Source organism: Hyla sarda, chromosome 3, assembly GCF_029499605.1.
Source record: "Hyla sarda isolate aHylSar1 chromosome 3, aHylSar1.hap1, whole genome shotgun sequence".
Taxonomy (NCBI): Eukaryota; Metazoa; Chordata; class Amphibia; order Anura; family Hylidae; genus Hyla; species Hyla sarda.
Window position 1 is genome coordinate 57,662,894 of NC_079191.1, and position 144,179 is coordinate 57,807,072.

A 144,179-nucleotide genomic window follows, 5' to 3' on the forward strand; every position below is an offset into this window, starting at 1 on the left:
CTATGTCCTATCAGACCTGTAGTCCCTTGTCAGTTCTACAGTTAGGTCAGTGAAACTACAACTCCCAGCATAACCTCACCACTGCTCAAAGGGGTACTCTACTGGAAAACATTTTTTTAATCAACTGGTGCTACAAAGTTAAACAGATTTGTAAATTACTTCTATTTAAAAATCTTAATCCTTCCAGTACTTATTAGCTGCTGTATAAGCGATTCACAGGAAGTTATTTTCTTTTTTAATTTATTTTCTGTCTGATCACAGTGCTCTGTGCTGACACCTCTGTCCATGTCAAGAACTGTCCATAGTAGGAGCAAATCCCCATAGCAAACCTCTCCTGCTCTGGACAGTTCCTGACATGGACAGAGGTGTCAGCAAATAGCACTGTGGTCAGACTGGAAATAACTACACAACTTCCTGTGGAGCATACACCAGCTTATAAGTACTGTAAGTATTAAGATTTTAAATAGAAGTAATTTAAAAATCTGTTTAACTTTCTGGCACCAGTTGATATAAAAGTAAATGTTTTCCAGTGGAGTACCCCTTTAAGTAATTCTGGGAGCAGTATATTTAAATGATGAAAACTTCTTTAACTCTTTCCCATTCTGTGGCAACTGGTATATCTGATTATTATACTGGAATTTCTCACAATGCGCTACAACAGTGGTGTCTGTCACAACAGGCTAAAAACTTACTGGGGGGAGGAGGGAGGTATGGGAGTGACACCATTTTCTACCGCACCGGGTGACACCAACCCTAGCAACGCCACTGTATACATACATACATATACATAGATTCACTTGCTCATATATATATATATATATATACACATATACATAGATTCACTTGCTCACATATATATATATATATACACACACACACACACACACACATACACACACATACATACATACACATATACATAGATTCACTTGCTCACATATATAGGCACATACATAGAGATAGACACACACACAAACACACATATATATGCACCTCACACTGACATACAGTCACTCACATATATACACAGTCACTTACACTAAGGCCCCAGCCATCCCTCTCTGCACAGGCACATACATAGAGATACACACAAACACATACACACAAATATATATACATACACACACACACAAACACACATATATATGCACCTGACACTGACATACAATCACTCACATATACACACACACACTTAGACACAATCACTCACATATATTTACAGTCACTTACAGTAAGGGCTGCATAGACTGAATTTTGTGTCTGGACATGCAGTGGGCGGGGCTTCTCTCTGCCTCCGCTGCTCCTGTCTCCTCCATGTGGAGAGAAGCAGAGAAATGGCAGATAATGACAGGGTGAGTGGCGCCCCTTGCTGCAGGGAGGGCAGAGCACCCTCCATTAAACCACATGCAAATCTCCCCAGCAATGGATCCTTTTTACTTCACCTGTCACCCTGCAGCTCTTTTTGTGAGGGCACTAGAGGGGCAGGTGAGGAAAAGGGCAGGGGCTCCAGCCCCCCTTTCACTCCTATGTGTGCACGTCCCTGCACCCACACATTGCTTTGTGTCCACATATGGAGTCAGGGGTGGACTGACAACACTTGGGGCCCCCGGACCAAAAAAAGGAAGGGCCCACTGCCTCCTCAGTCTTCTACCACGTCCCTTTTCCACCCAAATCTCCCACATAATAAACTAAAATGTATTTATGTAAGAAACACTTTAACGTAGGCAAATTTCCATGACCAATAATACTGGTATACAAGGAGTAAATATATACCACTGATCTGCAGCGTCCTCTTTCCTTTTCTTCTCTGTCTGGATCAGACCACCATGTCAATCTCTTACCATCTGCAGGGCAAACATGTCAGACTCTACATTTTTTCAGTGTACACCCATCTATTGGCCCACAAACTGTAATAATCCCCTTCAGGTAGATAGGTAGCCACGTAAATAAGTAACTAGGTAGGCGGATCAGGAATCCAGATATGTAGGTAGGTGACTAGCCAGGTAGGTAGGTAGGGGGCTAGCAAGGTAGTTAGGCAGCCATGTATGAAGGCCAGACATGTACATAGTTAGGTAGCCAGGTATGTAGGTAGTTAGATAGCCCGGTATGTAGGTAAGTATTTAGGCATACATATAAAGTTAGGTAGCCCCCCACCCTTCCCTGTTGGTATAGACAGCAGAATTACCCCCCCCCCTCTTCCTTGTAGGTATAGGCAGCAGAGTTAACCCCCCTTCCCTGTAGGCATAGGCGGTAGAGTTAACCCCCCTTCCCCATAGGTTTAGGCAGCAGAGTTAACCCTCCCCCCCTGTAGGTATAGGAACAGAGTAGACCCCTCCCCCTTTCCCCATAGGTATAGGCAGCAGTTAACCCCCCCCTTTCCTCATAGGTATAGGCAGCAGTTAACCTCCCTTTCCCCATAGGAATAGACAGCAGTTAGCCCCCCCCCTTTCCCATAGGTATAGGCTACAGTCAACACCCCCCCTTTCCCCATAGATATAGGCAGCAGTCAACCCCCCCTTTCCCCATAGGTATAGGTAGCAGTTGACACCTCCCCCCCTTTCCCCATAGGTATAGGCAGCATTTACCCCCCCCCCCCCGCTTTCCACATAGGTATAGATAGCAGTTAACCCCTCTTTCCCCATAGGTATTGGCAGAAGTTAATTCGCCCCCCCCCCCCTTTCCCCATAAGTATAAGCAGCAGTTAACACCCCCCATTTCCCCATGGGTATAGGCAGCAGTTAAACTCCCCACCCCTTTCCCCATATCGTTAAGCCCCCTAACCCTTTGCCCATATAGGCAGCAATTAAACCCCCACCCTTTCCGCTACGATGGTTAAGAAAAAATGATGCTCACCAGATATCCCACGCAGCGATCTCCTCAGCAGCAGGGTCCATGTCTTCTCTCCTTCACAGTGCAGGCACCGATGAGTGACGTCATCGGCGCCTGCACTGCATGTTGCATGGGGGGGGGCGGAGGTCACGTCTCCTCCGTGTGTAGGCCGCAGATACGGCTCGCACAGAGGAGATGCGTTCTGTTGTATGTGCGTGCACCGCACATACAGGTGTGGTGGCCCAGTACGGGAGGTGCTTCTCCAGGTGTCCCCAGGTCCCCCTGCATTAGTTTCTCAATGGTAAATATGTTGTACTGTATAAAATGTTTTATCACCTTAAGAGTTATACCATGTGATATGCCATGTGCTTGTTACCCAGGAGGTACCAGTTACCAGGTCATCCCAGGGGTGACCTATGGGCTCCCTGCTAGTCTCCCCCATATAATCTCTGGGTGGAGCTAGCCTCTCTCTCTTTGAGCTCTGCTCTTCTGCTAAGCTGAGGTCCACTGCAGTCGTGCCTAGTGTGTGTGTCCAGAGGGTTGGTAACCTCAAAGTCAAGTCCTGCAGCCACCATCAAGTCAAGTAAGCTAAAGTTAAAGCTTTATGAGTCAAGTCAAGTCAGTCCCTGTCATTTGTCAATTCAGCGTGGTTTGCATTTAATTGTCCAGTCCTACTACGAGTCCTAGCAAGCCCTTAAGGTCTCTGCGTCACTGGTCAACTCCTTGTGCCGTGGCTGAACTGTATAGACTTTACCAACTGTCTACCCTCAGTAAAGCTACCGTTGTCAGTAACTTGGCGTCGGAGTCTTTATTGCCCCCGTGCCTAGCCCAGGATCCAGCAGTATACCTTTGGTTGGTTTTAGGCTAAACCACGCACTGGCATCATGAATACAAGGGGTTAATGCCATCTGCCCCTAGGGTAACAATATCTGCCCTTATCAAACCCCGCTACCACACAGGAGAAAGAAGCGCTGTCTGCCGGGATGAGTGTCCCGGATCCTTAGTAGCGGCGGGCCCTTTACCCGGCTGGGCCCTCAGACAACGTCTGATCCGACCATCCGGTCAGTCCTCCCCTGTATGGAGTATTTCCGTATTCAGGGGAAATTGTGTTATACATTTTGGGGGTCTTTTTCTCCTTTTACCTCCTTGTGAAAATGAAAGGTATTGGGGAACACCAGCATGTGAGTGTAAAAAGTGAATTTCTCTTACACTAACATGCTGGTGTAGCCCCCAACTTTTCTTTTTCATAAGGAGTAAAAGTAGCAAAACTCCTCCAAAATTTGTAACACAAATTTTCCTGAGTATGTAAATACCCCATTTGTGGCCCTAAACTGATGCTTTGAAATACGACAGGGCTCCGGAGAGAGCTCCATGCGCATTTTAGGCATAAATTAGGGATTTGCATAGGAGTGGACTCCTATGCAACCATTGTGCTTGCCTCTTCCACTAAAAGTACTCTACAGCAGTGTTTCCCAAACAGGATGCCTCCAGCTGTTGCAACACTACAACTCCCAGCATGTTTGGACAGTCAATGGCAGTTCGGCCACGCTGTGGAGTTGTTGATTTGCAATAGCTGGAGGCTGCATTTAGTAAACAGTGCCGTATGAGCTGTTATTAATTTTTATTGGGGGGTTGGGTCGGGAGGTAATGATGCAAAGGTGTGTGTCTATGTAGTGTTTTACTCTTTATTTTTGTGTTAGTGAAGTGTAGGTGTTTTTTCTGTACGTACACACAGTCGGGTTTACAACAAGTTTTCCGCTACAAGTTTGATCCACGGCAAATTTCTCACAACTCAAACTCGGAACGGGGAACTTACGGCACCGATCTCTTTTTTTTCCAGGCCATTGGGTCACCAGAGATCCGAATGGCCTGGAAATGTCATATGGAAGGTCACAGTTTAGAGACCACTGCACAGTGGTCACCAAACTGTGGCCCTCCAGATGTTGCAAAACTACAACTTTCAGCATCCCCAGACAGCCAACCCCATGTTTCCTGCTGTGAGTTTGAAGAGGAGCAGGCTCTCTGTGCCAAATTTTTGGCAGCAAATTTCTGCTGATGAAAATCCACCTCAACCCCTATTTTATAATGCAGATCTGTCACAAATATGCAGCAAAATGAGCATAATGAGCGGCTGTTCTGACTCGGATTTAAAGGACATCTGCAATGCTGAGCAAAAAAACTTTTTTATACCTCATTTAATAGGTCTTTGAAAGACCTTTCCAACGATGTCTCCCCCATCAAAATTGGCCCAGTCTTTCTCCCGTTATCATCACACGAATTATGGAGGAGAAGTGAAAGAAAAACTACATCTCCCATCATGCCTTGTGCTTACTTCCTGTAAGCTGCTGCCCTCCCCCTGTTCTATCCCCCGAGCAAATTGTTATATTGTAATGTCCACATCTCCCTCCCTTATGCATATACCCTCCCCTTCTGCTCATCTCCCCCTCCCCATGCTGGCTCCTGTCCAGTGATGAAGCAGCTGCCTCCGTGCTCACTGTAGACAGACAGCCTGCATAGCTAGAATCAGCAGTGTCTGCACTGGAGAGTGGATAGTGAAAGTAAAAATGGTAAAAAAAAAACATAATTGTTTGTCTATAAAACTGTCCTGATATTGGTCCCTCCATCTTTTTCCCAACTACAACTCCAAGCATGCCCAGTTATTTTATATGCTGTTCGGGCATGCTGGGAATTCCAGTGGTGCCTCCAGCTGTTGCAAGACTACAAATCCCAGCATGCCCTGTCAGCTTTCTGCTGTTTGAGTGTATAAAGGAGTTGTAGTTCACCAACACCTCTACTGTATCAGGAGACTCCTGGGAGTTGTAGTTCACCAACACCTCTATTGTATCTCTGTAGTCTCCTGGGAATTGTAGTTCACAAACACCTCTATTGTATCACTGTAGTCTCCTGGGAGTTGTAGTTCACCAACACCTCTATTGTATCTCTGTAGTCTCCTGGGAGTTGTAGTTCACAAACACCTCTATTGTATCTCTGTAGTCTCCTGGGAGTTGTAGTCCATACACCAGTGTTTCCCAACCAGGGTGCCTCCAGATGTTGCAAAACTACTACTCCCAGCATTCCCTGGTTGGGAAACACTGGCATACACACACACATAACAGGGACTACAACTCCCAGCATGTGTCTTTCAGTAGTCCCCCCCCCTCACACACAGAATCATCTCCAGTATGATATTTATTCCCTGTAGTCTATACACCACCAGCCCGTGCAGTGTAATATGTCTCCTTCACACACACGTCCTCCCCTCCCTGCTCTGTGGTTTGCTCTGTGTTTCCCCCATGAAAACTTGAAACCTCCCCGTGATAAGTGAGGTCCTATGTAGACAGAGCAGGGGAGGGGGGGAGGAGCTGTGGACGTCCTCATTCTCCCCCTGCTTGAATCTTACAGATAGGAGACAGAAAGAGATTACAGATAGGGGCGTTTCTGAGGATGAGCCTATGGCTGCCTCAGAAAGCACCCGCTCATGCATATGCATAAGCAGGGAGGAGCTGACAGAGGCTAGGGGGAGCACAAACACTGCTGGGAGGAAGAGATCTCTGTCCCCAAGATGGCGGCTGCAATGTAATGAATAGGGGACGGACGCAGGACTACTGGGCTATGCTGGCAACTCTAATATCTCAGAAACGGCTGCATATAGGTAAATAGGACTAATTGACTGAATTGTATAACTTTTGTTTGGGGAACATTTGGGCAGGGATTTTTGACCACTACAGTTGTCCTTTAACTAAGGTTCATTATTTTTCTCTAGGATACAGCATGGCGGCAGCAGCTACATCATAAGTATTTAAAATATTTTTAATGCTGCCCCCCAGGTTCCTGGTTGAAAATATAGCCCAGTGTGTCAGAAATGTGACAGACCCTATTTAACTCTTCCCATTTCATTTATTTTCTATTTTTTTTCTTCTTCCCTGCCTTCTAAGATAACTTTTTATTTTTCCACCAACAGAGTCGTATAATGGGGATTTTTTTTATTTATAGCACAACATTCTTTAATATTTTGTCTTGTAAAATGTTAGATATCACAATGGAAGCCTAACAGATCCCATTAAAAATAACACTATAAAATCATACAGTGGCCTTACCAGCTTTCTTTCTTAACCTTCCCTTATGACATCACACATGTGACATCAGTCTTTGGTTGATACCTTTACCAGCCACTAGTACAGTTCAGGCCTTAGGTATCAGAGGGAGCGCACACAAAGAGCAGGAGATGAGGAAGAGGACAAGATGACACAGGAGAGGTACATCAATCCTAAATATTGATCAGAATACATCTAGAGTTCTAGACTTGCAAATAATGACTAGATCTTTTAAATATAATGTGTCACAATAATAGTGTTTATTGTATTAAATCTAGTTATTTAACTATACACTTTGCTGATGATCACAAATGACCAAGTATATACTGTTTATATTCAATTCTATTATACAAAGAGTTGGGGGGGGGGGTATGTCCTGTATGGGTATATTAAGTCTATGGGGGAGAATCATCAAAACCTGTGGAGAGGAAGAGTGGAGCATCAGATCAGATCGCTTCTTTCAGTTTTTAGAGGCCTTTTTAAAATGAAAGAATCAATCTTATTGGTTTCTACGGGCAACTGGTCAACATTTCCTCTGCGCTGGTGTTGATAAATCTCCCCCTATATGTATAGTTTTCTATACTAAGAAAGTCAAAAGCACCTAAATGTCTAAAACACACCTATATGTTCAGTGTATGTGACCTACTAATGGGGGTGACAGGGAAGTAATGTAAGAGATGTCTGACCTTAAACATGACCTCCTGTTATAACCTAAAACAAGAAATTAGGCTGAAATAACGTATATTTCACTATTATAATGCTGGATTTCTTGTATGACTATTAGTACTGAATCATAAAAAGAAATGCATACATTGAATTTCCTTTAACATGATTGTCCCACAGAGCAAATTTGGTAAAATCAGATGTGTGCCCCATACATATATGTAAAGGGGTACAAAAATAATTGATATCCCTGTAGAGTTCTTCTCCCTCATGGATCTGATCCCCTAGTATCCTCTCTGAGCTGTAACCCTACCGTTGCCAGGCAACTTTCCCCCAATCCCCCTTGCTTATAAGCACAGTGGAAACAAACTGCCATTACCTTCAGGACACTGCAGTTGAACTGAGCATGTGTTAGGGTGCATTCACACCACGTTTTAGCTATACAGGGACCTGATTTGGCTGGGGGCAGTGAAAACCAGGTGCTCCCTTATCCCAGTCGGACCTGGCCCCCTTCTCATTCATTTGAATGATCTGACCAGAGTCAAACTGCGGTTTTCAGTTGGTTCAGAAAAACGGATATGGGGCAAAAATGAGCCGACCGGAGACATTGTTTGACTCCGGTTGGCTCATTTAAATGAATGAGAAGGGGGCCGGGACCGGCTGGGATATGGGAGCGCCCGGTTTTCACTCCCCCCAGCTGGATCCGGTCCCCATATAGCTAAAACGTGGTGTGAACCCACCCTTACCCCGACTTAGTGGGTCGTAACCAACAGTTATCAATACAATGCAGGTACATGGAGAATTAGTAATCTTATATCTCTCAAACAATATTGTAATCCTGGTACATTTAAACATGTTAAATGTCACATAATGCATTAGTATAGAACTTTTGTTTGTTGGTATTTTTTTTTTTTTTTATAAATGAGACAACTTCTTTAACCCCTTAAGGACCCAGCCATTTTACACCTTAGGACCAGGCCATATTTTGCACATCTGACCACTGTCACTTTAAACATTAATAACTCTGGAATGCTTTTAGTTATCATTCTGATTCCGAGATTGTTTATTCGTGACATATTCTACTTTAACATAGTGGTAACATTTTGTGGTAACTTGCATCCTTTCTTGGGGAAAAATCCCAAAATTTGATGAAAATTTAGCATTTTTCTAACTTTGAAGCTCTCTGCTTGTAAGGAAAATGGATATTCCAAATATTTTTTTTATATTCACATATGCAATATGTCCACTTTATATTTGCATCATAAAATTTACGTGTTTTCACTTTTGGAAGACACCAGAGGGCTTCAAAGTTCCAAACTCACTATTTTTCAGGGACCAGTTCAGGTTTGAAGTGGATTTGAAGGGTCTTCATCTTAGAAATACCCCACAAATGACCCCATTATAAAAACTGCACCCCCCAAAGTATTCAAAATGACATTCAGTCAGCGTTTTAACCCTTTAGGTGTTTCACAGGAATAGCAGCAAAGGGAAGGAGAAAATTCACAATCTTCATTTTTTACACTCGCATGTTCTTGTAGACCCAATTTTTGAATTTTTACAAGGGGTAACAGGAGAAAATGTACACTTATATTTGTAGCCCAATTTCTCTCGAGTAAGCACATACCTCATATGTCTATGTAAAGTGTTCGGCGAGCGCAGTAGAGGGCTCAGAAGCGAAGAAGGGGGTTTTGGAGAGTACGTTTTTCTGAAATGGTTTTTGGGGGGCATGTTGCATTTAGGAAGCCCCTATGGTGCCAGAACAGCAAAAAAAAAAAAAACACATGCCATACCATTTTGGAAACTAGACCCCTTGAGGAGCGTAACAAGGAATTAAGTGAGCCTTAATACCCCCACAGGGGTTTCACGACTTTTGCATACGTAAAAAAAAAAATGTCCCTAAAATGTGTGTTTCCCCCCCAAAATTTCACATTTTTGCAAAGGTTAATAGGGGAAGCCCCTATGGTGCAAGGACAGAAAAATAACCCCCACATAGCATACCATTTTGGAAACTAGACCCCTTGAGGAACGTAACAAGGGGTACAGTGAGCATTTACCCCCCCCCCCCCACTGGTGTCTGTCAGATCTTTGGAACAGTGGGCTGTACAAAATGTTTTATTTGCACAGCCCACTGTTCCAAAGATCTGTCAGACACCAGTGGGGTGTAAATTCTCACTGCACCCCTCATTACATTCCGTGAGGGGTGTAGTTTCCGAAATTGGGTCACATGTGGGGTTTTATTTTTTTTGCGTTTGTCAAAACCGCTGTAACAATCAGCCACCTCTGTGCAAATCACATCAAATGTACATGGTGCACTCTCCCTTCTGGGCCTTGTTGTGCGCCCCCAGAGCACTTTGCGCCCACATATGGGGTATCTCCGTAGTCGGGAAAAATTGCTTTACAAATTTTGGGGGGCTTTTTTCCCTTTACCTCTTGTCAAAATAAAAAGTATAGGGCAACATCAGCATGTTAGTGTAAAAAAATTATTTTTTTACACTAACATGCTGGTGTAGACCCCAGCTTCACTTTTTCATAAGCGGTGAAAGGAGAAAAAGCCCCCCAAAATTTGTTAGGCAATTTCTCCCGAGTACGGTGATACCCCATATGTGGCCCTAAACTGTTGCCTTGAAATACGACAGGGCTCCGAAGTGAGAGAGCGCCATGTGCATTTGAGGGCTGAATTAGGGATTTGCATAGGGGTGGACATGGGGGTGTTCTACGCCAGTGATTCCCAAACAGGGTGCCTCCAGCTGTTGCAAAACTCCCAGCATGCTTGGACAGTCAACGGCTGTCTGGCAATACTGGGAGTTGTTGTTTTGCAGCAGCTGGAGGCTCCATTTTGGAAACAGTGGCGCACCAGACGTTTTTCATTTTTATTGGGGAGGGGGGCTGTGTAGGGGTATGTGTATATGTAGTGTTTTTTACTTTTTATTTTATTTTGTGATAGTATAGTGTAGTGTAGTGTTTTTAGGGTACAGGGGCGGGGGATTACAGCGAGTTTCGCGCTGCGAGTTTGAGCTGCCGTGCAAAATTTGCTGCATCGCAAACTTGCAGCCTGATACTCACTGTAAGCCCCCTGCCCATGTGAATGTACCCTGTACATTCACAGGGGGGCCTCCAGCTGTTGCAAAACTACAATTCCCAGCATGCACTGTCTATCAGTGCATGCTGGTAGGTATAGTTTTGCAACAGCTGGAGGCACACGGGTTGGGAAACACTGAGTTGGGAAACAGACAATGTTTCCCATCCAGTGTGTCTCCAGTTGTTGCAAAACCACTACTCCCAAACATTCTCAGGCATGCTGGAAGTAGATGTTCTGCAACATCTTTAGAGCCAGATGTTGCCGAACTACAACTCCCAGCATGCTTGGAGTTGTAGTTTTGCAACATCTGGAGGACTACAGTTTGTAGACCACTAATACAGTGGTTCCCAATATGTGCCCTTCCAGATGTTGCAAAACTACAACTCCCAGTATGCCAAAACTGTCCAGGCATGCTGGGAGTTGTAGTTCTGCAACATCTGAAGGGCCAGATGTTACAGAACTACAACTCCCAGCATGCCTGGACAGTAATGGCATGCTGAGGATGTGTAGTTTTGCAACATCTGGAAGGGCACAGTGGTCTCCAAACTGTGGACCTCCAGATGTTGCAAAACTGCAACTCCCAGCATGCCCAGGGCATTTGCCCTGGATGCCTGCTGAAGCATTTCAGCAGGCATCCGCTTCTGATCTCAGCCCGGCGCGCGGCAGGGACCGGAAAACGCCAGGACGTACGGGGACGTCCTGGTTCCTTAAAGGCCAGGGTGCGGGGACGTCCCCGTACGTCCTGGGTCCTTAAGGGGCTAAATGTGTACTCCGCCCATAGACATCTTATCCCCTATCCAAAACATTGTGGATGATATGTCTGATCCTGGAGTGGGTCTGGCCACTGGGACCCCCCACGATATCTGGGCCGACTCTGCGGAATCTGTGGCAATCCATATCGCCAAACCACACCCCCTCTATTCATGTCTATGGGAGGGGGCGTGACGGCACAGAGATCGCGGGGGTTCCCAGTGGCAAGACACCTGCCATCAGACATCTTATTCTCTATCCTTTCTATAGCGGATAAGATGTTTAGGGGCAGAGTACCACTTTAACCCCTTAAGGACCAGACCATTTTACACCTTAGGACCAGAGCGTTTTTTGCACATCTGACCACTGTCACTTTAAACATTAATAACTCTGGAATGCTTTTAGTTATCAATCTGATTCCGAGATTGTTTTTTCATGACATATTCTACTTTAACATAGTGGTAAAATTTTGTGGTAACTTGCATCCTTTCTTGGCTCTGCTTGTAAGGAAAATGGATATTCTAAATATTTTTTTATTTTATTCACATTTCCAATATGTCTACTTTATGTTTGCATCATAAAATTGACGTGTTTTTACTTTTGGAAGACACCAGAGGGCTTCAAAGTTCAGCAGCAATTTTCCAATTTTTCACAAAATTTTGAACCTCGCTTTTTTTCAGAGACCAGTTCAGGTTTGAAGTGGATTTGAAGGGTCTTCCCATTAGAAATACCCCACAAATGACCCCATTATAAAAACTACACCCCCCCAAAGTATTCAAAATGACAATCAGTAAGTGTTTTAACCCTTTAGGTGTTTCACAGGAATAGCAGCAAAGTGAAGGAGAAAATTCCCAATCTTTATTTTTTACACTCGCATGTTCTTGTAAACCCAATTTTTAAATTTTTACAAGGGGTAAAAGGAGAAAATGTATACTTATATTTGTAGCCCAATTTCTCTCGAGTAAGCACATACCTCATATGTCTATGTAAAGTGTTCGGCGGGCGCAGTAGAGGGCTCAGAAGCGAAGGAGCGACAAGGGGATTTTGGAGAATACGTTTTTCAGAAATGGTTTTTGGGGGGCATGTTGCATTTAGGAAGCCCCTATGGTGCCAGAACAGCAAAAATAACCCACATGGCATACCATTTTGGAAACTAGACCCCTTGGGGAACGTAACAAGGAGTAAAGTGAGCCTTAATACCCCACAGGTGTTTCACGACTTTTGCATATGTAAAAAAAATATTTTTTTTTCACTAAAATGTGTGTTTCCCCCCAAATTTCACATTTTTTCAAGGGTTAATAGCAGAAAATACCCCCCAAAATTTGTAACCCCATCTCTTCTGAGTATGGAGGTACCCCATAAGTTGGCATGAAGTGCATTACGGGCGAACTACAATGCTCCGAAGAGAAGGAGTGATATTTGACTTTTTGAGAGCAAATTTTGCTCGGGGGGCATGTCGCATTTAGGAAGCCCCTATGGTGCCAGAACAGCAAAAAAAAAACACATGGCATACCATTTTGGAAACTAGACCCCTTGAGGAACGTAACAAGGAATAAAGTGAGCCTTAATACCCCACACGGGTTTCACGACTTTTGCATATGTAAAAAAATATATATTTTTTTTTCACTAAAATGTGTGTTTCCCCCAAATTTCACATTTTTGCAAGGGTTAATAGCAGAAAATACCCCCCAAAATTTGTAACCCCATCTCTTCTGAGTATGGAGGTACCCCATAAGTGGACCTGAAGTGCACTACGTGCGAACTACAATGCTCAGAAGAGGAGGCGCACCATTGAGCTTTTGGAAAGAGAATTCATTTGGAATGGTAGTCAGGGGCCATGTGCATTTACAAAGCCCCCCGTGGTGCCAGAACAGTGGACCCCCCCACATGTGACCCCATTTTGGAAACTACACCCCTCACAGAATTTAATAAGTGGTGCAGTGAACATTTACACCCCACTGGCGTTTGACAGATCTTTGGGACAGTGGGCTGTGCAAATGGAAAATTACATTTTTCATTTTCACGGATCACTGTTCCAAAAATCTGTCAGACACCTGTGGGGCGTAAATGCTCACTGCGCCCCTTATTATATTACATGAGGGGTGTAGTTTCCAAAATGGGGTCACATATGGGGGGGTCCATTGTTCTGGTACCATGGGGGCTTTGTAAACACAAGTGGCCTTCAATTCCGGACAAATTTTCTCTTCAAAATCCCAATGGCGCTCCGTGAGGGGTGTCGTTTCCAAAATGGGGTCACATGTCTGTATTTATTGTTTTGTGTTTATGTCAGAACCACTGTAAAATCAGCCACCCCTGTGCAAATCACCAATTTAGGCATCAATTGTACATGGTGTGCTCTCACTCCTGAGCCTTGTTGTGCGTCCGCAGAGCATTTTACGCCCACATATGGGGTATCTCCGTACTCAGGAGAAATTGCGTTACAAATTTTGGGTGTTTTTTTTTCCTTTTACCTCCCGTGAAAATAAAAAGTAAAGGACAACACCAGCATGTTAGTGTAAAAAAAAAATTTTTTTTTACACCAGCAGGCTGGTGTAGACCCCAACTTTTCTTTTTCATAAGGGTAAAAGGAAAACAAGCCCCCAAAATTAGTAACGCAATTTCTCCCGAGTACGGAGATACCCCATATGTGGCACTAAACTGTTTCCTTGAAATATGACAGGGCCCTGAAGTTAGAGAGCGCCATGCGCATTTGAGGACTAAATTAGGGATTGCACAGGGGTGGACATAGGGGTATTCTACGCCAGTGATTCCCAAACAGGGTGCCTCCAGCTGTTGCTAAACTCCCAGCATGCCTGGACAGTCAGGGGCTGTCCGTAAATGCTGGGAGTTGTTGTTTTGCAACAGCTGGAGGCTCTGTTTTGGAAACACTGCCGTACAATACGTTTTTTATTTTTTATTAGGGGGACAGTGTAAGGGGGTGTATATGTTGTGTTTTACTCTTTATTATGTGTAAGTGTAGTGTAGTGTTTTTAGGGTACATTCACACTGGCGGGTTTACAGTGAATTTACCGCTAGGAGTTTGTGCTGCGGTGAAAAATTTGCCACAGCCCAAACTTGAAGCAGAAAACTTACTGTAAACCCGCCAGTGTGAATGTACCCTGTACGTTCACATGGGGGGGCAAACCTCCAGCTGTTTCAAAACTACAACTCCTAGCATGTACTGACAGACCGTGCATGCTGGGAGTTGTACTTTTGCAACAGCTGGAGGCACACTGGTTGGAAAACCTTCAGTTAGGTTCTGTTACCTAACTCAGTATTTTCCAACCAGTGTGCCTCCAGCTGTTGCAAAACTTCAACTCCCAGCATGTACTGATCGCCGAAAGGCATGCTGGGAGATGTAGTTATGCAACAGCTGGAGGGATCGCAACTACAACTCCCAGCATGCAGAGACAGCTGTTTGCTGTTTAGACTTGCTGGGAGTTGCAGTTTTGCAACATCTGGAGAGCTATAGTTTAGAGACCACTGCATAGTGGTCTCCAAACTGTGGACCTCCAGATGTTGCAAAACTACAACTCCCAGCATGCCCAGACAGCAAACTGCTGTCTGGGCATGCTGGGAGTTGTAGTTTTGCAAGATCTCGATGGTGCACAGTATAGAGATCACTTTGCAGTGGTCTCAAACTGTGGACCTCCAGCTGTTGCAAAACTGCAACTCCCAGCAAGCCTAAACAGCTCTCTGGGCATGCTGGGAGTTGTAGTTTTGCAACATCTGGAGGGTTACAGTTTAGAGACCACTATAGTGGTCTCAGACTGTAGCCCTCCAGATGTTGCTAAGTAACTCACCGGCTTCCGTTGGATCCAGGGAGCTGCGTCGCGGTCCTCTTCTTCCGCCGATCGTCGCCCGCTGCCGCCGCTGATCGTCGCCGCTCCCGTCGCCGATGGGTAAGTGGATCTTCGGTGCCGGTCCCTGTCGGTTTCCCCGTCCTGCCCCGCCTATTGTGGGAGGGCAGGACGGGGAAACCGAAAGTAAACCCCTCCGCCCCCGATCTGCTATTGGTGGTCGCGTCTAGACCACCAATAGCAGAGATAGGAGGGGTGGCAACCCTGCCACCTCACTCCTATCGCTACAGGGGGATCATGGGTGTTTAGGACACCCGCGATCCCCGTTCTATTCTGGGTCACCGGGTCACCATAGACCAGCATGACCCGGAATCGGCGCAAATCGCAAGTGTGAATTCACTTGCGATTTGCGCAGATCGCCGACATGGGGGGGTCTAATGACCCCCCTGGGCATTTGCGCGGGGTTCCTGCTGATAGATATCAGCAGTCACCCCGACGCGATCCCTGTCCGGCGCGCGGCGGGGACCGAAATTCCCACGGGCGTACAGGTACGCCCTTGGTCCTTAAGTACCAGGGAGCAAAGGCGTACCTGTACGCCCTTGGTCCTTAAGGGGTTAAAGGGAATTTATCAACTCTATTTGCTCCAAAGAACTTCAGACCCTATTGTACCTTTTCTTTCTTTTTAGCTGATAATAGTTGCCTAATTTGTAAAATCAGTGTTCAATTTTTCAGCCAAGTTCCAAAGAGGTGGGGTTAATCTGCTGAAGTGCCAAAGCTTGGCACACCTCCTCGCTTGCTCCCACCTCCCAGACCCTCCTTGATTGATGTTCTGAGCCTGGTTTTTCAATCAAGAAGGAGCTGGAGGGGAGAGCAAGTAAGTGGATGTGCCGGGATAAGACACTTGAGCAGCTTAGATCAGCCTCCTTGCACCCTACATTTGTGTATTACACCTGAATATTAGACAATACTGGATTAAACTATGTGGAATGTTGATTTAGGGATCTATCCAATTGCTAGCAGGCCATGGACACAAGATTACATATAAGATAAGGTTATATGCCGACCAGGTATTATATTGTAGTTCCCAGCGAATTGAATCTAACTTTGAAGGGGAAGTTCCTTTAGGCACTTCCCCCTTCAAAGTTAGCGGGTCATGTAGAAATTTTTCTGTACCATGTCTATGACAATCATGGGTGCTTTTTGCCTTCCTTAAGTTGTAGGGCTATTGTTACCATTAAAATTGTCAGAACCCTAAAATAAACCCTAACAGACCCAACTAAACTAAGGAATACATGTTCATAGTTATTAAAAAAGAGGAAACACACCCCTCAAGGAACATAACAAGGGGTACAGTGAGCCTCAACACCCCACAGGTGTTTGATGACTTTTTGTAAAATTTGGATGAGTAAATAAAAAAAATAGGAGGAAATACGAGAAAATGCCCCTCAAAATTTGTAACCCCATTTCTTCTGGGTTTGGAAGTCTCCCATGTATGGATGTAAAGTGCTCTGCGAGCGAACTACAATGATCAGAAGAGAAGAAGCGCCATTGGGCTTCTGGAGAGAGAATTCGTCTGGAATTCAAGTCAGGGGACATGTGCGTTTACAAAGCCCCCATGGTGCCAGAACAGTGGACCCCCCCCCCCCACATGTGACTCTATTTCGGAAACAACACCCCTCACAGAATGTAACAATGGGTGCAGTGAGCATTTACACCCCACTGACGTTTGACAGACTTTTGGAACAGTGGGCTGTGCAAATGAAAACTTAAATTTTTCATTTTCATGGACCCCTGTTCCAAAAATCTGTCAGACACCAGTAGGGCATAAATGCTCACTGCACCCCTTATTACATTCCATGAGGGGTGTAGTTTCCAAAATGGGGTCACATGTTGGGGGGGGGGTTCCGCTGTTCTGGCACCATAGGGGCTTTGTAAACGCACATGGCCTTCAATTCCAGCCAAATTCTCTCTTCAAAAGTCCAATGGCGCTCCTTCTCTTCTGAGCCCTGTAGTGAGCCAGCAGAGCACTTTATGTCCACACATGGGGTATTTATATATTCAGCAGAAATGGTGATACAAATTATGGGGGGCTTTTTCTCAATTACCCCTTGTGAAAATGAAAAATTTGGGATAACATTAGAAATTAGAAATATTAGCAATAAATTCATCATAAAATATACTTACTGTTAAATACTTTAACTCAATATAAAATAAAAATAAAAACAATAAAAATTTATAAAATGTAAAAATATATATATAAAAAATATGTATAGAAAAATCTAAAATCACTAACTAAAAAATAAAATATACAAAATACATAAAAAATACTAATAATAACATAAATAAATATAGCAAAAATAAAATATAGCACCAATCACTAATAATAAATAGATTAAGATTATACAAGCAAGTACTTTCTGAATAAGATAAAGTTTTTTCACTTCCATCTACTGTATATATATATATATATATATATATATATATATATATATATAATTCCCTCTGCTTCCCTTCTCCCTTCCTTATTCCCCCCCACCCCTCCCTTGCAACTTACATGCTACTCAAGAAATCCATATCTTAGGACATCATATATCCCAGACTACCATAGCTTATTACATAACAAATAGAATAAATAGCAGTCTATACCAATTCACAGAATATAAATAGATAAAATATTTTTTTCTCCTATAAAATTGCATGAGTTACAAGATCATTTACATGAGAATATAATTACTCATGTTCATACCACACTTTTACATACTCCATTGTCACGATGCCGGCTGGCAGGTAGTGGATCCTCTGTGCCAGAGAGGGATTGGCGTGGACCGTGCTAGTGGATCGGTTCTAAGTCACTACTGGTTTTCACCAGAGCCCGCCGCAAAGCGGGATGGTCTTGCTGCGGCGGTAGTGACCAGGTCGTATCCACTAGCAACGGCTCAACCTCTCTGGCTGCTGAAGATAGGCGCGGTACAAGGGAGTAGACAGAAGCAAGGTCGGACGTAGCAGAAGGTCGGGGCAGGCAGCAAGGATCGTAGTCAGGGGCAACGGCAGGAGGTCTGGAACACAGGCTAGGAACACACAAGGAACGCTTTCACTGGCACGATGGCAACAAGATCCGGCAAGGGAGTGCAGGGGAAGTGAGGTGATATAGGGAAGTGCACAGGTGAAAACACTAATTGGAACCACTGCGCCAATCAGCGGCGCAGTGGCCCTTTAAATCGCAAAGACCCGGCGCGCGCGCGCCCTAGGGAGCGGGGCCGCGCGCGCCGGGACAGGACCGACGGAGAGCGAGTCAGGTACGGGAGCCGGGGTGCGCATCGCGAGCGGGCGCTACCCGCATCGCGAATCGCATCCCGGCTGGAGGTGGTATCGCAGCGCCCCGGGTCAGTGGATCTGACCGGAGCGCTGCAGTGAGGAGAGTGTAGCGAGCGCTCCGGGGAGGAGCGGGGACCCGGAGCGCTCGGCGTAACATCCATGGTCTGCACTATGGATAATTTGGAACATACCCTACACAGTCTAAGTCCCATAACATGCGCAGTAGTACTCTAGAATAGTGTTGAGCGGCATAGGCCATATTCGAATTCGCGAATATTCGCGAATATATGGACGAATATTCGTCATATATTCGCGAATATTCGCATATTCGTTATATTCTCGTTTTATTTCGCATATGCGAATATTCACGTATGCGAAAATTAGCGTATGTGAATATTAGCAAATACAAAATTCGCATAAGCGAAAATTCGTATATGCGAAAATTAGCATATGCTAATTTTCACATATGCTAATTTTCGCACGCCAGTCTCACACAGTAGTATTACAGCCTTCTTTACACCACACAAGCTGGAAGCAGAGAGGGGTGATCACTGTGATGTGTACTGTGAAGAGAAAAAAAAAAACAAAAAACGAATATTCGTAATTACGAATATATAGCGCTATATTCGCGAAATTCGTGAATTCGCGAATATGCGATATTCGCGAATAATATTCGAATTGCGAATATTCGCGAGCAACACTACTCTAGAAGTGAAATACAGACAAAGTCTGAAGTCATGCGCACAGGTCCAGCAATATGTAGATATCGCGAGAAGTGAATCATCCATCATGAGGCTTGCGCATTGATTACCAATGCGCAGACGTGCGTACCTACTGTGACATCACATGTAAACAAAGGTGGTGATAGGCGCAGACACTAAACACATGCCAGACCATAACAAACTGTATGATTGGTTGCGACTTTTCGCAGGATTGGTACACAACTATTGCGGGACACAAGATTGTGATGTGCGGCCATCTGATTGGCGATAGCACGTCACAGGAAATGAACGCAATGTGAGATTATATAAAGCCTACCTAGCGTCCGGGGCACAATTAGCCTCAAAGCCCTTGTTACGCCTAGCACTCCGGGTCCCCGCTCCTCCCCGGAGCGCTCACGGCGTCTTTCTCCCTGCAGCGCCCCGGTCAGTCCCGCTGACCGGGAGCGCTGCACTGTCATGGCCGTCGGGGATGCGATTCGCACAGCGGGACGCGCCCGCTCGCGAATCGCACCCCAGGTCACTTACCCGTCCCGGTCCCCTGCTGTCTTGTGCTGGCGCGCGGCTCCGCTCTCTAGGGCGCGCGCGCGCCAGCTCTCTGAGACTTAAAGGGCCAGTGCACCAATGATTGGTGCCTGGCCCAATTAGCTTAATTGGCTTCCATCTGCTCCCTGGCTATATCTGATCTCCTCCCTTGCACTCCCTTGCCGGATCTTGTTGCCTTGTGCCAGTGAAAGCGTTTAGTGTGTCCAAAGCCTGTGTACCTGAACTTCTGCTATCCATCCTGACTACGAACCTTGCCGCCTGCCCCCGACCTTCTGCTACATCTGACCTTGCCTCTGCCTAGTCCTTCTGTCCCACGCCTTCTCAGCAGTCAGCGAGGTTGAGCCGTTGCTAGTGGATACGACCTGGTTGCTACTGCCGCAGCAAGACCATCCCGCTTTGCGGCGGGCTCTGGTGAAAACCAGTAGCCTCTTAGAACCGGTCCACTAGCACGGTCCACGCCAATCCCTCGCTGACACAGCGGATCCACAACCCGTAGCCGAATCGTGACAGCCCTTGACCAAGCTGGTTTATTCAGCGAAACGTCGAGGAGGCTAGCCATGTTTTAATACAGCGTGTGTTCACTGTTAGTAATGTTAATGCAGCATGCATACTCACCTACTAGTGCACAGATCATAGCGCACAATATATATTAATTGTTGAGCACTAACAGAAACTTAGTAGCTAGGAGAGGTTTTCCTTTCCCATAAAAAATTCTGTGACACCGCCGATAATTTTAAACCGTGTGTTTCATAAGGGTAGCTTTTTAGTTTGTGAATTGAATAAAGTTTAAAAGTTTTAGGGGGGCTTCTAGTAAAGGTTTTCCCCAGAAGGGGTAGCCACTTAAAGATTGATATGGCACTATTACCCTGGAACCTTCAGGGATCCTTTTTTGTTTAATTCACTGACCATAGAAGGAAAGTAAACATTGCTGGTTAGCTCAATGGTGCTTGCAGGACGCAAGGAGGATCCCTACCTGCCTCCTCGCTGTCCGATCGCCAAATGACTGCTCCATGCCTGAGATCCAGGCAGAAGCAGTTGAGTGGCAATAACACTGATCAATGCCATGCTAAAAGAAACGAAAAATAACACATACCCCAAACATTGCAAACACAAAACCCCCAAAAACCTGTCAATAGTCTCTGTCAACATCATCCTGGGAGGGATAATACACTGCACTACAATAGAAATAAAAATCCCTATCATCTATATCTCAATGGGTTCCATCTTTTCTTTTGTTCTTTTTTCTAATGCAGTTTTATAATCCCTGAGACAAGTAGTTCTGGCCCTAGAGTGTTATATATATTAGCGTCTGTAGCATGTATAAGGGACATGTTATCATACCTGTGTCTTTTTATAGGTGATTGATGCCCGGTGAGAAGGTGAAAGTGACCTTTACCCCTGTCAGCTGCAGGAAAGGAACCAAGAGACAGGTAATTAATATTTATATTAATTACTGATAACAATCAGGCTAGATATAACATCTAGACCTGCAGAGATGTCATAGTCTCCACCTTATACATGAAGATATATGTGTTTTTAATAAGTATATCGTCTATAGACAGCTTCTTATATAACACAACTGTGTCTCAGGTACAAAGATTGGGAACATTTATGATTTCTAATATCTGTTTTTTATTTGTAGTAATCCCTTTTTCAATAGACAGACCGCAGATTTAAGACATAACTGTACTGTAAAGGAAAATCTATAAGTTAATGTAATAAATCACATACTATAACTGAATATTGCCATTTAAAACTATGAAAAATACATTATGTTGATTATAAAACAGAAATACAGAATGGAGACAACCGTCTGTGGCTCAAGCTCGACTGCCCCTTTCTTTAAGTGGCCCCTCAATGCTGTGGAAACGGGTGGAGGACATTGTCTTCATTAGAATGGGTCCCCCTACGATGCTTCGGCTGTTGATCTGAAGTGCGTTCTGTGCTTTGGAACCTCGGGGGCAAACTGTATTTCTGTTATTAATTTTTAGTTTAGCAATTCCCACTGCAACATGGTTAACCTCTATCCTAAATTTCTGCACAAAATTGATAAAAGACATTCCAAGAAATATTTTGCCAAATAAAAAAATATAAAATATTGATGAAATTGATGAATAATAATAACAACAAAAATAACAGTTTTTGATTAAAAAACAAAAAAACAAAAATAATTTATAAAATATTTTGCTCCTGCCCCCTTCCCCCAAAAAATTAAAAAACATATATTACCCTTAAAATTTATGAATAAAGAAACAAAAAAAAACACATACCCCAAACTTTACAAACACAAAACCCCAAAAAACCTAACAATAGTCTCTGTCAACATCATCCTGGGAGGGATAATACACTGCACTGCAATAGAAATAAAAATCCCTATCATCTATATCTCAATGGGTTCCATCTTTTGCTGTTTTTTCTAATGCGGTTTTATAATCCCTGAGACAAGTAGTTCTGGCCCTAGAGTGTTATATATATTAGCATCTGTAGCATGTATAATGGACATGTTATCATACCTGTGTCTTTTTATAGGTGATTGATGCCCGGTGAGAGGGTGAAAGGGACCTATACCCCCGTCAGCTGCAGTAAAGGAACAAAGCGACAGGTAATTAATATTTATATTAATTACTGATAACAATCAGGCTAGATACAACATCTAAACCTGGAAAGATGTCATAGTCTCTACCTTATACATGAAGATATATGTGTTTTTAATAAGTATATCGTCTATAGACAGCTTCTTATATAACACAACCATGTCTCAGGTACAGAGATTAGGAACATTTATGATTTCTAATATCTGTTTTTTATTTGTAGTAATCCCTTTTTCAATAGACTGACCGCAGATTTAAGACATAACTGTACTGTAAAGAAAAATCTATAAGTTAATGTAATAAATCACATACTATAACTGATTATTGCCATTTAAAACTATGAAAAATACATTATGTTGATTATAAAACAGAAATACAGAATGGAGACAACCGTCTGTGGCTCAAGCTCGACTGCCCCTTTCTTTGAGTGGCCCCTCAATGTTGTGGAAACGGGTGGAGGACATTGTCTTCATTAGAATGGGTCCCCCTACGATGCTTCGGCTGTTGATCTGAAGTGCATTCTGTGCTTTGGAACCTCGGGGGCAAACTGTATTTCTGTTATTAATTTTTAGTTTAGCAATTCCCACCGAAACATGGTTAACCTCTATCCTAAATTTCTGCACAAAATTGATAAAAGACATTCCAAGAAATATTTTGCCAAATAAAAATATATAAAATATTGATGAAATTGATGAATAATAATAACAACAAAAATAACAGTTTTTGATTAAAAAACAAAAAAACAAAAATAATTTATAAAATATTTTGCTCCTGCCCCCTTCCCCCAAAAATAAAAAAAACATATATTACCCTTAAAATTTATGAATAAAGAAACAAAAAATAACACATACCCCAAACATTACAAACACAAAACCCCCAAAAACCTAACAATAGTCTCTGTCAACATCATCCTGGGAGGGATAATACACTGCACTGCAATAGAAATAAAAATCCCTATCATCTATATTTCAATGGGTTCCATCTTTTCTTTTGTTCTTTTTTCTAATGCGGTTTTATAATCCCTGAGACAAGTAGTTCTGGCCCTAGAGTGTTATATATATTAGCGTCTGTAGCATGTATAAGGGACATGTTATCATACCTGTGTCTTTTTATAGGTCATTAATGCCCGGTGAGAGGGTGAAAGGGACCTATACCCCCGTCAGCTGCAGGAAAGGAACAAAGAGACAGGTAATTAATATTTATATTAATTACTGATAACAATCAGGCTAGATACAACATCTAAACCTGCAAAGATGTCATAGTCTCTACCTTATACATGGAGATATATGTGTTTTTAATAAGTATATCGTCTATAGACAGCTTCTTATATAACACAACCATGTCTCAGGTACAGAGATTAGGAACTTTTATGATTTCTAATATCTGTTTTTTATTTGTAGTAATCCCTTTTTCAATAGACTGACCGCAGATTTAAGACATAACTGTACTGTAAAGAAAAATCTATAAGTTAATGTAATAAATCACATACTATAACTGATTATTGCCATTTAAAACTATGAAAAATACATTATTTTGATTATAAAACAGAAATACAGAATGGAGACAACCGTCTGTGGCTCAAGCTTGACTGCCCATTTCTTTGAGTGGCCCCTCAATGTTCTGGAAACGGGTGGAGGACATTGTCTCCATTAGAATGGGTCCCCCTACGATGCTTCGGCTGTTGATCTGAAGTGCATTCTGTGCTTTGGAATCTCGGGGGGCAAACTGTATTTCTGTTATTAATTTTTAGTTTAGCAATTCCCATCGCAACATGGTTAACCTCTATCCTAAATTTCTGCACAAAATTGATAAAAGACATTCCAAGAAATATTTTGCCAAATAAAAATATATAAAATATTGATGAAGTTGATGATTAATAATAACAACAAAAATAACAGTTTTTTATTAAAAAACAAATAAACAATAATAATTTATAAAATATTTTGCTCCTGCCCCCTTCCCCAAAAATAAAAAAACATATATTACCCTTAAAATTTATGAATAAAAAAACAAAAAATAACACATACCCCAAACATTGCAAACACAAAACCCCCAAGAACCTAACAATAGTGTCTGTCAACATCATACTGGGAGGGATAATACACTGCACTACAATAGAAATAAAAATCCCTATCATCTATATCTCAATGGGTTCCATCTTTTCTTTTGTTCTTTTTTCTAATGCGGTTTTATAATCCCTGAGGCAAGTAGTTCTGGCCCTAGAGTGTTATATATATTAGCGTCTGTAGCATGTATAAGGGACATGTTATCATACCTGTGTCTTTTTATAGGTGATTAATGCCCGGTGAGAGGGTGAAAGGGACCTATACCCCCGTCAGCTGCAGGAAAGGAACACAGAAACAGGTAATTAATATTTATATTAATTACTGATAACAATCAGGCTAGATATAACATCTAGACCTGCAGAGATGTCATAGCCTCTACCTTATACATGAAGATATATGTGTTTTTAATAAGTATATAGTCTATAGACAGCTTCTTATATAACACAACTGTCTCAGGTACAGAGATTGGGAACATTTATGATTTCTAATATCTGTTTTTTATTTGTAGTAATCCCTTTTTCAATAGACAGACCGCAGATTTAAGACATAACTGTACTGTAAAGAAAAATCTATAAGTTAATGTAATAAATCACATACTATAACTGATTATTGCCATTTAAAACTATGAAAAATACATTATGTTGATTATAAAACAGAAATACAGAATGGAGACAACCGTCTGTGGCTCAAGCTCGACTGCCCCTTTCTTTGAGTGGCCCCTCAATGTTGTGGAAACGGGTGGAGGACATTGTCTCCATTAGAATGGGTCCCCCTACGATGCTTCGGCTGTTGATCTGAAGTGCATTCTGTGCTTTGGAACCTCGGGGGCAAACTGAATTTCTGTTATTAATTTTTAGTTTAGCAATTCCCACCGAAACATGGTTAACCTCTATCCTAAATTTCTGCACAAAATTGATAAAAGACATTCCAAGAAATATTTTGCCAAATAAAAATATATAAAATATTGATGAAATTGATGAATAATAATAACAACAAAAATAACAGTTTTTTATTAAAAAACAAATAAACAATAATAATTTATAAAATATTTTGCTCCTGCCCCCTTCCCCCAAAAATAAAAAAACATATATTACCCTTAAAATTTATGAATAAAAAAACAAAAAATAACACATACCCCAAACATTGCAAACACAAAACCCCCAAGAACCTAACAATAGTCTCTGTCAACATCATCCTGGGAGGGATAATACACTGCACTGCAATAGAAATAAAAATCCCTATCATCTATATTTCAATGGGTTCCATCTTTTCTTTTGTTCTTTTTTCTAATGCGGTTTTATAATCCCTGAGACAAGTAGTTCTGGCCCTAGAGTGTTATATATATTAGCGTCTGTAGCATGTATAAGGGACATGTTATCATACCTGTGTCTTTTTATAGGTCATTAATGCCCGGTGAGAGGGTGAAAGGGACCTATACCCCCGTCAGCTGCAGGAAAGGAACAAAGAGACAGGTAATTAATATTTATATTAATTACTGATAACAATCAGGCTAGATATAACATCTAGACCTGCAGAGATATCATAGTCTCTACCTTATACATGAAGATATATGTGTTTTTAATAAGTATATCGTCTATAGACAGCTTCTTATATAACACAACTGTGTCTCAGGTACAGAGATTGGGAACATTTATGATTTCTAATATCTGTTTTTTATTTGTAGTAATCCCTTTTTCAATAGACAGACCGCAGATTTAAGACATAACTGTACTGTAAAGAAAAATCTATAAGTTAATGTAATAAATCACATACTATAACTGATTATTGCAATTTAAAACTATGAAAAATACATTATGTTGATTATAAAACAGAAATACAGAATGGAGACAACCGTCTGTGGCTCAAGCTCGACTGTCCCTTTCTTTGAGTGGCCCCTCAATGTTGTGGAAACGGGTGGAGGACATTGTCTCCATTAGAATGGGTCCCCCTACGATGCTTCGGCTGTTGATCTGAAGTGCATTCTGTGCTTTGCAATCTCGGGGGCAAACTGTATTTCTGTTATTCATTTTTAGTTTAGCAATTCCCACCGAAACATGGTTAACCTCTATCCTAAATTTCTGCACAAAATTGATAAAAGACATTCCAAGAAATATTTTGCCAAATAAAAATATATAAAATATTGATGAAATTGATGAATAATAATAACAACAAAAATAACAGTTTTTTATTAAAAAACAAATAAACAATAATAATTTATAAAATATTTTGCTCCTGCCCCCTTCCCCAAAAATAAAAAAACATATATTACCCTTAAAATTTATGAATAAAAAAACAAAAAATAACACATACCCCAAACATTGCAAACACAAAACCCCCAAGAACCTAACAATAGTCTCTGTCAACATCATCCTGGGAGGGATAATACACTGCACTGCAATAGAAATAAAAATCCCTATCATCTATATTTCAATGGGTTCCATCTTTTCTTTTGTTCTTTTTTCTAATGCGGTTTTATAATCCCTGAGACAAGTAGTTCTGGCCCTAGAGTGTTATATATATTAGCGTCTGTAGCATGTATAAGGGACATGTTATCATACCTGTGTCTTTTTATAGGTGATTAATGCCCGGTGAGAGGGTGAAAGGGACCTATACCCCCGTCAGCTGCAGGAAAGGAACAAAGAGACAGGTAATTAATATTTATATTAATTACTGATAACAATCAGGCTAGATACAACATCTAAACCTGCAAAGATGTCATAGTCTCTACCTTATACATGGAGATATATGTGTTTTTAATAAGTATATCGTCTATAGACAGCTTCTTATATAACACAACCATGTCTCAGGTACAGAGATTAGGAACTTTTATGATTTCTAATATCTGTTTTTTATTTGTAGTAATCCCTTTTTCAATAGACTGACCGCAGATTTAAGACATAACTGTACTGTAAAGAAAAATCTATAAGTTAATGTAATAAATCACATACTATAACTGATTATTGCCATTTAAAACTATGAAAAATACATTATTTTGATTATAAAACAGAAATACAGAATGGAGACAACCGTCTGTGGCTCAAGCTCGACTGCCCCTTTCTTTGAGTGGCCCCTCAATGTTGTGGAAACGGGTGGAGGACATTGTCTCCATTAGAATGGGTCCCCCTACGATGCTTCGGCTGTTGATCTGAAGTGCATTCTGTGCTTTGGAACCTCGGGGGCAAACTGAATTTCTGTTATTAATTTTTAGTTTAGCAATTCCCACCGAAACATGGTTAACCTCTATCCTAAATTTCTGCACAAAATTGATAAAAGACATTCCAAGAAATATTTTGCCAAATAAAAATATATAAAATATTGATGAAGTTGATGAATAATAATAACAACAAAAATAACAGTTTTTGATTAAAAAACAAATAAACAATAATAATTTATAAAATATTTTGCTTCTGCCCCCTTCCCCAAAAATAAAAAAACATATATTACCCTTAAAATTTATGAATAAAGAAACAAAAAATAACACATACCCCAAACATTGCAAACACAAAACCCCCAAAAACCTAACAATAGTGTCTGTCAACATCATCCTGGGAGGGATAATACACTGCACTACAATAGAAATAAAAATCCCTATCATCTATATCTCAATGGGTTCCATCTTTTCTTTTGTTCTTTTTTCTAATGCGGTTTTATAATCCCTGAGACAAGTAGTTCTGGCCCTAGAGTGTTATATATATTAGCGTCTGTAGCATGTATAAGGGACATGTTATCATACCTGTGTCTTTTTATAGGTCATTAATGCCCGGTGAGAGGGTGAAAGGGACCTATACCCCCGTCAGCTGCAGGAAAGGAACAAAGAGACAGGTAATTAATATTTATATTAATTACTGATAACAATCAGGCTAGATATAACATCTAGACCTGCAGAGATATCATAGTCTCTACCTTATACATGAAGATATATGTGTTTTTAATAAGTATATCGTCTATAGACAGCTTCTTATATAACACAACTGTGTCTCAGGTACAGAGATTGGGAACATTTATGATTTCTAATATCTGTTTTTTATTTGTAGTAATCCCTTTTTCAATAGACAGACCGCAGATTTAAGACATAACTGTACTGTAAAGAAAAATCTATAAGTTAATGTAATAAATCACATACTATAACGGATTATTGCCAATTAAAACTATGAAAAATACATTATGTTGATTATAAAACAGAAATACAGAATGGAGACAACCGTCTGTGGCTCAAGCTCGACTGCCCCTTTCTTTGAGTGGCCCCTCAATGTTGTGGAAACGGGTGGAGGACATTGTCTCCATTAGAATGGGTCCCCCTACGATGCTTCGGCTGTTGATCTGAAGTGCATTCTGTGCTTTGGAACCTCGGGGGCAAACTGTATTTCTGTTATTAATTTTTAGTTTAGCAATTCCCACCGAAACATGGTTAACCTCTATCCTAAATTTCTGCACAAAATTGATAAAAGAAATTCCAAGAAATATTTTGCCAAATAAAAATATATAAAATATTGATGAAATTGATGAATAATAATAACAACAAAAATAACAGTTTTTGATTAAAAAACAAAAAAACAAAAATAATTTATAAAATATTTTGCTCCTGCCCCCTTCCCCCAAAAATAAAAAAAACATATATTACCCTTAAAATTTATGAATAAAGAAACAAAAAATAACACATACCCCAAACATTACAAACACAAAACCCCCAAAAACCTAACAATAGTCTCTGTCAACATCATCCTGGGAGGGATAATACACTGCACTGCAATAGAAATAAAAATCCCTATCATCTATATTTCAATGGGTTCTATCTTTTCTTTTGTTCTTTTTTCTAATGCGGTTTTATAATCCCTGAGACAAGTAGTTCTGGCCCTAGAGTGTTATATATATTAGCGTCTGTAGCATGTATAAGGGACATGTTATCATACCTGTGTCTTTTTATAGGTGATTAATGCCCGGTGAGAGGGTGAAAGGGACCTATATCCCCGTCAGCTGCAGGAAAGGAACAAAGAGACAGGTAATTAATATTTATATTAATTACTGATAACAATCAGGCTAGATACAACATCTAAACCTGCAAAGATGTCATATTCTCTACCTTATACATGGAGATATATGTGTTTTTAATAAGTATATCGTCTATAGACAGCTTCTTATATAACACAACCATGTCTCAGGTACAGAGATTAGGAACTTTTATGATTTCTAATATCTGTTTTTTATTTGTAGTAATCCCTTTTTCAATAGACTGACCGCAGATTTAAGACATAACTGTACTGTAAAGAAAGATCTATAAGTTAATGTAATAAATCACATACTATAACTGATTATTGCCATTTAAAACTATGAAAAATACATTATGTTGATTATAAAACAGAAATACAGAATGGAGACAACCGTCTGTGGCTCAAGCTCGACTGCCCCTTTCTTTGAGTGGCCCCTCAATGTTGTGGAAACGGGTGGAGGACATTGTCTCCATTAGAATGGGTCCCCCTACGATGCTTCGGCTGTTGATCTGAAGTGCATTCTGTGCTTTGGAACCTCGGGGGCAAACTGAATTTCTGTTATTAATTTTTAGTTTAGCAATTCCCACCGAAACATGGTTAACCTCTATCCTAAATTTCTGCACAAAATTGATAAAAGACATTCCAAGAAATATTTTGCCAAATAAAAATATATAAAATATTGATGAAGTTGATGAATAATAATAACAACAAAAATAACAGTTTTTGATTAAAAAACAAATAAACAATAATAATTTATAAAATATTTTGCTCCTGCCCCCTTCCCCAAAAATAAAAAAACATATATTACCCTTAAAATTTATGAATAAAGAAACAAAAAATAACACATACCCCAAACATTACAAACACAAAACCCCCAAAAACCTAACAATAGTCTCTGTCAACATCATCCTGGGAGGGATAATACACTGCACTGCAATAGAAATAAAAATCCCTATCATCTATATTTCAATGGGTTCCATCTTTTCTTTTGTTCTTTTTTCTAATGCGGTTTTATAATCCCTGAGACAAGTAGTTCTGGCCCTAGAGTGTTATATATATTAGCGTCTGTAGCATGTATAAGGGACATGTTATCATACCTGTGTCTTTTTATAGGTGATTAATGCCCGGTGAGAGGGTGAAAGGGACCTATACCCCCGTCAGCTGCAGGAAAGGAAAAAAGAGACAGGTAATTAATATTTATATTAATTACTGATAACAATCAGGCTAGACATAACATCTAGACCTGCAGAGATGTCATAGTCTCTACCTTATACATGGAGATATATGTGTTTTTAATAAGTATATCGTCTATAGACAGCTTCTTATATAACACAACTGTGTCTCAGGTACAGAGATTGGGAACATTTATGATTTCTAATATCTGTTTTTTATTTGTAGTAATCCCTTTTTCAATAGACAGACCGCAGATTTAAGACATAACTGTACTGTAAAGAAAAATCTATAAGTTAATGTAATAAATCACATACTATAACTGATTATTGCCATTTAAAACTATGAAAAATACATTATGTTGATTATAAAACAGAAATACAGAATGGAGACAACCGTCTGTGGCTCAAGCTCGACTGCCCCTTTCTTTGAGTGGCCCCTCAATGTTGTGGAAACGGGTGGAGGACATTGTCTCCATTAGAATGGGTCCCCCTACGATGCTTCGGCTGTTGATCTGAAGTGCATTCTGTGCTTTGGAACCTCGGGGGCAAACTGAATTTCTGTTATTAATTTTTAGTTTAGCAATTCCCACCGAAACATGGTTAACCTCTATCCTAAATTTCTGCACAAAATTGATAAAAGACATTCCAAGAAATATTTTGCCAAATAAAAATATATAAAATATTGATGAAGTTGATGAATAATAATAACAACAAAAATAACAGTTTTTGATTAAAAAACAAATAAACAATAATAATTTATAAAATATTTTGCTTCTGCCCCCTTCCCCAAAAATAAAAAAACATATATTACCCTTAAAATTTATGAATAAAGAAACAAAAAATAACACATACCCCAAACATTGCAAACACAAAACCCCCAAAAACCTAACAATAGTGTCTGTCAACATCATCCTGGGAGGGATAATACACTGCACTACAATAGAAATAAAAATCCCTATCATCTATATCTCAATGGGTTCCATCTTTTCTTTTGTTCTTTTTTCTAATGCGGTTTTATAATCCCTGAGACAAGTAGTTCTGGCCCTAGAGTGTTATATATATTAGCGTCTGTAGCATGTATAAGGGACATTTTATCATACCTGTGTCTTTTTATAGGTCATTAATGCCCGGTGAGAGGGTGAAAGGGACCTATACCCCCGTCAGCTGCAGGAAAGGAACAAAGAGACAGGTAATTAATATTTATATTAATTACTGATAACAATCAGGCTAGATATAACATCTAGACCTGCAGAGATATCATAGTCTCTACCTTATACATGAAGATATATGTGTTTTTCATAAGTATATCGTCTATAGACAGCTTCTTATATAACACAACTGTGTCTCAGGTACAGAGATTGGGAACATTTATGATTTCTAATATCTGTTTTTTATTTGTAGTAATCCCTTTTTCAATAGACAGACCGCAGATTTAAGACATAACTGTACTGTAAAGAAAAATCTATAAGTTAATGTAATAAATCACATACTATAACGGATTATTGCCAATTAAAACTATGAAAAATACATTATGTTGATTATAAAACAGAAATACAGAATGGAGACAACCGTCTGTGGCTCAAGCTCGACTGCCCCTTTCTTTGAGTGGCCCCTCAATGTTGTGGAAACGGGTGGAGGACATTGTCTCCATTAGAATGGGTCCCCCTACGATGCTTCGGCTGTTGATCTGAAGTGCATTCTGTGCTTTGGAACCTCGGGGGCAAACTGTATTTCTGTTATTAATTTTTAGTTTAGCAATTCCCACCGAAACATGGTTAACCTCTATCCTAAATTTCTGCACAAAATTGATAAAAGAAATTCCAAGAAATATTTTGCCAAATAAAAATATATAAAATATTGATGAAATTGATGAATAATAATAACAACAAAAATAACAGTTTTTGATTAAAAAACAAAAAAACAAAAATAATTTATAAAATATTTTGCTCCTGCCCCCTTCCCCCAAAAATAAAAAAAACATATATTACCCTTAAAATTTATGAATAAAGAAACAAAAAATAACACATACCCCAAACATTACAAACACAAAACCCCCAAAAACCTAACAATAGTCTCTGTCAACATCATCCTGGGAGGGATAATACACTGCACTGCAATAGAAATAAAAATCCCTATCATCTATATTTCAATGGGTTCCATCTTTTCTTTTGTTCTTTTTTCTAATGCGGTTTTATAATCCCTGAGACAAGTAGTTCTGGCCCTAGAGTGTTATATATATTAGCGTCTGTAGCATGTATAAGGGACATGTTATCATACCTGTGTCTTTTTATAGGTGATTAATGCCCGGTGAGAGGGTGAAAGGGACCTATACCCCCGTCAGCTGCAGGAAAGGAAAAAAGAGACAGGTAATTAATATTTATATTAATTACTGATAACAATCAGGCTAGACATAACATCTAGACCTGCAGAGATGTCATAGTCTCTACCTTATACATGGAGATATATGTGTTTTTAATAAGTATATCGTCTATAGACAGCTTCTTATATAACACAACTGTGTCTCAGGTACAGAGATTGGGAACATTTATGATTTCTAATATCTGTTTTTTATTTGTAGTAATCCCTTTTTCAATAGACAGACCGCAGATTTAAGACATAACTGTACTGTAAAGAAAAATCTATAAGTTAATGTAATAAATCACATACTATAACTGATTATTGCCATTTAAAACTATGAAAAATACATTATGTTGATTATAAAACAGAAATACAGAATGGAGACAACCGTCTGTGGCTCAAGCTCGACTGCCCCTTTCTTTGAGTGGCCCCTCAATGTTGTGGAAACGGGTGGAGGACATTGTCTCCATTAGAATGGGTCCCCCTACGATGCTTCGGCTGTTGATCTGAAGTGCATTCTGTGCTTTGGAACCTCGGGGGCAAACTGAATTTCTGTTATTAATTTTTAGTTTAGCAATTCCCACCGAAACATGGTTAACCTCTATCCTAAATTTCTGCACAAAATTGATAAAAGACATTCCAAGAAATATTTTGCCAAATAAAAATATATAAAATATTGATGAAGTTGATGAATAATAATAACAACAAAAATAACAGTTTTTGATTAAAAAACAAATAAACAATAATAATTTATAAAATATTTTGCTTCTGCCCCCTTCCCCAAAAATAAAAAAACATATATTACCCTTAAAATTTATGAATAAAGAAACAAAAAATAACACATACCCCAAACATTGCAAACACAAAACCCCCAAAAACCTAACAATAGTGTCTGTCAACATCATCCTGGGAGGGATAATACACTGCACTACAATAGAAATAAAAATCCCTATCATCTATATCTCAATGGGTTCCATCTTTTCTTTTGTTCTTTTTTCTAATGCGGTTTTATAATCCCTGAGACAAGTAGTTCTGGCCCTAGAGTGTTATATATATTAGCGTCTGTAGCATGTATAAGGGACATGTTATCATACCTGTGTCTTTTTATAGGTCATTAATGCCCGGTGAGAGGGTGAAAGGGACCTATACCCCCGTCAGCTGCAGGAAAGGAACAAAGAGACAGGTAATTAATATTTATATTAATTACTGATAACAATCAGGCTAGATATAACATCTAGACCTGCAGAGATATCATAGTCTCTACCTTATACATGAAGATATACGTGTTTTTAATAAGTATATCGTCTATAGACAGCTTCTTATATAACACAACTGTGTCTCAGGTACAGAGATTGGGAACATTTATGATTTCTAATATCTGTTTTTTATTTGTAGTAATCCCTTTTTCAATAGACAGACCGCAGATTTAAGACATTACTGTACTGTAAAGAAAGATCTATAAGTTAATGTAATAAATCACATACTATAACTGATTATTGCCATTTAAAACTATGAAAAATACATTATGTTGATTATAAAACAGAAATACAGAATGGAGACAACCGTCTGTGGCTCAAGCTCGACTGCCCCTTTCTTTGAGTGGCCCCTCAATGTTGTGGAAACGGGTGGAGGACATTGTCTCCATTAGAATGGGTCCCCCTACGATGCTTCGGCTGTTGATCTGAAGTGCATTCTGTGCTTTGGAACCTCGGGGGCAAACTGAATTTCTGTTATTAATTTTTAGTTTAGCAATTCCCACCGAAACATGGTTAACCTCTATCCTAAATTTCTGCACAAAATTGATAAAAGACATTCCAAGAAATATTTTGCCAAATAAAAATATATAAAATATTGATGAAGTTGATGAATAATAATAACAACAAAAATAACAGTTTTTGATTAAAAAACAAATAAACAATAATAATTTATAAAATATTTTGCTCCTGCCCCCTTCCCCAAAAATAAAAAAACATACATTACCCTTAAAATTTATGAATAAAGAAACAAAAAATAACACATACCCCAAACATTGCAAACACAAAACCCCCAAAAACCTAACAATAGTGTCTGTCAACATCATCCTGGGAGGGATAATACACTGCACTACAATAGAAATAAAAATCCCTATCATCTATATCTCAATGGGTTCCATCTTTTCTTTTGTTCTTTTTTCTAATGCGGTTTTATAATCCCTGAGACAAGTAGTTCTGGCCCTAGAGTGTTATATATATTAGCGTCTGTAGCATGTATAAGGGACATGTTATCATACCTGTGTCTTTTTATAGGTGATTAATGCCCGGTGAGAGGGTGAAAGGGACCTATACCCCCGTCAGCTGCAGGAAAGGAACAAAGAGACAGGTAATTAATATTTATATTAATTACTGATAACAATCAGGCTAGATATAACATCTAGACCTGCAGAGATGTCATAGTCTCTACCTTATACATGAAGATATATGTGTTTTTATTAAGTATATCGTCTATAGACAGCTTCTTATATAACACAACTGTGTCTCAGGTACAGAGATTGGGAACATTTATGATTTCTAATATCTGTATTTTATTTGTAGTAATCCCTTTTTCAATAGACTGACCGCAGATTTAAGACATAACTGTACTGTAAAGAAAAATCTATAAGTTAATGTAATAAATCACATACTATAACTGATTATTGCCATTTAAAACTATGAAAAATACATTATGTTGATTATAAAACAGAAATACAGAATGGAGACAACCGTCTGTGGCTCAAGCTCGACTGCCCCTTTCTTTGAGTGGCCCCTCAATGTTGTGGAAACGGGTGGAGGACATTGTCTCCATTAGAATGGGTCCCCCTACGATGCTTCGGCTGTTGATCTGAAGTGCATTCTGTGCTTTGGAACCTCGGGGGCAAACTGTATTTCTGTTATTAATTTTTAGTTTAGCAATTCCCACCGAAACATGGTTAACATCTATCCTAAATTTCTGCACAAAATTGATAAAAGACATTCCAAGAAATATTTTGCCAAATAAAAATATATAAAATATTGATGAAATTGATGAATAATAATAACAACAAAAATAACAGTTTTTGATTAAAAAACAAAAAAACAAAAATAATTTATAAAATATTTTGCTCCTGCCCCCTTCCCCCAAAAATAAAAAAACATATATTACCCTTAAAATTTATGAATAAAGAAACAAAAAATAACACATACCCCAAACATTGCAAACACAAAACCCCCAAAAACCTAACAATAGTGTCTGTCAACATCATCCTGGGAGGGATAATACACTGCACTACAATAGAAATAAAAATCCCTATCATCTATATTTCAATGGGTTCCATCTTTTCTTTTGTTCTTTTTTCTAATGCGGTTTTATAATCCCTGAGACAAGTAGTTCAGGCCCTAGAGTGTTATATATATTAGCGTCTGTAGCATGTATAAGGGACATGTTATCATACCTGTGTCTTTTTATAGGTGATTGATGCCCGGTGAGAGGGTGAAAGGGACCTATACCCCCGTCAGCTGCAGGAAAGGAACAAAGAGACAGGTAATTAATATTTATATTAATTACTGATAACAATCAGGCTAGATATAACATCTAGACCTGCAGAGATATCATAGTCTCTACCTTATACATGAAGATATATGTGCTTTTAATAAGTATATCGTCTATAGACAGCTTCTTATATAACACAACTGTGTCTCAGGTACAGAGATTGGGAACATTTATGATTTCTAATATCTGTTTTTTATTTGTAGTAATCCCTTTTTCAATAGACAGACCGCAGATTAAGACATAACTGTACTGTAAAGAAAAATCTATAAGTTAATGTAATAAATCACATACTATAACTGATTATTGCCAATTAAAACTATGAAAAATACATTATGTTGATTATAAAACAGAAATACAGAATGGAGACAACCGTCTGTGGCTCAAGCTCGACTGCCCCTTTCTTTGAGTGGCCCCTCAATGTTGTGGAAACGGGTGGAGGACATTGTCTCCATTAGAATGGGTCCCCCTACGATGCTTCGGCTGTTGATCTGAAGTGCATTCTGTGCTTTGGAACCTCGGGGGCAAACTGTATTTCTGTTATTTATTTTTAGTTTAGCAATTCCCACCGAAACATGGTTAACCTCTATCCTAAATTTCTGCACAAAATTGATAAAAGACATTCCAAGAAATATTTTGCCAAATAAAAATATATAAAATATTGATGAAATTGATGAATAATAATAACAACAAAAATAACAGTTTTTGATTATAAAACAAAAAAACTAAAATAATTTATAAAATATTTTGCTCCTGCCCCCTTCCCCCAAAAATAAAAAAAACATATATTACCCTTAAAATTTATGAATAAAGAAACAAAAAATAACACATACCCCAAACATTACAAACACAAAACCCCCAAAAACCTAACAATAGTCTCTGTCAACATCATCCTGGGAGGGTTAATACACTGCACTGCAATAGAAATAAAAATCCCTATCATCTATATTTCAATGGGTTCCATCTTTTCTTTTGTTCTTTTTTCTAATGCGGTTTTATAATCCCTGAGACAAGTAGTTCTGGCCCTAGAGTGTTATATATATTAGCGTCTGTAGCATGTATAAGGGACATGTTATCATACCTGTGTCTTTTTATAGGTGATTAATGCCCGGTGAGAGGGTGAAAGGGACCTATACCCCCGTCAGCTGCAGGAAAGGAACAAAGAGACAGGTAATTAATATTTATATTAATTACTGATTACAATCAGGCTAGATACAACATCTAAACCTGCAAAGATGTCATAGTCTCTACCTTATACATGAAGATATATGTGTTTTTAATAAGTATTTCGTCTATAGACAGCTTCTTATATAACACAACCATGTCTCAGGTACAGAGATTAGGAACATTTATGATTTCTAATATCTGTTTTTTATTTGTAGTAATTCCCTTTTCAATAGACTGACCGCAGATTTAAGACATAACTGTACTGTAAAGAAAGATCTATAAGTTAATGTAATAAATCACATACTATAACTGATTATTGCCATTTAAAACTATGAAAAATACATTATGTTGATTATAAAACAGAAATACAGAATGGAGACAACCGTCTGTGGCTCAAGCTCGACTGCCCCTTTCTTTGAGTGGCCCCTCAATGTTGTGGAAACGGGTGGAGGACATTGTCTCCATTAGAATGGGTCCCCCTACGATGCTTCGGCTGTTGATCTGAAGTGCATTCTGTGCTTTGGAACCTCGGGGGCAAACTGTATTTCTGTTATTAATTTTTAGTTTAGCAATTCCCACCGAAACATGGTTAACATCTATCCTAAATTTCTGCACAAAATTGATAAAAGACATTCCAAGAAATATTTTGCCAAATAAAAATATATAAAATATTGATGAAATTGATGACTAATAATAACAACAAAAATAACAGTTTTTGATTAAAAAACAAAAAAACAAAAATAATTTATAAAATATTTTGCTCCTGCCCCCTTCCCCCAAAAATAAAAAAACATATATTACCCTTAAAATTTATGAATAAAGAAACAAAAAATAACACATACCCCAAACATTGCAAACACAAAACCCCCAAAAACCTAACAATAGTGTCTGTCAACATCATCCTGGGAGGGATAATACACTGCACTACAATAGAAATAAAAATCCCTATCATCTATATCTCAATGGGTTCCATCTTTTCTTTTGTTCTTTTTTCTAATGCGGTTTTATAATCCCTGAGGCAAGTAGTTCTGGCCCTAGAGTGTTATATATATTAGCGTCTGTAGCATGTATAAGGGACATGTTATCATACCTGTGTCTTTTTATAGGTGATTAATGCCCGGTGAGAGGGTGAAAGGGACCTATACCCCCGTCAGCTGCAGGAAAGGAACAAAGAGACAGGTAATTAATATTTATATTAATTACTGATAACAATCAGGCTAATTATATCATCTAGACCTGCAGAGATGTCATAGTCTCTACCTTATACATGAAGATATATGTGTTTTTAATAAGTATATCGTCTATAGACAGCTTCTTATATAACACAACTGTGTCTCAGGTACAGAGATTGGGAACATTTATGATTTCTAATATCTGTTTTTTTATTTGTAGTAATCCCTTTTTCAATAGACAGACCGCAGATTTAAGACATAACTGTACTGTAAAGAAAAATCTATAAGTTAATGTAATAAATCACATACTATAACTGATTATTGCCATTTAAAACTATGAAAAATACATTATGTTGATTATAAAACAGAAATACAGAATGGAGACAACCGTCTGTGGCTCAAGCTCGACTGCCCCTTTCTTTGAGTGGCCCCTCAATGTTGTGGAAACGGGTGGAGGACATTGTCTCCATTAGAATGGGTCCCCCTACGATGCTTCGGCTGTTGATCTGAAGTGCATTCTGTGCTTTGGAACCTCGGGGGCAAACTGTATTTCTGTTAATAATTTTTAGTTTAGCAATTCCCACCGAAACATGGTTAACCTCTATCCTAAATTTCTGCACAAAATTGATAAAAGACATTCCAAGAAATATTTTGCCAAATAAAAATATATAAAATATTGATGAAATTGATGAATAATAATAACAACAAAAGTAACAGTTTTTGATTAAAAAACAAAAAAACTAAAATAATTTGTAAAATATTTTGCTCCTGCCCCCTTCCCCCAAAAATAAAAAAAACATATATAACCCTTAAAATTTATGAATAAAGAAACAAAAAAAACACATACCCCAAAACATTACAAACACAAAACCCCCAAAAACCTAACAATAGTCTCTGTCAACATCATCCTGGGAGGGATAATACACTGCACTGCAATAGAAATAAAAATCCCTATCATCTATATTTCAATGGGTTCCATCTTTTCTTTTGTTCTTTTTTCTAATGCGGTTTTATAATCCCTGAGACAAGTAGTTCTGGCCCTAGAGTGTTATATATATTAGCGTCTGTAGCATATATAAGGGACATGTTATCATACCTGTGTCTTTTTATAGGTGATTAATGCCCGGTGAGAGGGTGAAAGGGACCTATACCCCCGTCAGCTGCAGGAAAGGAAAAAAAAGACAGGTAATTAATATTTATATTAATTACTGATAACAATCAGGCTAGATACAACATCTAAACCTGCAAAGAGGTCATAGTCTCTACCTTATACATGAAGATATATGTGTTTTTAATAAGTATATCGTCTATAGACAGCTTCTTATATAACACAACCATGTCTCAGGTACAGAGATTAGGAACATTTATGATTTCTAATATCTGTTTTTTATTTGTAGTAATCCCTTTTTCAATAGACTGACCGCAGATTTAAGACATAACTGTACTGTAAAGAAAAATCTATAAGTTAATGTAATAAATCACATACTATAACTGATTATTGCCATTTAAAACTATGAAAAATACATTATGTTGATTATAAAACAGAAATACAGAATGGAGACAACCGTCTGTGGCTCAAGCTCGACTGCCCATTTCTTTGAGTGGCCCCTCAATGTTGTGGAAACGGATGGAGGACATTGTCTCCATTAGAATGGGTCTCCCTACGATGCTTCGGCTGTTGATCTGAAGTGCATTCTGTGCTTTGGAATCTCGGGGGCAAACTGTATTTCTGTTATTAATTTTTAGTTTAGCAATTCCCACCGCAACATGGTTAACCTCTATGCTAAATTTCTGCACAAAATTGATAAAAGATATTCCAAGAAATATTTTGCCAAATAAAAATATATAAAATATTGATGAAGTTGATGAATAATAATAACAACAAAAATAACAGTTTTTGGTTAAAAAACAAATAAACAATAATAATTTATAAAATATTTTGCTCCTGCCCCCTTCCCCAAAAATAAAAAAACATATATTACCCTTAAAATTTATGAATAAAGAAACAAAAAATAACACATACCCCAAACATTGCAAACACAAAACCCCCAAAAACCTAACAATAGTGTCTGTCAACATAATCCTGGGAGGGGGTGATACACTGCACTACAATAGAAATAAAAATCCCTATCATCTATATCTCAATGGGTTCCATCTTTTCTTTTTGTTCTTTTTTCTAATGCGGTTTTATACTCCCTGAGACAATAGTTCTGGCCCTAGAGTGTTATATATATTAGCGTCTGTAGCATGTATAAGGGACATGTTATCATACCTGTGTCTTTTTATAGGTGATTGATGCCCGGTGAGAAGGTGAAAGTGACCTATACCCCTGTCAGCTGCAGGAAAGGAACCAAGAGACAGGTAATTAATATTTATATTAATTACTGATAACAATCAGGCTAGATATAACATCTAGACCTGCAGAGATGTCATAGTCTCTAACTTATACATGAAGATATATGTGTTTTTAATAAGTATATCGTCTATAGAGAGCTTCTTATATAACACAACTGTGTCTCAGGTACAGAAATTGGGAACATTTATGATTTCTAATATCTGTTTTTTATTTGTAGTAATCCCTTTTTCAATAGACAGGCCGCAGATTTAAGACATAACTGTACTGTAAAGAAAAATCTATAAGTTAATGTCATAAATCACATACTATAACTGATTATTGCCATCTAAAACTATGAAAAATCCATTATGTTGATTATAAAACAGAAATACAGAATGGAGAACAACCGTCTGTGGCTCAAGCTCGACTGCCTATTTCTTTGAGTGGCCCCTCAATGTTGTGGAAACGGGTGGAGGACATTGTCTCCATTAGAATGGGTCCCCCTACTATGCTTCGGCTGTTGATCTGAAATGCATTCTGTGCTTTGGAATCTCGGGGGCAAACTGTATTTCTGTTATTAATTTTTAGTTTAGCAATTCCCACTGCAACATGGTTAACCTCTATCCTAAATTTCTGCACAAAATTGATAAAAGACATTTCAAGAAATATTTTGCCAAATAAAAATATATAAAATATTGATGAAATTGATGAATAATAATAACAACAAAAATAACAGTTTTTGATTAAAAAACAAAAAAACTTATTTATAAAATATTTTGCTCCTGCCCCCTTCCCCCAAAAATAAAAAAACATATATTACCCTTAAAATGTATGAATAAAGAAACAAAAAATAACACATACCCCAAACATTACAAACACAAAACCCCCAAAAACCTAACAATAGTCTCTGTCAACATCATCCTGGGAGGGATAATACACTGCACTGCAATAGAAATAAAAATCCCTATTATCTATATCTCAATGGGTTCCATCTTTTCTTTTGTTCTTTTTTCTAATGCAGTTTTATAATCCCTGAGACAAGTAGTTGTCACGATGCCGGCTGGCAGGTAGTGGATCCTCTGTGCCAGAGAGGGATGGAGAGGACCGCGCTAGTGGACCGGTTCTAAGCCACTACAGGTTTTCACCAGAGCCCGCCGCAAAGCGGGATGGTCTTGCTGCGGCGGTAGTGACCAGGTCGTATCCACTAGCAACGGCTACCTCTCTGGCTGCTGAAGATGCTGAAGATAGGCGCGGTACAAGGGAGTAGGCAGAAGCAAGGTCGGACGTAGCAGAAGGTCGGGGGCAGGCGGCAAGGATCGTAGTCAGGGGCAACGGCAGGAGGTCAGGAACACGGACTAGGAACAGACAAGGGAACGCTTTCACTAGGCACAAGTGCATCAAGATCCGGCCAGGGAGTGCAGGGGAAGTGACTAGATATAGGGGAGTGCACAGGTGGGAGCCAATTAAGCTAATTGGGAAGATTGGGCCAGGCACCATCATTGGTGCACTGGCCCTTTAAATCGCAGAGACCCGGCGCGCGCGCGCCCTAGGGAGCGGGGCCGCGCGCGCCGGGACAGGACCGAGGGAGAGCGAGTCAGGTAAGAGACCTGGGATGCGATTCGCGAGCGGGTGCGTCCCGCTGTGCGAATCGCATCCCCAACGGCCATGACAGAGCAGCGCTCCCGGTCAGCGGGAGTGACCGGGGAGCTGCAGGAAGAAAGACGCCGTGAGCGCTCCGGGGAGGAGCGGGGACCCGGAGCGCTAGGCGTAACAGTACCCCCCCCCTTGGGTCTCCCCCTCTTCTTGGGGCCAAAGAACCTGAGGAAAAAAAACTCAATTTTTCCGTGATGAGGTCCGATGCAAATTAGGAGGGGTTCTGTGTGGAAACGTACGAGACAGTCCAATCTTTTATTGTAAAAACAATAGATGTAGAGGGGTCTGGCGAGACTGGTCACAGGAACGTAGAACCTGTTGATGAGAGAGGCCAAAAAAATTTTTCCTGCAGATCCGGAATCCAAGAAGAGCATAGTAGAGAAGGAGAAGGTAGAGGCAGATATCCGCACAGGCACAGTAGGGCGTGGAGAAGCAGAGTTGACATCAAGAACTGTGTCACCTTTGTGCGGAGTCAGCGTACGTCTTTCCAGGCGGGGAGGACGGATAGGACAATCCTTCAGGAAGTGTTCGGTACCGGCATAGTACAGGCAAAGATTCTCCATGCGGCGTCGTGTCCTCTCTTGAGGTGTCAAGCAAGACCGGTCAACTTGCATAGCCTCCGCGGCGGGAAGCACAGGAACAGATTGCAGAGGACCAGAGGAGAGAGGAGCCGGAGAGAAAAAACGCTTCGTGCGAACAAAGTCCATATCCAGGCGGAGCTCCAGACGCCATCCGGAAGAACGCATGTCAATGCGAGTGGCTAGATGAATGAGTTCATGTAGGTCAGCAGGAGTCTCTCGTGCGGACAGAACATCTTTAAAGTTGCTGGATAGGCCTTTTTTAAAGGTCGCGCAGAGAACCTCACTATTCCAGGACAACTCGTAAGCAAGAGCACGGAACTGAATGGCGTACTCGCCAACGGAAGAAACACCCTGGGCCAGGTTCAGCAGGGCAATCTCGGCTGAAGAAGCTCGGGCAGGTTCCTCAAAGACACTTCGAATTTCCGAGAAGAAGGAGTGTACAGAGGCAGTGACGGGGTCATTGCGGTCCCAAAGCGGTGCGGCCCATGACAGGGCTTTACCGGACAGAAGGCTGACTACGAAAGCCACCTTAGACCTTTCAGTAGGAAACTGGTCCGACATCATCTCCAAGTGCTGGGAACATTGCGAAAGAAAGCCACGGCAATACTTAGAGTCCCCATTAAATTTGTCCGGCAAGGACAGGCGGAGGCTAGGAGTGGCCACTCGCTGCGGAGGAGGTGCAGGAGCTGGCGGAGGAGAAGATTGCTGGAGAAGTTGCGACTGAAGTTGGTGCGAAATGGTGGACATTTCCGACAGCTGACGGGTTAGAAGGGCGATCAGTCGGGCTTGCTGGGCGGCCACCGTGGTGAGGTCAGCGACAACTGACAGAGGAACTTCAGCGGGATCCATGGCCGGATCTACTGTCACGATGCCGGCTGGCAGGTAGTGGATCCTCTGTGCCAGAGAGGGATTGGCGTGGACCGTGCTAGTGGACCGGTTCTAAGCCACTACTGGTTTTCACCAGAGCCCGCCGCAAAGCGGGATGGTCTTGCTGCGGCGGTAGTGACCAGGTCGTATCCACTAGCAACGGCTCACCTCTCTGGCTGCTGAAGATGCTGAAGATAGGCGCGGTACAAGGGAGTAGGCAGAAGCAAGGTCGGACGTAGCAGAAGGTCGGGGGCAGGCGGCAAGGATCGTAGTCAGGGGCAACGGCAGGAGGTCAGGAACACGGACTAGGAACAGACAAGGGAACGCTTTCACTAGGCACAAGTGCATCAAGATCCGGCCAGGGAGTGCAGGGGAAGTGACTAGATATAGGGGAGTGCACAGGTGGGAGCCAATTAAGCTAATTGGGAAGATTGGGCCAGGCACCATCATTGGTGCACTGGCCCTTTAAATCGCAGAGACCCGGCGCGCGCGCGCCCTAGGGAGCGGGGCCGCGCGCGCCGGGACAGGACCGAGGGAGAGCGAGTCAGGTAAGAGACCTGGGATGCGATTCGCGAGCGGGTGCGTCCCGCTGTGCGAATCGCATCCCCAACGGCCATGACAGAGCAGCGCTCCCGGTCAGCGGGAGTGACCGGGGAGCTGCAGGAAGAAAGACGCCGTGAGCGCTCCGGGGAGGAGCGGGGACCCGGAGCGCTAGGCGTAACAGTAGTTCTGGCCCTAGAGTGTTATATATATTAGCGTCTGTAGCATGTATAAGGGACATGTTATCATACCTGTGTCTTTTTATAGGTTATTTTATAGGACCTACAGGCTTTGCAACCAATGTGCTGTAATCCAGCCTCCTTAGAATATAATGGGCTGTAGTCTCTAAATTCACTTAATTCCTGGCACTCAAGCAAGCACAATCAGCATATACTACTCAATTCATCTCAGCTAGGCCAAAGCCTAAAGAACCTGCAGCCACTTCAAAACGTGAGTTATCAAGCTATATCTACAAATTCCTAGTGACTACTATTCAACTCAAGCCTACAATTAGTAGCACAGTGGCCGGCAGAAATCTCAATACTACAAGTCCCAGCAAGCCTGCAAGGTATCCTGCATCCCGGTTGCCTCTAGGGAAACTGCATCATTGTAAAGACTGTTCCATGAGAAGTTTAAGTAAAAGTTCCAGTTATCTCATAATTCCTGCTGTGGACATTCCATTATCTCCTGCCGTTTTTGGGCTGGTTGTCGGCAGGGCCTTCTACAGAAAACAACCGCACCCTGGTGTCACGACAAATTAGGGGTTAATACCACCTTACCCCACAGGGTTAATACCACCAGACCCTGCAACACCATTGCCTCACCCCGCTTACCACACTTTACTTTTTTGAGACTTTATTGGTTTGGGTCTTGCTTGCTTCTCTCCGCTCGCTGTAGTCGACCATTTTTCATTTTATTTGGGATGTCCTAGGTGTTTGCCAAGTTTTTGTTACAGTGGGTCGTAAAAATTAAAAATTTAAATTCTATTGTAACTCATGATTTTTTATTTTTACAAGGGGTTACCGCAGAAAAAGCACCATGAAATTTGTTTCCCAATTTCTCTTGATTCTGGAAATACCCCATATGTGGATGTAAGTTGGGGGCCATGTTGCCTTTACACAGCCCCCATGGTGTCAGAACAGCGGTAACCCCCCACAAGTCACCCCAGTTTGGAAACTGCACCACTGCAATTAACATTTATACCCCACTTGCATTTGACAGATTTTTGGAAGATTGCTTTGCATCCACATATAGGGTATATCTGTACTTGGAAAAAATAGGGTTACAAATTTTGGGGGACTTTTTTCCTTTTGCCCCTTGTGAAAAAGAAAAGTTGGGGGTTGCACTAGCATGTTAGTGTAAAAAAAAAAATTTTTTTTACACTAATATGCTGCAGTTGACCCATACTTTTAATTACCACAAGCAGTAAAAGAAGAAAAAGACCCCCAAAATTTGCAACACAATTTCTCTCAAGTACGAATATACCTCATATGTGGACGTAAAGCGATCTGTGGGCACACAACAGGGCTCAGGAGTGAGAGAGCACCATGTTCATTTGAGGCCTAAATTAATGATTTGCACATGCATCCTTGCAGAGGTTCTAAAATAAACGCAATAGTAAAAACAACCACATTTGACCCCATTTCGGAAACCACACCCCTCAAGAAATGCAACAAGGGGTGCAGTGAGTATTTACACCGTACTGGTGTTCAACAGATTTTAAGAACAGTAGGCTGTGCATTTGTAAAATTTTATTTTTCATATTACGGACCACCGTTCCAAAAATCTTTCAGACACCTGTGGGGCGTAAATGCTCACTGCACCCCTTGTAATATTCCTTGAGGGGTGTAGTTTCCAAAATGTGGTCACATATGGTATTCCACCCAAATCTCACACAAAATAAACTAAAATGTATTTATGTAAGAAACACTTTAAAGTAGGTAAATTTCCATGACCAATAATACTGGTATACAAGGAGTAAATATATACCACAACACAAAAACTGGATATTTTCTGATCTGCGGCGTCCTCTTTCCTTTTCTTCTTTGTCTGGATCAGACCACCATGTCGATCTCTTACCATCTGCAGGGCAAACATGTCAGACTCTACATTTTTTCAGTGTCCTCCCACCTATAGGCCCACAAACTGTAATAATCCCCTTCAGGTAGGTAGGTAGCCAGGTAAATAGGTAACTAGGTAGGTAGATCAGGAAGCCAGATATGTAGGTAAGTGACTAGCCAGGTAGGTAGGTAGGTAGGTAGGGGGCTAGCAAGGTAGTTAGGCAGCCATGTATGAAGGCCATGCATGTAGTTAGGTAGCCAGGTATGTAGGTAAGTAGTTAGGCATCCAGGTATAAAGTTAGGTAGCCCCCCCTTCCCTGTAGATATAGACAGCAGAGTTAACTCCCCTTCCTTGTAGGCATAGGCAGCAGAGTTAACCCCCTTTCCCATAGGTGTAGGCAGCAGATTTAACCCCCCTCCCCTGTAGGTATAGGAACAGAGTAGATCCCTCCCCCTTTCCCTATAGGTATAGGCATCAGTTAACCCCCCCTTTCCCCATAGGTATAGGCAGCTGTTACCCCCCCCCCTTTCTCCATAGGAATAGACAGCAGTTAGTTTCCCCCCCCCTCTCCCTTTTAAAGATTCCAAATCTCCTCCACTCCACCACATAGTACATCTGACTTTCTAAAAAATATCCCTGTATATCAGGAAATTTAAGTCCTCCTTTCTCTCTTCCTTTACTTAAGTATTCTATTTTTATCCTCGTTCTTTTCCTTCCCCATATTAGGGCGTTTAGCATAGCTATTATCCTTCTAAAAATTCCTTTCTCGCACCAGATAGGGGCCGCTACGAAGATGTATAATAGTTTTGGTAGAATTACTGTTTTAATTAAGACTATCCTCTCTGCTCTCGTAAGATTCAGTTTATTCCATGTTCTTACCTTGTTTTCCAATTTTTTTTAATCAATGGGTATATGTTTATTTTGTGATATTCTCCTATTTTCCCAGATATCTGTACACCTAAATAAGAAACACGTTCTCCTTTATCCAGGATTCTAAGCTCCTTATTGATTCCAAGTTCTACTTTACCTAATGGAAGTAGCACTGATTTCTCCCAGTTTATAACCAAACCTGAATAGTTGCCATATTCCCCAATCACTTCCATAACCTTCTCTATGGAGTTTTCTAGCTTTTTCAAATATAATAATAAGTCGCCTGCGTATATTGATATTTTATCCCCATCCCCCTCCAATCCAAATCCTTTTATTTGCTGATCTTCTCTGACTTTAACCGCTAGGGGTTCGAACACTAGCGCAAAAAGTAGAGGAGATAAGGGGCATCACTGTCTTGTACCCCGGGTCACTAAAAAACTCTCTGATCTTTTCCCTTCTATATTTATTCTAGCTTCCGCTCCATTATATAGCATCTTGATCATTTCTATATAATCCTTCTGACACCCATATTTTTCCAGTACTCCCCATAGGAACTCCCACTCCACCCTGTCAAACGCTTTACTTGCGTCAAGTGACATGATGGAGTGGGTTCCCTCTCTTCCCTCCACCGACTGTACTCCAGTAAGGGTCCTGTAGATATTATGCTAGGTCATCCTACCTGGGATAAATCCGCATTGATCTTCATGCACCAGTTCCCCTACCTTTCTTTCCAAACGCAATGCCAGAGCCTTCGCCAGGATCTTTACATCCGTGTTCAATAATGATATTGGACGATGTGATTCCATTTCTTTCTTATCTTTATTCGGTTTCAACAGTAATATTGTTTCTGCTTCTTTCATTGTTTCGGGTAAGGTTCCTGTTTTTAAAGAACTATTTATAGTTCTAAGCAGGGCTGGGATAAGGATTCTCCTAAATTTCCTATATATTTCAAACGGGAACCCCTCCGTGCTGGTACTTGTGTTCCCGTTGATCTCATTTAAAGCTTCTTCTAACTCCCTAAGGGTCATTGGGCCCCCCGTTTCTTTCTCTTGTTGTATTGATGTCATAGCGAGCACTCCGGTCCCCGCCTCCGGACCAGAGCGCCCGCGTTCTCGCCTACTCTCTCCGGGATCCCGGCGTCTCCCGCTCGGACATACCGACCGGGAGCACGGGATTCCTTGTGTCGGGGATGCGGCTGCCGTGGCGGCTAGTCCCCACTCAAGCGCCGCGTCCCTGTCTAACTCACCCAGCACCTCGCTCCATACGCCGACTCTCTTTGCTTCTCAACATGCGCGTCCCTGCTCTCTAGGGCGCGCGCACGCCGCCTTCAGTAAATTTAAAGGGCCAGCGCACCATTGATTGGTGCGCTGGCTAATTGTTCCCTGCTCCTTCCCCATAAAAGTTACCTGCCCCTTTCTGCCCTTGCCAGATCTTTGTGCCCTAGTGCCTCTGAGAAAGCTTTCCATATTGTGTGTATTGCCTTGCCTGTTGCCGAACCCGTTGCTACCGCCTACTCGCCTTTGAACCCTTGCCGCCTGCCCTGACCTCTGCTTCGTCCGACTACGCTCCTGCCTGCTCCCTGTGTACCACGCCATATCAGCTGCCAGAGAGGTTGAGTTGCTACTGGAGGATACGACCTGGTGGTTACCGCCGCAGCAAGTCCATCCTGCCTTGCGGTGGGCTCTGGTGAAAACCAGTAACCACTTAAAACCGGTCCTCTGGTACAACCCGCGCCTTCGCCTCTCTGGTCAAGAGGATCCACTACCAGTCCTGCCGGTAAGATCCGGCCATGGATCCCGCTGATGTTCCTCTGCCAAACCTAGCGGACCTCACCTCCATTGTGGCCCAGCAAGGTCAGCAGCTAGCCCAGCTAACTGCCATGCTGCAGCAGCTCCTGCTGTCTCAGCAACAGCCAGCTCCTCCGCTTGCATCTGCTGTATCTCCTCCGCCCGCAGTTGCCACCGGTTCCAGAGTCCGCCTATCCCTGCTGGACAAGTGTGACGGAGATCCCAAGCAGTGCCGAGGGTTCCTATCACAGTGCTCTCTCCACCTCGAGATACTGTCTGACCAGTTTCCTTCCGAGCGAGCCAAGGTAGCCTTTATCCTCAGTCTGCTCTCCGGGAAGGCCCTGGCCTGGGCTACACCGCTATGGGCCGGCGCTGATCCTGCCACCTCCTCCGTCCAGAGCTTCTACCAAGAGTTCCGGAATGTTTTCGAGGAACCTGCCCGGGTTACCTCTACAGAGACTGCCTTACTAAATTTGTCCCAGGGAGGCTCTACTGTGGGTGACTACGCCATTCAGTTTCGCACCCTAGCCTCAGAACTGAACTGGAACAATGATACCCTTTGTACCACATTTAAGAAGGGACTTAACAGTGAAGTAAAGGACGGCCTGGCTGCACGTGAACTACCTTCCACCCTTAGTGACCTCATCTTGTTGGCCACTAGAATTGACAAGCGTTTCGCCGATAGGAACTCCTTCTTGAAAAAGGAAACGCTCAGCCAAGACGCTACCCTCGTCTGACTCACGTTTTCAGCGTCTACCTCAACCTCTCTCCGGGCCTCCAGCCGTGGAAGCCATGCAGGTGGATCGTTCACGCCTGACTCCGCAAGAACGAAGCCATCGCAGATACGAGAACCTGTGTATGTACTGCGCCAGTACTGAGCACTTCCTGCGAGACTGTCCTCTTCGTCCACCGTGTTCCAGAAAAGCTTGCACCTAATAAACATGGGAGAGGCGTTGCTAGGTGTGGATTCCTCCTCTCCACATCTCATCATATCCGTGCAGTTGTTCCTCTTGGATTCCGGTTCAGCCGGCAACTTCATTCACGCCTCCTTGGTTGACAAGTACCGCATTCCGGTTGTCCGCCTAACTAAGCCTCTTTTTATTTCTACGGTTAACGGTGAGAGACTCTCTGTCACTGTGCAGTTCCGTACCCTGCCACTGCAGATGGATATTGGAATTTTTCATACAGAGACTCTAGAGTTCCTAGTCCTTCCCTTCTGCTCCTCCGAACTCCTCCTGGGTCTGCCATGGCTACAACGTCACAGTCTTGTTCTGAACTGGTCATCAGGTAAAATCCTGCATTGGGGCCCCTGCTGTTCGGACCGGTGTCTCAAGCCTGCTCCTGTCAAGCGACTTTCGCAAGTTTCTCCGCCTCCAGGACTGCCTAAACCATATCATTGCTTTGCGGATGTCTTCTGCAAAAAACAAGCCGAGGTCCTTCCTCCTCACAGACCCTATGATTGTCATATCGACCTTATGCCTGGTTGTACGCCATCCCGGGGTAGAATTTATCCTCTCTCACCTCCTGAGACTCTTGCCATGTCCGAATATATTCGTGAAAACCTACAGAGAGGATTCATAAGGAAGTCTTCTTCTCCTGCTGGGGCTGGTTTCTTCTTCGTGACCAAGAAGGACGGTTCCCTCCTCCCTTGCATAGACTACAGAGGACTCAATAAAATCACCATTAAGAACCGTTACCCTCTGCCCCTAATCTCAGAGTTATTTGATCGCCTACGTGGGGCAAAGATTTTCACCAAATTGGATCTTCGAGGGGCCAATAATTTGGTTCGTATCCGGGAGGGCGACGAGTGGAAGACCGCCTTTAACACAAGAGACGGTCACTTTGAGTACCTGGTGATGCCCTTCGGCCTCTGTAATGCACCAGCCGTCTTCCAGGAATTCGTCAACGATATCTTCAGGGACTTACTCTACTCCTGTGTGGTCGTATACTTGGATGACATCCTTGTCTTCTCCTCCGACCTGGACCAACACCGGGTCCATGTGCGACAAGTGCTTACCCGCCTGAGGAGAAATCGTCTATACGCCAAGATCGAAAAATGTCTTTTTGAGCAGTCCTCCTTGCCTTTTCTTGGGTTACATTATTTCTACTCAAGGACTTCAAATGGACCCCGCCAAGCTCTCGGCGGTTTTGGATTGGCCACGCCCCTCTGGAGTCCGAGCCATACAAAGGTTTTTGCGCTTCGCTAATTATTACAGACAATTCATCCCTCACTATTCCACTCTGGTGTCCCCAATTGTGGCCTTGACTAAAAAGGGCGCTAGCCCTAAATCCTGGCCTTCCCAAGCTAAAGAAGCCTTCCAGTCCCTGAAGGTCACCTTTGCCTCAGCACCGGTTCTCTCTAGACCTGATTCCACCAAGCCCTTTTCTCCCGAAGTGGATGCCTCCTTGGTGGGAGCCGGAGCCGTGCTCACACAGAAATCTTCCAAGGGCAAGACCTTAACTTGTGGCTTCCTTTCTAAAACATTCTTTCCCGCGGAGAGAAATTATTCCATAGGGGACAGAGAACTGTTGGCTATTAAATTAGCACTGGAGGAATGGAGACATCTTCTTGAGGGAGCCACCCATCCTGTGAATATCTTTACGGACCACAAGAACCTGGCCTATCTCCAGTCTGCTCAAAGACTAAATCCTAGTCAGGCTCGCTGGTCTCTGTTCTTCGCCCGTTTTAATTTTGAGATCCATTTCCGTCCGGCTTCTAAGAACATTAGGGCAGACTCTCTGTCTCGCTCTTCTGATGTGGCGGGCGACGAGTTAACACCTCAACACATTATCCCACTAGAACGCCTGATTGCAGTCGCTCCTGCGGAACTGAGCCATCTTCCTCCTGGCAAATCCTACGTACTTCCACGTCACCGGGTGCAAATTCTCAAGTGGGGCCACGCTTCTCATTTCGCTGGTCATCCCAAAGGTATTGGTGGCCTTCTCTTGAAAAGGATGTCTCGGACTTCGTCCAAGCCTGGAGATTTGTGCCCAAGATAAGTCGCCTGGAATGAGACCTGCAGGCCTCCTCTTACCTCTTCCTGTTACAGAGATTCCCTGGTCTCATATTGCTATGGACTTTGTTACTGATCTTCCCACCTCCCATGGCAACTCCGTTATTTGGGTCGTGGTAGACCGCTTCTCCAAGATGGCTCACTTTGTGCCCTTGCCGGTCTTCCCTCTGCACCCGTGTTGGCCAAACAGTTCTTTCAACACATCTTCCGCCTCCATGGCCTCCCTAAGCATATTGTCTCTGATCGTGGCGTGCAGTTTGTCTCCAAGTTCTGGAGAGCCCTATGTGGTCTGCTCGGGATCAAGTTGGACTTTTCCTCTTCATACCATCCACAGTCTAACGGCCAAGTGGAACGGGTGAACCAAATTTTGGGGAACTATCTGCGTCACTTTGTATCCTCACGCCATGACGATTGGGCGGATCTACTTCCATGGGCGGAGTTCTCCTACAACTACAAACAATCTTCTGCTTCCAACAAGTCTCCTTTCTTTGTAGTTTTTGGCCATCATCCTCTTCCTCCTCTGCCACGATATCCCACTCCTTCTTCCGTGCCTGCCGTTAACACTCTGGTACAAGATTTTTCCTCCATCTGGCGAGAGACTCACGCTGCCCTCCTCATGTCTTCCTCCCGTATGAAACTTCAAGCAGACAAGAAACGCAGAGCTCCTCCGGATTTCCGCCCAGGCGACAAAGTATGGCTGTCCTCCAAGTACATTCGTTTTAGGGTCCCGAGTTACAAATTGGGTCCACGCCATATCAGCTGCCAGAGAGGTCGAGTTGCTACTGGAGGATACGACCTGGTGGTTACCGCCGCATTAAGTCCATCGCCTCTCTGGTCAAGAGGATCCACTACCAGTCCTGCCGGTACGTGACAACCTCTCATTCTTAACCGCTTTTCCCCCAAGGTCACCGCTCCTGCTCCTGTCACTGGGTCCTCTGACGTCTTCTCGGTAAAAGAAAGCCTCGCCTCCAAGGTCGTCAGAGGTAAAAAAAAAAAAATTTGTTGACTGGGAGAATTGTGGCTCCGAAGAGAGGTCTTGGGAGCCTGATAACAATATATTCAACAAGGAGCTCATCCATAGGTTCCTGGGCTCCAAAAAGAGGGAGAGACCTAAGGGGGGGGGGTACTGTAACACCAAGCGCTCCGGGTCCCGCGGCTTCCCCGGAGCACTCACGGTGTTCGGCTTGTAGCAGCGCTCTGGTCACTGTCCCTGACCGGAAGCGTTGTCCCCCTGCCTGCGGCGGGGATGCGATCCGCTTGGTGGGCTGTCCCCGCCCGCAGGTCGCATCCCAAGTGACTTACCAGTCGGGTCCTGCTGTGTCTTTCTCTAATTGTGTCTTCCACTAATTGGTGCCTGGCCCAATTAAGTTAAATGCATAAATACTCACTTCCTTTTCCTCCCCTTGCCGGATCTTGTTACCTTGTGCCAGAGAGAGCGTTTCTTGTGTCCCTTTGCTTGTGTATCCAGACCCTTTGCCGTTGCCCCTGACTACGAAACGTTGCTGCCTGCCTTGACCTTCTGCTACGTCTGACCTCGCCTTGCCTTGTCCCTGTGTACCGCACCTGTCTCAGCTGTCAGTGAGGTTGAGTCGCTATCGGGTGGAATGACCTGGGGGTTACCTGCCGCAGCGAGTCCATCCCGCTTTGCGGCGGGCTCTGGTTAAAACCAGTAACCGCTTAGATTCCGTTCCCCTGGTATGGCCCACGCCATCGCCTCACTGACACAGGGGATCCAATCCTGAGTCCTTCCTGCATACCAGTCCGGATCCTGACACCTGGCTTCCCTGTGGGAAGCCCATAAATTTGTAGTCATTGCATTGCTCTGGGATCCCGCCTCAAGAAGGATGCTTTGGCTCTCTCCCGGGATCTTAAGGCAGAGATTCGTAGATTAGAGGCATTGTTACTGTCCTCGCCCTCCCTTTCAGTCTTGCGGAGGCTAGTGGCTGCCCAGGCTCATCTGTGGGCCTTAGCCCTCCATAAAGTGGAGCATCTCATACTGAACATCTTATACTAAGCAGTGGTTTTATGAATGTGGTAATAAGGTCCACACTATGTTGGCACGGCACCTCCATTACCGTGCTGCTGCCCAGTCTCCCTCGGCTCTCAGGAACTCTTCTGGCACTCTTCACTATCACCCGGATGATGTCTTCCTTCTCTCTATTACCTCCCCTCTCAACTCCAGTCTGACCTGGTGGAGTGTGATCTCTCCTTTCTGTGGGCCTGTGACCTGCCATTCCTGTCAGCTACTGATGGAGCCTCCTTAAATGCTCCAATCACCTTGCAGGAGCTTCAGGAGGTGGTTCAGTCCCTTCCTTCAGGGCGCTCTCCTGGGCCAGACGGGTTCACTTATCTCTACTATCGGACGTTTGCTTCTCAACTTCTTCCTGGATGGGTGAGAGGTCCTGCAGTCGTTTTTATATTCCCTGATCACTCTCATTCCTAAACTGGACAAGGATCCTCATGATTGTTCAAGCTATCGGACTATCGCTCTCCTTAATGCTGATTTAAAGGTGTTTGCCAAGGTTTTTGCTAACTGTCTGTACTGTTTTCTTCCCTCCCTTATCCATAAGCACCAGGTGGGTTTCATCCCCAGTCGTCAGGGTGCGGACAACACTAGGAGAGTGGTGGGTCTAATAGACTTGGTCAATCGGCGCTCGGAGCAGGCTTTGGTGCGGAAAAGGCCTTGAATAGGCTAGGTTGCGCTGAGGGGCCTCTACTCCTGCCCTACTGCCACTATCAAACTTCCTCATGTCACTTCCTCTAGCTTTCCTCTTTATAATGGCACTCGACAGGGGTGTCCGCTGTCTCCCCTGATTTTTGCTCTTTGTATTGAGCTTCTGGCTGCTCTAATCCGGGAGACCTGGATATCTCGGGTTTGTAGCTGCATGATTTCAAAAGCTCTCTTTTTGCGGATGATGCTCTTCTTACTGTGACCCATCCCCTGACATCCCTTCCTAATCTCTACAGGGTCCTGCAGTCCTATGGGGTGGTCTCGGGCTATAAGGTGAACCTATCTAAGACATGGGCGATGCCCTTTAATCTCAAGGTGTTTCTCTCCACTCTTCTTCGGGCTGATTACTTCTTTAAGTGGTCTCCCTTTGCTGTTAAAGGGGTACTCCTGCTCAGTGTTTGGAACAAACTGTTCCAAACGCTGGAGCCGGTGTAGGGAGCTTGTGATGTCATAGCCCCACCCCTCATGACATCACGCTCCACCCCCTCAATCCAAGTCTATGGGAGGGGGCGTGGCAGCCATCTTGCCCCCTCCCATAGACTTGCATTGAGGGGACGGGTCAAATGCTGAGCAGCGGAGGACCCAGACAATTTTCACTGTAGGACCCGGACACTTTATGAACATCTGATCACTTTCAATTTAACCATTAATAACTCTGGGATGCTTGTACCTTTCATTCTGATTCCGAGACAGTTTTTTCGTGACATATTCTACTTTATGTTAGTGGCAAAATTTTGTCGATACTTGCATCGTTTCTTGGTGAAAAATTCAAAAATTTGTTTTTAAATTTGAAGCTATCTGCTTATAAGGAAAATGAATATTCAAAATAAATGATATATTGATTCACATATACAACATATCTACTTTATGATTGCATCATAAAGTTGACATGTTTTTACTTTTGGAAGACATCAGAGAGCTTCAAAGTATAGCAGCAATGTTCCAATTTTTCACAAAATTTTCAAAATCGAAATTTTTCAGGGACCAGTTCTGTTTTGAAGTAGATTTGAAGGGCCTTCTTATTAGAAATACCCCACAAATGACCCAAAACTTCACTCCTCAAAGTATTCAAAATGACATTAAAAAGGTTTGTTAACCCTTTAGGTGTTTCACAGGAATAGCAGCAAATTGAAGGAGAAAATTCAAAATCTTCATTTTTTACACTGGCATGTTTTTGTAGACCCAGTTTTAGAATTTTTACAAGGGGTAAAAGGAGATAAATCTTCCTAAAATGTGTAACCCAATTTCTCGCGAGTAAAGAAATACCTCATTTGTGTATGTTCAGTGTTCGGCGAGTGCACTAGAGGGCTTAGAAGGGAAGGAGCGATTTTGGAGAGTGAGTTTTTCTGAAATGGTTTTTGTGGGGCATGTCGCATTTAGGAAGCCCCTATGGTGCCAGAACAGCAAATAAAACACATGGCATACTATTTTGGAAACTACACCCCTCAAGGCATGTAACAAGGGGTCCAGTGAGCCTTAACACACCACAGGTGTTTCACGGCTTTTTGTTAAAGTTGGACGTGTTAACGATTTTTTTTTTTCACTAAAATGCTAGTTTTCCCTCAAATTTTAAATTTTTACAAGGGATAATAGGACAAAATGACCCCGAAAAAGTGTAACCCCATCTCTTCTGAGTATGGAAATACCCCATGTGTGGACGTCAAGTGCTCTGCTGGCGCACTACAATGCTCAGAAGAGAAGGAGTCACATTTGGCTTTTGAAAAGCGAATTTAGCTGAAATGGTTTTTGGAGGGCATGTAGCATTTAGGAAGCCCCTATGATGCCAGGAAAGCAAAAAAAAAAAACACATGGCATGCTATTTTGGAAACTACACCCCTCAAGGAATGCAACAAGGGGTACGGTGAGCCTAAACACTTCACAGGTGTTTGACGACTTTTTGTTAAAGTCGGATGTGTCAATGAAAAAAAACATTTATTTTCACTAAAATGCTGTTTTTTCCCCCAAATTTTACATTTTTACAAGGGGTAATAGGAGAAAATGACCCTCAAAATTTATAACCCCATTTCTTCTGAATATGGAAATACCCAATGTGTGGATGGCAAGTGCTCTGCTGGTGCACTACAATGCTCAGAAGAGGAGGAGCGCCATAGAGCTTTTAGAGAATTTGGTTGAAATAGAAGCTGGGGGCCATGTGCGTTCACAAAGCCCCCCATGGGGCCAGAACAGTGGAACCCCCCCACATGTGACCCCATTTTGCAAACTACACCCCTCACAGAATTTAATAAGGGGTGCAGTGAGTATTTACACCCCACTGGCATTTGACAGATCTGTGGAACAGTGGGATGTGCAAATGAAAAATAAAATTTTTCATTTTCACGGACCACTGTTCCAAAAATCTGTCAGACACCTGTGGGGCGTAAATGCTCACTGTACCCCTTATTACATAACGTGAGGGATTTAATTTCCAAAATGGGGTCAAATGTGAGAGCCAGAACAATGGACCAGAGCCAGAACAATGGACCCCCCCCCCCCCCCTTCCATTGTTCTGGCTCTATGGGGGCTTTGTAAACACACGTGTCCTTCAATTCCGGACAAATCCTAATGGCGCTCCTTCTCTTCTGAGCATTGTAGTGCACCAGCAGAGCACTTTACATCCACATATGTGGTATGTTCTTACTCAGAAGAGATGGGGTTACAAATTTTGGTGGGCTTTTTATCCTATTTTTCCTTGTGAAAATGAAAAATTTAGGGTAACACCAGCATTTTAGTGAAACAAATTTTTTTTTTTCATTTTTCCATCCAACTTTGAAGAATTTTCATTAAACACCTGTGGGGTGTTTAGGCTCACTATACCCCTTGTTACGTTCCGTGAAGGGTGTAGTTTCCAAAATGGGGTCACATGTGGGTATTTCTTTTTTTGCGTTTATGGCAGAACCACTCTAAAATCAGCCACCCCTGTGCAAATCACCAATTTAGGCTTCAAATGTACATAGTGTGCTCTCACTCCTGAGCCTTGTTGTGCACCCGCAGAGCATTTTACGCCCACATCTGGGGTATTTCCGTACTCAGGAAAAATTGTGTTACAATTTTTTTTTTCCTTTTAACACTTGTGATAATAAAAAGTATGGGGCAACACCAGCATGTCAGTGGAATTTTTATTTATTTTTTTACACTAACAGGCTGGCGCATTACAATACTCAGGCGCACTACACCGATGGGTAAGTGGATCTTCGGCGCCCGGTCCCCTTTGGTTCCCCGTTCTGCCCAGCCTATTGTGGGTAGCCCAACTTTTCCTTTTCATAAGGGGTTAAAGGAGGAAAAGACCCCCAAAATTTGTAGTGCAATTTCTCCCGAGTATGGAAATACCCCATATGTGGCCCTAAACTGTTTCCCTGAAATACGGCAGGGCTCCGAAGTGAGAGAGCGCCATGCGCATTTGAGGACTAAATTAGGGATTGCATAGGGGTGGACATAGGGGTATTCTACACCAGTGATTCCCAAACAGGGTGCCTCCAGCTGTTGCTAAACTCCCAGCATGCCTGGACAGTCAGTGGCTGTCCAGAAATGCTGGGAGTTGTTGTTTTGCAACAGCTGGAGGCTCCATTTTGGAAACACTGATGTAAAATAAGTTTTTCATTTTTATTGGGGGGGGGGGCAGTGTAAGGGGGTGTATATGTAGTGTTTTCCCTTTATTATGTGTTAGTGTATTGTAGTGTTTTTAGGGTACGTTCGCACTGGCAAAGGTTTACATTGAGCTTCCCGGGGACCGAAATTCCCATGGGCGTACAGGTACGCCCTGGGTCCTTAAGACCCAGGTACAGAAGGCGTATCCATACACCCTGGGTCCTGTACGGGTTAAGTATCTAAGTGTCCTCCTTACCCCTTGATAGTCTTCCTTTTATTCCACTAACTTCCCTCCTTTGTTCAGTGCCCTTAGGACGTTAATTATTTCGTTAATTAGGACGTTATATTTCATTTTTTGTCCGTATTGCAGCTGTTAAAATGATGGTCCTTCCCATGCTACTTTACATTTTTGAGACTTTATCGGTCTGGGTCCCGCTTGCTGCTCTCCGCTCGCTGTACTCAACCATTTTTAATTTTATTTGGGATGTCAAGTGGGACCGTTTGCTTATGTCCTAGTTGTTTGCCAAGTTTTTGTTACAGTGGGTCGTAAAAATAAAAAAATTTAATTCTGTTGTAACCCCTGATTTTTTATTTTTACAAGGGGTTAATGCAGAAAAAGCTCCATAAAATGTGTTACCTAATTTCTCTTGATTCTGGAAATACCCATATCTGCATGTAAGTCGGGGGGCCATGTCGCCTTTACACAGCCCCCATGGTGCCAGAACAGTGGAAACTCCCCACAAGTCACCCCAGTTTGGAAACTGCACCCCTGCAGTGAGCATTTACACCCCACTTGCATTTGACAGATTTTTGGAAGATTGCTTTGCGTCCACATATGGGGTATATCTGTAAAAGTTGGGGGCTGCACTAGTTGGGGGCAACACCAGCATGTTAGAGTAAACATTTTTATTTTTTTACATTAACATGCTGTTGTTGCCCCATACTTTAAATTTTCATAAGCAGTAAAAGAAGAAAAAAACTCCCAAAATTTGTAACACAATTTCTCTCAAGTACTGATATACCCCATATGTGGACGCAAAGCGTTCTGCGGGCACACAACAGGGCTCAGGAGTGAGAGAGCACCATGTTCATTTGAGGCCTAAATTAGTGATTTCCACATGGATCCTTGCAGAGGTTCTAAAATAAACGCAATAGAATAAACAACCACATGTGACCCCATTTTGGAAACCACACCCCTCAAGAAATGTAACAAGGGGTGCAGTGAGCATTTACACCACACTGGTGTTCAGCAGATTTTTTGGAACAGTAGGCTGTGCATATGTAAATTACATTTTTGATACTACAGACCACTGTTCCAAAAATCTTTCAGACATCTGTGGGGTGTAAATGCTCACTTCACTCTTTGTAACATTCCATGAAGGGTTTAGTTTCCAAAATGGGGTCACATATGCTTTTTTTTATTGTTTTTTTTTTTTTGGCGCTTATGTCAGAAGCCACCCCTGAGCAAATCACCAATTTAGGCCTCAAATGTACATTTGCTGTCTCCTGAGCCATGTTGTGCACCCACACAGGGACGTGCACAGACATTTTGAAGGGCAGGGGCTCAAGTAAAAAAAAGAGGGCACTTTTCATAAATTAAAAAACGTCTACCAGACTTAATGGGCAGATGTACTGCGGCCCAGGGACACAGTGGACTCCCGCCGGGCCTCCTCGACATTCCTATGCCCATAAAAGTTGGTATTTTTGTAAAATCGAGTCAAGAACAGTTTCTATGAAGGTCTGCCATGTGTATATACACTTTGGCTGTGCTGTCAGTCTTATTTACAGAAAACATGTGACAGCTGCCCTATAATATACTGTATTATAGATTAGATTTATACAAAACCTGTGCAGAGAAAGAGCGGTGCAGTCGCCCATAGCAACCAATCAGATCGTTTTGCAGAGGGCTTTTCCTCTGCAAAGGTTTTAATAAATCTCCCCCTACATGCCCCCACCTGAGCTCTATATGACAGAACCCATCACCAATCACCCAGCACCCATCACCAATCACCCAGCACCAATCACACAGCACCCATCACCCATCCCCAATCACTCAGCACCCATCAACAATCACCCAGCACCCATCACCAATCACCCAGCACCCATCACTCAGCACCAATCACCCAGCACCAATCACCCAGCACCAATCACCCAGCACTCATCACCAATCACCCAGCACCCATCACCAATCACCCATCACCAATCACCCATCACCAATCACCCAGCACCCATCACCAATCACCCAGCACCCATCACCAATCATCCAGCACCAATCACCCAGCACGCAGCACCAATCACCCAGCACCCAGCACCAATCACCCAGCACCAATCACCCAGCACCAATCACCCAACACCCATCAACCAGCACCAATCACCCAGCACCAATCACCCAGCACCCATCACCCAGCACCCATCCCCAATCACCCAGCACCCATCTTATGCAGGAATCTTCTCACAGCCCTGGTTCTTACACTGAAGAGATGGACACCTCACTAATATATACGTACAGTCTACAATATATTAGAGTTGGCAAAAAAAGAATTATAAATATACAAAGACGTCCATGCATAGCACAGCATACAGGATGGAGGCAGGGAAGCTCCGCCTCCATTGCGCACAAGACTGACTTCGCATACTAGCAATGTGGGGCAATACCTAGAAAATGGAAAGACCAATTTTTGTATACTGCACTGTAACCTAGTGCATTGGGTTTAGTGCGAATAAACAGCCTGTCAGTTTCCCTTTAATTATATACCTTACCCCCCTTAATGATCTATATACTGTGCCACCAATCATCTATTGATTCCCTATATACTGTGCCACCATTAATAAACTATATACTGTGCCACCATTAATGAACTATATACTGTGCCACCATTAATGAACTATATACTGTGCCACCATTCATCTATTAATTCCCTATCTACTGTGCCACCATTAATGAACTATATACTGTGCCAGCATTAATTAACTATATACTGTGCCACCATTAATGAATTATATACTGTGCCACCATTCATCTATTAATTCCCTATATATTGTGCCACCATTAATGAACTATATACTGTGCCACCATTAATGAATTATATACTGTGCCACCATTCATCTATTAATTTCCTATATACTGTGCCACCATTAATGAACTATATACTGTGCCACCATTAATGAATTATATACTGTGCCACCATTCATCTATTAATTCCCTATATACTGTGCCACCATTAATGAACTATATACTGTGCCACCATTAATGAACTATATACTGTGCCACCATTAATGAACTATATACTGTGCCAGCATTAATGAACTATATACTGTGCCACCATTAATTAACTATATACTGTGCCACCATTAATGAACTATATACTGTGCCACCATTAATGAACTATATACTGTGCCAACATTAATGAACTATATACTGTGCCACCATTAATGAACTATATACTGTGCCACCATTAATGAACTATATACTGTGCCACCATTAATGAACTATATACTGTGCCACCATTAATGAACTATATACTGTGCCACCATTAATGAACTATATACTGTGCCACTATTATTTAACTATACTGTGCCACCACTAAGGGTGCGTTCACACGTGCATATTTTCTGCTGCAGATCTGCTGCAGATTTGCTTTAGCAGATTTCTCTACCCATTGTCAATGGGAAGCAAAATCTGCAGCAGATCTGCAGCAAAAATAGGCACGTTTGAACGCACCCTAAGGATCTATACACAGTGCCAGCATACACAAAAAATATAATGTTCCAATATAATGAAATATATACTGTGCTTCCATAAATTCCCTATATACTGTGCTTACATTCCTCCAATAATTCCTTAATAATGTGCTTCATACAATAAATACAAGCACATAACATAAAGGCACATACATTACATAGGTCATATACACACATACAGTACATAGGTAATATACACACATACAGTACATAGGTAATATACACACATACAAAAAGACACTGACACATACATACAGGTACAAATATACATTAAGAAACATAAATACACAGACACACTTATAACATGGAATATATACTAAAAGATACAGCCGATAAGCACATCATACATACAGGTACACACATACAATCACTCACAGATATATACACACATACATACATACACACACACACACACATACATACACACATACAGATTCACTTGCTCATATACATACACACATACATAGATTCACTTGCTCATATATATATATACACACACACATACATAGATAGATTCACTTGCTCACATATACACACACATATACATACCAGTGGCGTTGCGACCCGGGTGCGGGGGGTGCGGCCCTAACCTAATAGGGTGACACCAAGACGCTCCGCAGCACCCCCCTCCCCAGCTACACTGACACCCCCCTACTGTGCCCGACCGGCCTCCCATCCGCCAGCACCCCCCCGCCTTCACCTGCGCTGTGTGTGTGCGGTGCGCCCGTCCATCAGCAACCCCCCCCCCCCTTTCAGTGCGCCCGTCCGTCATCACACCACCCCCTCACCTTCACCAGCACTGTGCCCGGCCTCCGCTCCCACGTCTGCGCCGGCCTGACGTCACACCGCATGGCCGCGCAGGGGGACGTCAGTTACGTCACTCGCAGGGTGCCCAGTGAGAAGGATCGCTGCGCTGGATGGGTGAGTGTGTGTGTCTGTCTCTCTGTCTGTCTGTCTCTATCTATGTTTGTGTGTGTGACTCTGTGTGTGTGTGTGACTGTGTGACTCTCTGAGTGTGTGTGTGTGACTGTGTGTGTGTGTTTGTGCGACTCTGTGTGTTTGTGTGACTGTGTGTGTGACTGTGTGTTTGTGTGACTCTCTGAGTGTGTGTGTGACTCTGTGTGTGTGTGTGTGAGTGTGTTTGTGTGACTGTGTGTGTGACTCTATGTGTGTGTCTGTCTGTGAGTGTGTGTGTCTCTGACTGTGTGTGTGTTTGTGTGTGTGTCTCTCTTTGTTGTATGTGTTTTTTTTTTTCTGTGTGCGTGTGTGTGTGTGTGTGTGTGGGGAGGGGGGGTTGAACCAGCGATCTAATGTGGGGAGACTTTGACCCATTGTGGGGAACCTGCAAGGGAACATGCGGCCTAATGTGGGGAAACTACTACCTAATGTGGGGAGTCTTTTCTACCTAATGTGGGGAGTCTATTCTACCTAATGTGGGGAATCTGTGCTACCGAATGTGGGGAATCTATGCTACCTAATGTGGGGAAACTGCTACCTAATGTGGGGAATCTGTGCTACCTAATGTGTGGAAATTGCTACCTAATGTGGGGTAACTGGTACCTACCTAATGTGGGGGAACTGGTACCAAATGTGGGGAATCTATGCTGCCTAATGTGGGGAAAAGATGCTACCTAATGTGGGGAAACTGCTACCTGCCTAATGTGGGGGAACTGCTGCCTACCTAATGCTCCCCCCTGGCAGTAGCACCCTCATCATCCACCAGCAACACCCCCCCCCAGCAGCACCTCCATCAGCAGATCCTGTCAGGAGGATGATCCTGCCGATGGATGATGGGGGTAATACTGCCAGGGGGGATGGCCAGTAGCACCCTAATCATCCTCCAGCAACACCCCCCCCAGTAGTAGCACCCCCATCATCCACCAGCAACACCACCAATACCTCCCTCCCGTGATAATAGCATCAGCTAACGGATGTTGAGGGGTGTTACTGCGGTTGTGGTATTATATTTAGAGGGTGCACTGTATGGCAACGTTATATTCAGAGGGCGCAGTTTGTGGTAGTATTATATTCAGAGGGCACAGTTTGTGGTAGTATTATTAGAGATGAGCGAACGTACAGTAAATTCGATTTGTCACGAACTTCTCGGCTCGGCAGTTGATGTCTTATCCTGCGTAAATTAGTTCAGCCTTCAGGTGCTCCGGTGGGCTTGAAAAGGTGCATACAGTCCTAGGAAAGAGTCTCCTAGGACTGTATCCACCTTTTCCAGCCCACCGAAGCACCTGAAAGCTGAACTAATTTATGCAGGAACTGCATCAACTGCCGAGCTGAGAAGTTTGTGACGAGTTGAATTTACTGTAGTTCGCTCATCTCTAAGTATTATATTCAGAGGGCGCAGGGGGTGGTAGTATTATATTCAGAGTGTACAGTATGTGTTGGTATTATATTCAGAGGGTACAGTATGTGGTAGTATTATATTCAGTGGGTACAGTATGTGGCTGTATTATATTCAGGGGTAAAGTATGTGGCAGATTTATATTCAGAGTGTACAGTGTCTGTTGGCATTATATTCAGAATGTACAGTGTGTGGTAGTATTATATTCAGTGGGTATGGTGTATGGAAGGTTTATAATCAAAGAGTATAGTGTATAGTAGTATTATATTTAGAGGATACAGTGTCTGGCAGGTTTATAATAATAATTGTTTTCATATAGAGGATGAGAATGCGCTGACATAGTGAGGAGACGTCTGGGCGTCACATTCTACAGACAGAAGTTTTAGCTGGACCAGGCGGTATGTACCATCTGAATTAGATAATGGAAGACTATAGAGAAGACGTCACCTGTAGTCATTGATATCATTGTTCTCCTCTCTATGTCCTATCAGACCTGTAGTCACTTGTCAGTTCTACAGTTAGGTCAGTGAAACTACAACTCCCAGCATAACCTCACCACTGCTCAAAGGGGTACTCTACTGGAAAACATTTTTTTTAATCAACTGGTGCTACAAAGTTAAACAGATTTGTAAATTACTTCTATTTAAAAATCTTAATCCTTCCAGTACTTATTAGCTGCTGTATAAGCGATTCACAGGAAGTTATTTTCTTTTTTAATTTATTTTCTGTCTGACCACAGTGCTCTGTGCTGACACCTCTGTCCATGTCAAGAACTGTCCATAGTAGGAGCAAATCCCCATAGCAAACCTCTCCTGCTCTGGACAGTTCCTGACATGGACAGAGGTGTCAGCAAATAGCACTGTGGTCAGACTGGAAATAACTACACAACTTCCTGTGGAGCATACACCAGCTTATAAGTACTGTAAGTATTAAGATTTTAAATAGAAGTAATTTAAAAATCTGTTTAACTTTCTGGCACCAGTTGATATAAAAGTAAATGTTTTCCAGTGGAGTACCCCTTTAAGTAATTCTGGGAGCAGTATATTTAAATGATGAAAACTTCTTTAACCCTTTCCCATTCTGTGGCAACTGGTATATCTGATTATTATACTGGAATTTCTCACAATGCGCTACAACAGTGGTGTCTGTCACAACAGGCTAAAAACTTACTGGGGGGAGGAGGGAGGTATGGGAGGGATACCATTTTCTACCGCACCGGGTGACACCAACCCTAGCAACGCCACTGTATACATACATACATATACATAGATTCACTTGCTCACATATATATATATATATATATATATATATATATACACACACACACACACACACACACACACATACGCACACATACATACATACACATATACATAGATTCACTTGCTCACATATATAGGCACATACATAGAGATAGACACACACACAAACACACATATATATGCACCTCACACTGACATACAGTCACTCACATATATACACAGTCACTTACACTAAGGCCCCAGCCATCCCTCTCTGCACAGGCACATACATAGAGATACACACAAACACATACACACAAATATATATACATACACACACACACACTGACATACAATCACTCACATATACACACACACACTTAGACACAATCACTCACATATATTTACAGTCACTTACAGTAAGGGCTGCATAGACTGAATTTTGTGTCTGGACATGCAGTGGGCGGGGCTTCTCTCTGCCTCCGCTGCTCCTGTCTCCTCCGTGTGGAGAGAAGCAGAGAAATGGCAGATAATGACAGGGTGAGTGGCGCCCCTTGCTGCAGGGAGGGCACAGCTTCTCCATTAAACCACATACAAATCTCCCCAGCAATGGATCCTTTTTACTTCACCTGTCACCCTGCAGCTCTTTTTGTGAGGGCACTAGAGGGGCAGGTGAGGAAAAGGGCAGGGGCTCCAGCCCCCCTTTCACTCCTATGTGTGCACGTCCCTGCACCCACACATTGCTTTGTGTCCACATATGGAGTCAGGGGTGGACTGACAACACTTGGGGCCCCCGGACCAAAAAAAGGAAGGGCCCACTGCCTCCTCAGTCTTCTACCACGTCCCTTTTCCACCCAAATCTCCCACATAATAAACTAAAATGTATTTATGTAAGAAACACTTTAACGTAGGCAAATTTCCATGACCAATAATACTGGTATACAAGGAGTAAATATATACCACTGATCTGCAGCGTCCTCTTTCCTTTTCTTCTCTGTCTGGATCAGACCACCATGTCAATCTCTTACCATCTGCAGGGCAAACATGTCAGACTCTACATTTTTTCAGTGTACACCCATCTATAGACCCACAAACTGTAATAATCCCCTTCAGGTAGATAGGTAGCCACGTAAATAAGTAACTAGGTAGGCGGATCAGGAATCCAGATATGTAGGTAGGTGACTAGCCAGGTAGGTAGGTAGGGGGCTAGCAAGGTAGTTAGGCAGCCATGTATGAAGGCCATACATGTACATAGTTAGGTAGCCAGGTATGTAGGTAGTTAGATAGCCCGGTATGTAGGTAAGTATTTAGGCATACATATAAAGTTAGGTAGCCCCCCCCCCCCTTCCCTGTTGGTATAGACAGCAGAATTACCCCCCCCCCCTCTTCCTTGTAGGTATAGGCAGCAGAGTTAACCCCCCTTCCCTGTAGGCATAGGCGGTAGAGTTAACCCCCCTTCCCCATAGGTTTAGGCAGCAGAGTTAGCCCTCCCCCCTGTAGGTATAGGAACAGAGTAGACCCCTCCCCCTTTCCCCATAGGTATAGGCAGCAGTTAACCCCCCCCCCCTTTCCTCATAGGTATAGGCAGCAGTTAACCTCCCTTTCCCCATAGGAATAGACAGCAGTTAGCCCCCCCCCCCCTTTCCCATAGGTATAGGCATCAGTCAACACCCCCCCTTTCCCCATAGATATAGGCAGCAGTCAACCCCCCCTTTCCCCATAGGTATAGGTAGCAGTTAACACCTCCCCCCCCTTTCCCCATAGGTATAGGTAGCAGTTAACCCCTCTTTCCCCATAGGTATTGGCAGAAGTTAATTCACCCCCCCCCTTTCCCCATAAGTATAAGCAGCAGTTAACACCCCCCATTTCCCCATGGGTATAGGCAGCAGTTAAACTCCCCACCCCTTTCCCCATATCGTTAAGCCCCCTAACCCTTTGCCCATATAGGCAGCAATTAAACCCCCACCCTTTCCGCTACGATGGTTAAGAAAAAATGATGCTCACCTGATATCCCACGCAGCGATCTCCTCAGCAGCAGGGCCCATGTCTTCTCTCCTTCACAATGCAGGCACCGATGAGTGACGTCATCGGCGACTGCACTGCATGTTGCATGGGGGGGGTGGGCGGAGGTCACGTCTCCTCCGTGTGTAGGCCGCAGATACGGCTCGCACAGAGGAGATGCGTTCTGTTGTATGTGCGTGTACCGCACATACAGGTGTGGTGGCCCAGTACGGGAGGTGTTTCTCCAGGTTTCCCCAGGTCCCCCTGCATTAGATTCTCAATGGTAAATATGTTGTACTATGCCATGTGCTTGTTACCCAGGAGGTACCAGTTACCAGGTGATCCCAGGGGTGACCTATGGGCTCCCTGCTAGTCTCCCCCATATAATCCCTGGGTGGAGCTAGCCTCTCTCTCTTTGAGCTCTGCTCTTCTGCTAAGCTGAGGTCCACTGCAGTCATGCCTAGTGTGTGTGTCCAGAGGGTTGGTAACCTCAAAGTCAAGTCCTGCAGCCACCATCAAGTCAAGTAAGCTAAAGTTACAGCTTTATGAGTCAAGTCAAGTCAGTCCCTGTCATTTGTAAATTCAGCGTGGTTTGCATTGAATTGTCCAGTCCTACTACGAGTCCTAGCAAGCCCTTAAGGTCTCTGCGTCACTGGTCAACTCCTTGTGCCGTGGCTGAACTGTATAAACTTTACCAACTGTCTACCCTCAGTAAAGCTACCGTTGTCAGTAACTTGGCGTCGGAGTCTTTATTGCCCCCGTGCCTAGCCCAGGATCCAGCAGTATACCTTTGGTTGGTTTTAGGCTAAACCACGCACTGGCATCTGCCCCTAGGGTAACAATATCTGCCCTTATCACACCCCGCTACCACACAGGAGAAAGCAGCGCTGTCTGCCGGGATGAGTGTCCCGGATCCTTAGTAGCGGCGGGCCCTTTACCCGGCCGGGCCCTCAGACAACGTCTGATCCGACCATCCGGTCAGTCCTCCCCTGTATGGAGTATTTCCGTATTCAGGGGAAATTGTGTTATACATTTTGGGGGTCTTTTTCTCCTTTTTCCTCCTTGTGAAAATGAAAGGTATTGGGGAACACCAGCATGTGAGTGTAAAAAGTGAATTTCTCTTACACTAACATGCTGGTGTAGCCCCCAACTTTTCTTTTTCATAAGGAGTAAAAGTAGCAAAAATCCTCCAAAATTTGTAACACAAATTTTCCTGAGTATGTAAATACCCCATTTGTGGCCCTAAACTGATGCTTTGAAATACGACAGGGCTCCGGAGAGAGCTCCATGCGCATTTTAGGCATAAATTAGGGATTTGCATAGGAGTGGACTCCTATGCAAGCATTGTGCTTGCCTCTTCCACTAAAAGTACTCTACAGCAGTGTTTCCCAAACAGGATGCCTCCAGCTGTTGCAACACTACAACTCCCAGCATGTTTGGACAGTCAATGGCAGTTCGGCCACGCTGTGGAGTTGTTGATTTGCAATAGCTGGAGGCTGCATTTAGTAAACAGTGCCGTATGAGCTGTTATTAATTTTTATTGGGGGGTTGGGTCGGGAGGTAATGATGCAAAGGTGTGTGTCTATGTAGTGTTTTACTCTTTATTTTTGTGTTAGTGAAGTGTAGGTGATTTTTCTGTACGTACACACAGTCGGGTTTACAACAAGTTTTCCGCTACAAGTTTGATCCACGGCAAATTTCTCACAACTCAAACTCGGAACGGGGAACTTACGGCACCGATCTCTTTTTTTTCCAGGCCATTGGGTCACCAGAGATCCGAATGGCCTGGAAATGTCATATGGAAGGTCACAGTTTAGAGACCACTGCACAGTGGTCACCAAACTGTGGCCCTCCAGATGTTGCAAAACTACAACTTTCAGCATCCCCAGACAGCCAACCCCATGTTTCCTGCTGTGAAATTGAAGAGGAGCAGGCTCTCTGTGCCAAATTTTTGGCAGCAAATTTCTGCTGATGAAAATCCACCTCAACCCCTATTTTATAATGCAGATCTGTCACAAATATGCAGCAAAATGAGCATAATGAGTGGCTGTTCTGACTCGGATTTAACTAAGGTTCATTATTTTTCTCTAGGATACAGCATGGCGGCAGCAGCTACATCAAAATATTTTTAATGCTGCCCCCCAGCATTTCATTTATTTTCTATTTTTTTTCTTCTTCCCTGCCTTCTAAGATAACTTTTTATTTTTCCACCAACAGAGTCGTATAATGGGGATTTTTTTTATTTATAGCACAACATTCTTTAATATTTTGTCTTGTAAAATGTTAGATATCACAATGGAAGCCTAACAGATCCCATTAAAAATAACACTATAAAATCATACAGTGGCCTTACCAGCTTTCTTTCTTAACCTTCCCTTATGACATCACACATGTGACATCAGTCTTTGGTTGATACCTTTACCAGCCACTAGTACAGTTCAGGCCTTAGGTATCAGAGGGAGCGCACACAAAGAGCAGGAGATGAGGAAGAGGACAAGATGACACAGGAGAGGTACATCAATCCTAAATATTGATCAGAATACATCTAGAGTTCTAGACTTGCAAATAATGACTAGATCTTTTAAATATAATGTGTCACAATAATAGTGTTTATTGTATTAAATCTAGTTATTTAACTATACACTTTGCTGATGATCACAAATGACCAAGTATATACTGTTTATATTCAATTCTATTATACAAAGAGTTGGGGGGTGTATGTCCTGTATGGGTATATTAAGTCTATGGGGGAGAATCATCAAAACCTGTGGAGAGGAAGAGTGGAGCATCAGATCAGATCGCTTCTTTCAGTTTTTAGAGGCCTTTTTAAAATGAAAGAATCAATCTTATTGGTTTCTACGGGCAACTGGTCAACATTTCCTCTGCGCTGGTGTTGATAAATCTCCCCCTATATGTATAGTTTTCTATACTAAGAAAGTCAAAAGCACCTAAATGTCTAAAACACACCTATATGTTCAGTGTATGTGACCTACTAATGGGGGTGACAGGGAAGTAATGTAAGAGATGTCTGACCTTAAACATGACCTCCTGTTATAACCTAAAACAAGAAATTAGGCTGAAATAACGTATATTTCACTATTATAATGCTGGATTTCTTGTATGACTATTAGTACTGAATCATAAAAAGAAATGCATACATTGAATTTCCTTTAACATGATTGTCCCACAGAGCAAATTTGGTAAAATCAGATGTGTGCCCCATACATATATGTAAAGGGGTACAAAAATAATTGATATCCCTGTAGAGTTCTTCTCCCTCATGGATCTGATCCCCTAGTATCCTCTCTGAGCTGTAACCCTACCGTTGCCAGGCATCTTTCCCCCAATCCCCCTTGCTTATAAGCACAGTGGAAACAAACTGCCATTACCTTCAGGACACTGCAGTTGAACTGAGCATGTGTTAGGGTGCATTCACACCACGTTTTAGCTATACAGGGACCTGATTTGGCTGGGGGCAGTGAAAACCAGGTGCTCCCTTATCCCAGCCGGACCTGGCCCCCTTCTCATTCATTTGAATGATCTGACCAGAGTCAAACTGCGGTTTTCAGTTGGTTCAGAAAAACGGATATGGGGCAAAAATGAGCCGACCGGAGACATTGTTTGACTCCGGTTGGCTCATTTAAATGAATGAGAAGGGGGCCGGGACCGGCTGGGATATGGGAGCGCCCGGTTTTCACTCCCCCCAGCTGGATCCGGTCCCCATATAGCTAAAACGTGGTGTGAACCCACCCTTACCCCGACTTAGTGGGTCGTAACCAACAGTTATCAATACAATGCAGGTACATGGAGAATTAGTAATCTTATATCTCTCAAACAATATTGTAATCCTGGTACATTTAAATATGTTAAATGTCACATAATGCATTAGTATAGAACTTTTTTTTGTTGGTATTTTTTTTTTTAAATGAGACAACTTCTTTAACCCCTTAAGGACCCAGCCATTTTACACCTTAGGACCAGGCCATATTTTGCACATCTGACCACTGTCACTTTAAACATTAATAACTCTGGAATGCTTTTAGTTATCATTCTGATTCCGAGATTGTTTATTCATGACATATTCTACTTAAACATAGTGGTAACATTTTGTGGTAACTTGCATCCTTTCTTGGGGAAAAATCCCAAAATTTGATGAAAAATTTGAAAATTTAGCATTTTTCTAACTTTGAAGCTCTCTGCTTGTAAGGAAAATGGATATTCCAAATATTTTTTTTATATTCACATATGCAATATGTCCACTTTATGTTTGCATCATAAAATTTACGTGTTTTCACTTTTGGAAGACACCAGAGGGCTTCAAAGTTCCAAACTCACAATTTTTCAGGGACCAGTTCAGGTTTGAAGTGGATTTGAAGGGTCTTCATCTTAGAAATACCCCACAAGTGACCCCATTATAAAAACTGCAACCCCCAAAGTATTCAAAATGACATTCAGACAGCGTTTTAACCCCTTTAGGTGTTTCACAGGAATAGCAGCAAAGGGAAGGAGAAAATTCACAATCTTCATTTTTTACACTCGCATGTTCTTGTAGACCCAATTTTTGAATTTTTACAAGGGGTAAAAGGAAAAAATGTATACTTATATTTGTAGCCCAATTTCTCTCGAGTAAGCACATACCTCATATGTCTATGTAAAGTGTTCGACGAGCGCAGTAGAGGGCTCAGAAGCGAAGAAGGGGGTTTTGGAGAGTACGTTTTTCTGAAATGGTTTTTGGGGGGCATGTTGCATTTAGGAAGCCCCTATGGTGCCTGAACAGCAAAAAAAAAAAAAAACACATGCCATACCATTTTGGAAACTAGACCCCTTGAGGAGCGTAACAAGGAATTAAGTGAGCCTTAATACCCCACAGGTTTTTCACCACTTTTGCATATGTAAAAAAATAAATAAAAAATTCACTAAAATGTGGATTTCCCCCCAAATTTCACATTTTTGCAAGGGTTAATAGCAGAAAATACCCCCCAAAATTTGTAACCCCATCTCTTCTGAGTATGGAGGTACTCCATAAGTTGACCTGAAGTGCACTACGGGTGAGAAGAGAAGGAGTCATATTTGGCTTTTTGAGAGCAAATTTTGCTCGGGGGGCATGTCGCATTTAGGAAGCCCCTATGGTGCCAGGACAGCAAAAGAAAAAACACATGGCATACCATTTTGGAAACTAGACCCCTTGAGGAATGTAACAAGGAATCAAGTGAGCCTTAATACCCCACAGGGGTTTCACGACTTTTGCATACGTAATAAAAAAAAATTTCACTAAAATGTGTGTTTCTCCCCCAAAATTTCACATTTTTGCAAGGGTTAATAGGGGAAGCCCCTATGGTGCAAGGACAGCAAAATAACCCTCACATAGCATACCATTTTGGAAACTAGACCCCTTGAGGAACGTAACAAGGGGTACAGTGAGCATTTACCCCCCCCCCCCCCCCACTGGTGTCTGTCAGATCCTTGGAACAGAGGGCTGTACAAAATGTTTTATTTGCACAACCCACTCTTCCAAAGATCTGTCAGACACCAGTGGGGTGTAAATTCTCACTGCACCCCTCATTACATTCCGTGAGGGGTTTAGTTTCCGAAATTGGGTCACATGTGGGGTTTTATTTTTTTTGCGTTTGTCAAAACCGCTGTAACAATCAGCCACCTCTGTGCAAATTACATCAAATGTACATGGTGCACTCTCCCTTCTGGGCCTTGTTGTGCGCCCCCAGAGCACTTCACGCCCACATATGGGGTATCTCTGTAGTCGGGAGAAATTGGTTTACAAATTTTGGGGTGCTTTTTTCATTTTTACCTCCTGTCAAAATGAAAAGAATAGGGCAACATCAGCATGTTAGTGTAAAAAATTTATTTTTTTACACTAACATGCTGGTGTAGACCCCAGCTTCACCTTTTCATAAGGGGTGAAAGGAGAAAAAGCCCCCCAAAATTTGTTAGGCAATTTCTCCCGAGTACGGTGATACCCCATATGTGGCCCTTAACTGTTGCCTTGAAATATGACAGGGCTCCGAAGTGAGAGAGCGCCATGTGCATTTGAGGCCTGAATTAGGGATTTGCATAGGGGTGGACATAGGGGTATTCTACGCCAGTGATTCCCAAACAGGGTGCCTCCAGCTGTTGCAAAACTCCCAGCATGCTTAGACAGTCAACGGCTGTCTGGCAATACTGGGAGTTGTTTTTTTGCTACAGCTGGAGGCTCCATTTTGGAAACAGTGGCGCACCAGACGTTTTTCATTTTTATTGGGGAGGGGAGGGGGGCTGTGTAGGGGTATGTGTATATGTAGTGTTTTTACTTTTTATTTTATTTTGTGATAGTATAGTGTAGTGTAGTGTTTTTAGGGTACAGTCACATGGGCGGGGGATTACAGCGAGTTTCCCGCTGCGAGTTTGAGCTGCCAGGCAAAATTTGCTGCATTGCAAACTTGCAGCCTGATACTCACTGTAAGCCCCCTGCCCATGTGAATGTACCCTGTACATTCACAGGGGGGCCTCCAGCTGTTGCAAAACTACAACTCCCAGCATGCACTGTCTATCAGTGCATGCTGGTAGGTATAGTTTTGCAACAGCTGGAGGCACACGGGTTGGGAAACACTGAGTTAGGAAACAGACAATGTTTCCCAACCAGTGTGCCTCCAGTTGTTGCAAAACCACTACTCCCAGACATTCTCAGGCATGCTGGAAGTAGATGTTCTGCAACATCTTTAGAGCCAGATGTTGCCGAACTACAACTCCCAGCATGCTTGGAGTTGTAGTTTTGCAACATTTGGAGGACTACAGTTTGCAGACCACTAATACAGTGGTTCCCAATCTGTTCCCTTCCAGATGTTGCAAAACTACAACTTCCAGTATGCCACAACTGTCCAGGCATGCTGGGAGTTGTAGTTCTGCAACATCTGAAGGGCCAGATGTTACAGAACTACAACTCCCAGCATGCCTGGACAGTAATGGCATTCTGAGGATGTGTAGTTTTGCAACATCTGGAAGGGCACAGTGGTCTCCAAACTGTGGACCTCCAGATGTTGCAAAACTGCAACTCCCAGCATGCCCAGGGCATTTGCCCTGGATGCCTGCTGAAGCATTTCAGCAGGCATCCGCTTCTGATCTCAGCCCGGCGCGCGGCAGGGACCGGAAAACGCCAGGACGTACGGGGACGTCCTGGGTCCTTAAAGCCCAGGGTGCGGGGACGTCCCCGTACGTCCTGGGTCCTTAAGGGGCTAAAGGTGTACTCCGCCCATAGACATCTTATCCCCTATCCAAAACATTTTGGATGAGATGTCTGATCCATATCGTGGGGGGCCACTGGGACCCCCCACGATATCTGGGCCGACTCTGCGGAATCTGTGGCAATCCATATCGCCAAACCACACCCCCTCTATTCATGTCTATGGGAGGGGGCGTGACGGCACAGAGATCGCGGGGGTTCAGAGTGGCAAGACACCTGCCATCAGACATCTTATTCCCTATCCTTTCTATAGCGGATAAGATGTTCAGGGGCAGAGTACCACTTTAAAGGGAATTTATCAACTCTATTTGCTCCAAAGAACTTCAGACCCTATTGTACCTTTTTTTTTTTTTTTTTTAGCTGATAATAGTTGCCTAATTTGTAAAATCAGTGTTCAATTTTTCAGCCAAGTTCCAAAGAGGTGGGGTTAATCTGCTGAAGTGCCGAAGCTTGGCACACCTCCTCGCTTGCTCCCACCTCCCAGGCCCTCCTTGATTGATGTTCTGAGCCCGGTTTTTCAATCAAGAAGGAGCTGGAGGGGAGAGCAAGTAAGTGGATGTGCCGGGATGAGACACTTGAGCAGCTTAGATCAGCCTCTTTGCACCCTACATTTGTGTATTACACCTGAATATTAGACAATACTGGATTAAACTATGTGGAATGTTGATTTAGGGATCTATCCAATTGCTAGCAGGCCATGGACACAAGATTACATATAAGATAAGTTATATGCCGACCAGGTATTATATTGTAGTTCCCAGCGAATTGAATCTAACTTTGAAGGGGATTCCCCCTTCAAAGTTAGCGGGTCATGTAGAAATTTTTCTGTACCATGTCTATGACAATCATGGGTGCTTTTTGCCTTCCTTAGGTTGTAGGGCTATTGTTACCATTAAAATTGTCAGAACCCTAAAATAAACCCTAACAGACCCAACTAAACTAAGGAATACATGTTCATAGTTATTAAAAAGAGGAAACACACCCCTCAAGGAACATAACAAGGGGTACAGTGAGCCTTAACACCCCACAGGTGTTTGATGACTTTTTGTAAAATTTGGATGAGTAAATAAAAAAAATAGGAGGAAATATGAGAAAATGCCCCTCAAAATTTGTAACCCCATTTCTTCTGGGTTTGGAAGTCTTCCATGTATGGATGTAAAGTGCTCTGCTAGCAAACTACAATGATCAGAAGAGAAGACGCGCCATTGGGCTTTTGGAGAGAGAATTCGTCTGGAATTCAAGTCAGGGGACATGTGCGTTTACAAAGCCCCCATGGTGCCAGAACAGTGGACCCCCCCACATGTGACTGTATTTCGGAAACAACACCCCTCACAGAATGTAACAATGGGTGCAGTGAGCATTTACACCCCACTGACGTTTGACAGACTTTTGGAACAGTGGGCTGTGCAAATGAAAACTTAAATTTTTCATTTTCATGGACCCCTGTTCCAAAAATCTGTCAGACACCAGTAGGGCATAAATGCTCACTGCACCCCTTATTACATTCCATGAGGGGTGTAGTTTCCAAAATGGGGTCACATGTTGGAGGGGGTTCCGCTGTTCTGGCACCATAGGGGCTTTGTAAACGCACATGGCCTTCAATTTTAGCCAAATTCTCTCTCCAAAAGTCTAATAGCGCTCCTTCTCTTCTGAGCCCTGTAGTGAGAAAGCAGAGCACTTTATGTGCACACATGGGGTAGTTATATATTCAGAAGAAATGGTGATACAAATTATGGGGGGCTTTTTCTCAATTACCCCTTGTGAAAATGAAAAATTTGGGATAACATTAGAAATTAGAAATATTAGCAATAAATTCATCATAAAATATACTTACTTTTAAATACTTTAACTCAATATAAAATAAAAATAAAAACAATAAAAATTAATAAAATTTAAAAAAATATATATATAAAAAATATATATAGAAAAATCTAAAATCACTAACTAAAAAATAAAATACACAAAATACATAAAAAATACAAATAATAACATAAATAAATATAACAAAAATAAAATATAGCACCAATCACTAATAATAAATAGATTAAGATTATACAAGCAAGTACTTTCTGAATAAGATAACGTTTTTTCACTTCCATCTACTGTATATATATATATATATATATATATATATATATATAATTCCCTCTGCTTCCCTTCTCCCTTCCTTATTCCCCCCACCCCTCCCTTGCAACTTACATGCTACTCAAGAAATCCATATCTTAGGACATCATATATCCCAGACTACCATAGCTTATTACATAACAAACAGAATAAATAGCAGTCTATACCGATTCACAGAATATAAATAAATAAAATATTTTTTTCTTTTAAAATTGCATGAGTTACAAGATCATTTACATGAGAATATAATTACTCATGTTAAGAACACACTTTTACATACTCCATGGTCTGCACTATGGATAATTTGGAACATACCCTACACAGTCTAAGTCCCATAACATGCGCAGTAGTACTCTAGAAGTGAAATACAGACAAAGTCCGAAGTCATGCGCACAGGTCCAGCAATATGTAGATATCGCGAAAAGTGAATCATCCATCATGAGGCTTGCGTTTTGATTACCAATGCGCGGACATGCGTACCTACTGTGACATCACATGTAAACAAAGGTGGTGATAGGCGCAGACGCTAAACACATGCCAGACCATAACAAACTGTATGATTAGTTGCGACTTTTCGCAGGATTGGTACACAACTATTGCGGGACACAAGATTGTGATGGAAATGAACGCAATGTGAGATTATATAAAGCCTACCTAGCGTCCGGGGCACCATTAGCCTCAAAGCCCTTGACCAAGCTGGTTTATTGAGCGAAACGTCGAGGAGGCTAGCCATGTTTTAATACAGCGTGTGTTCACTGTTAGTAATGTTAATGAAGCATGCATACTCACCTACTAGTGCACAGATCATAGCGCACAATATATATTAATTGTTGAGCACTAACAGAAACTTAGTAGCTAGGAGAGGTTTTCCTTTCCCATAAAAAATTCTGTGACACCGCCGATAATTTTAAACCGTGTGTTTCATAAGGGTAGCTTTTTAGTTTGTGAATTGAATAAAGTTTAAAAGTTTTAGGGGGGCTTCTAGTAAGGGTTTTCCCCAGAAGGGGTAGCCCCTTAAAGGTTGATATTGCACTATTACCCTGGAACCTTCAGGGATCCTTTTTTGTTTAATTCACTGACCATAGAAGGAAAGCTCAAAGCTGGTTAGCTCAATGGTGCTGATCGGGACCTCCGCGATAAAATCGTGGCGTCCCGAACAGCTTGCAGGACGCGAGGAGGATCCCTACCTGCCTCCTCGTTGTCCGATCGCCAAATGACTGCTCCATGCCTGAGATCCAGGAAGGAGCAGTTGAGTGGCAATAACACTGATCAATGCCATGCTAAAAGAAACAAAAAATAACACATACCCCAAACATTGCAAACACAAAACCCCCAAAAACCTGTCAATAGTCTCTGTCAACATCATCCTGAGAGGGATAATACACTGCACTGCAATAGAAATAAAAATCCCTATCATCTATATCTCAATGGGTTCCATCTTTTCTTTTGTTCTTTTTTCTAATGCGGTTCTATAATCCCTGAGACAAGTAGTTCTGGCCCTAGAGTGTTATATATATTAGCGTCTGTAGCATGTATAAGGGACATGTTATCATACCTGTGTCTTTTTATAGGTGATTGATGCCCGGTGAGAAGGTGAAAGTGACCTATACCCCTGTCAGCTGCAGGAAAGGAACCAAGAGACAGGTAATTAATATTTATATTAATTACTGATAACAATCAGGCTAGATACAACATCTAAACCTGCAAAGATGTCATAGTCTCTACCTTATGCATGAAGATGTATGTGTTTTTAATAAGTATTTCGTCTATAGACAGCTTCTTATATAACACAACTGTGTCTCAGGTACAGAGATTGGGAACATTTATGATTTCTAATATCTGTTTTTTATTTGTAGTAATCCCTTTTTCAATAGACAGACCGCAGATTTAAGACATAACTGTACTGTAAAGAAAAATCTATAAGTTAATGTAATAAATCACATACTATAACTGATTATTGCCATTTAAAACAATGAAAAATACATTATGTTGATTATAAAACAGAAATACAGAATGGACACAACCGTCTGTGGCTCAAGCTCGACTGCCCATTTCTTTGAGTGGCCCCTCAATGTTGTGGAAACGGGTGGAGGACATTGTCTCCATTAGAATGGGTCCTCCTACGATGCTTCGGCTGTTGATCTGAAGTGCATTCTCTGCTTTGGAATCTCAGGGGCAAACTGTATTTCTGTTATTAATTTTTAGTTTAGCAATTCCCACTGCAATATGGTTAACCTCTATCCTAAATTTCTGCACAAAATTGATAAAAGACATTCCAAGAAATATTTTGCCAAATAAAAATATATAAAATATTGATGAAGTTGATGAATAATAATAACCACAAAAATAACAGTTTTTGATTAAAAAACAAATAAACAATAATAATTTATAAAATATTTTGCTCCTGCCCCCTTCCCCAAAAATAAAAAAACATATATTACCCTTAAAATTTATGAATAAAGAAACAAAAAATAACACATACCCCAAACATTACAAACACAAAACCCCCAAAAACCTAACAATAGTCTCTGTCAACATCATCCTGGGAGGGATAATAGACTGCACTGCAATAGAAATAAAAATCCCTATCATCTATATGTCAATGGGTTCCATCTTTTCTTTTGTTCTTTTTTCTAATGCGGTTTTATAATCCCTGAGACAAGTAGTTCTGGCCCTAGAGTGTTATATATATTAGCGTCTGTAGCATGTATAAGTGACATGTTATCATACCTGTGTCTTTTTATAGGTGATTGATGCCCGGTGAGAGGGTGAAAGGGACCTATACCCCCGTCAGCTGCAGGAAAGGAACAAAGAGACAGGTAATTAATATTTATATTAATTACTGATAACAATTAGGCTAGATATAACATCTAGACCTGCAGAGATGTCATAGTCTCTACCTTATACATGAAGATATATGTGTTTTTAATAAGTATATCGTCTATAGACAGCTTCTTATATAACACAACTGTGTCTCAGGTACAGAGATTGGAAACATTTATGATTTCTAATATCTGTTTTTTATTTGTAGTAATCCCTTTTTCAATAGACAGACCACAGATTTAAGACATAACTGTACTGTAAAGAAAAATCTCTAAGTTAATGTAATAAATCACATACTATAACTGATTATTGCCATTTAAAACTATGAAAAATACATTATGTTGATTATAAAACAGAAATACAGAATGGAGACAACCGTCTGTGGCTCAAGCTCGACTGCCCCTTTCTTTGAGTGGCCCCTCAATGTTGTGGAAACGGGTGGAGGACATTGTCTCCATTAGAATGGGTCCCCCTACGATGCTTCGGCTGTTGATCTGAAGTGCATTCTGTGCTTTGGAACCTCGGGGGCAAACTGTATTTCTGTTATTAATTTTTAGTTTAGCAATTCCCACTGCAACATGGTTAACCTCTATCCTAAATTTCTGCACAAAATTGATAAAAGACATTCCAAGAAATATTTTGCCAAATAAAAATATAGAAAATATTGATGAAATTGATGAATAATAATAACAACAAAAATAACAGTTTTTGATTAAAAAACAAAAAAACAAAAATAATTTATAAAATATTTTGCTCCTGCCCCCTTCCCCCAAAAATAAAAAAACATATATTACCCTTAAAATTTATGAATAAAGAAACAAAAAATAACACATACCCCAAACATTACAAACACAAAACCCCCAAAAACCTAACAATAGTCTCTGTCAACATCGTCCTGGGAGGGATAATACACTGCACTGCAATAGAAATAAAAATCCCTATCATCTATATCTCAATGGGTTCCATCTTTTCTTTTGTTCTTTTTTCTAATGCGGTTTTATAAGGGTAAAGGGTAAAATCCCTATCATCTATATGTCAATGGGTTCCATCTTTTCTTTTGTTCTTTTTTCTAATGCGGTTTTATAATCCCTGAGACAAGAAGTTCTGGCCCTAGAGTGTTATATATATTAGCGTCTGTAGCCTGTATAAGGGACATGTTATCATACCTGTGTCTTTTTATAGGTGATTGATGCCCGGTGAGAGGGTGAAAGGGACCTATACCCCCGTCAGCTGCAGGAAAGGAACAAAGAGACAGGCAATTAATATTTATATTAATTACTGATAACAATTAGGCTAGATATAACATCTAGACCTGCAGAGATGTCATAGTCTCTACCTTATACATGAAGATATATGTGTTTTTAATAAGTATATCGTCTATAGACAGCTTCTTATATAACACAACTGTGTCTCAGGTACAGAGATTGGAAACATTTATGATTTCTAATATCTGTTTTTTATTTGTAGTAATCCCTTTTTCAATAGACAGACCACAGATTTAAGACATAACTGTACTGTAAAGAAAAATCTCTAAGTTAATGTAATAAATCACATACTATAACTGATTATTGCCATTTAAAACTATGAAAAATACATTATGTTGATTATAAAACAGAAATACAGAATGGAGACAACCGTCTGTGGCTCAAGCTCGACTGCCCATTTCTTTGAGTGGCCCCTCAATGTTGTGGAAACGGGTGGAGGACATTGTCTCCATTAGAATGGGTCCCCCTACGATGCTTCGGCTGTTGATCTGAAGTGCATTCTGTGCTTTGGAACCTCGGGGGCAAACTGTATTTCTGTTATTAATTTTTAGTTTAGCAATTCCCACTGCAACATGGTTAACCTCTATCCTAAATTTCTGCACAAAATTGATAAAAGACATTCCAAGAAATATTTTGCCAAATAAAAATATGGAAAATATTGATGAAATTGATGAATAATAATAACAACAAAAATAACAGTTTTTGATTAAAAAACAAAAAAACTAAAATAATTTATAAAATATTTTGCTCCTGCCCCCTTCCCCCAAAAATAAAAAAACATATATTACCCTTAAAATTTATGAATAAAGAAACAAAAAATAACACATACCCCAAACATTACAAACACAAAACCCCCAAAAACCTAACAATAGTCTCTGTCAACATCATCCTTGGAGGGATAATACACTGCACTGCAATAGAAATAAAAATCCCTATCATCTATATCTCAATGGGTTCCATCTTTTCTTTGTTCTTTTTTCTAATGCGGTTTTATAATGGTAAAGGGTAAAATCACTATCATCTATATGTCAATGGGTTCCATCTTTTCTTTTGTTCTTTTTTCTAATGCGGTTTTATAATCCCTGAGACAAGTAGTTCTGGCCCTAGAGTGTTATATATATTAGCGTCTGTAGCATGTATAAGGGACATGTTATCATACCTGTGTCTTTTTATAGGTGATTAATGCCCGGTGAGAGGGTGAAAGGGACCTATACCCCCGTCAGCTGCAGGAAAGGAACAAAGAGACAGGTAATTAATATTTATATTAATTACTGATAACAATCAGGCTAGATACAACATCTAAACCTGCAGAGATGTCATAGTCTCTACCTTATACATGAAGATATATGTGTTTTTAATAAGTATATCGTCTATAGACAGCTTCTCATATAACACAACTGTGTCTCAGATACAGAGATTGGGAACATTTATGATTTCTAATATCTGTTTTTAATTTGTAGTAATCCCTTTTTCAATAGACAGACCGCAGATTTAAGACATAACTGTACTGTAAAGAAAAATCTATAAGTTAATGTAATAAATCACATACTATAACTGATTATTGCCATTTAAAACTATGAAAAATACATTATGTTGATTATAAAACAGAAATACAGAATGGAGACAACCGTCTGTGGCTCAAGCTCGACTGCCCCTTTCTTTGAGTGGCCCCTCAATGTTCTGGAAACGGGTGGAGGACATTGTCTCCATTAGAATGGGTCCCGCTACGATGCTTCGGCTGTTGATCTGAAGTGCATTCTGTGCTTTGGAACCTCGGGGGCAAACTGTATTTCTGTTATTAATTTTTAGTTTAGCAATTCCCACCGCAACATGGTTAACCTCTATCCTAAATTTCTGCACAAAATTGATAAAAGACATTCCAAGAAATATTTTGCCAAACAAAAATATATAAATATTGATGAAGTTGATGAATAACAATAACAACAAAAATAACAGTTTTTGATTAAAAAACAAATAAACAATAATAATTTATAAAATATTTTGCTCCTTCCCCCTTCCCCAAAAATAAAAAAACATATATTACCCTTAAAATTTATGAATAAAGAAACAAAAAATAACACATACCCCAAACAATGCAAACACAAAACCCCCAAAAACCTAACAATAGTCTCTGTCAACATCATCCTGGGAGGGATAATAGACTGCACTGCAATAGAAATAAAAATCCCTATCATCTATATGTCAATGGGTTCCATCTTTTCTTTTGTTCTTTTTTCTAATGCGGTTTTATAATCCCTGAGACAAGTAGTTCTGGCCCTAGAGTGTTATATATATTAGCGTCTGTAGCATGTATAAGGGACATGTTATCATACCTGTGTCTTTTTATAGGTGATTGATGCCCGGTGAGAGGGTGAAAGGGACCTATACCCCCGTCAGCTGCAGGAAAGGAACAAAGAGACAGGTAATTAATATTTATATTAATTACTGAAAACAATTAGGCTAGATATAACATCTAGACCTGCAGAGATGTCATAGTCTCTACCTTATACATGAAGATATATGTGTTTTTAATAAGTATATCGTCTATAGACAGCTTCTTATATAACACAACTGTGTCTCAGGTACAGAGATTGGAAACATTTATGATTTCTAATATCTGTTTTTTATTTGTAGTAATCCCTTTTTCAATAGACAGACCACAGATTTAAGACATAACTGTACTGTAAAGAAAAATCTCTAAGTTAATGTAATAAATCACATACTATAACTGATTATTGCCATTTAAAACTATGAAAAATACATTATGTTGATTATAAAACAGAAATACAGAATGGAGACAACCGTCTGTGGCTCAAGCTCGACTGCCCCTTTCTTTGAGTGGCCCCTCAATGTTGTGGAAACGGGTGGAGGACATTGTCTCCATTAGAATGGGTCCCCCTACGATGCTTCGGCTGTTGATCTGAAGTGCATTCTGTGCTTTGGAACCTCGGGGGCAAACTGTATTTCTGTTATTAATTTTTAGTTTAGCAATTCCCACTGCAACATGGTTAACCTCTATCCTAAATTTCTGCACAAAATTGATAAAAGACATTCCAAGAAATATTTTGCCAAATAAAAATATAGAAAATATTGATGAAATTGATGAATAATAATAACAAAAAAAAAAACAGTTTTTGATTAAAAAACAAAAAAACAAAAATAATTTATAAAATATTTTGCTCCTGCCCACTTCCCCCAAAAATAAAAAAACATATATTACCCTTAAAATTTATGAATAAAGAAACAAAAAATAACACATACCCCAAACATTACAAACACAAAACCCCCAAAAACCTAACAATAGTCTCTGTCAACATCATCCTGGGAGGGATAATACACTGCACTGCAATAGAAATAAAAATCCCTATCATCTATATCTCAATGGGTTCCATCTTTTCTTTTGTTCTTTTTTCTAATGCGGTTTTATAAGGGTAAAGGGTAAAATCCCTATCATCTATATGTCAATGGGTTCCATCTTTTCTTTTGTTCTTTTTCTAATGCGGTTTTATAGTCCCTGAGACAAGTAGTTCTGGCCCTAGAGTGTTATATATATTAGCGTCTGTAGCATGTATAAGGGACATGTTATCATACCTGTGTCTTTTTATAGGTGATTAATGCCCGGTGAGAGGGTGAAAGGGACCTATACCCCCGTGAGCTGCAGGAAAGGAACCAAGAGACAGGTAATTAATATTTATATTAATTACTGATAACAATCAGGCTAGATACAACATCTAAACCTGCAAAGATGTCATAGTCTCTACCTTATGCATGAAGATATATGTGTTTTTAATAAGTATTTCGTCTATAGACAGCTTCTTATATAACACAACTGTGTCTCAGGTACAGAGATTGGGAACATTTATGATTTCTAATATCTGTTTTTTATTTGTAGTAATCCCTTTTTCAATAGACAGACCGCAGATTTCAGACATAACTGTACTGTAAAGAAAAATCTATAAGTTAATGTAATAAATCACATACTATAACTGATTATTGCCATTTAAAACTATGAAAAATACATTATGTTGATTATAAAACAGAAATACAGAATGGAGACAACCGTCTGTGGCTCAAGCTCGACTTCCCCTTTCTTTGAGTGGCCCCTCAATGTTGTGGAAACGGGTGGAGGACATTGTCTCCATTAGAATGGGTCCCCCTACGATGCTTCGTCTGTTGATCTGAAGAGCATTCTGTGCTTTGGAACCTCGGGGGCAAACTGTATTTCTGTTATTAATTTTTAGTTTAGCAATTCCCACTGCAACATGGTTAACCTCTATCCTAAATTTCTGCACAAAATTGATAAAAGACATTCCAAGAAATATTTTGCCAAATAAAAATATGGAAAATATTGATGAAATTGATGAATAATAATAACAACAAAAATAACAGTTTTTGATTAAAAAACAAAAAAACTAAAATAATTTATAAAATATTTTGCTCCTGCCCCCTTCCCCCAAAAATAAAAAAACATATATTACCCTTAAAATTTATGAATAAAGAAACAAAAAATAACACATACCCCAAACATTACAAACACAAAACCCCCAAAAACCTAACAATAGTCTCTGTCAACATCATCCTTGAAGGGATAATACACTGCACTGCAATAGAAATAAAAATCCCTATCATCTATATCTCAATGGGTTCCATCTTTTCTTTGTTCTTTTTTCTAATGCGGTTTTATAATGGTAAAGGGTAAAATCCCTATCATCTATATGTCAATGGGTTCCATCTTTTCTTTTGTTCTTTTTTCTAATGCGGTTTTATAATCCCTGAGACAAGTAGTTCTGGCCCTAGAGTGTTATATATATTAGCGTCTGTAGCATGTATAAGGGACATGTTATCATACCTGTGTCTTTTTATAGGTGATTAATGCCCGGTGAGAGGGTGAAAGGGACCTATACCCCCGTCAGCTGCAGGAAAGGAACAAAGAGACAGGTAATTAATATTTATATTAATTACTGATAACAATCAGGCTAGATACAACATCTAAACCTGCAGAGATGTCATAGTCTCTACCTTATACATGAAGATATATGTGTTTTTAATAAGTATATCGTCTATAGACAGCTTCTCATATAACACAACTGTGTCTCAGATACAGAGATTGGGAACATTTATGATTTCTAATATCTGTTTTTAATTTGTAGTAATCCCTTTTTCAATAGACAGACCGCAGATTTAAGACATAACTGTACTGTAAAGAAAAATCTATAAGTTAATGTAATAAATCACATACTATAACTGATTATTGCCATTTAAAACTATGAAAAATACATTATGTTGATTATAAAACAGAAATACAGAATGGAGACAACCGTCTGTGGCTCAAGCTCGACTGCCCCTTTCTTTGAGTGGCCCCTCAATGTTCTGGAAACGGGTGGAGGACATTGTCTCCATTAGAATGGGTCCCCCTACGATGCTTCGGCTGTTGATCTGAAGTGCATTCTGTGCTTTGGAACCTCGGGGGCAAACTGTATTTCTGTTATTAATTTTTAGTTTAGCAATTCCCACCGCAACATGGTTAACCTCTATCCTAAATTTCTGCACAAAATTGATAAAAGACATTCCAAGAAATATTTTGCCAAACAAAAATATATAAATATTGATGAAGTTGATGAATAACAATAACAACAAAAATAACAGTTTTTGATTAAAAAACAAATAAACAATAATAATTTATAAAATATTTTGCTCCTTCCCCCTTCCCCAAAAATAAAAAAACATATATTACCCTTAAAATTTATGAATAAAGAAACAAAAAATAACACATACCCCAAACAATGCAAACACAAAACCCCCAAAAACCTAACAATAGTCTCTGTCAACATCATCCTGGGAGGGATAATAGACTGCACTGCAATAGAAATAAAAATCCCTATCATCTATATGTCAATGGGTTCCATCTTTTCTTTTGTTCTTTTTTCTAATGCGGTTTTATAATCCCTGAGACAAGTAGTTCTGGCCCTAGAGTGTTATATATATTAGCGTCTGTAGCATGTATAAGGGACATGTTATCATACCTGTGTCTTTTTATAGGTGATTGATGCCCGGTGAGAGGGTGAAAGGGACCTATACCCCCGTCAGCTGCAGGAAAGGAACAAAGAGACAGGTAATTAATATTTATATTAATTACTGAAAACAATTAGGCTAGATATAACATCTAGACCTGCAGAGATGTCATAGTCTCTACCTTATACATGAAGATATATGTGTTTTTAATAAGTATATCGTCTATAGACAGCTTCTTATATAACACAACTGTGTCTCAGGTACAGAGATTGGAAACATTTATGATTTCTAATATCTGTTTTTTATTTGTAGTAATCCCTTTTTCAATAGACAGACCACAGATTTAAGACATAACTGTACTGTAAAGAAAAATCTCTAAGTTAATGTAATAAATCACATACTATAACTGATTATTGCCATTTAAAACTATGAAAAATACATTATGTTGATTATAAAACAGAAATACAGAATGGAGACAACCGTCTGTGGCTCAAGCTCGACTGCCCCTTTCTTTGAGTGGCCCCTCAATGTTGTGGAAACGGGTGGAGGACATTGTCTCCATTAGAATGGGTCCCCCTACGATGCTTCGGCTGTTGATCTGAAGTGCATTCTGTGCTTTGGAACCTCGGGGGCAAACTGTATTTCTGTTATTAATTTTTAGTTTAGCAATTCCCACTGCAACATGGTTAACCTCTATCCTAAATTTCTGCACAAAATTGATAAAAGACATTCCAAGAAATATTTTGCCAAATAAAAATATAGAAAATATTGATGAAATTGATGAATAATAATAACAAAAAAAAAAACAGTTTTTGATTAAAAAACAAAAATAATTTATAAAATATTTTGCTCCTGCCCACTTCCCCCAAAAATAAAAAAACATATATTACCCTTAAAATTTATGAATAAAGAAACAAAAAATAACACATACCCCAAACATTACAAACACAAAACCCCCAAAAACCTAACAATAGTCTCTGTCAACATCATCCTGGGAGGGATAATACACTGCACTGCAATAGAAATAAAAATCCCTATCATCTATATCTCAATGGGTTCCATCTTTTCTTTTGTTCTTTTTTCTAATGCGGTTTTATAAGGGTAAAGGGTAAAATCCCTATCATCTATATGTCAATGGGTTCCATCTTTTCTTTTGTTCTTTTTCTAATGCGGTTTTATAGTCCCTGAGACAAGTAGTTCTGGCCCTAGAGTGTTATATATATTAGCGTCTGTAGCATGTATAAGGGACATGTTATCATACCTGTGTCTTTTTATAGGTGATTAATGCCCGGTGAGAGGGTGAAAGGGACCTATACCCCCGTGAGCTGCAGGAAAGGAACCAAGAGACAGGTAATTAATATTTATATTAATTACTGATAACAATCAGGCTAGATACAACATCTAAACCTGCAAAGATGTCATAGTCTCTACCTTATGCATGAAGATATATGTGTTTTTAATAAGTATTTCGTCTATAGACAGCTTCTTATATAACACAACTGTGTCTCAGGTACAGAGATTGGGAACATTTATGATTTCTAATATCTGTTTTTTATTTGTAGTAATCCCTTTTTCAATAGACAGACCGCAGATTTCAGACATAACTGTACTGTAAAGAAAAATCTATAAGTTAATGTAATAAATCACATACTATAACTGATTATTGCCATTTAAAACTATGAAAAATACATTATGTTGATTATAAAACAGAAATACAGAATGGAGACAACCGTCTGTGGCTCAAGCTCGACTTCCCCTTTCTTTGAGTGGCCCCTCAATGTTGTGGAAACGGGTGGAGGACATTGTCTCCATTAGAATGGGTCCCCCTACGATGCTTCGGCTGTTGATCTGAAGAGCATTCTGTGCTTTGGAACCTCGGGGGCAAACTGTATTTCTGTTATTAATTTTTAGTTTAGCAATTCCCACTGCAACATGGTTAACCTCTATCCTAAATTTCTGCACAAAATTGATAAAAGACATTCCAAGAAATATTTTGCCAAATAAAAATATGGAAAATATTGATGAAATTGATGAATAATAATAACAACAAAAATAACAGTTTTTGATTAAAAAACAAAAAAACTAAAATAATTTATAAAATATTTTGCTCCTGCCCCCTTCCCCCAAAAATAAAAAAACATATATTACCCTTAAAATTTATGAATAAAGAAACAAAAAATAACACATACCCCAAACATTACAAACACAAAACCCCCAAAAACCTAACAATAGTCTCTGTCAACATCATCCTTGGAGGGATAATACACTGCACTGCAATAGAAATAAAAATCCCTATCATCTATATCTCAATGGGTTCCATCTTTTCTTTGTTCTTTTTTCTAATGCGGTTTTATAATGGTAAAGGGTAAAATCCCTATCATCTATATGTCAATGGGTTCCATCTTTTCTTTTGTTCTTTTTTCTAATGCGGTTTTATAATCCCTGAGACAAGTAGTTCTGGCCCTAGAGTGTTATATATATTAGCGTCTGTAGCATGTATAAGGGACATGTTATCATACCTGTGTCTTTTTATAGGTGATTAATGCCCGGTGAGAGGGTGAAAGGGACCTATACCCCCGTCAGCTGCAGGAAAGGAACAAAGAGACAGGTAATTAATATTTATATTAATTACTGATAACAATCAGGCTAGATACAACATCTAAACCTGCAGAGATGTCATAGTCTCTACCTTATACATGAAGATATATGTGTTTTTAATAAGTATATCGTCTATAGACAGCTTCTCATATAACACAACTGTGTCTCAGATACAGAGATTGGGAACATTTATGATTTCTAATATCTGTTTTTAATTTGTAGTAATCCCTTTTTCAATAGACAGACCGCAGATTTAAGACATAACTGTACTGTAAAGAAAAATCTATAAGTTAATGTAATAAATCACATACTATAACTGATTATTGCCATTTAAAACTATGAAAAATACATTATGTTGATTATAAAACAGAAATACAGAATGGAGACAACCGTCTGTGGCTCAAGCTCGACTGCCCCTTTCTTTGAGTGGCCCCTCAATGTTCTGGAAACGGGTGGAGGACATTGTCTCCATTAGAATGGGTCCCCCTACGATGCTTCGGCTGTTGATCTGAAGTGCATTCTGTGCTTTGGAACCTCGGGGGCAAACTGTATTTCTGTTATTAATTTTTAGTTTAGCAATTCCCACCGCAACATGGTTAACCTCTATCCTAAATTTCTGCACAAAATTGATAAAAGACATTCCAAGAAATATTTTGCCAAACAAAAATATATAAATATTGATGAAGTTGATGAATAACAATAACAACAAAAATAACAGTTTTTGATTAAAAAACAAATAAACAATAATAATTTATAAAATATTTTGCTCCTTCCCCCTTCCCCAAAAATAAAAAAACATATATTACCCTTAAAATTTATGAATAAAGAAACAAAAAATAACACATACCCCAAACAATGCAAACACAAAACCCCCAAAAACCTAACAATAGTCTCTGTCAACATCATCCTGGGAGGGATAATAGACTGCACTGCAATAGAAATAAAAATCCCTATCATCTATATGTCAATGGGTTCCATCTTTTCTTTTGTTCTTTTTTCTAATGCGGTTTTATAATCCCTGAGACAAGTAGTTCTGGCCCTAGAGTGTTATATATATTAGCGTCTGTAGCATGTATAAGGGACATGTTATCATACCTGTGTCTTTTTATAGGTGATTGATGCCCGGTGAGAGGGTGAAAGGGACCTATACCCCCGTCAGCTGCAGGAAAGGAACAAAGAGACAGGTAATTAATATTTATATTAATTACTGAAAACAATTAGGCTAGATATAACATCTAGACCTGCAGAGATGTCATAGTCTCTACCTTATACATGAAGATATATGTGTTTTTAATAAGTATATCGTCTATAGACAGCTTCTTATATAACACAACTGTGTCTCAGGTACAGAGATTGGAAACATTTATGATTTCTAATATCTGTTTTTTATTTGTAGTAATCCCTTTTTCAATAGACAGACCACAGATTTAAGACATAACTGTACTGTAAAGAAAAATCTCTAAGTTAATGTAATAAATCACATACTATAACTGATTATTGCCATTTAAAACTATGAAAAATACATTATGTTGATTATAAAACAGAAATACAGAATGGAGACAACCGTCTGTGGCTCAAGCTCGACTGCCCCTTTCTTTGAGTGGCCCCTCAATGTTGTGGAAACGGGTGGAGGACATTGTCTCCATTAGAATGGGTCCCCCTACGATGCTTCGGCTGTTGATCTGAAGTGCATTCTGTGCTTTGGAACCTCGGGGGCAAACTGTATTTCTGTTATTAATTTTTAGTTTAGCAATTCCCACTGCAACATGGTTAACCTCTATCCTAAATTTCTGCACAAAATTGATAAAAGACATTCCAAGAAATATTTTGCCAAATAAAAATATAGAAAATATTGATGAAATTGATGAATAATAATAACAAAAAAAAAAACAGTTTTTGATTAAAAAACAAAAATAATTTATAAAATATTTTGCTCCTGCCCACTTCCCCCAAAAATAAAAAAACATATATTACCCTTAAAATTTATGAATAAAGAAACAAAAAATAACACATACCCCAAACATTACAAACACAAAACCCCCAAAAACCTAACAATAGTCTCTGTCAACATCATCCTGGGAGGGATAATACACTGCACTGCAATAGAAATAAAAATCCCTATCATCTATATCTCAATGGGTTCCATCTTTTCTTTTGTTCTTTTTTCTAATGCGGTTTTATAAGGGTAAAGGGTAAAATCCCTATCATCTATATGTCAATGGGTTCCATCTTTTCTTTTGTTCTTTTTCTAATGCGGTTTTATAGTCCCTGAGACAAGTAGTTCTGGCCCTAGAGTGTTATATATATTAGCGTCTGTAGCATGTATAAGGGACATGTTATCATACCTGTGTCTTTTTATAGGTGATTAATGCCCGGTGAGAGGGTGAAAGGGACCTATACCCCCGTGAGCTGCAGGAAAGGAACCAAGAGACAGGTAATTAATATTTATATTAATTACTGATAACAATCAGGCTAGATACAACATCTAAACCTGCAAAGATGTCATAGTCTCTACCTTATGCATGAAGATATATGTGTTTTTAATAAGTATTTCGTCTATAGACAGCTTCTTATATAACACAACTGTGTCTCAGGTACAGAGATTGGGAACATTTATGATTTCTAATATCTGTTTTTTATTTGTAGTAATCCCTTTTTCAATAGACAGACCGCAGATTTCAGACATAACTGTACTGTAAAGAAAAATCTATAAGTTAATGTAATAAATCACATACTATAACTGATTATTGCCATTTAAAACTATGAAAAATACATTATGTTGATTATAAAACAGAAATACAGAATGGAGACAACCGTCTGTGGCTCAAGCTCGACTTCCCCTTTCTTTGAGTGGCCCCTCAATGTTGTGGAAACGGGTGGAGGACATTGTCTCCATTAGAATGGGTCCCCCTACGATGCTTCGGCTGTTGATCTGAAGAGCATTCTGTGCTTTGGAACCTCGGGGGCAAACTGTATTTCTGTTATTAATTTTTAGTTTAGCAATTCCTACTGCAACATGGTTAACCTCTATCCTAAATTTCTGCACAAAATTGATAAAAGACATTCCAAGAAATATTTTGCCAAATAAAAATATGGAAAATATTGATGAAATTGATGAATAATAATAACAACAAAAATAACAGTTTTTGATTAAAAAACAAAAAAACTAAAATAATTTATAAAATATTTTGCTCCTGCCCCCTTCCCCCAAAAATAAAAAAACATATATTACCCTTAAAATTTATGAATAAAGAAACAAAAAATAACACATACCCCAAACATTACAAACACAAAACCCCCAAAAACCTAACAATAGTCTCTGTCAACATCATCCTTGGAGGGATAATACACTGCACTGCAATAGAAATAAAAATCCCTATCATCTATATCTCAATGGGTTCCATCTTTTCTTTGTTCTTTTTTCTAATGCGGTTTTATAATGGTAAAGGGTAAAATCCCTATCATCTATATGTCAATGGGTTCCATCTTTTCTTTTGTTCTTTTTTCTAATGCGGTTTTATAATCCCTGAGACAAGTAGTTCTGGCCCTAGAGTGTTATATATATTAGCGTCTGTAGCATGTATAAGGGACATGTTATCATACCTGTGTCTTTTTATAGGTGATTAATGCCCGGTGAGAGGGTGAAAGGGACCTATACCCCCGTCAGCTGCAGGAAAGGAACAAAGAGACAGGTAATTAATATTTATATTAATTACTGATAACAATCAGGCTAGATACAACATCTAAACCTGCAGAGATGTCATAGTCTCTACCTTATACATGAAGATATATGTGTTTTTAATAAGTATATCGTCTATAGACAGCTTCTCATATAACACAACTGTGTCTCAGATACAGAGATTGGGAACATTTATGATTTCTAATATCTGTTTTTAATTTGTAGTAATCCCTTTTTCAATAGACAGACCGCAGATTTAAGACATAACTGTACTGTAAAGAAAAATCTATAAGTTAATGTAATAAATCACATACTATAACTGATTATTGCCATTTAAAACTATGAAAAATACATTATGTTGATTATAAAACAGAAATACAGAATGGAGACAACCGTCTGTGGCTCAAGCTCGACTGCCCCTTTCTTTGAGTGGCCCCTCAATGTTCTGGAAACGGGTGGAGGACATTGTCTCCATTAGAATGGGTCCCCCTACGATGCTTCGGCTGTTGATCTGAAGTGCATTCTGTGCTTTGGAACCTCGGGGGCAAACTGTATTTCTGTTATTAATTTTTAGTTTAGCAATTCCCACCGCAACATGGTTAACCTCTATCCTAAATTTCTGCACAAAATTGATAAAAGACATTCCAAGAAATATTTTGCCAAACAAAAATATATAAATATTGATGAAGTTGATGAATAACAATAACAACAAAAATAACAGTTTTTGATTAAAAAACAAATAAACAATAATAATTTATAAAATATTTTGCTCCTTCCCCCTTCCCCAAAAATAAAAAAACATATATTACCCTTAAAATTTATGAATAAAGAAACAAAAAATAACACATACCCCAAACAATGCAAACACAAAACCCCCAAAAACCTAACAATAGTCTCTGTCAACATCATCCTGGGAGGGATAATAGACTGCACTGCAATAGAAATAAAAATCCCTATCATCTATATGTCAATGGGTTCCATCTTTTCTTTTGTTCTTTTTTCTAATGCGGTTTTATAATCCCTGAGACAAGTAGTTCTGGCCCTAGAGTGTTATATATATTAGCGTCTGTAGCATGTATAAGGGACATGTTATCATACCTGTGTCTTTTTATAGGTGATTGATGCCCGGTGAGAGGGTGAAAGGGACCTATACCCCCGTCAGCTGCAGGAAAGGAACAAAGAGACAGGTAATTAATATTTATATTAATTACTGAAAACAATTAGGCTAGATATAACATCTAGACCTGCAGAGATGTCATAGTCTCTACCTTATACATGAAGATATATGTGTTTTTAATAAGTATATCGTCTATAGACAGCTTCTTATATAACACAACTGTGTCTCAGGTACAGAGATTGGAAACATTTATGATTTCTAATATCTGTTTTTTATTTGTAGTAATCCCTTTTTCAATAGACAGACCACAGATTTAAGACATAACTGTACTGTAAAGAAAAATCTCTAAGTTAATGTAATAAATCACATACTATAACTGATTATTGCCATTTAAAACTATGAAAAATACATTATGTTGATTATAAAACAGAAATACAGAATGGAGACAACCGTCTGTGGCTCAAGCTCGACTGCCCCTTTCTTTGAGTGGCCCCTCAATGTTGTGGAAACGGGTGGAGGACATTGTCTCCATTAGAATGGGTCCCCCTACGATGCTTCGGCTGTTGATCTGAAGTGCATTCTGTGCTTTGGAACCTCGGGGGCAAACTGTATTTCTGTTATTAATTTTTAGTTTAGCAATTCCCACTGCAACATGGTTAACCTCTATCCTAAATTTCTGCACAAAATTGATAAAAGACATTCCAAGAAATATTTTGCCAAATAAAAATATAGAAAATATTGATGAAATTGATGAATAATAATAACAAAAAAAAAAACAGTTTTTGATTAAAAAACAAAAAAACAAAAATAATTTATAAAATATTTTGCTCCTGCCCACTTCCCCCAAAAATAAAAAAACATATATTACCCTTAAAATTTATGAATAAAGAAACAAAAAATAACACATACCCCAAACATTACAAACACAAAACCCCCAAAAACCTAACAATAGTCTCTGTCAACATCATCCTGGGAGGGATAATACACTGCACTGCAATAGAAATAAAAATCCCTATCATCTATATCTCAATGGGTTCCATCTTTTCTTTTGTTCTTTTTTCTAATGCGGTTTTATAAGGGTAAAGGGTAAAATCCCTATCATCTATATGTCAATGGGTTCCATCTTTTCTTTTGTTCTTTTTCTAATGCGGTTTTATAGTCCCTGAGACAAGTAGTTCTGGCCCTAGAGTGTTATATATATTAGCGTCTGTAGCATGTATAAGGGACATGTTATCATACCTGTGTCTTTTTATAGGTGATTAATGCCCGGTGAGAGGGTGAAAGGGACCTATACCCCCGTGAGCTGCAGGAAAGGAACCAAGAGACAGGTAATTAATATTTATATTAATTACTGATAACAATCAGGCTAGATACAACATCTAAACCTGCAAAGATGTCATAGTCTCTACCTTATGCATGAAGATATATGTGTTTTTAATAAGTATTTCGTCTATAGACAGCTTCTTATATAACACAACTGTGTCTCAGGTACAGAGATTGGGAACATTTATGATTTCTAATATCTGTTTTTTATTTGTAGTAATCCCTTTTTCAATAGACAGACCACAGATTTCAGACATAACTGTACTGTAAAGAAAAATCTATAAGTTAATGTAATAAATCACATACTATAACTGATGATTGCCATTTAAAACAATGAAAAATACATTATGTTGATTATAAAACAGAAATACAGAATGGAGACAACCGTCTGTGGCTCAAGCTCGACTGCCCATTTCTTTGAGTGGCCCCTCAATGTTGTGGAAACGGGTGGAGGACATTGTCTCCATTAGAATGGGTCCCCCTACGATGCTTCGGCTGTTGATCTGAAGTGCATTCTCTGCTTTGGAATCTCAGGGGCAAACTGTATTTCTGTTATTAATTTTTAGTTTAGCAATTCCCACCGCAACATGGTTAACCTCTATCCTAAATTTCTGCACAAAATTGATAAAAGACATTCCAAGAAATATTTTGCCAAATAAAAATATATAAAATATTGATGAAGTTGATGAATAATAATAACAACAAAAATAACAGTTTTTGATTAAAAAACAAATAAACAATAATAATTTATAAAATATTTTACTCCTTCCCCCTTCCCCAAAAATAAAAAAACATATATTACCCTTAAAATTTATGAATAAAGAAACAAAAAATAACACATACCCCAAACAATGCAAACACAAAACCCCCAAAAACCTAACAATAGTGTCTGTCAACATCATCCTGGGAGGGACAATACACTGCACTACAATAGAAATAAAAATCCCTATCATCTATATCTCAATGGGTTCCATCTTTTCTTTTGTTCTTTTTTCTAATGCGGTTTTATAATCCCTGAGACAAGTAGTTCTGGCCCTAGAGTGTTATATATATTAGCGTCTGTAGCATGTATAAGGGACATGTTATCATAACTGTGTCTTTTTATAGGTGATTAATGCCCGGTGAGAGGGTGAAAGGGACCTATACCCCCGTCAGCTGCAGGAAAGGAACAAAGAGACAGGTAATTAATATTTATATTAATTACTGATAACAATCAGACTAGATATAACATCTAGACCTGCAGAGATGTCATAGTCTCTACCTTATACATGAAGATATATGTGTTTTTAATAAGTATATCGTCTATAGACAGCTTCTTATATAACACAACTGTGTCTCAGGTACAGAAATTGGGAACATTTATGATTTCTAATATCTGTTTTTTATTTGTAGTTATCCCTTTTTCAATAGACAGACCGCAGATTTAAGACATAACTGTACTGTAAAGAAAAATCTATAAGTTAATGTAATAAATTACATACTATAACTGATTATTGCCATTTAAAACTATGAAAAATACATTATGTTAATTATAAAACAGAAATACAGAATGGAGACAACCGTCTGTGGCTCAAGCTCGACTGCCCCTTTCTTTGAGTGGCCCCTCAATGTTGTGGAAACGGGTGGAGGACATTGTCTCCATTAGAATGGGTCCCCCTACGATGCTTCGGCTGTTGATCTGAAGTGCATTCTGTGCTTTGGAACCTCGGGGGCAAACTGTATTTCTGTTATTAATTTTTAGTTTAGCAATTCCCACTGCAACATGGTTAACCTCTATCCTAAATTTCTGCACAAAATTGATAAAAGACATTCCAAGAAATATTTTGCCAAATAAAAATATAGAAAATATTGATGAAATTGATGAATAATAATAACAAAAAAAAAACAGTTTTTGATTAAAAAACAAAAAAACAAAAATAATTTATAAAATATTTTGCTCCTGCCCACTTCCCCCAAAAATAAAAAAACATATATTACCCTTAAAATTTATGAATAAAGAAACAAAAAATAACACATACCCCAAACATTACAAACACAAAACCCCCAAAAACCTAACAATAGTCTCTGTCAACATCATCCTGGGAGGGATAATACACTGCACTGCAATAGAAATAAAAATCCCTATCATCTATATGTCAATGGGTTCCATCTTTTCTTTTGTTCTTTTTTCTAATGCGGTTTTAAAATCCCTGAGACAAGTAGTTCTGGCCCTAGAGTGTTATATATATTAGCGTCTGTAGCATGTATAAGGGACATGTTATCATACCTGTGTCTTTTTATAGGTGATTGATGCCCGGTGAGAGGGTGAAAGGGACCTATACCCCCGTCAGCTGCAGGAAAGGAACAAAGAGACAGGTAATTAATATTTATATTAATTACTGATAACAATTAGGCTAGATATAACATCTAGACCTGCAGAGATGTCATAGTCTCTACCTTATACATGAAGATATATGTGTTTTTAATAAGTACATCGTCTATAGACAGCTTCTTATATAACACAACTGTGTCTCAGGTACAGAGATTGGAAACATTTATGATTTCTAATATCTGTTTTTTATTTGTAGTAATCCCTTTTTCAATAGACAGACCACAGATTTAAGACATAACTGTACTGTAAAGAAAAATCTCTAAGTTAATGTAATAAATCACATACTATAACTGATTATTGCCATTTAAAACTATGAAAAATACATTATGTTGATTATAAAACAGAAATACAGAATGGAGACAACCGTCTGTGGCTCAAGCTCGACTGCCCATTTCTTTGAGTGGCCCCTCAATGTTCTGGAAACGGGTGGAGGACATTGTCTCCATTAGAATGGGTCCCCCTACGATGCTTCGGCTGTTGATCTGAAGTGCATTCTGTGCTTTGGAATCTCAGGGGCAAACTGTATTTCTGTTATTAATTTTTAGTTTAGCAATTCCCACCGCAACATGGTTAACCTCTATCCTAAATTTCTGCACAAAATTGATAAAAGACATTCCAAGAAATATTTAAATTTATGAATAAAGAAACAAAAAATAACACATACCCCAAACATTACAAACACAAAACCCCCAAAAACCTAACAATAGTCTCTGTCAACATCATCCTGGGAGGGATAATACACTGCACTGCAATAGAAATAAAAATCCCTATCATCTATATCTCTATGGGTTCCATCTTTTCTTTTGTTCTTTTTTCTAATGCGGTTTTATAATCCCTGAGACAAGTAGTTCTGGCCCTAGAGTGTTATATATATTAGCGTCTGTAGCATGTATAAGGGACATGTTATCATACCTGTGTCTTTTTATAGGTGATTGATGCCCGGTGAGAGAGTGAAAGGGACCTATACCCCCGTCAGCTGCAGGAAAGGAACAAAGAGACAGGTAATTAATATTTATATTAATTACTGATAACAATCAGGCTAGATACAACATCTAAACCTGCAAAGATGTCATAGTCTCTACCTTATACATGAAGATATATGTGTTTTTAATAAGTATATCGTCTATAGACAGCTTCTTATATAACACAACCATGTCTCAGGTACAGAGATTGGGAACATTTATGATTTCTAATATCTGTTTTTTTATTTGTAGTAATCCCTTTTTCAATAGACAGACAGCAGATTTAAGACATAACTGTACTGTAAAGAAAAATCTATAAGTTAATGTAATAAATCACATACTATAACTGATTATTGCCATTTAAAATTATGAAAAATACATTATGTTGATTATAAAACAGAAATACAGAATGGAGACAACCGTCTGTGGCTCAAGCTCGACTGCCCATTTCTTTGAGTGGCCCCTCAATGTTCTGGAAACGGGTGGAGGACATTGTCTCCATTAGAATGGGTCCCCCTACGATGCTTCGGCTGTTGATCTGAAGTGCATTCTGTGCTTTGGAATCTCAGGGGCAAACTGTATTTCTGTTATTAATTTTTAGTTTAGCAATTCCCACCGCAACATGGTTAACCTCTATCCTAAATTTCTGCACAAAATTGATAAAAGACATTCCAAGAAATATTTTGCCAAATAAAAATATAGAAAATATTGATGAAATTGATGAATAATAATAACAACAAAAATAACAGTTTTTGATTAAAAAACAAAAAAACAAAAATAATTTATAAAATATTTTGCTCCTGCCCCCTTCCCCCAAAAATAAAAAAACATATATTACCCTTAAAATTTATGAATAAAGAAACAAAAAATAACACATACCCCAAACATTACAAACACAAAACCCCCAAAAACCTAACAATAGTCTCTGTCAACATCATCCTGGGAGGGATAATACACTGCACTGCAATAGAAATAAAAATCCCTATCATCTATATCTCAATGGGTTCCATCTTTTCTTTTGTTCTTTTTTCTAATGCGGTTTTATAATCCCTGAGACAAGTAGTTCTGGCCCTAGAGTGTTATATATATTAGCGTCTGTAGCATGTATAAGGGACATGTTATCATACCTGTGTCTTTTTACAGGTGATTGATGCCCGGTGAGAGGGTGAAAGGGACCTATACCCCTGTCAGCTGCAGGAAAGGAACAAAGAGGCAGGTAATTAATATTTATATTAATTACTGATAACAATCAGGCTAGATACAACATCTAAACCTGCAAAGATGTCATAGTCTCTACCTTATACATGAAGATATATGTGTTTTTAATAAGTATATCGTCTATAGACAGCTTCTTATATAACACAACCATGTCTCAGGTACAGAGATTGGGAACATTTATGATTTCTAATATCTGTTTTTTTATTTGTAGTAATCCCTTTTTCAATAGACACAGCAGATTTAAGACATAACTGTACTGTAAAGAAAAATCTATAAGTTAATGTAATAAATCACATACTATAACTGATTATTGCCATTTAAAACTATGAAAAATACATTATGTTGATTATAAAACAGAAATACAGAATGGAGACAACCGTCTGTGGCTCAAGCTCGACTGCCCATTTCTTTGAGTGGCCCCTCAATGTTCTGGAAACGGGTCGAGGACATTGTCTCCATTAGAATGGGTCCCCCTACGATGCTTCGGCTGTTGATCTGAAGTGCATTCTGTGCTTTGGAATCTCAGGGGCAAACTGTATTTCTGTTATTAATTTTTAGTTTAGCAATTCCCACCGCAACATGGTTAACCTCTATCCTAAATTTCTGCACAAAATTGATAAAAGACATTCCAAGAAATATTTTGCCAAATAAAAATCTATAAAATATTGATGAAATTGATGAATAATAATAACAACAAAAATAACAGTTTTTGATTAAAAAACAAATAAATAATAATAATTTATAAAATATTTTGCTCCTGCCCCCTTCCCCCAAAAATAAAAAACATATATTACCCTTAAAATTTATGAATAAAGAAACAAAAAATAACACATACCCCAAACATTGCAAACACTAAACCCCCAAAATCCTAACAATAGTGTCTGTCAACATCATCCTGGGAGGGATAATACACTGCACTACAATAGAAATAAAAATCCCTATCACCTATATCTCAATGGGTTCCATCTTTTCTTTTGTTCTTTTTTCTAATGCGGTTTTATAATCCCTGAGACAAGTAGTTCTGGCCCTAGAGTGTTATATATATTAGCGTCTGTAGCATGTATAAGTGACATGTTATCATACCTGTGTCTTTTTATAGGTGATTAATGCCCGGTGAGAGAGTGAAAGGGACCTATACCCCCGTCAGCTGCAGGAAAGGAACAAAGAGACAGGTAATTAATATTTATATTAATTACTGATAACAATCAGGCTAGATATAACATCTAGACCTGCAGAGATGTCATAGTCTCTACCTTATACATGAAGATATATGTGTTTTTAATAAGTATATCGTCTATAGACAGCTTCTTATATAACACAACCATGTCTCAGGTACAGAGATTAGGAACATTTATGATTTCTAATATCTGTTTTTTATTTGTAGTAATCCCTTTTTCAATAGATTGACCGCAGATTTAAGACATAACTGTACTGTAAAGAAAAATCTATAAGTTAATGTAATAAATCACATACTATAACTGATTGTTGCCATTTAAAACTATGAAAAATACATTATGTTGATTATAAAACAGAAATACAGAATGGAGACAACCGTCTGTGGCTCAAGCTCGACTGCCCATTTCTTTGAGTGGCCCCTCAATGTTCTGGAAACGGGTGGAGGACATTGTCTCCATTAGAATGGGTCCCCCTACGATGCTTCGGCTGTTGATCTGAAGTGCATTCTGTGCTTTGGAATCTCGGGGGCAAACTGTATTTCTGTTATTAATTTTTAGTTTAGCAATTCCCACCGCAACATGGTTAACCTCTATCCTAAATTTCTGCACAAAATTGATAAAAGACATTCCAAGAAATATTTAAATTTATGAATAAAGAAACAAAAAATAACACATACCCCAAACATTACAAACACAAAACCCCCAAAAACCTAACAATAGTCTCTGTCAACATCATCCTGGGAGGGATAATACACTGCACTGCAATAGAAATAAAAATCCCTATCATCTATATCTCAATGGGTTCCATCTTTTCTTTTGTTCTTTTTTCTAATGCGGTTTTATAATCCCTGAGACAAGTAGTTCTGGCCCTAGAGTGTTATATATATTAGCGTCTGTAGCATGTATAAGGGACATGTTATCATACCTGTGTCTTTTTATAGGTGATTAATGCCCGGTGAGAGGGTGAAAGGGACCTATACCCCCGTCAGATGCAGGAAAGGAACAAAGAGACAGGTAATTAATATTTATATTAATTACTGATAACAATCAGGCTAGATATAACATCTAGACCTGCAGAGATGTCATAGTCTCTACCTTATACATGAAGATATATGTGTTTTTAATAAGTATATCGTCTATAGACAGCTTCTTATATAACACAACTGTGTCTCAGGTACAGAGATTGGGAACATTTATGATTTCTAATATCTGTTTTTTATTTGTAGTAATCCCTTTTTCAATAGACAGACCGCAGATTTAAGACATAACTGTACTGTAAAGAAAAATCTCTAAGTTAATGTAATAAATCACATACTATAACTGATTATTGCCATTTAAAACTATGAAAAATACATTATGTTGATTATAAAACAGAAATACAGAATGGAGACAACCGTCTGTGGCTCAAGCTCGACTGCCCCTTTCTTTGAGTGGCCCCTCAATGTTGTGGAAACGGGTGGAGGACATTGTCTCCATTAGAATGGGTCCCCCTACGATGCTTCGGCTGTTGATCTGAAGTGCATTCTGTGCTTTGGAACCTCGGGGGCAAACTGTATTTCTGTTATTAATTTTTAGTTTAGCAATTCCCACTGCAACATGGTTAACCTCTATCCTAAATTTCTGCACAAAATTGATAAAAGACATTCCAAGAAATATTTTGCCAAATAAAAATATAGAAAATATTGATCAAATTGATGAATAATAATAACAACAAAAATAACAGTTTTTGATTAAAAAACAAAAAAACAAAAATAATTTATAAAATATTTTGCTCCTGCCCCCTTCCCCCAAAAATAAAAAAACATATATTACCCTTAAAATTTATGAATAAAGAAACAAAAAATAACACATACCCCAAACATTACAAACACAAAACCCCCAAAAACCTAACAATAGTCTCTGTCAACATCATCCTGGGAGGGATAATACACTGCACTGCAATAGAAATAAAAATCCCTATCATCTATATCTCAATGGGTTCCATCTTTTCTTTTGTTCTTTTTTCTAATGCGGTTTTATAATCCCTGAGACAAGTAGTTCTGGCCCTAGAGTGTTATATATATTAGCGTCTGTAGCATGTATAAGGGACATGTTATCATACCTGTGTCTTTTTATAGGTGATTGATGCCCGGTGAGAGGGTGAAAGGGACCTATACCCCCGTCAGCTGCAGGAAAGGAACAAAGAGGCAGGTAATTAATATTTATATTAATTACTGATAACAATCAGGCTAGATACAACATCTAAACCTGCAAAGATGTCATAGTCTCTACCTTATACATGAAGATATATGTGTTTTTAATAAGTATATCGTCTATAGACAGCTTCTTATATAACACAACCATGTCTCAGGTACAGAGATTGGGAACATTTATGATTTCTAATATCTGTTTTTTTATTTGTAGTAATCCCTTTTTCAATAGACACAGCAGATTTAAGACATAACTGTACTGTAAAGAAAAATCTATAAGTTAATGTAATAAATCACATACTATAACTGATTATTGCCATTTAAAACTATGAAAAATACATTATGTTGATTATAAAACAGAAATACAGAATGGAGACAACCGTCTGTGGCTCAAGCTCGACTGCCCATTTCTTTGAGTGGCCCCTCAATGTTCTGGAAACGGGTCGAGGACATTGTCTCCATTAGAATGGGTCCCCCTACGATGCTTCGGCTGTTGATCTGAAGTGCATTCTGTGCTTTGGAATCTCAGGGGCAAACTGTATTTCTGTTATTAATTTTTAGTTTAGCAATTCCCACCGCAACATGGTTAACCTCTATCCTAAATTTCTGCACAAAATTGATAAAAGACATTCCAAGAAATATTTTGCCAAATAAAAATATATAAAATATTGATGAAATTGATGAATAATAATAACAACAAAAATAACAGTTTTTGATTAAAAAACAAATAAATAATAATAATTTATAAAATATTTTGCTCCTGCCCCCTTCCCCCAAAAATAAAAAACATATATTACCCTTAAAATTTATGAATAAAGAAACAAAAAATAACACATACCCCAAACATTGCAAACACTAAACCCCCAAAAACCTAACAATAGTGTCTGTCAACATCATCCTGGGAGGGATAATACACTGCACTACAATAGAAATAAAAATCCCTATCACCTATATCTCAATGGGTTCCATCTTTTCTTTTGTTCTTTTTTCTAATGCGGTTTTATAATCCCTGAGACAAGTAGTTCTGGCCCTAGAGTGTTATATATATTAGCGTCTGTAGCATGTATAAGTGACATGTTATCATACCTGTGTCTTTTTATAGGTGATTAATGCCCGGTGAGAGAGTGAAAGGGACCTATACCCCCGTCAGCTGCAGGAAAGGAACAAAGAGACAGGTAATTAATATTTATATTAATTACTGATAACAATCAGGCTAGATATAACATCTAGACCTGCAGAGATGTCATAGTCTCTACCTTATACATGAAGATATATGTGTTTTTAATAAGTATATCGTCTATAGACAGCTTCTTATATAACACAACCATGTCTCAGGTACAGAGATTAGGAACATTTATGATTTCTAATATCTGTTTTTTATTTGTAGTAATCCCTTTTTCAATAGATTGACCGCAGATTTAAGACATAACTGTACTGTAAAGAAAAATCTATAAGTTAATGTAATAAATCACATACTATAACTGATTGTTGCCATTTAAAACTATGAAAAATACATTATGTTGATTATAAAACAGAAATACAGAATGGAGACAACCGTCTGTGGCTCAAGCTCGACTGCCCATTTCTTTGAGTGGCCCCTCAATGTTCTGGAAACGGGTGGAGGACATTGTCTCCATTAGAATGGGTCCCCCTACGATGCTTCGGCTGTTGATCTGAAGTGCATTCTGTGCTTTGGAATCTCGGGGGCAAACTGTATTTCTGTTATTAATTTTTAGTTTAGCAATTCCCACCGCAACATGGTTAACCTCTATCCTAAATTTCTGCACAAAATTGATAAAAGACATTCCAAGAAATATTTAAATTTATGAATAAAGAAACAAAAAATAACACATACCCCAAACATTACAAACACAAAACCCCCAAAAACCTAACAATAGTCTCTGTCAACATCATCCTGGGAGGGATAATACACTGCACTGCAATAGAAATAAAAATCCCTATCATCTATATCTCAATGGGTTCCATCTTTTCTTTTGTTCTTTTTTCTAATGCGGTTTTATAATCCCTGAGACAAGTAGTTCTGGCCCTAGAGTGTTATATATATTAGCGTCTGTAGCATGTATAAGGGACATGTTATCATACCTGTGTCTTTTTATAGGTGATTAATGCCCGGTGAGAGGGTGAAAGGGACCTATACCCCCGTCAGATGCAGGAAAGGAACAAAGAGACAGGTAATTAATATTTATATTAATTACTGATAACAATCAGGCTAGATATAACATCTAGACCTGCAGAGATGTCATAGTCTCTACCTTATACATGAAGATATATGTGTTTTTAATAAGTATATCGTCTATAGACAGCTTCTTATATAACACAACTGTGTCTCAGGTACAGAGATTGGGAACATTTATGATTTCTAATATCTGTTTTTTATTTGTAGTAATCCCTTTTTCAATAGACAGACCGCAGATTTAAGACATAACTGTACTGTAAAGAAAAATCTCTAAGTTAATGTAATAAATCACATACTATAACTGATTATTGCCATTTAAAACTATGAAAAATACATTATGTTGATTATAAAACAGAAATACAGAATGGAGACAACTGTCTGTGGCTCAAGCTCGACTGCCCCTTTCTTTGAGTGGCCCCTCAATGTTGTGGAAACGGGTGGAGGACATTGTCTCCATTAGAATGGGTCCCCCTACGATGCTTCGGCTGTTGATCTGAAGTGCATTCTGTGCTTTGGAACCTCGGGGGCAAACTGTATTTCTGTTATTAATTTTTAGTTTAGCAATTCCCACTGCAACATGGTTAACCTCTATCCTAAATTTCTGCACAAAATTGATAAAAGACATTCCAAGAAATATTTTGCCAAATAAAAATATAGAAAATATTGATGAAATTGATGAATAATAATAACAACAAAAATAACAGTTTTTGATTAAAAAACAAAAAAACAAAAATAATTTATAAAATATTTTGCTCCTGCCCCCTTCCCCCAAAAATAAAAAAACATATATTACCCTTAAAATTTATGAATAAAGAAACAAAAAATAACACATACCCCAAACATTACAAACACAAAACCCCCAAAAACCTAACAATAGTCTCTGTCAACATCATCCTGGGAGGGATAATACACTGCACTGCAATAGAAATAAAAATCCCTATCATCTATATCTCAATGGGTTCCATCTTTTCTTTTGTTCTTTTTTCTAATGCGGTTTTATAATCCCTGAGACAAGTAGTTCTGGCCCTAGAGTGTTATATATATTAGCGTCTGTAGCATGTATAAGGGACATGTTATCATACCTGTGTCTTTTTATAGGTGATTGATGCCCGGTGAGAGGGTGAAAGGGACCTATACCCCTGTCAGCTGCAGGAAAGGAACAAAGAGGCAAGTAATTAATATTTATATTAATTACTGATAACAATCAGGCTAGATACAACATCTAAACCTGCAAAGATGTCATAGTCTCTACCTTATACATGAAGATATATGTGTTTTTAATAAGTATATCGTCTATAGACAGCTTCTTATATAACACAACCATGTCTCAGGTACAGAGATTGGGAACATTTATGATTTCTAATATCTGTTTTTTTATTTGTAGTAATCCCTTTTTCAATAGACACAGCAGATTTAAGACATAACTGTACTGTAAAGAAAAATCTATAAGTTAATGTAATAAATCACATACTATAACTGATTATTGCCATTTAAAACTATGAAAAATACATTATGTTGATTATAAAACAGAAATACAGAATGGAGACAACCGTCTGTGGCTCAAGCTCGACTGCCCATTTCTTTGAGTGGCCCCTCAATGTTCTGGAAACGGGTCGAGGACATTGTCTCCATTAGAATGGGTCCCCCTACGATGCTTCGGCTGTTGATCTGAAGTGCATTCTGTGCTTTGGAATCTCAGGGGTAAACTGTATTTCTGTTATTAATTTTTAGTTTAGCAATTCCCACCGCAACATGGTTAACCTCTATCCTAAATTTCTGCACAAAATTGATAAAAGACATTCCAAGAAATATTTTGCCAAATAAAAATCTATAAAATATTGATGAAATTGATGAATAATAATAACAACAAAAATAACAGTTTTTGATTAAAAAACAAATAAATAATAATAATTTATAAAATATTTTGCTCCTGCCCCCTTCCCCCAAAAATAAAAAACATATATTACCCTTAAAATTTATGAATAAAGAAACAAAAAATAACACATACCCCAAACATTGCAAACACTAAACCCCCAAAAACCTAACAATAGTGTCTGTCAACATCATCCTGGGAGGGATAATACACTGCACTACAATAGAAATAAAAATCCCTATCACCTATATCTCAATGGGTTCCATCTTTTCTTTTGTTCTTTTTTCTAATGCGGTTTTATAATCCCTGAGACAAGTAGTTCTGGCCCTAGAGTGTTATATATATTAGCGTCTGTAGCATGTATAAGTGACATGTTATCATACCTGTGTCTTTTTATAGGTGATTAATGCCCGGTGAGAGAGTGAAAGGGACCTATACCCCCGTCAGCTGCAGGAAAGGAACAAAGAGACAGGTAATTAATATTTATATTAATTACTGATAACAATCAGGCTAGATATAACATCTAGACCTGCAGAGATGTCATAGTCTCTACCTTATACATGAAGATATATGTGTTTTTAATAAGTATATCGTCTATAGACAGCTTCTTATATAACACAACCATGTCTCAGGTACAGAGATTAGGAACATTTATGATTTCTAATATCTGTTTTTTATTTGTAGTAATCCCTTTTTCAATAGATTGACCGCAGATTTAAGACATAACTGTACTGTAAAGAAAAATCTATAAGTTAATGTAATAAATCACATACTATAACTGATTGTTGCCATTTAAAACTATGAAAAATACATTATGTTGATTATAAAACAGAAATACAGAATGGAGACAACCGTCTGTGGCTCAAGCTCGACTGCCCATTTCTTTGAGTGGCCCCTCAATGTTCTGGAAACGGGTGGAGGACATTGTCTCCATTAGAATGGGTCCCCCTACGATGCTTCGGCTGTTGATCTGAAGTGCATTCTGTGCTTTGGAATCTCGGGGGCAAACTGTATTTCTGTTATTAATTTTTAGTTTAGCAATTCCCACCGCAACATGGTTAACCTCTATCCTAAATTTCTGCACAAAATTGATAAAAGACATTCCAAGAAATATTTAAATTTATGAATAAAGAAACAAAAAATAACACATACCCCAAACATTACAAACACAAAACCCCCAAAAACCTAACAATAGTCTCTGTCAACATCATCCTGGGAGGGATAATACACTGCACTGCAATAGAAATAAAAATCCCTATCATCTATATCTCAATGGGTTCCATCTTTTCTTTTGTTCTTTTTTCTAATGCGGTTTTATAATCCCTGAGACAAGTAGTTCTGGCCCTAGAGTGTTATATATATTAGCGTCTGTAGCATGTATAAGGGACATGTTATCATACCTGTGTCTTTTTATAGGTGATTAATGCCCGGTGAGAGGGTGAAAGGGACCTATACCCCCGTCAGATGCAGGAAAGGAACAAAGAGACAGGTAATTAATATTTATATTAATTACTGATAACAATCAGGCTAGATATAACATCTAGACCTGCAGAGATGTCATAGTCTCTACCTTATACATGAAGATATATGTGTTTTTAATAAGTATATCGTCTATAGACAGCTTCTTATATAACACAACTGTGTCTCAGGTACAGAGATTGGGAACATTTATGATTTCTAATATCTGTTTTTTATTTGTAGTAATCCCTTTTTCAATAGACAGACCGCAGATTTAAGACATAACTGTACTGTAAAGAAAAATCTCTAAGTTAATGTAATAAATCACATACTATAACTGATTATTGCCATTTAAAACTATGAAAAATACATTATGTTGATTATAAAACAGAAATACAGAATGGAGACAACCGTCTGTGGCTCAAGCTCGACTGCCCCTTTCTTTGAGTGGCCCCTCAATGTTGTGGAAACGGGTGGAGGACATTGTCTCCATTAGAATGGGTCCCCCTACGATGCTTCGGCTGTTGATCTGAAGTGCATTCTGTGCTTTGGAACCTCGGGGGCAAACTGTATTTCTGTTATTAATTTTTAGTTTAGCAATTCCCACTGCAACATGGTTAACCTCTATCCTAAATTTCTGCACAAAATTGATAAAAGACATTCCAAGAAATATTTTGCCAAATAAAAATATAGAAAATATTGATCAAATTGATGAATAATAATAACAACAAAAATAACAGTTTTTGATTAAAAAACAAAAAAACAAAAATAATTTATAAAATATTTTGCTCCTGCACCCTTCCCCCAAAAATAAAAAAACATATATTACCCTTAAAATTTATGAATAAAGAAACAAAAAATTACACATACCCCAAACATTACAAACACAAAACCCCCAAAAACCTAACAATAGTCTCTGTCAACATCATCCTGGGAGGGATAATACACTGCACTGCAATAGAAATAAAAATCCCTATCATCTATATCTCAATGGGTTCCATCTTTTCTTTTGTTCTTTTTTCTAATGCGGTTTTATAATCCCTGAGACAAGTAGTTCTGGCCCTAGAGTGTTATATATATTAGCGTCTGTAGCATGTATAAGGGACATGTTATCATACCTGTGTCTTTTTATAGGTGATTGATGCCCGGTGAGAGGGTGAAAGGGACCTATACCCCCGTCAGCTGCAGGAAAGGAACAAAGAGACAGGTAATTAATATTTATATTAATTACTGATAACAATCAGGCTAGATACAACATCTAAACCTGCAAAGATGTCATAGTCTCTATCTTATACATGAAGATATATGTGTTTTTAATAAGTATATCGTCTATAGACAGCTTCTTATATAACACAACCATGTCTCAGGTACAGAGATTGGGAACATTTATGATTTCTAATATCTGTTTTTTTATTTGTAGTAATCCCTTTTTCAATAGACAGACAGCAGATTTAAGACATAACTGTACTGTAAAGAAAAATCTATAAGTTAATGTAATAAATCACATACTATAACTGATTATTGCCATTTAAAACTATGAAAAATACATTATGTTGATTATAAAACAGAAATACAGAATGGAGACAACCGTCTGTGGCTCAAGCTCGACTGCCCCTTTCTTTGAGTGGCCCCTCAATGTTGTGGAAACGGGTGGAGGACATTGTCTCCATTAGAATGGGTCCCCCTACGATGCTTCGGCTGTTGATCTGAAGTGCATTCTGTGCTTTGGAACCTCGGGGGCAAACTGTATTTCTGTTATTAATTTTTAGTTTAGCAATTCCCACTGCAACATGGTTAACCTCTATCCTAAATTTCTGCACAAAATTGATAAAAGACATTCCAAGAAATATTTTGCCAAATAAAAATATAGAAAATATTGATGAAATTGATGAATAATAATAACAACAAAAATAACAGTTTTTGATTAAAAAACAAAAAAACAAAAATAATTTATAAAATATTTTGCTCCTGCCCCCTTCCCCCAAAAATAAAAAAACATATATTACCCTTAAAATTTATGAATAAAGAAACAAAAAATAACACATACCCCAAACATTACAAACACAAAACCCCCAAAAACCTAACAATAGTCTCTGTCAACATCATCCTGGGAGGGATAATACACTGCACTGCAATAGAAATAAAAATCCCTATCATCTATATCTCAATGGGTTCCATCTTTTCTTTTGTTCTTTTTTCTAATGCGGTTTTATAATCCCTGAGACAAGTAGTTCTGGCCCTAGAGTGTTATATATATTAGCGTCTGTAGCATGTATAAGGGACATGTTATCATACCTGTGTCTTTTTATAGGTGATTGATGCCCGGTGAGAGGGTGAAAGGGACCTATACCCCCGTCAGCTGCAGGAAAGGAACAAAGAGACAGGTAATTAATATTTATATTAATTACTGATAACAATCAGGCTAGATACAACATCTAAACCTGCAAAGATGTCATAGTCTCTACCTTATACATGAAGATATATGTGTTTTTAATAAGTATATCGTCTATAGACAGCTTCTTATATAACACAACCATGTCTCAGGTACAGAGATTGGGAACATTTATGATTTCTAATATCTGTTTTTTTATTTGTAGTAATCCCTTTTTTAATAGACAGACAGCAGATTTAAGACATAACTGTACTGTAAAGAAAAATCTATAAGTTAATGTAATAAATCACATACTATAACTGATTATTGCCATTTAAAACTATGAAAAATACATTATGTTGATTATAAAACAGAAATACAGAATGGAGACAACCGTCTGTGGCTCAAGCTCGACTGCCCATTTCTTTGAGTGGCCCCTCAATGTTCTGGAAACGGGTGGAGGACATTGTCTCCATTAGAATGGGTCCCCCTACGATGCTTCGGCTGTTGATCTGAAGTGCATTCTGTGCTTTGGAATCTCAGGGGCAAACTGTATTTCTGTTATTAATTTTTAGTTTAGCAATTCCCACCGCAACATGGTTAACCTCTATCCTAAATTTCTGCACAAAATTGATAAAAGACATTCCAAGAAATATTTTGCCAAATAAAAATATATAAAATATTGATGAAATTGATGAATAATAATAACAACAAAAATAACAGTTTTTGATTAAAAAACAAATAAATAATAATAATTTATAAAATATTTTGCTCCTGCCCCCTTCCCCCAAAAATAAAAAACATATATTACCCTTAAAATTTATGAATAAAGAAACAAAAAATAACACATACCCCAAACATTGCAAACACTAAACCCCCAAAAACCTAACAATAGTGTCTGTCAACATCATCCTGGGAGGGATAATACACTGCACTACAATAGAAATAAAAATCCCTATCACCTATATCTCAATGGGTTCCATCTTTTCTTTTGTTCTTTTTTCTAATGCGGTTTTATAATCCCTGAGACAAGTAGTTCTGACCCTAGAGTGTTATATATATTAGCGTCTGTAGCATGTATAAGGGACATGTTATCATACCTGTGTCTTTTTATAGGTGATTAATGCCCGGTGAGAGAGTGAAAGGGACCTATACCCCCGTCAGCTGCAGGAAAGGAACAAAGAGACAGGTAATTAATATTTATATTAATTACTGATAACAATCAGGCTAGATATAACATCTAGACCTGCAGAGATGTCATAGTCTCTACCTTATACATGAAGATATATGTGTTTTTAATAAGTATATCGTCTATAGACAGCTTCTTATATAACACAACCATGTCTCAGGTACAGAGATTAGGAACATTTATGATTTCTAATATCTGTTTTTTATTTGTAGTAATCCCTTTTTCAATAGATTGACCGCAGATTTAAGACATAACTGTACTGTAAAGAAAAATCTATAAGTTAATGTAATAAATCACATACTATAACTGATTGTTGCCATTTAAAACTATGAAAAATACATTATGTTGATTATAAAACAGAAATACAGAATGGAGACAACCGTCTGTGGCTCAAGCTCGACTGCCCATTTCTTTGAGTGGCCCCTCAATGTTCTGGAAACGGGTGGAGGACATTGTCTCCATTAGAATGGGTCCCCCTACGATGCTTCGGCTGTAGATCTGAAGTGCATTCTGTGCTTTGGAATCTCGGGGGCAAACTGTATTTCTGTTATTAATTTTTAGTTTAGCAATTCCCACCGCAACATGGTTAACCTCTATCCTAAATTTCTGCACAAAATTGATAAAAGACATTCCAAGAAATATTTAAATTTATGAATAAAGAAACAAAAAATAACACATACCCCAAACATTACAAACACAAAACCCCCAAAAACCTAACAATAGTCTCTGTCAACATCATCCTGGGAGGGATAATACACTGCACTGCAATAGAAATAAAAATCCCTATCATCTATATCTCAATGGGTTCCATCTTTTCTTTTGTTCTTTTTCTAATGCGGTTTTATAATCCCTGAGACAAGTAGTTCTGGCCCTAGAGTGTTATATATATTAGCGTCTGTAGCATGTATAAGGGACATGTTATCATACCTGTGTCTTTTTATAGGTGATTAATGCCCGGTGAGAGGGTGAAAGGGACCTATACCCCCGTCAGATGCAGGAAAGGAACAAAGAGACAGGTAATTAATATTTATATTAATTACTGATAACAATCAGGCTAGATATAACATCTAGACCTACAGAGATGTCATAGTCTCTACCTTATACATGAAGATATATGTGTTTTTAATAAGTATATCGTCTATAGACAGCTTCTTATATAACACAACTGTGTCTCAGGTACAGAGATTGGGAACATTTATGATTTCTAATATCTGTTTTTTATTTGTAGTAATCCCTTTTTCAATAGACAGACCGCAGATTTAAGACATAACTGTACTGTAAAGAAAAATCTCTAAGTTAATGTAATAAATCACATACTATAACTGATTATTGCCATTTAAAACTATGAAAAATACATTATGTTGATTATAAAACAGAAATACAGAATGGAGACAACCGTCTGTGGCTCAAGCTCGACTGCCCCTTTCTTTGAATGGCCCCTCAATGTTGTGGAAACGGGTGGAGGACATTGTCTCCATTAGAATGGGTCCCCCTACGATGCTTCGGCTGTTGATCTGAAGTGCATTCTGTGCTTTGGAACCTCGGGGGCAAACTGTATTTCTGTTATTAATTTTTAGTTTAGCAATTCCCACTGCAACATGGTTAACCTCTATCCTAAATTTCTGCACAAAATTGATAAAAGACATTCCAAGAAATATTTTGCCAAATAAAAATATAGAAAATATTGATCAAATTGATGAATAATAATAACAACAAAAATAACAGTTTTTGATTAAAAAACAAAAAAACAAAAATAATTTATAAAATATTTTGCTCCTGCCCCCTTCCCCCAAAAATAAAAAAACATATATTACCCTTAAAATTTATGAATAAAGAAACAAAAAATTACACATACCCCAAACATTACAAACACAAAACCCCCAAAAACCTAACAATAGTCTCTGTCAACATCATCCTGGGAGGGATAATACACTGCACTGCAATAGAAATAAAAATCCCTATCATCTATATCTCAATGGGTTCCATCTTTTCTTTTGTTCTTTTTTCTAATGCGGTTTTATAATCCCTGAGACAAGTAGTTCTGGCCCTAGAGTGTTATATATATTAGCGTCTGTAGCATGTATAAGGGACATGTTATCATACCTGTGTCTTTTTATAGGTGATTGATGCCCGGTGAGAGGGTGAAAGGGACCTATACCCCCGTCAGCTGCAGGAAAGGAACAAAGAGACAGGTAATTAATATTTATATTAATTACTGATAACAATCAGGCTAGATACAACATCTAAACCTGCAAAGATGTCATAGTCTCTACCTTATACATGAAGATATATGTGTTTTTAATAAGTATATCGTCTATAGACAGCTTCTTATATAACACAACCATGTCTCAGGTACAGAGATTGGGAACATTTATGATTTCTAATATCTGTTTTTTTATTTGTAGTAATCCCTTTTTCAATAGACAGACAGCAGATTTAAGACATAACTGTACTGTAAAGAAAAATCTATAAGTTAATGTAATAAATCACATACTATAACTGATTATTGCCATTTAAAACTATGAAAAATACATTATGTTGATTATAAAACAGAAATACAGAATGGAGACAACCGTCTGTGGCTCAAGCTCGACTGCCCCTTTCTTTGAGTGGCCCCTCAATGTTGTGGAAACGGGTGGAGGACATTGTCTCCATTAGAATGGGTCCCCCTACGATGCTTCGGCTGTTGATCTGAAGTGCATTCTGTGCTTTGGAACCTCGGGGGCAAACTGTATTTCTGTTATTAATTTTTAGTTTAGCAATTCCCACTGCAACATGGTTAACCTCTATCCTAAATTTCTGCACAAAATTGATAAAAGACATTCCAAGAAATATTTTGCCAAATAAAAATATAGAAAATATTGATGAAATTGATGAATAATAATAACAACAAAAATAACAGTTTTTGATTAAAAAACAAAAAAACAAAAATAATTTATAAAATATTTTGCTCCTGCCCCCTTCCCCCAAAAATAAAAAAACATATATTACCCTTAAAATTTATGAATAAAGAAACAAAAAATAACACATACCCCAAACATTACAAACACAAAACCCCCAAAAACCTAACAATAGTCTCTGTCAACATCATCCTGGGAGGGATAATACACTGCACTGCAATAGAAATAAAAATCCCTATCATCTATATCTCAATGGGTTCCATCTTTTCTTTTGTTCTTTTTTCTAATGCGGTTTTATAATCCCTGAGACAAGTAGTTCTGGCCCTAGAGTGTTATATATATTAGCGTCTGTAGCATGTATAAGGGACATGTTATCATACCTGTGTCTTTTTATAGGTGATTGATGCCCGGTGAGAGGGTGAAAGGGACCTATACCCCCGTCAGCTGCAGGAAAGGAACAAAGAGACAGGTAATTAATATTTATATTAATTACTGATAACAATCAGGCTAGATACAACATCTAAACCTGCAAAGATGTCATAGTCTCTACCTTATACATGAAGATATATGTGTTTTTAATAAGTATATCGTCTATAGACAGCTTCTTATATAACACAACCATGTCTCAGGTACAGAGATTGGGAACATTTATGATTTCTAATATCTGTTTTTTTATTTGTAGTAATCCCTTTTTCAATAGACAGACAGCAGATTTAAGACATAACTGTACTGTAAAGTAAAATCTATAAGTGAATGTAATAAATCACATACTATAACTGATAATTGCCATTTAAAACTATGAAAAATACATTATGTTGATTATAAAACAGAAATACAGAATGGAGACAACCGTCTGTGGCTCAAGCTCGACTGCCCCTTTCTTTGAGTGGCCCCTCAATGTTGTGGAAACGGGTGGAGGACATTGTCTCCATTAGAATGGGTCCCCCTACGATGCTTCGGCTGTTGATCTGAAGTGCATTCTGTGCTTTGGAACCTCGGGGGCAAACTGTATTTCTGTTATTAATTTTTAGTTTAGCAATTCCCACTGCAACATGGTTAACCTCTATCCTAAATTTCTGCACAAAATTGATAAAAGACATTCCAAGAAATATTTTGCCAAATAAAAATATAGAAAATATTGATGAAATTGATGAATAATAATAACAACAAAAATAACAGTTTTTGATTAAAAAACAAAAAAACAAAAATAATTTATAAAATATTTTGCTCCTGCCCCCTTCCCCCAAAAATAAAAAAACATATATTACCCTTAAAATTTATGAATAAAGAAACAAAAAATAACACATACCCCAAACATTACAAACACAAAACCCCCAAAAACCTAACAATAGTCTCTGTCAACATCATCCTGGGAGGGATAATACACTGCACTGCAATAGAAATAAAAATCCCTATCATCTATATCTCAATGGGTTCCATCTTTTCTTTTGTTCTTTTTTCTAATGCGGTTTTATAATCCCTGAGACAAGTAGTTCTGGCCCTAGAGTGTTATATATATTAGCGTCTGTAGCATGTATAAGGGACATGTTATCATACCTGTGTCTTTTTATAGGTGATTGATGCCCGGTGAGAGGGTGAAAGGGACCTATACCCCCGTCAGCTGCAGGAAAGGAACAAAGAGACAGGTAATTAATATTTATATTAATTACTGATAACAATCAGGCTAGATACAACATCTAAACCTGCAAAGATGTCATAGTCTCTACCTTATACATGAAGATATATGTGTTTTTAATAAGTATATCGTCTATAGACAGCTTCTTATATAACACAACCATGTCTCAGGTACAGAGATTGGGAACATTTATGATTTCTAATATCTGTTTTTTTATTTGTAGTAATCCCTTTTTTAATAGACAGACAGCAGATTTAAGACATAACTGTACTGTAAAGAAAAATCTATAAGTTAATGTAATAAATCACATACTATAACTGATTATTGCCATTTAAAACTATGAAAAATACATTATGTTGATTATAAAACAGAAATACAGAATGGAGACAACCGTCTGTGGCTCAAGCTCGACTGCCCATTTCTTTGAGTGGCCCCTCAATGTTCTGGAAACGGGTGGAGGACATTGTCTCCATTAGAATGGGTCCCCCTACGATGCTTCGGCTGTTGATCTGAAGTGCATTCTGTGCTTCGGAATCTCAGGGGCAAACTGTATTTCTGTTATTAATTTTTAGTTTAGCAATTCCCACCGCAACATGGTTAACCTCTATCCTAAATTTCTGCACAAAATTGATAAAAGACATTCCAAGAAATATTTTGCCAAATAAAAATATATAAAATATTGATGAAATTGATGAATAATAATAACAACAAAAATAACAGTTTTTGATTAAAAAACAAATAAATAATAATAATTTATAAAATATTTTGCTCCTGCCCCCTTCCCCCAAAAATAAAAAACATATATTACCCTTAAAATTTATGAATAAAGAAACAAAAAATAACACATACCCCAAACATTGCAAACACTAAACCCCCAAAAACCTAACAATAGTGTCTGTCAACATCATCCTGGGAGGGATAATACACTGCACTACAATAGAAATAAAAATCCCTATCACCTATATCTCAATGGGTTCCATCTTTTCTTTTGTTCTTTTTTCTAATGCGGTTTTATAATCCCTGAGACAAGTAGTTCTGACCCTAGAGTGTTATATATATTAGCGTCTGTAGCATGTATAAGGGACATGTTATCATACCTGTGTCTTTTTATAGGTGATTAATGCCCGGTGAGAGAGTGAAAGGGACCTATACCCCCGTCAGCTGCAGGAAAGGAACAAAGAGACAGGTAATTAATATTTATATTAATTACTGATAACAATCAGGCTAGATATAACATCTAGACCTGCAGAGATGTCATAGTCTCTACCTTATACATGAAGATATATGTGTTTTTAATAAGTATATCGTCTATAGACAGCTTCTTATATAACACAACCATGTCTCAGGTACAGAGATTAGGAACATTTATGATTTCTAATATCTGTTTTTTATTTGTAGTAATCCCTTTTTCAATAGATTGACCGCAGATTTAAGACATAACTGTACTGTAAAGAAAAATCTATAAGTTAATGTAATAAATCACATACTATAACTGATTGTTGCCATTTAAAACTATGAAAAATACATTATGTTGATTATAAAACAGAAATACAGAATGGAGACAACCGTCTGTGGCTCAAGCTCGACTGCCCATTTCTTTGAGTGGCCCCTCAATGTTCTGGAAACGGGTGGAGGACATTGTCTCCATTAGAATGGGTCCCCCTACGATGCTTCGGCTGTAGATCTGAAGTGCATTCTGTGCTTTGGAATCTCGGGGGCAAACTGTATTTCTGTTATTAATTTTTAGTTTAGCAATTCCCACCGCAACATGGTTAACCTCTATCCTAAATTTCTGCACAAAATTGATAAAAGACATTCCAAGAAATATTTAAATTTATGAATAAAGAAACAAAAAATAACACATACCCCAAACATTACAAACACAAAACCCCCAAAAACCTAACAATAGTCTCTGTCAACATCATCCTGGGAGGGATAATACACTGCACTGCAATAGAAATAAAAATCCCTATCATCTATATCTCAATGGGTTCCATCTTTTCTTTTGTTCTTTTTCTAATGCGGTTTTATAATCCCTGAGACAAGTAGTTCTGGCCCTAGAGTGTTATATATATTAGCGTCTGTAGCATGTATAAGGGACATGTTATCATACCTGTGTCTTTTTATAGGTGATTAATGCCCGGTGAGAGGGTGAAAGGGACCTATACCCCCGTCAGATGCAGGAAAGGAACAAAGAGACAGGTAATTAATATTTATATTAATTACTGATAACAATCAGGCTAGATATAACATCTAGACCTACAGAGATGTCATAGTCTCTACCTTATACATGAAGATATATGTGTTTTTAATAAGTATATCGTCTATAGACAGCTTCTTATATAACACAACTGTGTCTCAGGTACAGAGATTGGGAACATTTATGATTTCTAATATCTGTTTTTTATTTGTAGTAATCCCTTTTTCAATAGACAGACCGCAGATTTAAGACATAACTGTACTGTAAAGAAAAATCTCTAAGTTAATGTAATAAATCACATACTATAACTGATTATTGCCATTTAAAACTATGAAAAATACATTATGTTGATTATAAAACAGAAATACAGAATGGAGACAACCGTCTGTGGCTCAAGCTCGACTGCCCCTTTCTTTGAATGGCCCCTCAATGTTGTGGAAACGGGTGGAGGACATTGTCTCCATTAGAATGGGTCCCCCTACGATGCTTCGGCTGTTGATCTGAAGTGCATTCTGTGCTTTGGAACCTCGGGGGCAAACTGTATTTCTGTTATTAATTTTTAGTTTAGCAATTCCCACTGCAACATGGTTAACCTCTATCCTAAATTTCTGCACAAAATTGATAAAAGACATTCCAAGAAATATTTTGCCAAATAAAAATATAGAAAATATTGATCAAATTGATGAATAATAATAACAACAAAAATAACAGTTTTTGATTAAAAAACAAAAAAACAAAAATAATTTATAAAATATTTTGCTCCTGCCCCCTTCCCCCAAAAATAAAAAAACATATATTACCCTTAAAATTTATGAATAAAGAAACAAAAAATTACACATACCCCAAACATTACAAACACAAAACCCCCAAAAACCTAACAATAGTCTCTGTCAACATCATCCTGGGAGGGATAATACACTGCACTGCAATAGAAATAAAAATCCCTATCATCTATATCTCAATGGGTTCCATCTTTTCTTTTGTTCTTTTTTCTAATGCGGTTTTATAATCCCTGAGACAAGTAGTTCTGGCCCTAGAGTGTTATATATATTAGCGTCTGTAGCATGTATAAGGGACATGTTATCATACCTGTGTCTTTTTATAGGTGATTGATGCCCGGTGAGAGGGTGAAAGGGACCTATACCCCCGTCAGCTGCAGGAAAGGAACAAAGAGACAGGTAATTAATATTTATATTAATTACTGATAACAATCAGGCTAGATACAACATCTAAACCTGCAAAGATGTCATAGTCTCTACCTTATACATGAAGATATATGTGTTTTTAATAAGTATATCGTCTATAGACAGCTTCTTATATAACACAACCATGTCTCAGGTACAGAGATTGGGAACATTTATGATTTCTAATATCTGTTTTTTTATTTGTAGTAATCCCTTTTTCAATAGACAGACAGCAGATTTAAGACATAACTGTACTGTAAAGAAAAATCTATAAGTTAATGTAATAAATCACATACTATAACTGATTATTGCCATTTAAAACTATGAAAAATACATTATGTTGATTATAAAACAGAAATACAGAATGGAGACAACCGTCTGTGGCTCAAGCTCGACTGCCCCTTTCTTTGAGTGGCCCCTCAATGTTGTGGAAACGGGTGGAGGACATTGTCTCCATTAGAATGGGTCCCCCTACGATGCTTCGGCTGTTGATCTGAAGTGCATTCTGTGCTTTGGAACCTCGGGGGCAAACTGTATTTCTGTTATTAATTTTTAGTTTAGCAATTCCCACTGCAACATGGTTAACCTCTATCCTAAATTTCTGCACAAAATTGATAAAAGACATTCCAAGAAATATTTTGCCAAATAAAAATATAGAAAATATTGATGAAATTGATGAATAATAATAACAACAAAAATAACAGTTTTTGATTAAAAAACAAAAAAACAAAAATAATTTATAAAATATTTTGCTCCTGCCCCCTTCCCCCAAAAATAAAAAAACATATATTACCCTTAAAATTTATGAATAAAGAAACAAAAAATAACACATACCCCAAACATTACAAACACAAAACCCCCAAAAACCTAACAATAGTCTCTGTCAACATCATCCTGGGAGGGATAATACACTGCACTGCAATAGAAATAAAAATCCCTATCATCTATATCTCAATGGGTTCCATCTTTTCTTTTGTTCTTTTTTCTAATGCGGTTTTATAATCCCTGAGACAAGTAGTTCTGGCCCTAGAGTGTTATATATATTAGCGTCTGTAGCATGTATAAGGGACATGTTATCATACCTGTGTCTTTTTATAGGTGATTGATGCCCGGTGAGAGGGTGAAAGGGACCTATACCCCCGTCAGCTGCAGGAAAGGAACAAAGAGACAGGTAATTAATATTTATATTAATTACTGATAACAATCAGGCTAGATACAACATCTAAACCTGCAAAGATGTCATAGTCTCTACCTTATACATGAAGATATATGTGTTTTTAATAAGTATATCGTCTATAGACAGCTTCTTATATAACACAACCATGTCTCAGGTACAGAGATTGGGAACATTTATGATTTCTAATATCTGTTTTTTTATTTGTAGTAATCCCTTTTTCAATAGACAGACAGCAGATTTAAGACATAACTGTACTGTAAAGAAAAATCTATAAGTTAATGTAATAAATCACATACTATAACTGATTATTGCCATTTAAAACTATGAAAAATACATTATGTTGATTATAAAACAGAAATACAGAATGGAGACAACCGTCTGTGGCTCAAGCTCGACTGCCCATTTCTTTGAGTGGCCCCTCAATGTTCTGGAAACGGGTGGAGGACATTGTCTCCATTAGAATGGGTCCCCCTACGATGCTTCGGCTGTTGATCTGAAGTGCATTCTGTGCTTTGGAATCTCAGGGGCAAACTGTATTTCTGTTATTAATTTTTAGTTTAGCAATTCCCACCGCAACATGGTTAACCTCTATCCTAAATTTCTGCACAAAATTGATAAAAGACATTCCAAGAAATATTTTGCCAAATAAAAATATATAAAATATTGATGAAATTGATGAATAATAATAACAACAAAAATAACAGTTTTTGATTAAAAAACAAATAAATAATAATAATTTATAAAATATTTTGCTCCTGTCCCCTTCCCCCAAAAATAAAAAACATATATTACCCTTAAAATTTATGAATAAAGAAACAAAAAATAACACATACCCCAAACATTGCAAACACTAAACCCCCAAAAACCTAACAATAGTGTCTGTCAACATCATCCTGGGAGGGATAATACACTGCACTACAATAGAAATAAAAATCCCTATCACCTATATCTCAATGGGTTCCATCTTTTCTTTTGTTCTTTTTTCTAATGCGGTTTTATAATCCCTGAGACAAGTAGTTCTGACCCTAGAGTGTTATATATATTAGCGTCTGTAGCATGTATAAGGGACATGTTATCATACCTGTGTCTTTTTATAGGTGATTAATGCCCGGTGAGAGAGTGAAAGGGACCTATACCCCCGTCAGCTGCAGGAAAGGAACAAAGAGACAGGTAATTAATATTTATATTAATTACTGATAACAATCAGGCTAGATATAACATCTAGACCTGCAGAGATGTCATAGTCTCTACCTTATACATGAAGATATATGTGTTTTTAATAAGTATATCGTCTATAGACAGCTTCTTATATAACACAACCATGTCTCAGGTACAGAGATTAGGAACATTTATGATTTCTAATATCTGTTTTTTATTTGTAGTAATCCCTTTTTCAATAGATTGACCGCAGATTTAAGACATAACTGTACTGTAAAGAAAAATCTATAAGTTAATGTAATAAATCACATACTATAACTGATTATTGCCATTTAAAACTATGAAAAATACATTATGTTGATTATAAAACAGAAATACAGAATGGAGACAACCGTCTGTGGCTCAAGCTCGACTGCCCATTTCTTTGAGTGGCCCCTCAATGTTCTGGAAACGGGTGGAGGACATTGTCTCCATTAGAATGGGTCCCCCTACGATGGTTCGGCTGTTGATCTGAAGTGCATTCTGTGCTTTGGAATCTCGGGGGCAAACTGTATTTCTGTTATTAATTTTTAGTTTAGCAATTCCCACCGCAACATGGTTAACCTCTATCCTAAATTTCTGCACAAAATTGATAAAAGACATTCCAAGAAATATTTAAATTTATGAATAAAGAAACAAAAAATAACACATACCCCAAACATTACAAACACAAAACCCCCAAAAACCTAACAATAGTCTCTGTCAACATCATCCTGGGAGGGATAATACACTGCACTGCAATAGAAATAAAAATCCCTATCATCTATATCTCAATGGGTTCCATCTTTTCTTTTGTTCTTTTTTCTAATGCGGTTTTATAATCCCTGAGACAAGTAGTTCTGGCCCTAGAGTGTTATATATATTAGCGTCTGTAGCATGTATAAGGGACATGTTATCATACCTGTGTCTTTTTATAGGTGATTAATGCCCGGTGAGAGGGTGAAAGGGACCTATACCCCCGTCAGATGCAGGAAAGGAACAAAGAGACAGGTAATTAATATTTATATTAATTACTGATAACAATCAGGCTAGATATAACATCTAGACCTACAGAGATGTCATAGTCTCTACCTTATACATGAAGATATATGTGTTTTTAATCAGTATATCGTCTATAGACAGCTTCTTATATAACACAACTGTGTCTCAGGTACAGAGATTGGGAACATTTATGATTTCTAATATCTGTTTTTTATTTGTAGTAATCCCTTTTTCAATAGACAGACCGCAGATTTAAGACATAACTGTACTGTAAAGAAAAATCTCTAAGTTAATGTAATAAATCACATACTATAACTGATTATTGCCATTTAAAACTATGAAAAATACATTATGTTGATTATAAAACAGAAATACAGAATGGAGACAACCGTCTGTGGCTCAAGCTCGACTGCCCCTTTCTTTGAGTGGCCCCTCAATGTTTTTGAAACGGGTGGAGGACATTGTCTCCATTAGAATGGGTCCCCCTACGATGCTTCGGCTGTTGATCTGAAGTGCATTCTGTGCTTTGGAACCTCGGGGGCAAACTGTATTTCTGTTATTAATTTTTAGTTTAGCAATTCCCACTGCAACATGGTTAACCTCTATCCTAAATTTCTGCACAAAATTGATAAAAGACATTCCAAGAAATATTTTGCCAAATAAAAATATAGAAAATATTGATGAAATTGATGAATAATAATTACAACAAAAATAACAGTTTTTGATTAAAAAACAAAAAAAACAAAAATAATTTATAAAATATTTTGCTCCTGCCCCCTTCCCCCAAAAATAAAAAAACATATATTACCCTTAAAATTTATGAATAAAGAAACAAAAAATAACACATACCCCAAACATTACAAACACAAAACCCCCAAAAACCTAACAATAGTCTCTGTCAACATCATCCTGGGAGGGATAATACACTGCACTGCAATAGAAATAAAAATCCCTATCATCTATATCTCAATGGGTTCCATCTTTTCTTTTGTTCTTTTTTCTAATGCGGTTTTATAATCCCTGAGACAAGTAGTTCTGGCCCTAGAGTGTTATATATATTAGCGTCTGTAGCATGTATAAGGGACATGTTATCATACCTGTGTCTTTTTATAGGTGATTGATGCCCGGTGAGAGGGTGAAAGGGACCTATACCCCCGTCAGCTGCAGGAAAGGAACAAAGAGACAGGTAAATAATATTTATATTAATTACTGATAACAATCAGGCTAGATACAACATCTAAACCTGCAAAGATGTCATAGTCTCTACCTTATACATGAAGATATATGTGTTTTTAATAAGTATATCGTCTATAGACAGCTTCTTATATAACACAACCATGTCTCAGGTACAGAGATTGGGAATATTTATGATTTCTAATATCTGTTTTTTTATTTGTATTAATCCCTTTTTCAATAGACAGACAGCAGATTTAAGACATTACTGTACTGTAAAGAAAAATCTATAAGTTAATGTAATAAATCACATACTATAACTGATTATTGCCATTTAAAACTATGAAAAATACATTATGTTGATTATAAAACAGAAATACAGAATAGAGACAACCGTCTGTGGCTCAAGCTCGACTGCCCATTTCTTTGAGTGGCCCCTCAATGTTCTGGAAACGGGTGGAGGACATTGTCTCCATTAGAATGGGTCCCCCTAAGATGCTTCGGCTGTTGATCTGAAGTGCATTCTGTGCTTTGGAACCTCGGGGGCAAACTGTATTTCTGTTATTAATTTTTAGTTTAGCAATTCCCACTGCAACATGGTTAACCTCTATCCTAAATTTCTGCACAAAATTGATAAAAGACATTCCAAGAAATATTTTGCCAAATAAAAATATATAAAATATTGATGAAATTGATGAATAATAATAACAACAAAAATAACAGTTTTTGATTAAAAAACAAATAAATAATAATAATTTATAAAATATTTTGCTCCTGCCCCCTTCCCCCAAAAATAAAAAACATATATTACCCTTAAAATTTATGAATAAAGAAACAAAAAATAACACATACCCCAAACATTGCAAACACTAAACCCCCAAAAACCTAACAATAGTGTCTGTCAACATCATCCTGGGAGGGATAATACACTGCACTACAATAGAAATAAAAATCCCTATCACCTATATCTCAATGGGTTCCATCTTTTCTTTTGTTCTTTTTTCTAATGCGGTTTTATAATCCCTGAGACAAGTAGTTCTGGCCCTAGAGTGTTATATATATTAGCGTCTGTAGCATGTATAAGGGACATGTTATCATACCTGTGTCTTTTTATAGGTAATTAATGCCCGGTGAGAGAGTGAAAGGGACCTATACCCCCGTCAGCTGCAGGAAAGGAACAAAGAGACAGGTAATTAATATTTATATTAATTACTGATAACAATCAGGCTAGATATAACATCTAGACCTGCAGAGATGTCATAGTCTCTACCTTATACATGAAGATATATGTGTTTTTAATAAGTATATCGTCTATAGACAGCTTCTTATATAACACAACCATGTCTCAGGTACAGAGATTAGGAACATTTATGATTTCTAATATCTGTTTTTTATTTGTAGTAATCCCTTTTTCAATAGATTGACCGCAGATTTAAGACATAACTGTACTGTAAAGAAAAATCTATAAGTTAATGTAATAAATCACATACTATAACTGATTGTTGCCATTTAAAACTATGAAAAATACATTATGTTGATTATAAAACAGAAATACAGAATGGAGACAACCGTCTGTGGCTCAAGCTCGACTGCCCATTTCTTTGAGTGGCCCCTCAATGTTCTGGAAACGGGTGGAGGACATTGTCTCCATTAGAATGGGTCCCCCTACGATGGTTCGGCTGTTGATCTGAAGTGCATTCTGTGCTTTGGAATCTCGGGGGCAAACTGTATTTCTGTTATTAATTTTTAGTTTAGCAATTCCCACCGCAACATGGTTAACCTCTATCCTAAATTTCTGCACAAAATTGATAAAAGACATTCCAAGAAATATTTAAATTTATGAATAAAGAAACAAAAAATAACACATACCCCAAACATTACAAACACAAAACCCCCAAAAACCTAACAATAGTCTCTGTCAACATCATCCTGGGAGGGATAATACACTGCACTGCAATAGAAATAAAAATCCCTATCATCTATATCTCAATGGGTTCCATCTTTTCTTTTGTTCTTTTTTCTAATGCGGTTTTATAATCCCTGAGACAAGTAGTTCTGGCCCTAGAGTGTTATATATATTAGCGTCTGTAGCATGTATAAGGGACATGTTATCATACCTGTGTCTTTTTATAGGTGATTAATGCCCGGTGAGAGGGTGAAAGGGACCTATACCCCCGTCAGATGCAGGAAAGGAACAAAGAGACAGGTAATTAATATTTATATTAATTACTGATAACAATCAGGCTAGATATAACATCTAGACCTGCAGAGATGTCATAGTCTCTACCTTATACATGAAGATATATGTGTTTTTAATAAGTATATCGTCTATAGACAGCTTCTTATATAACACAACTGTGTCTCAGGTACAGAGATTGGGAACATTTATGATTTCTAATATCTGTTTTTTATTTGTAGTAATCCCTTTTTCAATAGACAGACCGCAGATTTAAGACATAACTGTACTGTAAAGAAAAATCTCTAAGTTAATGTAATAAATCACATACTATAACTGATTATTGCCATTTAAAACTATGAAAAATACATTATGTTGATTATAAAACAGAAATACAGAATGGAGACAACCGTCTGTGGCTCAAGCTCGACTGCCCCTTTCTTTAAGTGGCCCCTCAATGTTGTGGAAACGGGTGGAGGACATTGTCTCCATTAGAATGGGTCCCCCTACGATGCTTCGGCTGTTGATCTGAAGTGCATTCTGTGCTTTGGAACCTCGGGGGCAAACTGTATTTCTGTTATTAATTTTTAGTTTAGCAATTCCCACTGCAACATGGTTAACCTCTATCCTAAATTTCTGCACAAAATTGATAAAAGACATTCCAAGAAATATTTTGCCAAATAAAAATATAGAAAATATTGATGAAATTGATGAATAATAATAACAACAAAAATAACAGTTTTTGATTAAAAAACAAAAAAACAAAAATAATTTATAAAATATTTTGCTCCTGCCCCCTTCCCCCAAAAATAAAAAAACATATATTACCCTTAAAATTTATGAATAAAGAAACAAAAAATAACACATACCCCAAACAGTACAAACACAAAACCCCCAAAAACCTAACAATAGTCTCTGTCAACATCATCCTGGGAGGGATAATACACTGCACTGCAATAGAAATAAAAATCCCTATCATCTATATCTCAATGGGTTCCATCTTTTCTTTTGTTCTTTTTTCTAATGCGGTTTTATAATCCCTGAGACAAGTAGTTCTGGCCCTAGAGTGTTATATATATTAGCGTCTGTAGCATGTATAAGGGACATGTTATCATACCTGTGTCTTTTTATAGGTGATTGATGCCCGGTGAGAGGGTGAAAGGGACCTATACCCCCGTCAGCTGCAGGAAAGGAACAAAGAGACAGGTAATTAATATTTATATTAATTACTGATAACAATCAGGCTAGATACAACATCTAAACCTGCAAAGATGTCATAGTCTCTACCTTATACATGAAGATATATGTGTTTTTAATAAGTATATCGTCTATAGACAGCTTCTTATATAACAAAACCATGTCTCAGGTACAGAGATTGGGAACATTTATGATTTCTAATATCTGTTTTTTTATTTGTAGTAATCCCTTTTTTAATAGACAGACAGCAGATTTAAGACATAATTGTACTGTAAAGAAAAATCTATAAGTTAATGTAATAAATCACATACTATAACTGATTATTGCCATTTAAAACTATGAAAAATACATTATGTTGATTATAAAACAGAAATACAGAATGGAGACAACCGTCTGTGGCTCAAGCTCGACTGCCCATTTCTTTGAGTGGCCCCTCAATGTTCTGGAAACGGGTGGAGGACATTGTCTCCATTAGAATGGGTCCCCCTACGATGCTTCGGCTGTTGATCTGAAGTGCATTCTGTGCTTTGGAATCTCAGGGGCAAACTGTATTTCTGTTATTAATTTTTAGTTTAGCAATTCCCACCGCAACATGGTTAACCTCTATCCTAAATTTCTGCACAAAATTGATAAAAGACATTCCAAGAAATATTTTGCCAAATAAAAATATATAAAATATTGATGAAATTGATGAATAATAATAACAACAAAAATAACAGTTTTTGATTAAAAAACAAATAAATAATAATAATTTATAAAATATTTTGCTCCTGCCCCCTTCCCCCAAAAATAAAAAACATATATTACCCTTAAAATTTATGAATAAAGAAACAAAAAATAACACATACCCCAAACATTGCAAACACTAAACCCCCAAAAACCTAACAATAGTGTCTGTCAACATCATCCTGGGAGGGATAATACACTGCACTACAATAGAAATAAAAATCCCTATCATCTATATCTCAATGGGTTCCATCTTTTCTTTTGTTCTTTTTTCTAATGCGGTTTTATAATCCCTGAGACAAGTAGTTCTGGCCCTAGAGTGTTATATATATTAGCGTCTGTAGCATGCATAAGGGACATGTTATCATACCTGTGTCTTTTTATAGGTGATTAATGCCCGGTGAGAGAGTGAAAGGGACCTATACCCCCGTCAGCTGCAGGAAAGAAACAAAGAGACAGGTAATTAATATTTATATTAATTACTGATAACAATCAGGCTAGATATAACATCTAGACCTGCAGAGATGTCATAGTCTCTACCTTACACATGAAGATATATGTGTTTTTAATAAGTATATCGTCTATAGACAGCTTCTTATATAACACAACTGTGTCTTAGGTACAGAGATTGGGAACATTTATGATTTCTAATATCTGTTTTTTATTTGTAGTAATCCCTTTTTCAATAGATTGACCGCAGATTTAAGACATAACTGTACTGTAAAGAAAAATCTATAAGTTAATGTAATAAATCACATACTATAACTGATTGTTGCCATTTAAAACTATGAAAAATACATTATGTTGATTATAAAACAGAAATACAGAATGGAGACAACCGTCTGTGGCTCAAGCTCGACTGCCCATTTCTTTGAGTGGCCCCTCAATGTTGTGGAAACGGGTGGAGGACATTGTCTCCATTAGAATGGGTCCCCCTACGATGCTTCGGCTGTTGATCTGAAGTGTATTCTGTGCTTTGGAATCTCGGGGGCAAACTGTATTTCTGTTATTAATTTTTAGTTTAGCAATTCCCACCGCAACATGGTTAACCTCTATCCTAAATTTCTGCACAAAATTGATAAAAGACATTCCAAGAAATATTTAAATTTATGAATAAAGAAACAAAAAATAACACATACCCCAAACATTACAAACACAAAACCCCCAAAAACCTAACAATAGTCTCTGTCAACATCATCCTGGGAGGGATAATACACTGCACTGCAATAGAAATAAAAATCCCTATCATCTATATCTCAATGGGTTCCATCTTTTCTTTTGTTCTTTTTTCTAATGCGGTTTTATAATCCCTGAGACAAGTAGTTCTGGCCCTAGAGTGTTATATATATATTAGCGTCTGTAGCATGTATAAGGGACATGTTATCATACCTGTGTCTTTTTATAGGTGATTAATGCCCGGTGAGAGGGTGAAAGGGACCTATACCCCCGTCAGATGCAGGAAAGGAACAAAGAGACAGGTAATTAATATTTATATTAATTACTGATAACAATCAGGCTAGATATAACATCTAGACCTGCAGAGATGTCATAGTCTCTACCTTATACATGAAGATATATGTGTTTTTAATAAGTATATCGTCTATAGACAGCTTCTTATATAACACAACTGTGTCTCAGTTACAGAGATTGGGAACATTTATGATTTCTAATATCTGTTTTTTATTTGTAGTAATCCCTTTTTCAATAGACAGACCGCAGATTTAAGACATAACTGTACTGTAAAGAAAAATCTCTAAGTTAATGTAATAAATCACATACTATAACTGATTATTGCCATTTAAAACTATGAAAAATACATTCTGTTGATTATAAAACAGAAATACAGAATGGAGACAACCGTCTGTGGCTCAAGCTCGACTGCCCCTTTCTTTGAGTGGCCCCTCAATGTTGTGGAAACGGGTGGAGGACATTGTCTCCATTAGAATGGGTCCCCCTACGATGCTTCGGCTGTTGATCTGAAGTGCATTCTGTGCTTTGGAACCTCGGGGGCAAACTGTATTTCTGTTATTAATTTTTAGTTTAGCAATTCCCACTGCAACATGGTTAACCTCTATTCTAAATTTCTGCACAAAATTGATAAAAGACATTCCAAGAAATATTTTGCCAAATAAAAATATAGAAAATATTGATGAAATTGATGAATAATAATAACAACAAAAATAACAGTTTTTGATTAAAAAACAAAAAAACAAAAATAATTTATAAAATATTTTGCTCCTGCCCCCTTCCCCCAAAAATAAAAAACATATATTACCCTTAAAATTTATGAATAAAGAAACAAAAAATAACACATACCCCAAACATTGCAAACACTAAACCCCCAAAAACCTAACAATAGTCTCTGTCAACATCATCCTGGGAGGGATAATACACTGCACTACAATAGAAATAAAAATCCCTATCATCTATATCTCAATGGGTTCCATCTTTTCTTTTGTTCTTTTTTCTAATGCGGTTTTATAATCCCTGAGACAAGTAGTTCTGGCCCTAGAGTGTTATATATATTAGCGTCTGTAGCATGTATAAGGGACATGTTATCATACCTGTGTCTTTTTATAGGTGATTAATGCCCGGTGAGAGAGTGAAAGGGACTGATACCCCCGTCAGCTGCAGGAAAGGAACAAAGAGACAGGTAATTAATATTTATATTAATTACTGATAACAATCAGGCTAGATATAACATCTAGACCTGCAGAGATGTCATAGTCTCTACCTTATACATGAAGATATATGTGTTTTTAATAAGTATATCGTCTATAGACAGCTTCTTATATAACACAACCATGTCTCAGGTACAGAGATTAGGAACATTTATGATTTCTAATATCTGTTTTTTATTTGTAGTAATCCCTTTTTCAATAGATTGACCGCAGATTTAAGACATAACTGTACTGTAAAGAAAAATCTATAAGTTAATGTAATAAATCACATACTATAACTGATTGTTGCCATTTAAAACTATGAAAAATACATTATGTTGATTATAAAACAGAAATACAGAATGGAGACAACCGTCTGTGGCTCAAGCTCGACTGCCCATTTCTTTGAGTGGCCCCTCAATGTTCTGGAAACGGGTGGAGGACATTGTCTCCATTAGAATGGGTCCCCCTACGATGGTTCGGCTGTTGATCTGAAGTGCATTCTGTGCTTTGGAATCTCGGGGGCAAACTGTATTTCTGTTATTAATTTTTAGTTTAGCAATTCCCACCGCAACATTGTTAACCTCTATCCTAAATTTCTGCACAAAATTGATAAAAGACATTCCAAGAAATATTTAAATTTATGAATAAAGAAACAAAAAATAACACATACCCCAAACATTACAAACACAAAACCCCCAAAAACCTAACAATAGTCTCTGTCAACATCATCCTGGGAGGGATAATACACTGCACTGCAATAGAAATAAAAATCCCTATCATCTATATCTCAATGGGTTCCATCTTTTCTTTTGTTCTTTTTTCTAATGGGGTTTTATAATCCCTGAGACAAGTAGTTCTGGCCCTAGAGTGTTATATATATTAGCGTCTGTAGCATGTATAAGGGACATGTTATCATACCTGTGTCTTTTTATAGGTGATTAATGCCCGGTGAGAGGGTGAAAGGGACCTATACCCCCGTCAGATGCAGGAAAGGAACAAAGAGACAGGTAATTAATATTTATATTAATTACTGATAACAATCAGGCTAGATATAACATCTAGACCTGCAGAGATGTCATAGTCTCTACCTTATACATGAAGATATATGTGTTTTTAATAAGTATATCGTCTATAGACAGCTTCTTATATAACACAACTGTGTCTCAGGTACAGAGATTGGGAACATTTATGATTTCTAATATCTGTTTTTTATTTGTAGTAATCCCTTTTTCAATAGACAGACCGCAGATTTAAGACATAACTGTACTGTAAAGAAAAATCTCTAAGTTAATGTAATAAATCACATACTATAACTGATTATTGCCATTTAAAACTATGAAAAATACATTATGTTGATTATAAAACAGAAATACAGAATGGAGACAACCGTCTGTGGCTCAAGCTCGACTGCCCCTTTCTTTAAGTGGCCCCTCAATGTTGTGGAAACGGGTGGAGGACATTGTCTCCATTAGAATGGGTCCCCCTACGATGCTTCGGCTGTTGATCTGAAGTGCATTCTGTGCTTTGGAACCTCGGGGGCAAACTGCATTTCTGTTATTAATTTTTAGTTTAGCAATTCCCACTGCAACATGGTTAACCTCTATCCTAAATTTCTGCACAAAATTGATAAAAGACATTCCAAGAAATATTTTGCCAAATAAAAATATAGAAAATATTGATGAAATTGATGAATAATAATAACAACAAAAATAACAGTTTTTGATTAAAAAACAAAAAAACAAAAATAATTTATAAAATATTTTGCTCCTGCCCCCTTCCCCCAAAAATAAAAAAACATATATTACCCTTAAAATTTATGAATAAAGAAACAAAAAATAACACATACCCCAAACAGTACAAACACAAAACCCCCAAAAACCTAACAATAGTCTCTGTCAACATCATCCTGGGAGGGATAATACACTGCACTGCAATAGAAATAAAAATCCCTATCATCTATATCTCAATGGGTTCCATCTTTTCTTTTGTTCTTTTTTCTAATGCGGTTTTATAATCCCTGAGACAAGTAGTTCTGGCCCTAGAGTGTTATATATATTAGCGTCTGTAGCATGTATAAGGGACATGTTATCATACCTGTGTCTTTTTATAGGTGATTGATGCCCGGTGAGAGGGTGAAAGGGACCTATACCCCCGTCAGCTGCAGGAAAGGAACAAAGAGACAGGTAATTAATATTTATATTAATTACTGATAACAATCAGGCTAGATACAACATCTAAACCTGCAAAGATGTCATAGTCTCTACCTTATACATGAAGATATATGTGTTTTTAATAAGTATATCGTCTATAGACAGCTTCTTATATAACAAAACCATGTCTCAGGTACAGAGATTGGGAACATTTATGATTTCTAATATCTGTTTTTTTATTTGTAGTAATCCCTTTTTCAATAGACAGACAGCAGATTTAAGACATAATTGTACTGTAAAGAAAAATCTATAAGTTAATGTAATAAATCACATACTATAACTGATTATTGCCATTTAAAACTATGAAAAATACATTATGTTGATTATAAAACAGAAATACAGAATGGAGACAACCGTCTGTGGCTCAAGCTCGACTGCCCATTTCTTTGAGTGGCCCCTCAATGTTCTGGAAACGGGTGGAGGACATTGTCTCCATTAGAATGGGTCCCCCTACGATGCTTCGGCTGTTGATCTGAAGTGCATTCTGTGCTTTGGAATCTCAGGGGCAAACTGTATTTCTGTTATTAATTTTTAGTTTAGCAATTCCCACCGCAACATGGTTAACCTCTATCCTAAATTTCTGCACAAAATTGATAAAAGACATTCCAAGAAATATTTTGCCAAATAAAAATATATAAAATATTGATGAAATTGATGAATAATAATAACAACAAAAATAACAGTTTTTGATTAAAAAACAAAAAAACAAAAATAATTTATAAAATATTTTGCTCCTGCCCCCTTCCCCCAAAAATAAAAAACATATATTACCCTTAAAATTTATGAATAAAGAAACAAAAAATAACACATACCCCAAACATTGCAAACACTAAACCCCCAAAAACCTAACAATAGTCTCTGTCAACATCATCCTGGGAGGGATAATACACTGCACTACAATAGAAATAAAAATCCCTATCATCTATATCTCAATGGGTTCCATCTTTTCTTTTGTTCTTTTTTCTAATGCGGTTTTATAATCCCTGAGACAAGTAGTTCTGGCCCTAGAGTGTTATAAATATTAGCGTCTGTAGCATGTATAAGGGACATGTTATCATACCTGTGTCTTTTTATAGGTGATTAATGCCCGGTGAGAGAGTGAAAGGGACCTATACCCCCGTCAGCTGCAGGAAAGGAACAAAGAGACAGGTAATTAATATTTATATTAATTACTGATAACAATCAGGCTAGATATAACATCTAGACCTGCAGAGATGTCATAGTCTCTACCTTATACATGAAGATATATGTGTTTTTAATAAGTATATCGTCTATAGACAGCTTCTTATATAACACAACTGTGTCTCAGGTACAGAGATTGGGAACATTTATGATTTCTAATATCTGTTTTTTATTTGTAGTAATCCCTTTTTCAATAGACAGACCGCAGATTTAAGACATAACTGTACTGTAAAGAAAAATCTCTAAGTTAATGTAATAAATCACATACTATAACTGATTATTGCCATTTAAAACTATGAAAAATACATTCTGTTGATTATAAAACAGAAATACAGAATGGAGACAACCGTCTGTGGCTCAAGCTCGACTGCCCCTTTCTTTGAGTGGCCCCTCAATGTTGTGGAAACGGGTGGAGGACATTGTCTCCATTAGAATGGGTCCCCCTACGATGCTTCGGCTGTTGATCTGAAGTGCATTCTGTGCTTTGGAACCTCGGGGGCAAACTGTTTTTCTGTTATTAATTTTTAGTTTAGCAATTCCCACTGCAACATGGTTAACCTCTATCCTAAATTTCTGCACAAAATTGATAAAAGACATTCCAAGAAATATTTTGCCAAATAAAAATATAGAAAATATTGATGAAATTGATGAATAATAATAACAACAAAAATAACAGTTTTTGATTAAAAAACAAAAAAACAAAAATAATTTATAAAATATTTTGCTCCTGCCCCCTTCCCCCAAAAATAAAAAAACATATATTACCCTTAAAATTTATGAATAAAGAAACAAAAAATAACACATAACCCAAACATTTCAAACACAAAACCCCCAAAAACCTAACAATAGTCTCTGTCAACATCATCCTGGGAGGGATAATACACTGCACTGCAATAGAAATAAAAATCCCTATCATCTATATCTCAATGGGTTCCATCTTTTCTTTTGTTCTTTTTTTCTAATGCGGTTTTATAATCCCTGAGACAAGTAGTTCTGGCCCTAGAGTGTTATATATATTAGCGTCTGTAGCATGTATAAGGGACATGTTATCATACCTGTGTCTTTTTATAGGTGATTGATGCCCGGTGAGAGGGTGAAAGGGACCTATACCCCCGTCAGCTGCAGGAAAGGAACAAAGAGACAGGTAATTAATATTTATATTAATTACTGATAACAATCAGGCTAGATACAACATCTAAACCTGCAAAGATGTCATAGTCTCTACCTTATACATGAAGATATATGTGTTTTTAATAAGTATATCGTCTATAGACAGCTTCTTATATAACACAACCGTGTCTCAGGTACAGAGATTGGGAACATTTATGATTTCTAATATCTGTTTTTTATTTGTAGTAATCCCTTTTTCAATAGACAGACAGCAGATTTAAGACATAACTGTACTGTAAAGAAAAATCTATAAGTTAATGTAATAAATCACATACTATAACTGATTATTGCCATTTAAAACTATGAAAAATACATTATGTTGATTATAAAACAGAAATACAGAATGGAGACAACCGTCTGTGGCTCAAGCTCGACTGCCCATTTCTTTGAGTGGCCCCTCAATGTTCTGGAAACGGGTGGAGGACATTGTCTCCATTAGAATGGGTCCCCCTAAGATGCTTCGGCTGTTGATCTGAAGTGCATTCTGTGCTTTGGAATCTCAGGGGCAAACTGTATTTCTGTTATTAATTTTTAGTTTAGCAATTCCCACCGCAACATGGTTAACCTCTATCCTAAATTTCTGCACAAAATTGATAAAAGACATTCCAAGAAATATTTTGCCAAATAAAAATATATAAAATATTGATGAAATTGATGAATAATAATAACAACAAAAATAACAGTTTTTGATTAAAAAACAAATAAATAATAATAATTTATAAAATATTTTGCTCCTGCCCCCTTCCCCCAAAAATAAAAAACATATATTACCCTTAAAATTTATGAATAAAGAAACAAAAAATAACACATACCCCAAACATTGCAAACACTAAACCCCCAAAAACCTAACAATAGTGTCTGTCAATATCATCCTGGGAGGGATAATACACTGCACTACAATAGAAATAAAAATCCCTATCACCTATATCTCAATGGGTTCCATCTTTTCTTTTGTTCTTTTTTCTAATGCGGTTTTATAATCCCTGAGACAAGTAGTTCTGGCCCTAGAGTGTTATATATATTAGCGTCTGTAGCATGTATAAGGGACATGTTATCATACCTGTGTCTTTTTATAGGTGATTAATGCCCGGTGAGAGAGTGAAAGGGACCTATACCCCCGTCAGCTGCAGGAAAGGAACAAAGAGACAGGTAATTAATATTTATATTAATTACTGATAACAATCAGGCTAGATATAACATCTAGACCTGCAGAGATGTCATAGTCTCTACCTTATACATGAAGATATATGTGTTTTTAATAAGTATATCGTCTATAGACAGCTTCTTATATAACACAACCATGTCTCAGGTACAGAGATTAGGAACATTTATGATTTCTAATATCTGTTTTTTATTTGTAGTAATCCCTTTTTCAATAGATTGACCGCAGATTTAAGACATAACTGTACTGTAAAGAAAAATCTATAAGTTAATGTAATAAATCACATACTATAACTGATTGTTGCCATTTAAAACTATGAAAAATACATTATGTTGATTATAAAACAGAAATACAGAATGGAGACAACCGTCTGTGGCTCAAGCTCGACTGCCCATTTCTTTGAGTGGCCCCTCAATGTTCTGGAAACGGGTGGAGGACATTGTCTCCATTAGAATGGGTCCCCCTACGATGGTTCGGCTGTTGATCTGAAGTGCATTCTGTGCTTTGGAATCTCGGGGGCAAACTGTATTTCTGTTATTAATTTTTAGTTTAGCAATTCCCACCGCAACATGGTTAACCTCTATCCTAAATTTCTGCACAAAATTGATAAAAGACATTCCAAGAAATATTTAAATTTATGAATAAAGAAACAAAAAATAACACATACCCCAAACATTACAAACACAAAACCCCCAAAAACCTAACAATAGTCTCTGTCAACATCATCCTGGGAGGGATAATACACTGCACTGCAATAGAAATAAAAATCCCTATCATCTATATCTCAATGGGTTCCATCTTTTCTTTTGTTCTTTTTTCTAATGCGGTTTTATAATCCCTGAGACAAGTAGTTCTGGCCCTAGAGTGTTATATATATTAGCGTCTGTAGCATGTATAAGGGACATGTTATCATACCTGTGTCTTTTTATAGGTGATTAATGCCCGGTGAGAGGGTGAAAGGGACCTATACCCCCGTCAGATGCAGGAAAGGAACAAAGAGACAGGTAATTAATATTTATATTAATTACTGATAACAATCAGGCTAGATATAACATCTAGACCTGCAGAGATGTCATAGTCTCTACCTTATACATGAAGATATATGTGTTTTTAATAAGTATATCGTCTATAGACAGCTTCTTATATAACACAACTGTGTCTCAGGTACAGAGGTTGGGAACATTTATGATTTCTAATATCTGTTTTTTATTTGTAGTAATCCCTTTTTCAATAGACAGACCGCAGATTTAAGATATAACTGTACTGTAAAGAAAAATCTCTAAGTTAATGTAATAAATCACATACTATAACTGATTATTGCCATTTAAAACTATGAAAAATACATTATGTTGATTATAAAACAGAAATACAGAATGGAGACAACCGTCTGTGGCTCAAGCTCGACTGCCCCTTTCTTTAAGTGGCCCCTCAATGTTGTGGAAACGGGTGGAGGACATTGTCTCCATTAGAATGGGTCCCCCTACGATGCTTCGGCTGTTGATCTGAAGTGCATTCTGTGCTTTGGAACCTCGGGGGCAAACTGTATTTCTGTTATTAATTTTTAGTTTAGCAATTCCCACTGCAACATGGTTAACCTCTATCCTAAATTTCTGCACAAAATTGATAAAAGACATTCCAAGAAATATTTTGCCAAATAAAAATATAGAAAATATTGATGAAATTGATGAATAATAATAACAACAAAAATAACAGTTTTTGATTAAAAAACAAAAAAACAAAAATAATTTATAAAATATTTTGCTCCTGCCCCCTTCCCCCAAAAATAAAAAAACATATATTACCCTTAAAATTTATGAATAAAGAAACAAAAAATAACACATACCCCAAACATTACAAACACAAAACCCCCAAAAACCTAACAATAGTCTCTGTCAACATCATCCTGGGAGGGATAATACACTGCACTGCAATAGAAATAAAAATCCCTATCATCTATATCTCAATGGGTTCCATCTTTTCTTTTGTTCTTTTTTCTAATGCGGTTTTATAATCCCTGAGACAAGTAGTTCTGGCCCTAGAGTGTTATATATATTAGCGTCTGTAGCATGTATAAGGGACATGTTATCATACCTGTGTCTTTTTATAGGTGATTGATGCCCGGTGAGAGGGTGAAAGGGACCTATACCCCCGTCAGCTGCAGGAAAGGAACAAAGAGACAGGTAATTAATATTTATATTAATTACTGATAACAATCAGGCTAGATACAACATCTAAACCTGCAAAGATGTCATAGTCTCTACCTTATACATGAAGATATATGTGTTTTTAATAAGTATATCGTCTATAGACAGCTTCTTATATAACAAAACCATGTCTCAGGTACAGAGATTGGGAACATTTATGATTTCTAATATCTGTTTTTTTATTTGTAGTAATCCCTTTTTCAATAGACAGACAGCAGATTTAAGACATAATTGTACTGTAAAGAAAAATCTATAAGTTAATGTAATAAATCACATACTATAACTGATTATTGCCATTTAAAACTATGAAAAATACATTATGTTGATTATAAAACAGAAATACAGAATGGAGACAACCGTCTGTGGCTCAAGCTCGACTGCCCATTTCTTTGAGTGGCCCCTCAATGTTCTGGAAACGGGTGGAGGACATTGTCTCCATTAGAATGGGTCCCCCTACGATGCTTCGGCTGTTGATCTGAAGTGCATTCTGTGCTTTGGAATCTCAGGGGCAAACTGTATTTCTGTTATTAATTTTTAGTTTAGCAATTCCCACCGCAACATGGTTAACCTCTATCCTAAATTTCTGCACAAAATTGATAAAAGACATTCCAAGAAATATTTTGCCAAATAAAAATATATAAAATATTGATGAAATTGATGAATAATAATAACAACAAAAATAACAGTTTTTGATTAAAAAACAAATAAATAATAATAATTTATAAAATATTTTGCTCCTGCCCCCTTCCCCCAAAAATAAAAAACATATATTACCCTTAAAATTTATGAATAAAGAAACAAAAAATAACACATACCCCAAACATTGCAAACACTAAACCCCCAAAAACCTAACAATAGTGTCTGTCAACATCATCCTGGGAGGGATAATACACTGCACTACAATAGAAATAAAAATCCCTATCATCTATATCTCAATGGGTTCCATCTTTTCTTTTGTTCTTTTTTCTAATGCGGTTTTATAATCCCTGAGACAAGTAGTTCTGGCCCTAGAGTGTTATATATATTAGCGTCTGTAGCATGCATAAGGGACATGTTATCATACCTGTGTCTTTTTATAGGTGATTAATGCCCGGTGAGAGAGTGAAAGGGACCTATACCCCCGTCAGCTGCAGGAAAGGAACAAAGAGACAGGTAATTAATATTTATATTAATTACTGATAACAATCAGGCTAGATATAACATCTAGACCTGCAGAGATGTCATAGTCTCTACCTTACACATGAAGATATATGTGTTTTTAATAAGTATATCGTCTATAGACAGCTTCTTATATAACACAACTGTGTCTTAGGTACAGAGATTGGGAACATTTATGATTTCTAATATCTGTTTTTTATTTGTAGTAATCCCTTTTTCAATAAATTGACCGCAGATTTAAGACATAACTGTACTGTAAAGAAAAATCTATGAGTTAATGTAATAAATCACATACTATAACTGATTGTTGCCAATTAAAACTATGAAAAATACATTATGTTGATTATAAAACAGAAATACAGAATGGAGACAACCGTCTGTGGCTCAAGCTCGACTGCCCATTTCTTTGAGTGGCCCCTCAATGTTGTGGAAACGGGTGGAGGACATTGTCTCCATTAGAATGGGTCCCCCTACGATGCTTCGGCTGTTGATCTGAAGTGTATTCTGTGCTTTGGAATCTCGGGGGCAAACTGTATTTCTGTTATTAATTTTTAGTTTAGCAATTCCCACCGCAACATGGTTAACCTCTATCCTAAATTTCTGCACAAAATTGATAAAAGACATTCCAAGAAATATTTAAATTTATGAATAAAGAAACAAAAAATAACACATACCCCAAACATTACAAACACAAAACCCCCAAAAACCTAACAATAGTCTCTGTCAACATCATCCTGGGAGGGATAATACACTGCACTGCAATAGAAATAAAAATCCCTATCATCTATATCTCAATGGGTTCCATCTTTTCTTTTGTTCTTTTTTCTAATGCGGTTTTATAATCCCTGAGACAAGTAGTTCTGGCCCTAGAGTGTTATATATATTAGCGTCTGTAGCATGTATAAGGGACATGTTATCATACCTGTGTCTTTTTATAGGTGATTAATGCCCGGTGAGAGGGTGAAAGGGACCTATACCCCCGTCAGATGCAGGAAAGGAACAAAGAGACAGGTAATTAATATTTATATTAATTACTGATAACAATCAGGCTAGATATAACATCTAGACCTGCAGAGATGTCATAGTCTCTACCTTATACATGAAGATATATGTGTTTTTAATAAGTATATCGTCTATAGACAGCTTCTTATATAACACAACTGTGTCTCAGGTACAGAGATTGGGAACATTTATGATTTCTAATATCTGTTTTTTATTTGTAGTAATCCCTTTTTCAATAGACAGACCGCAGATTTAAGATATAACTGTACTGTAAAGAAAAATCTCTAAGTTAATGTAATAAATCACATACTATAACTGATTATTGCCATTTAAAACTATGAAAAATACATTATGTTGATTATAAAACAGAAATACAGAATGGAGACAACCGTCTGTGGCTCAAGCTCGACTGCCCCTTTCTTTAAGTGGCCCCTCAATGTTGTGGAAACGGGTGGAGGACATTGTCTCCATTAGAATGGGTCCCCCTACGATGCTTCGGCTGTTGATCTGAAGTGCATTCTGTGCTTTGGAACCTCGGGGGCAAACTGTATTTCTGTTATTAATTTTTAGTTTAGCAATTCCCACTGCAACATGGTTAACCTCTATCCTAAATTTCTGCACAAAATTGATAAAAGACATTCCAAGAAATATTTTGCCAAATAAAAATATAGAAAATATTGATGAAATTGATGAATAATAATAACAACAAAAATAACAGTTTTTGATTAAAAAACAAAAAAACAAAAATAATTTATAAAATATTTTGCTCCTGCCCCCTTCCCCCAAAAATAAAAAAACATATATTACCCTTAAAATTTATGAATAAAGAAACAAAAAATAACACATACCCCAAACATTACAAACACAAAACCCCCAAAAACCTAACAATAGTCTCTGTCAACATCATCCTGGGAGGGATAATACACTGCACTGCAATAGAAATAAAAATCCCTATCATCTATATCTCAATGGGTTCCATCTTTTCTTTTGTTCTTTTTTCTAATGCGGTTTTATAATCCCTGAGACAAGTAGTTCTGGCCCTAGAGTGTTATATATATTAGCGTCTGTAGCATGTATAAGGGACATGTTATCATACCTGTGTCTTTTTATAGGTGATTGATGCCCGGTGAGAGGGTGAAAGGGACCTATACCCCCGTCAGCTGCAGGAAAGGAACAAAGAGACAGGTAATTAATATTTATATTAATTACTGATAACAATCAGGCTAGATACAACATCTAAACCTGCAAAGATGTCATAGTCTCTACCTTATACATGAAGATATATGTGTTTTTAATAAGTATATCGTCTATAGACAGCTTCTTATATAACAAAACCATGTCTCAGGTACAGAGATTGGGAACATTTATGATTTCTAATATCTGTTTTTTTATTTGTAGTAATCCCTTTTTCAATAGACAGACAGCAGATTTAAGACATAATTGTACTGTAAAGAAAAATCTATAAGTTAATGTAATAAATCACATACTATAACT

General features: G+C 38.4%; 2 long non-coding RNA genes across 3 annotated transcripts; both read left to right on the top strand.

Annotated features, from left to right (window-relative positions):
• The first annotated feature begins 6,995 nt into the window (after positions 1-6,995).
• Positions 6,996-100,929, top strand: LOC130361357 (uncharacterized). Its single transcript, XR_008890973.1, has 4 exons — positions 6,996-7,085; positions 21,153-21,225; positions 79,139-79,211; positions 100,861-100,929. It is a non-coding gene; the product is annotated as an uncharacterized LOC130361357 (long non-coding RNA).
• Positions 32,904-45,892, top strand: LOC130361356 (uncharacterized). 2 transcript variants are annotated; one of them, XR_008890971.1, is made up of 3 exons: positions 32,904-32,978; positions 41,138-41,210; positions 45,093-45,892. It is a non-coding gene; the product is annotated as an uncharacterized LOC130361356 (long non-coding RNA). The 2 variants fall into 2 exon arrangements; XR_008890972.1 differs by lacking the exon at positions 32,904-32,978 and adding an exon at positions 39,960-40,034.
• Positions 100,930-144,179: the final 43,250 nt, after the last annotated feature.